At 38.9% G+C, this 127,082-nt stretch overlaps 2 protein-coding genes across 8 annotated transcripts in view; one reads left to right on the top strand and one right to left on the bottom strand.

Moving 5' to 3' along the window:
* The first annotated feature begins 12,538 nt into the window (after positions 1-12,538).
* On the top strand, positions 12,539-93,233 carry LOC120299984 (ATP-binding cassette sub-family A member 10-like). Of its 3 annotated transcripts, none has more exons than XM_039325401.1 (39): positions 12,539-12,690; positions 13,339-13,454; positions 14,520-14,721; positions 16,969-17,145; positions 25,559-25,659; positions 27,579-27,805; positions 30,644-30,782; positions 32,152-32,337; positions 32,666-32,798; positions 35,455-35,626; positions 36,452-36,510; positions 39,770-39,880; positions 40,371-40,546; positions 41,773-41,892; positions 42,291-42,429; positions 43,241-43,331; positions 45,313-45,452; positions 46,887-47,006; positions 47,281-47,464; positions 48,856-49,019; positions 54,617-54,744; positions 57,212-57,349; positions 57,741-57,854; positions 63,685-63,861; positions 67,432-67,545; positions 68,721-68,846; positions 69,906-69,977; positions 71,205-71,296; positions 77,460-77,583; positions 79,224-79,341; positions 80,880-80,971; positions 81,771-81,937; positions 82,209-82,284; positions 83,394-83,488; positions 84,140-84,259; positions 85,268-85,408; positions 89,906-89,985; positions 90,370-90,425; positions 90,947-93,233. In XM_039325401.1, the coding sequence occupies exons 2-39, from the start codon at positions 13,350-13,352 to the stop codon at positions 91,022-91,024; spliced, it is 4,854 nt and encodes a 1,617-aa protein (XP_039181335.1). In that variant the 5' UTR covers positions 12,539-12,690; positions 13,339-13,349; the 3' UTR covers positions 91,025-93,233. The 3 variants fall into 3 exon arrangements, with proteins under 3 accessions (XP_039181335.1, XP_039181336.1, XP_039181337.1); XM_039325402.1 differs by having other exon boundaries at positions 12,635-12,690; positions 13,343-13,454; XM_039325403.1 differs by lacking the exons at positions 13,339-13,454; positions 14,520-14,721; positions 16,969-17,145 and having other exon boundaries at positions 12,657-12,690.
* Positions 93,234-106,969: 13,736 nt separating this feature from the next.
* LOC120299991 (ATP-binding cassette sub-family A member 5-like) overlaps positions 106,970-127,082 on the bottom strand; it is a 50,805-nt gene continuing 30,692 nt past the window's right edge. For 4 of the 5 annotated variants that reach the window (XM_039325413.1, XM_039325415.1, XM_039325414.1 and 1 more), the window contains 20 exons: positions 126,010-126,182; positions 125,456-125,586; positions 125,109-125,246; positions 124,691-124,804; positions 123,287-123,457; positions 122,366-122,479; positions 121,732-121,866; positions 118,744-118,809; positions 116,808-116,899; positions 115,879-116,002; positions 114,898-115,015; positions 114,695-114,786; positions 113,608-113,783; positions 112,522-112,597; positions 112,335-112,429; positions 111,527-111,646; positions 111,269-111,418; positions 109,175-109,254; positions 108,475-108,530; positions 106,970-108,064 (listed from right to left, as the gene is read on the bottom strand). In XM_039325413.1, the coding sequence (XP_039181347.1) occupies positions 107,957-108,064; positions 108,475-108,530; positions 109,175-109,254; positions 111,269-111,418; positions 111,527-111,646; positions 112,335-112,429; positions 112,522-112,597; positions 113,608-113,783; positions 114,695-114,786; positions 114,898-115,015; positions 115,879-116,002; positions 116,808-116,899; positions 118,744-118,809; positions 121,732-121,866; positions 122,366-122,479; positions 123,287-123,457; positions 124,691-124,804; positions 125,109-125,246; positions 125,456-125,586; positions 126,010-126,182 (2,329 nt within the window). In that variant the 3' untranslated portion in view covers positions 106,970-107,956. The remainder of the gene's footprint in view (positions 108,065-108,474; positions 108,531-109,174; positions 109,255-111,268; positions 111,419-111,526; positions 111,647-112,334; positions 112,430-112,521; positions 112,598-113,607; positions 113,784-114,694; positions 114,787-114,897; positions 115,016-115,878; positions 116,003-116,807; positions 116,900-118,743; positions 118,810-121,731; positions 121,867-122,365; positions 122,480-123,286; positions 123,458-124,690; positions 124,805-125,108; positions 125,247-125,455; positions 125,587-126,009; positions 126,183-127,082) is intronic. The other variant, XM_039325416.1, reaches the window with a different exon arrangement.

Here is a 127,082-nt window from a genome sequence, read left to right as displayed (position 1 = left end):
GAGTTCTCAGTTTACTGATCTGGAATGAAAAGACAGCATTTCACATACATTCCTTGTCAAATCTTCGACACTTCAAAAAGTGTTCTTAAAATGGACCTATTTAGAAGGGGGCAAATTACGAGAGCTAATAGAGCTATAAGAGAGAAAAAAATGCTACTGTTTTCTTGGCTACCATCCTCAGGATAAAGCTCTGTGGCTAAGCTGACCATGAAATAAAAAAGGAGAATTATCCAGATGTGAAGGAGATAATGAAGGATGCTGTTCTTATTTTTGGCATGGCCAAAAATATCCTTTTAGTCATGAAATTACTGCCACAAGATATTTTACTATTTCCTCGTACAATCCACTATGGCATTACAGTACCATGCTGTTTATTTTCTTTATGTATTTGTTTGCAGTTGTAGTATAAGAAATAGATCAAGCGTTGTCGTTTCTACTTTGTTTTTAGAATTGTTTGTGCTGTAGAACTCCAAGGGCTCTTTTTTTTAAAATAAAAGCAGTTGGATTAACCAGAAGTTCAGTGTTTTGTTAATCAGATACAGATGTACAGATGTTAAAGGTTTGGTACATATCTGATAGCACCTTTAATAACAATTGGGCTGTCTGAGACATTTGATTGCTTTCACTCTTGCATGTGATCTATTCCTTTTTTTTTTCTGTAAAAGTCCAGGCCAGGTTGGTGCTACTTGAAAGTAAATTTCCATGAGAGGGTGGCAAGAAGAGTATGCCCACCACAGTACGGGAAGCCTTGGCTGAAGAATTACAGAGGACTAAGATATTTAATTGATGGAGTCTTGCTAAAACAACTTGAGTCATGTAGTTGTATTTTGCATCTACTTGAACTCTAATCTAGACTTCACTAATACTTGAGTTTTACCTTTGGAACTCTGACATATTTTACTAAACTCAATACTATGATTGCCTAATCCAAGGGTTCTCAACCTTGGCAACTTTAAGACTTGTGGACTTCAACTCCCAAAGCTGGCTGAGGAATTCTGGGAGTTGAAGTTCACAAGTCTTAAAGTTGCCAAGGTTGAGAACCCCTGGCCTAATCCCTTGAAACATTGGTGGAAGACTATGGACAGATATAATGCAGCTCAATAGTATAGCTTCTCTATTTAACTTCCTGCTGGAATGTCATTCAACCATGAAAATTGTGATTTAATGAAACTTTGGGGGGGCATTATCTGTGGAAGTTGAATGTCTGTTAATCTGGTTTTACCTTATTTTGTGTAATTATATTGTATAACTGATATAAATGCTGCACTAAAACCCTGATGTAACGGTCATTATTCTATGAAACAGAAGTCGAGTCACAATTCAAAAGTTCCTAAAATACTTACCTTGAACTCCCCTGATATGGTTTGTCAGCACAAATTGCCTAAGTGTAGCAATGAATGCTTCACAGGGGATCTAGCAACAAGGTAAAGTAGCAAGGTAAGGTTAGCATGTAGAAAAAGACAGGATCTCTGGAAGTGGTTAAAGAGCTGACGTAGAAACCAGGAGACTGTGAGTTTTAGTGACACCTTATCCCTAGCTGACATTGGGCTTACTGAGAATCTTCACAGGATTGTTATTGTGTGAAAAATAGGAGGAAGGAGGAGTATTAGATATGTTCACCATCTTGAGTCATTTATAAAAATAATAAAGGTGGGAAACAAGCAAACAAAATTTCTTTGAAAATTAAAAATATTGATAGGAATGAATCACAAGACATGGGCAATAACACTGGGCATCTATAGAGGTTCACTCGCAATGTCCTTGCAAAAATTAATCCCATTAGGTCAATCATCTGGTAGTTGAGTCATGGCCACTGGGCTTCTTTTCTTGTTGGTTCAAAACATTTTGCTGCTCATCCAAGTGGCTTCTTCAGTTCCAGTTGGATAAGTAAAGAAATGTTTCAAACTAACAAGAAAAGAAGTCTGGTAGCCATGATTCAACTTCCAGACAATCGGGATGACTGAGAATCTTCATCGCCATAAGGTTAATCTTGCTCAACAGTCTGGTTTCTGGTGACTTAATTTCTTTATTAGATTGGGATAGAATAGTATTGCTGCAAGAAGTAAAGCACCTGATAGCCTCTCTAATGCTGATGTTCTAGTGAACTTTCCAGAAATGAGGATGTCTCACGATTGCTAGCATTTTTCCTAGCAGTTTTTTAAACTAGCCACTTGAGCCTGTTTATTTACTTATTGCATTTGAAGACCACACAATCTCTACAAGATCCTGGAGTGTGTGTGCATGTGTTACAGTAGAGACAAAGAAACAGAAAATCAGATAATTAAAATACACATATACATCTGGAAGAGAAAAACACCCAAACATACCAAAGCTGCAAAAACTAACAAAGACTTGACATCCATGCTAACCCCAGGACTGGGAGCACAGCCATGTTTTTAATGACTTCCGGAACAGCTGTAGGACTGGAACTATATGAATTTCTGCCCACTTCCATGTCATTGTTTGTTGTCCCAGTTTATCTGCTGCAAATGTTTAGTTCCATATAGTTGCTGTAGTATATATGATTTAAATAAGCATTGGGTGAAGAAGTAAAATGTGGATAATTCAGTAGGGGCTCAACTGTTAAATCTTGAACGTTTTGTTCCCAGCTTCGTATGAGTCTCTTGAGAAGAAAAATCTTCCATGATAAAATGTGCACTTTGGACCAGGGACTAGGTTACCTTCAAAATCATGGGGAGGCATCATCTCAAGGGAATGCATAGAGAAAAACATAGGTAGTGCATGCACAGGGGAAGAAAAGCAAATTGGTTTTCAAGCAAGGCCTAAATCAGGGGTCAGCAACCTGCAACAGTGAAAGAGCCACTTGGATCCATTTCCCTCACAAAAAAAAAATCCTGGGAGCCGCAAAATGTGCGCGCGCACACGCGCGCGCACGCGCATTCGCACAGAACACAGGGCTTGATTGAAGAGAGGAGCTTAAGGCGAAACGTGCGCCTGCCCTGCCCCCCATCCAGCTCTGGTATGAACGGCTCTGCAGTCCTGGCTTCTCTTCCCTTCGGAAAAGACTGCTCTCCCCTCACCCCGCGCTCTCCCTCTCTGGGACTTTCTTCTTGCTGCCTTTTGGCGCGAAGGTTCCCAGGGAGCGGAGGAGGAAGCCGACGGAGAGAAAGAGCTGCTGCAGTGAATGTTCTGAGGCAGCAGAAGACGGTCGCTCGGGCTCGCCTATCTCAGCCTGCTGCAGGAGGCTGGAGTTGAGGCTTCTGGTTTGCTCTGGGAGGGGTGCTTGGAAAAGGGAGGATGGGAAGCGGAAAGTGGGAGAAAGGACGCCTTCCAGCTCTCTGGGGTTCTTTCGCTGGGAGGTGAGGAAGCAGCAGTTCTGCTCCGTGGGAGGTGGGAGCAGGCAGCCTCTCCTTCAAACTTTGCCAAGTGACTCCAGGAGCGAAGCGAGCTACGAGTCCTAGGAATGTCAACTTTGCGAAAGAGGGAGGCGATGGTGGGATTAAAATAAAACGGGGGGGGGAGGTTGAGGAAACCCAGCAGATGCTTACATCAGAGGGCCAGCAAGAAAGGCAGGGAGAGGAAGAAAGCTTTCGGGGCTTGTGCACAGACATAGCGGACTCTTTCTCGTCTCCTGCCCTTGCTGCATCTCCTGTGGAGATCATTTGCAGCTCTCTGTGTCTCTGCAGCTTGCTTCTTGAAGCGATTTCAATCAGCCCCATTCATTGCCAAGAATCCCCATGGAAGTCAATGGAGGTCTGCGGCGAATCAAAAAGCCAGCTGCAGTACCTCCACGTCCGTTGATTTGACCGGCTCAGCGGCCCGGGGACGAGCAGGAACCGATGCCCCCACTGCCCGCCGGGCTTGCTGCCTGGCCTGGGGAAACACAAGGCAGGCTCAGCGCCCCGGGGACGGCCAAAACCCAATGCCCCTGTCGGCCGCACTGCCGCCCAGCCCGGGGAGACGCGAGGCAGGCTCAGCGCCCCGGGGACGGCCAAAATCCAATGCCCCTGCCGGCCGCCACTGCCGCCCAGCCCGGGGAGACGCGAGGCAGGCTCAGCGCCCCGGGGACGGCTACAAACAAATGTCCCCGCCACTTGCTGCCTGGCCCGGGAAAAAACAAGGCTGGCTCAGCGGCCCGGGGACGGCTACAAACCAATGCCCCTGCCGCCTGCCGCACGGCCCGGGAAGATGCAAGGCTGGCTCAGTGGCCCGGGGACGGCCAAAACCCAATGCCCCTGCCGGCCGCCACTGCCGCCCAGCCCGGGGAGACGCGAGGCAGGCTCAGCGCCCCGGGGACGGCCAAAATCCAATGCCCCTGCCGGCCGCCACTGCCGCCCAGCCCGGGGAGACGCGAGGCAGGCTCAGCGCCCCGGGGACGGCTACAAACAAATGTCCCCGCCACTTGCTGCCTGGCCCGGGAAAAAACAAGGCTGGCTCAGCGGCCCGGGGACGGCTACAAACCAATGCCCCCGCCGCCTGCCGCACGGCCCGGGAAGATGCAAGGCTGGCTCAGTGGCCCGGGGACGGCCAAAACCCAATGCCCCTGCCGGCCGCCACTGCCGCCCAGCCCGGGAAGATGCGAGGCTTGCTCAGCGGCCTGGGGATGGCTACAAACCAATGCCCCCGCCGCCTGCCGCACGGCCGGGGAAGATGCGAGGCTGGCTCAGCGCCCTGGGGACGGCCAAAAACCAATGCCCCTGCCGGCTGCCACTGCCGCCCAGCCCGGGGAGGCGCGAGGCAGGCTCAGCGCCCCGGGGACGGCCAGAAACCAATATCCCCACCATCTGCCGCCCGGGGAGACACGAGGCCGGCTCAGCGGCCCGGGGACGGCTACAAACCAATGCCCCCGCCGCCTGCCGCACGGCCCGGGAAGATGCGAGGCTGGCTCAGCACCCCGGGGACGGCCAAAAACCAATGCCCCTGCCGGCCGCCACTGCCGCCCAGCCCAGGGAGGCGCGAGGCAGGCTCAGCGCCCCGGGAATGGCCAGAAACCAATATCCCCGCCGTCTGCCGCCCGGGGAGACACGAGGCCGGCTCAGCGGCCCGGGGACGGCTACAAACCAATGCCCCTGCCGCCCAGCTCGGGAAGATGCTAGGTCAGCTCAGCGGCCCGGGGACAGCCAAAAACCAATGCCTCTGCCGGCCGCCACTGCCGCCCAGCCCGGGAAGACGCGAGGCTGGCTCAGCGGCCCGGGGACGGCTACAAACAAATGTCCCCGCCACTTGCTGCCTGGCCCGGGAAAAAACAAGGCTGGCTCAGCGGCCCGGGGACGGCTACAAACCAATGCCCCCGCTGCCTGCCGCACGGCCCGGGAAGATGCAAGGCTGGCTCAGTGGCCCGGGGACGGCCAAAACCCAATGCCCCTGCCGGCCGCCACTGCCGCCCAGCCCGGGGAGACGTGAGGCAGGCTCAGCGCCCCGGGGACGGCCAAAATCCAATGCCCCTGCCGGCCGCCACTGCCGCCCAGCCCGGGGAGACGCGAGGCAGGCTCAGCGCCCCGGGGACGGCTACAAACAAATGTCCCCGCCACTTGCTGCCTGGCCCGGGAAAAAACAAGGCTGGCTCAGCGGCCCGGGGACGGCTACAAACCAATGCCCCCGCCGCCTGCCGCACGGCCCGGGAAGATGCAAGGCTGGCTCAGTGGCCCGGGGACGGCCAAAACCCAATGCCCCTGCCGGCCGCCACTGCCACCCAGCCCGGGAAGATGCGAGGCTTGCTCAGCGGCCTGGGGATGGCTACAAACCAATGCCCCCGCCATCTGCCGCCCGGGGAGACACGAGGCCGGCTCAGCGGCCCGGGGATGGCTACAAACCAATGCTCCCGCCGCCTGCCGCACGGCCCGGGAAGATGCGAGGCTTGCTCAGCGGCCTGGGGATGGCTACAAACCAATGCCCCCGCCATCTGCCGCCCGGGGAGACACGAGGCCGGCTCAGCGGCCCGGGGACGGCTACAAACCGATGCCCCCGCCGGCTGCTGCCCCCGCTGGGCCTACCGCCTGGCCCGGGGAAGGGCAGGAACCAATGCCCCTGCCGGCCGCTGGCCCCGCCAGGCCTGCTGCCCAGCCCAGGGAGACACGAGGCCGGCTCGGCTGCCCCTCCGCCTGGTGCAGGTAAGCCCCCTCCCTCCTCCCCACTCACCCTCCATCTCCGGGTCTGCTCCTGCTTGGCCCACTAGGGCCGCAGCTTGCGGGAGGGCTGGCCCTTTCAACGGAGGCTCTGCTGGGCCGCTCCCAGCATCGATCCTGGGGCTTCCCCGCGCGGCTCTCTGGCCACATGCACCTCGGACTGGGCCAGCCCCGGAAAGGCCCTTCCTGGCCACCAGGGGGCAGGGCATCCGGCTGCAGGGCCAATCGGGAGCAAGGGGCAAATCTGCATGTGTGTGAGAGAGAGAGAGATAGAGAGAAGGGAAGCACAAGTGCCTCTCTGTCTCTGTCTGTCTCTCTCTCTATGAAAATGGCGGAGAAGGCTCCGGAGCCGCAGGAGGTGGCTCAAAGAGCCGCATGCGGCTCCGGAGCCGCGGGTTGCCGACCCGTGGCCTAAATCAAGTGGTGTAAGTTTTTATACAGTAGAACACTGCTTCAGTCTTGAGCATACAGCCTTTTTTTGAACACTTTGTAACAGGCAATTGGTTTGACTAAACTAATAACATGATGTAGTTTGAAAGCCCCCTTCCAGACACCAAATTGGAAAGTTTTAACTGTTACTGTGAAGTGACTAAGTCACATTCTAAAGGCTTTCTGCAAATACCTTAATGTTTTTTGAACTTAAAATATATGGAAAGTGATCCTTCCCTGCCATTTCTGCGATCTCCTCTCTGCTTAAAACAGTGCATACTGATTTGTACTGCAATATTTGAACATTTTGCAATTGCGAGGAAAACATTTGTTTTTGTATTGCTTTCATATCTTATGAAAAAAAATGGGATTTTAATGAAGTGGAAATAGAAATTGGTGCCATTCTTTTAAATACATCTGAAAAGTTTTCTGACATCTCTCTGGAACAGCAATCTAAACAGGGTCTCTTGAATTGATTTCTGACTTCTGAACAGCCTGCCTGTACTATTAATGTGGAATAATGAACAATCATTAGAATAATGATGTGTCTGCATAATTACTGGAATAGTGCTGTGTTAGTAGTACGTGACTAACCTAATGTGCATTGCACTTGGATACAATGTATGTAGCAAACCCTCCATTGCATACCCGTGAGAAATGAACCTAATGTATTACAATGTGTATTTCAATGTGTATTCCTTTGTTCCTGAGAAAAAAAAAGGAAAGTATAAAACTGAAGTCTGAACCCGCCCTCGGGGTTCAGAATTGCTTGTTGCTATTGCTTCTGAACCTGCGCAATAAATCTCTCTGCTAAAACCCTCTGGAATTCGTAAGAGTCCTTTCGTTTTCCATTATCATTTTCTGATGTGTACAGGTGCAGCTTCTGAGACACCAAAGCTTTAAACTAGGAAAGGTCCTTTGCTAGAACAATCTCTAATTGTTGTCTGGCCATCTGGTCATTTGGACATAGCCTTCTTTGAAGCACCCTCATATCATTTACTTCTGTGTTTGCTACAATAAATGATGGCATTCTGATTAGCATGTGCATACTTAACTTTATGAGAAAATACAGTATTTCAATATTACCTAGTCTGAATGATAAATAATCGATGGAGTTATGCCATACCTTCTATTTCTTCAATATATCTACTGTAAATTAATTCAATTTTTACTGAGGGTGATTTTGACTAAGCACAAAAAATCAAGGCTCGTGCCTCTGTTTGACCTTTCTTTTCTCAGTGGTCAAGGGTTATATTTAATTTTATTTATTTAATTTATATGGCCACCCATCTTACCACAGTGACTCTGGGTAGCTAACTACTTTTTGCTGCTGTTCAGCCATTCAGTTGTTTCTGACTTTATGAGATGTGATGGACATCATTTTATCCAGATGATTGGCCAGGAATTACCTGAGCCCTAGAAAGCCCAGGTTGGTGCCATTTGTGATAGTATCAAGTGATCTTGCCTTCTCTTGGCCCCCCTTTTTAAAATGACCTTCAATTGCATTTGATTTTTCCAAACATCAAGGTCTCCTCTAGTGACCCTTGCCTTCACAGGATGTCTCCAAACTAAGTAAGCTGTAGCTTCATATTAGTACTTCCAGTGAGCAACCTGATCTTACTTCATCTAGTATTGAATAGTTTGTTCTTGTAGTCCAAATATTATCAATAATTTTTCTTCATTCAGCCTTTTGGTGGATGGGCTTTCATGGTCATATGAGAATGTGATTTTTTCATCCTTTTGTGTTTTGTCCAGATTTGTCTTAGCCTTTCTCCTAACTACTATTTCAGAGCTATAATCGCTGTCCCTGTGAATGATTGAGCCACTCATGAAAGATAAAATCTGCCACTATCTCAACTTCTCTATTTGCAATGGGTTGGCATTGCCTGTTGGCATAACTTTAGTTGTTTTTGAAGGTTTCTGAAGGGCAGAAAGGACACAAAGTGACCTTTATTCTGTATATGTTTGCAATTGTGTTCCATTTAATAAAATCCCTCTACTGCCTCCCGCCCGCCACCTCCGTTGTGCTGTGAATCTGAGCCAAAATCTATTGCCTTGTTAGACCAAACCATTTGAATGGGCAGGAATTATGGCTAGTAACAGACAGTAAAAACAAACATTTATTGTACTTTAGACCATTTAAATTTTTATTTAAAATTCAAAGCAATACTCATTCAGATGCCATTATAAAGTAAGAATTTGGTTGTTTGGGGGATTTTGCAGTCCACTGGACAATCCTGTTTTATAATTTGTTTTGAAAATCATGGAAGAACTTTTGTTTCATAGTAACTGCATAGTTGAAAAGGAGCATTGGAGCAGCATAAATTACCCCCCCCCAAAAAACCCATCAATTTTGCAAGACACAATGCTGGACCTGTGAGGATCTCAAGGATGGGCCATCTTGTCATTCACAAGAACTTTTTCTCACCCCACCTCTCACAACCTGAATTTTGAGTTCATTAGTAGATTTCATGGTGAGAAGGATACTCTGCCTTCTTTAGAAGAATGGGTATTTAAGGTTTCTAATTTAGCAGAAATGGCTAAAATTTCTGCTTATTTAAAGAACCATTCACAAGAGAGATATTTTAATGTATGAAGAAGATGGATAGAATATGTTCAGAAGAAGTATGGAACTACAAAGTTTCATTTATTTTATGAGTAATGAACTTGTTTATAAATTTATGATGTTAAAGTTTGAAGAGAGTTAAGGGTTAATATGATTTTGTTCATTGTATAATTAGTAAACTTAAATAGATTATGTTTAATATGTTTGTATAATCCTGTACTTTGCTCTGGGAAGTCAGGGGGGAGGGGGAGGGGGGAGGGGTGGGGGTGGGGGTGGGGGAGTGGATGGGTCGAAGTTTAAGTAGTTCAGATAAAGTAGAAATAGTTTTACTGTATATAATATTAATGTTTCAATTTGGAGAGAGGAATTGCTTGGGCATTTACCCTGGACCGCATCCGGAGCAAGAAGGTAGAAGAAGGTGAGAAGTAAGTAGGAAGGTTGAGGAGAGGTGGAGAGTGAGGAAGAGGAAGAAGAGGGAAAGAGGCAAGTTGGTTGGGGGTGGATGCGGTTTGGGGGGAAATGGGTGGGCAATGCCGAAAGTGGTGTGTATCAATTTGTTTTATTTTTTATCTGAAGTATTTTTAAGATTGTAATGTATTGTAAAATAGAAAATAAAAACTTTATAAATTTTTTTTAAAAAAAGTAGATTTCATGGTTGATGTTATCAGAACCCTGATTTTAGCAATTGTGCCCTGTTGTTCTAGTTCCACTTGAACACACCATTTGGAGGAGATGATCCAAATCACTATTCCTTTCTTTCAGATTTGGAAGAGCAAAAGATTCCTCCTTCTCCAAAATTAAAACTCCTAAGGGTTGGCTGACAAAATAGATGGCAAAATCCTAGCTCACCAACTGAAACTCCAGGGAATGTTATTGTTCTGTTGTCTGGGGTTTCCTTCCTTTCCCCTCCCACAACTCCCCAGCAGGCTATCCGTCTGTATCCATTCTACCTACAAGCATTGATGGTGTTACCTAGTTTGGTAATGAAATGTCTGCAAGAAAACCACCAAGCTAAGAGAGTGCCAAGGACTCCATCGATCAACCTACCGTTTATCTCTGTATTTCAGAAGCCATTGCCTGCACTTCTGATGACAGGGTGACAAAGGAGGGTGTATGAGAGTAAGATTCCTTCCAGTCTTGACTTTTTGCATTATTTCAGATCCCTCCCTTAATCCAGGGATGAACATATCAAGGAAATGTCCAAAGAAATATTGCAACATTTTTTGTGAACATCCCCCTCCCCCGATAAATGTATTCTTCATGCATATAAAGCTACTCCTGATTGGGATTCCACTTGCAGTTATTCCTAGTATAGTTGCTACATCATAGGACAATGTTTCTCAACCTTGGCAACTTTCAGATGGGTGGATTTCAACTTCATGCTAGCTGGGGAATTCTGGAAGTTGAAATCCACACATCTTAAAGTTGCCAAGGCTGAGAGACATTGCCATAGGATTTCATCTCAAATTCTTCAATGACACAAAAGAAAAAAAGGAGTTACTAGCCTTGTTGATTCAATACAGACTTAAGCAAAGTGTCTCTTTGAAATTGTTTCATAGAACAAAACCCACTCAGTCATAAAAAGGAAGTGAAATGTTTATCTTCTTTTTCTTCATCTCTCTATTGAGTTTTTACTAGAAGTTCCACAACAGGAAGACATTTCTGTATTTTATCATGCTCTTCCAATAATGACACTTAGCTATTAGAACTCCTCACAGATAGCTCCTTCAAGGTTTTATGACACATTTCCTTGAAGTGACCTCCATTACCCATGTCATACAAAACATCTCACCAGGACAAAGCTAAGCCATTTTGCTCAGTGCTAGGAATCCTTAATTAGAGCTGAGATGCTTATATCAGATTGGTCTTGGAAGTCTACTAGCATCAGGATCTGTGCAGGATCCGTTGCTTTCATCAAAACAATGAAAGTAGCCTTGCGATTCAAGTTCTGACCCATTCATGCAGAAGTGTGATATTATAATGTGATGACAAAAAGGATGGAACAATGTAATGGGTATTATGCTGCTTTCATCATTTGAAGCTCCCCCATGGAGGCTTTAGCCCAGTATGACATTCATCTATCTTTGTAATTTTACCAATATACAGGCAAACAACAAAACTATTTTTTTTTCTGTCAGAAATCTAAACCTGGAAGTTATTGAGAGTGGATATGGTCCTGACTGCAAAAACAGTCTAATAGGAGGAACTCTTTAGAATAATAAGAAATCCATTGGAGTTTGTGTATAGACTGGGGTCCAATTAGATTTCTGATTGCAAAACAAACCCCTAATGGGCAGGGATCAATTTTTCATTAACACAAATTTATTCCCCATGAAAGTAGGAGGAAATTTTAAGCTACTTTACCAATCTTGAGGGTCTTGTTGATTGTAAGTTGTATTTTTCAACAATATTGCAAAGTTGTTGAAATCAACACAGTGCACCAGCAAGCAGGCTCAAATTACTAAACAGCAAAAAACATTGTGATATTTCTTATACAAAATCTGAGCAGTTGATTTTTTTCCACTTCAACCCTGGCCAATAACACAGATCTGAGGAAAAAGCTATCTTTGGTAGATTATTGTAAATTGCATGGCACGCACAGAGCTTCCTCCATTCTCTCGTTTCTGTGCCCAAATCCAGCCTATTGTTAGTTTAAGCAAATGCAGGCTGATACACACATCTAACACAAGATGTCTTGTCTCTTCCCGATTGATTGTTCTATCCAATGTGAAACACTGAGAGAACATAAATAGCTGAGCCAATCATTTGGACCACGTTAATGTCATGTAAGGAGCCTTATCACAAGGACTCTGAAAACAGAATGGCTCAAGAGAAGTCCATAGGATACTGATCTCAATCTCCTTTCAGCATCTGCTAAGTTATGCAAATTGTTCACTCTACTTCAATGTTTATCAAACTTGGCAACTTTAAAGTCAGTGGACTTCAACTCCCAGAATTCCCAGTTGTCAAGTATGAGAAACATTGCTCTACCCTAATAGGGCTTCAGTTCTGGGAGTTAAAGGCCACACATCTTAAAGTTGCCAAGTTTGAGAAACACTGATCCACCTAATGCTAGGGTTGAACCTCCAAAGACAACACAACCTACATCTTAATCTGTGTAAAATGTGTAAAAATGCACATTTTTAGCTAGGTGCAGAATATATATATATGTGTGTGTGTGTGTGTGTGTGTGTGTGTGTGTGTGTGTGTGTATGTATATGTATATGTATATGTGTATATATATGTATATGTATATGTATATGTATATATATAAGTTATTTGTCTCTCTCAAACTCTGGAATATAAGCTAAGTTCTTTTTCAGAGATCCAGCTGTGTGAACACTGATGAAACCTTCAAAACAAAGAAATCTGTTCAGCTGTCCTGAGAGGGAAAAATGGGAGGAGGGAAAATAAGAACACCAAAGTATTGTGAAAGACTGTGGCTTTTTGTCTGGGTTAATGAATTGAAGGAATGAGGACATGAAAAAAAAAAAAAAAGCTGTTGTAGAATTTTTCTCTCTCAAACAAATCACATTCCAGATGGACATTGGTTTGGTTCTGTAGCTATCTTTAATTCCTTTCCTCCATTTTTTGTTCAAATTGCTTAAGGTAAGGATTACTTTTTCCTGACTGCATTAAAACAATAATCCAGTTACACAGAATACTATTTAAATTTCAAGCATTATGCAATTTAACTCGTTGAAAGCTACTATAAATTCAGTTCAACTCAATCTGCATATATGCCTTGCTTGGATTTATCTTGTTGAAGTGGATCCTGCTTCTGAGTAAAGCTGTGTTAGGTTAAATTATGTTAAAAGAAAGCTATTTAGTGAAGTTTCTTAGAACATTGTGTTGTTTTTTTATTGGCATGATCTAAAGATTATGGATAAATTGCTTTTTGCATGGTTGGATGCTAATATGGAGCTCTGCTTGGACACCTGAAAATGCTACTAAGTGCAATGGAGTAGATGTGGATACTATACAGAGATTTGATTGTTTCATGTTTTTTTGTCCATTCTATTGTATTTAGCTAAGGAAAAAGAGATATACTCAAATACTCTGGATCAAATAATTCTAAGTCAAAACCCTGCATGGCTTTAACCTATATTGATCTGTTTAGGAAATAAATAGATGCATAGAACATAACCCCATAAGCAAGGAAAGGAGGGGCATTGTAATATTTAACTTGTGCCTCCCACTACAGCTTGCTTGATGTTAAGATTTCTTGGTGGATTTTTTTTTTATTTTTATTTCAAGCAAGCCTTACCATGCAGATGGAGTACATGCGAAAAAGAAGCGTGTGTCAACAGACTGCGGCACTTTTGTGGAAAAATATAATTCTGAAATGGAGGATGAGAATGCAGAGTTTTCAGGCAAGTGCCAAGCAGCAACCTTCAGTGAAAACAACCCTCCTTCCCCACCTCTACTCTCCACTGAGCTTTCTTTTCTCCTGGTTTCCTTTCTCTGTTTCTAAGGGATGAAAGTTGTGAATCTAATGCCAAAAATTGGACTAAGGACGATTTGTGTTGTACAGCGTGATGAATATAACTGGTTTTGGAAAGAGGGGAAGGTACTCATGTGTGGGGACTAGCTTCTGTTTTTTTGGTTTTATATCAGCAACAGATTCTGCTAATGGTCTGACGTCTCAAGAACTTGCAAGATAAGAGTGCAGAATAAGATGGAATGGGTTCAGCTTCAGTTTAGTGATGGACAACAATATTTGACTGTACACTGACATAGCAGGAATGATCTCACGCTTGGAGGACCTCCAGCGTACAAAGATAGAAGAAGAAAAAAAAAATCAGTTTGTAAATGTGAAGGCCAAAAAGTCCAATAAATAAGTTTAAGAAAGGAAAGCTAAAGGATCTTTAACTCTTTGCTAAAAGAATTTTAGCAACTTTCTTGAGCTGCTAACATTTCTCATTATAACCAAAAAGAGAGCACACACCAGCCATGTAAAAGCTTTCCTTTCTGTGCAATGTAGGGAGGATAGAGTAATCTTTTCTGTCTCAAAATTAAAATTGTAACGCTTTAGGAATAAGGGTGGTTCTAAAAGCATTTTTTTTTAAGTTTCCCCCCATCTGCCATACACCAGTATGCTGAATTCAGGATGCCTTTTGGGGTTAAGAATGAATGTGTGGATATGAAAAGGGAGCAGAGCTTCCTCACTAGCATTACAACTTCTCCCCATGCATATTTTATATGTGCTTCTGTAGGGTGTGATGCGAATAGACACAAACATGTACCTGAAAGCATGATGTGAGAGTATGCATGTATGCAACATTGCAAGGTCCAGCCTCCTAGATTCTCTTTTGCTATATTTTCATTTGTGTAGATCCCAATGATATGCCTATGATTCAAAATAGAATTGCCTTGCTGCGATCATTCCAAAATACTGTAATGGGTGTTAATAAATTGGACTTATTTCACATTTCCAGGAATTGTTTTCTTCCCTGGTTGTCTTCAGTATAATACTATTAGCAACACTTGGATTGACAAATCAGGATTCTGGCGAAATACCTCATGCTCTTCTCGGGAAACCTTCATTTAATATTACTGGAGTTAAAATTTTGTATGCTCCAAATACTAAGATGTCAAGAGAAATAATGAAGAAAATAGAAATACTCTCTCCTCTAAAAGGTATAATGTATCTGTTAAAATGTTTTCAAAGACTATAATAGAGGCTAATTTCAACTGGGCTCATTTTGATTAAGTTTGGTAACTATAGAAAAATGATTGTAGGTATCCTCCAATGCTGTTCATACATTATGTACGTCAGTTTAGAGCAGTGGTTCTCAACCTGTGGGTCGGGATCCCATTTGGGGTCGAACGACCATTTCACGGGGGTCGCCAAACCATGCTGTCTGCCATTTTTTTCCCTTTTCCCTAGCTGTCCTACTCCCTCTTGTTGGTGGCCACACCCACTTGGGGGTCACCACAACATGGGGAACTGTATTATGGGGTCACGGCATTAGAAAGGTTGAGAACCACTGGTTTAGAGAAAGTGAGTAAGAGAGCCAGATAGGTCTAATGCAGTGGTTCTCAACCTGTGGGTCGGGACCCCATTTGGGATCGAACGACCATTTCATCGGGGTCGCCAAACAACGCAGTCCACCATTTTTTCCCCCTTTTCCTTGGCTGTGCTACTCCCTTTTATTCTATTGGCTTTTGAAAGCCAATAGAATAGACTCTCTTGAATAGAGTCTAATTCTATTGGCTTTCAAAAGCCAATAGGAATTGCCCAGGCTGTCTCTGCTCTGCTGAGCCCGCCAAAAGTCCCATTCTGCAAACGGTGCTGCAAGTTGTCTGCAGCAAAGGCGAGCTGTCTGGAAGTTTCCACCCCTCCCTGCTGAGCAACTACTAAAAATGTAAGTAAAAGAGGGCCAGGGGTGGGAGATGGGAGGCCAGCAAGTGCAGGGAGGGTTGCTGGCGTGCGTGGGGCCTGGCGGGTGCCTTACCTCCCTTGGGCTGGGCCAGCTGGTGGCCCAGCCGGTGGTCGGCCTGCGCCGTCTCTGCCGCTTGCCAGCTACGCTTCAGCCGGTGCAGGGGGCGGCACCTCACATGCGCAGCACTCCCGGGCAGGGAAAGTCCTCGACTTATGACCAGTTGGGTAGTCCTCGACTTATGACCGGTTGGGTAGTCCTTGACTTACGACTGGTTGGGGTCACGGCATTAAAAAGGTTGAGAACCACTGGTCTAATTGTTAAGGTATTGGGTTAAAAACCAGGAGACTCTGAGTTCTAGTTCTGCTTTAGGCATGAAAGTGTTGGCTAATTTGGGGCTAGTCACTCTTTCTCTCAATCCAACACATCTCACAGGGTTATTGTTGTGAGGAAAACAAGAGGAGGAAGGAGTATTAGATATATTTGCTGCCTTGAGTAACTTATAAAAATAATAAAGATGAGGTAAAAATAAATAAATACCACTGGTATATGAAATATGACTGGGTTCATATATCATGCTACCTGTGGTTTGTCTGTGATGTTTTTTATACAAAGGCAATTCAAAAATAAACCTCCATTTGAGTATGTGCGGGAAATAGGTGGGGATAGCGATGCCCGTCCTATGGCGCTGTGTGCAGTAGTTCAGTAGGCGGTGAGGAGTGGAAGGAGAAGGTTGTGTTGCAGTTGATTTATCTGCTAGATCAATTGAAAATGGACCAGTTTTTTAAATGAAAAACTGGCTTGCATTGCACTGCTTCGACAATGACAATGCATTTCACAATGCTGTTACAGGGTGGTTTCATACCCAGGCAGGAGATTTTTTTGCAGAAGGAATTTTAAATCTTATAAGATGTTATGACAAGTGCTTCAATTTGAATGGCGATTATGTCAAAAAGTAATGTAATGTTGTATTTTTTTAATGTGTACAATACAAGTTCTGTATCTGCAAGTGTCTGTTATTGATAACCAAATGGAGGCTTACTTCCGAATTGCCCTTGTATATTGTGATCAACTGATTTCATATAACTTATAATAAAACCTGTTTTTAGATGGCTATAGCCCTGTTTTTCGAGAAGCAAAAATTAAACAATTTGGGGTTGAGTTTTTTTTGTAGATTAGTATGATGGGTGAACGTAGCCAATATGTTATGCAAGGAGATATGTTTAAGATCAAGACATCTATCGAATAGATGAATGAAAAGGCATTTCTGCTTGCCTATCTGTACCTCACCTCCTTTTATTTAACTTAGGTGCTAACAGAGTTCTGGCTAGAAGATTAAATATCAGTCTATTTTTTTAATCCATTATTCTTTTGGCCAAATTTTTGATAATAACCCTTGAAATGGTTAACTGATACAGCTAATGAAACATCAGCAGGCAAAGACATTTCTCTTTCCCTGTCCTGTGTAGGATTCCACTTACTGACATGATTTCTATACTTAAAGGTGTTGAGACAAAAGTGATGGAAGATGAGAAGACTATGAAAGATGAGAATGCCATGGCATCAGAGGAGGACTTGAACTTAGATATTATTGGAGTTATATTTCAAGATGAAATTTCCTATCGACTCAGATTTCCTCTCTACAGAACAGTTAACCCACACAAAGATTTTGCTTTTATAGGTAATTCAAGATGGCTATGTGTTTCATTCTAGATATTAATACATCTATAGAAGTGTTTTTCATCCTTGGCAACTTTATGATGTGAGAACTTCACATCATAATTCACATCCCAGAATTCCACTCAGCATAGGTGGCTGGAGAGTTGAAGTCCACACATCTTAAAGTTGCCAAGATTAACAAACACAGGTTTACATGAAAGTCAGATGCAGGTGTAGCATCATATGTTCGTATATTATATATTTGCATGTATACATATAGTCTGTGTGTACGCATGTACTTTCAACATGCTTTACAATATTTCATTTTTAGAATGACACTACAATTTTCATTTACAGGGATACACGTATGTGCAGATTTTAACTGGTACTATTTTCATGCTTATTTATTGGGGATGTAATAATGCAATTTGTGTCATGAATTTAGGATATTAAGCCCTCAGAAGACCAGCATGGGACTGAACAAAATCCCTACGTTTTAGGGTTAATGTTAGGATTGATCATCCAATGGAATAAAGAGAAAGTGGTGTAAAAAGAGAGATAAATCAAGATAAATAGTAGCTACTTGAAACACAATAAGGAGAATTATATTATAAAAGTACAAGAGATATGTTTGGAGTTATGCTAAGTGGGAGTTTTTTAATACTCTTTCAGAGTATTTAGTGGAATGACACTGTGAAGAAACCTGTGAATTAAAAAAAATACATACAAGAATAGAATAGAGCTGGAAGGGACCTTGGAGGTCTTCTAGTCCAGCTCCCTGCTCAAGCAGGAGGACCTGTAGGCTTACTTAGATTTACAGCCTCCTCTGCAGGAAAGCAGACAATAAATTTTCTCAAAAACAAAGTGGTAAGAGAATACTACAAAATGACAATAAGGGAAAGATACTGTGTAATCTGTAAAGAGAAGAAACAAACATTGCAAAGAATATAGACAAAGAAAACAGAAAATAGTTATGATCATAATAGGGAGAGAAAGTGGAGAATAATTTGACAAAATAAGAAAAAAAGTATTTTGGAAGTTAAGAGGACAAAATGAAGAGTTTCCAGTCGAATGATTAGACTTAGACTGTCGGGAATGCTTGCTATGGTGTTAGAAGCATATTAGATGGTGATGCAAATGTATAAAGGGGATGCTACGTTATTGAGACTGAGAACTTGAATTATTTGCACTGAATGTTAGACAGATTGCATAATAACAATAAAAAGCATGGATCTGAAATTAATATATTAAACCTAAAGATAGTTATGGTTCACAGGGAAAAACGAAATGAAATTGGCAAGTTGTAAATAAATGGCAAAAAAATAGAGCAAGTAAATGAATTTGTGTACTTTGGTAAAATGTTTACTAAAAATGGAAAAACAAATGGAGAGGATCTGTTAATAAAGCTCTACTAACCTGACTCTGTCAGCAAACACTGAGATTGGGTGGCTTATAAAACTTGCACCAAATACGTGGTATTTTAATTCTTTTTGTTTCCTCAGTGTGATGCATCGTTCTTGCATTATTATTATTGGTCTAGGTTTGGTTTTATGTATTTATATATATATATATATATATATATATATATTAGTTTTATAGCTTTAACAAAAAGTGTTTGAGACACACCGTGGTGTTTGGGTAAACACAGATTCCAACATAAAATCACACAATAACAGCTCAACTTAATACATTCGCTATAATCTCTCTATTTCCCTCAAGTAGCATAATAAATTTAATATATTTCATTTGTATCCTAAATTTCTATTATTACTAAACCTGTTATTAAAACTTTATCAATTTCAATTACCATAATCAAATAATATTTTACATCAACATATTATCCCTTCAAATATCTCTTGCAAATATATTCAAGTTCTTAATCTCTCTCATCCCTTTTTTATCACCAATATTATTTATTTCTTCTTCCAATAATAACTAATTTAGTTTAAAAAGACAATATTATCATATCATATCAAATTGTATTATTATACACAAATATCTCTTAATTAATTAAACATTACACATTAAAATTATAGTTATAATTTTCTTACTTCTAAATCTAAATCATTTGACAATTCATTTCCATTCATTAAACAAACCAAATTCTATCCAATTAATTACCATAACGAAACATATTATTATACACAAAAATCTCCTAATTAATTAAACATTTCAAAATTCCAGTCTAAATCAATCTATTACTCCAAGAGATGCATTCTTAGTCTCTGTAAAGCCAAGTTTCTTTTTTCATTCCACATTTAACTTTCATATTTCCATACCAAACAAACTTCCATAAAGCAAAAAAGACATCAAACTAAATTAAACACACATGAATATAATTGTAGATTTCTTACTTCTAAGTCAAATTAATTTTACTTAAAACAATCCATAGAACAAACATTGCCTTTTAATCCATTCAACAATTTTTACTAATTTAAACACGCATGTGTATAATTGCATTTTTCAGCTCTAAATCATTATCCTTAAAGCAATCCATGAAATCAACATTGCTTTTTGCTCCATTAAACATTTTTAAATTTGTTTTTGAGTCTGATTCTGGGTTTCTTTCTATGCCACACCAGCTTCCATGAAGACGCTTCCCTTTCAACCAGTAAATCCATTCTCGATGCTTGTAGTAATCTTTGAGCAAATGTATGTCCCTTTCTCTGTAGTAAGCATCTTTTTTCTCTTTCAACCAATAAATCAATTTTATTGCTTGTAATAATCTTTGAGAGAGTATAAATCTCTTCCTCTGCAGTAAACGTCTTTTTCTGTTCTCTTTGCGATGTAGTTGCTTTGTATTTTGAAGTCTTAGTCTTTGCTTCTTCTGGTTCTCTAAATTGCTGGAGAAGAGATTGTCAGATGAAATAAATTCCTCTTCTATCTCTGTAAATTCCTCTTCTGGCACATTTTGATTTATGCCATAATCAGTTGTAACCTGGACATCAGTTTGGGCAAATATAGCAGAGTCTCTGGATCTTAATTCTGAAGTACAGTTTTTAAATGTAGCACAAATTTCTGCAGTGGCCTCATAAATCTTTTCCAATATAAGTGCACAATTCAGTTGTATCTGAGGTTTCTCCATTTTAATACTAATGCTTAAAAGGAGATCTCTTTTTCTTTTTTGTAGAGGCTTTGTTTAATGTAGAAACATCTGCCCCCACAGCTTTAGTGTTTTAAAGTTCATAAGAAGAAATAAGCAGGGTTGCAGTATTACATTTTCACCACTAGATGAAGTAAGTTAAGAAAGTCCTTTCCAAAAATCAGTTCTTTTTTCCCCCGTCTTTTAAGGTTTTATATATACGTGTGTGTGTGTGTGTGTGTGTGTGTGTGTGTGTATTCGTATTTTTATAACCATTAAGGATATATATATATATATATATATATATATATATATATATATATAATTAAGAATATTAAAAACAAAACAGTGATTCCTGGGTAGACTCACATTAAACAATAAAATATACGAACACCAGGAAGTTATAAAACTATAAAAAGCAATTGGAGCACGTAGCGATGACCCAGTGTTGTCCTAAATTCTGGGCTCGCTACGTGGACGATACATTTGTCATCATCAAGAGGAGCCAAAAAGCTGGCTTTGAGGGCATACTCAATTTGGTGTGCGCGGATTTGCAGTTTATTTATTTATTTATTTAGCACCAGGGTGAGTTGGCATTTCTTGATGTCCTGGTCCACCGCCAACCTAATGGAACCCTGAAGACTAGGGTCTACCACAAGTCCACGCACACAGATAGAATTCTACACTATGATAGCAACCATCCAGTGGCCCACAAGGCCAGCTGCATTAGAACACTCTTCAAGAGAGTAGGCTCCCACTGCAACTCTGCCAAGGCTAGGACGGAAGAAAAGAAGCACCTTTTTAAGGTGTGCAGGCACAATGGTTACCCTATGAAGTTCATCAGGCGCCATGGACTATCATCCAGACCCTCCCTCCCCATCAGGTCTCAAATAGAAGAACATACATCACAGAGACTTCGTATCACTCTTCCTTACATTAACACCATCTCAGAAGCCACGGCTAGGATATTGGCCCCCTATGATGTGAGGGTGGCACATAACCCCAACCAGACGCTGCGATCTAAGGTGATGAGATTGAAAGATCCACTCCCCACCATAGAGAAGTCCAATGTCATTTACAGGATCAACTGTGAAAGTTGCTCTGCCAATTACGTGGGGGAGACCTCCAAACGTGTCAAAACTAGAATTCACAAGCATAAGTTGGCGGTAAGGAGAGGCGATCAGTATTCCCAAATCGGGGCGCATATGCTAGAATCTGGGCATAGGTTCGATTTTAGCAACGTGCAGGTGATGGCCAGTGACAGCACGAAGGGGGGCCGGCTCCTTAAAGAGGCGTGGCTCTCCAATGAAGAATCCATCAACAGACATGTGGACCTATGCCCAGCACATGTAACATTAAGAGCAAGGGCAATGCGCGACCGTCCCTCCGGAGAAAAACGATGTAACATTACTTGCCTTCGGCAAAGAGGGTTGACGGAGGAGACGAGCCTTGGAAATACCCAGACAGGGAATAATCAGCAGCGGAGTAACTCCCCACCTGCTGAAACATATGCCCCTCCCCCATGGACACAGGAGTGGATTGACAACCAAGAGCCAAGTACTGATGAATTGAGGGTCTCCCAGGAACAGCGAGGAGTTTGACAAAAAAAGCAATCTGGTATAGACTTCGGGTTATTAAACAATCATGATTCGAAAGATTGGAATGCCACGTGTAATTCCACTGGCGATCCTGCAACTAACTTCACTAATGACATTTCCTGATTGAGCTGTTATTGCCTTGGGAACGCAGGAAAACAATGGGGAGATGAGAAGCCTGTTCGCTATAATCTTAGAGCTTCCACATGCTCCTACAGACATTTGAGAGGAACGACTCCCCGTAGGAATGCACAAGGAGATGCAAGTCACGACCGTAAGGATTCCGCCTCTCTCCTTTTAAGGAAGATTGCATACCCCCAAGTAATGAGCGAATACACAAACAACAGTGAAGGGACAGCCCCCTCGGGAAAAGGGGTCAGCAATCAATTTGTGGGCGCCACGAATTCTGGAGAGGGTGTTAAAATCACCCCCATTGAAGAGAAAATAGAAAGGGGAGTTAATAAAGTGATACGAAGGAACGGGAAAAAGGATGATGTAAACACAATGGAATCTTGGGCTACAGAGACAAACAATGAGGGTATAGTTTTGAAAGAGGATCGTAAACAGAGAAACAGGGGGAGGAGAAGAGAAATAGGGAGTACTAAGAAGGAGGATGAGGAGAATAAACAACGTAAACACAGACAGTGCACATCTAATTACGTGGAATTAAGGAGTCGCCCCGACTTACAGTTATGCAAAGAAGGGAGGAAGAGCTGCGGTACCAGCACAAGTAAGGAAAGTGAGGAAATTACAGCTTGCAACACAGAAACTACGATCAAAACGCAGGTGGATTGGCTGGGACCCATGACGAGGTCAAGAAGCCGGGCGCAAAGAACGCCACATTTATAAATAGCTTCTCCCATCGACTGGAGACTACCCTGATGATGCTGGCAGATGCCAGCATAAAATTGGGAGTGTCTTGGCGACGTTTCGATGAAGTCCCATTCGTCATCTTCAGGCTGGTGTTTTCAGCTTCATGCTTCAAGCAGCAATGTGTGGTCTTAGCTGTTTCTTCCTTTTAACTGCCAGTGGGGGTATGAACTGATTGGGTGGGAGCTTGGCTGTGTTCTGATTGGGTGGAGGTGTGTTCTGATTGGTTAGGGGCTTGGCTGTGCTCTGATTGGCTGGGGGGTTGGCTGTGCTCTGATTGGCTGGGGGAGTGTTCTGTTTGGTTGTGCTCAGGTTAGTCTGAGTTGCAGAGGGGTTTAAGATTTTGGGCTGCCTTGCTATTTTTTGGCTTCGCGTTCGTGGTCATGCCTGCTCTTCATGGAGGGTGTCAGTTTGCTTCATGTATGGATTGGAGAGGGTTTAAAGTGGCTAATGATGCAGCTGTGGTCTGGCTTCTGGTTTGTGGTCATGCCTCATCATCGGTGTGGCTTTGGGTTTGTTTTTTGCGTGGATGTGTGGTGGTGACATCCTGTGTGGTTTTTGTGAGTGTGGGTCTGGTATCATTTTTTGTGTTAGGGAGTCGTTTGTCAATAAGGGCGGGTTTCCAAATGGCTGGTAGGCGGGAGGTATCATCTCGCTTGTTCATGCTGTGTGGGCGTTTTTCTATCTCGATGGCTTCTCTGATTATTCTGTTATTAAAATGTTCACTTTTGGCAATGGTTCTGGTATTTTTAAAGTCAATTTCATGTCCTGTGGCTTTAAGGTGTTGGACCAGGGAAGATGTTGGTTCCTCTTTTTTGACTGAGTTCTTATGTTCTTCAATGCGTGCACTTATTCTTCTGTTGGTTTGTCCGATGTATGTGGTGGGACAAGTGGTGCATGGGATTTCGTATACTCCTTGATTTTCTAATTCAATTTTATCTTTGGGGTTTCTAAGGATGGTGGATATTTTTCTGTTTGTGCAGAATGCTGTTTTGATGTTGTGTTTATGGAGGATCTTACTGATTCTGTCTGTGGTGCCTTTTATGTATGGGAGCCCAGCCAATCAGAGCACAGCCAAGCCCCTAACCAATCAGAACACACCTCCACCCAATCAGAACACAGCCAAGCTCCCACCCAATCAGTTCATACCCCCACTGGCAGTTAAAAGGAAGAAACAGCTAAGACCACACATTGCTGCTCGAAGCACGAAGCTGAAAACACCAGCCTGAAGATGACGAATGGGACTTCGTCGAAACGTCGCCAAGACACTTCCAATTTTACGTGGGAGAAAACCCGAACAACCAAAGACCTACATACAAATACCCACGAAAACCTCAGAATATATATATATATATATATATATATATATATATATATATATATATATATATATATATATATATATATATGTAGAAATAGTAAATTCCTTAAAAAGAAAGGAGAGAGAGGCCTTTTCCTCTTTTTTTTCCTTTTTAGTGTCCCAATAAAAATAGATTATAGCCTTTCAGTATTTGTGAAATGCCTTTCTTCCCATAAAAAAGCAGAAGCCGCCTTTCCAAGTCAGGGAAATAATTTCAAAAGCTCTTTACAGGCACACAATCGAAAAATAAACGGAAAAGAGAGAAAAATAAGAAAAAATTCTCACCCGGATTCACCACGGGGGCACTAAAAGCTTAGATGTTATTCGACTTATGGTCTGAAGCGGCAGGGCGATCGGCCATTTTCCTGGCTGATCTTCTTCTCCGTCGGTCTTCAGAGTTTCGTCCAGACAACTGGAGGAACCGCCGCTCCTCCACAGCCGGACCACAGCCTCCTTGACAGAAGTCGCACCCTCCAGGGTGACTTTGGACCCGTATAAGGGTCCACCAACGGAGGGAAACCTAGTCGACGAGGAGAGAAGTCTCCCTGTTCAACTACTGACGCCACGAACCAGAACCGGAAGTCGTATTTTTATATTTTTGTTATGTCACCCTGAGTTGCTTTGTAGTTAGTTAGCTTATTAATTGAAATGATAATGATAATAATGTGCAAATGCTGATTGGAAGGCAGGGGCTAGCTTGATGTCTGAGGCAAGGAATAAATGTTTGTCAAACAAAGTGAAAATGGCTGAGAACAAACTTATGCCCATTTTGTTAAATGAACGTGGGAGTTGTATATGTCAGGAAAAGCATAAAAGTATTGAATGTGGTACCAATAAGTTAACCGTGTATATAATATATTTATAGTGACCATATGCCCTTTATTATAAAGGATGGTCCTTTGTTTCAGAAATTTGTTCTTTAGATTAATTTGATTTAAATATTTTCTTGATTTTGCTCTTAAATTTTCCTTTGTAAAACCAAGTTATAAACCAAAAAATTAATTTTCTTTATACTTATACTCTTTCAGATTTTCCCTTTTTTCAGGATTGTCTTTTATTTTTTCCAAGAAAATATAATCATGTAAATATGTCCGATCCAATTCAATAATGACAGCACTTAAATTAGACTTTTCAAATAAATTATAGTTTGAATGGAAATAATTTTTAGAAACAGCTCCCATTTTCTTCTTCACTTTAGATAGGAGGATGTATTGAGCCGTGTTTTGTTTAAGATGTTGGTGAGTTATATTGTTCTACTCTTATGTAAGATAATTTTGGTTGGCCCCAATACTTCAAGTACCTGAGGAAGTCAGTGAAGTTGGGAAAAAGCAAAGTAAAGTTCTTCCCTCTCTTTGCTCTTAGAAGAGAGGGAAACTCAGTGCTTCTCAAGCCTTTCTGAATCATTTTCCTGGAAATCGTCCAGTCCAGTGAAATCCCAACTTTTTCCCAATTAATAGGGACTTTTAATTTATAAGATTGTACATATAATATTGTAAAAATCTGTTTCTCTTCTCCCCTTTTTTTGTAGATACCTGTTTCAACTTTTCCTCAATTTACTGTGAAAATCCGACATATTGGACTCAAGGCTTTGTCTCACTGCAATCTAGCATTGACAGTGCACTTATTGAAGTAAGTGTTGAAAGAAAAATCTTCAGGTTCAGTCCAAGCTGGGAAAAAACAAAATGGAAGCTGTTTGGAAAGAAGGTTGTTGTTTATTTAGTTATCAGAAACTTTAGTGACACAGCATGTATCTGACAAAATGGAGCTGGGAGTGGTGGGTTTTTATATTTTCTTGGGCTTTTGTGTTTGGAGTTATTCCTCTTCCTGTGGCATTGTATTTGAGGCTCTTCCTGTTCCTGTGCAATAAACTTTGACCTGAGCTTCAGTGTGCCCTTTTGGTATTCTAATGGGGGTGGGGTAATCCTCCTAAAGATCATGTTTTTTGGAGTCTTTGTTTTTCTAATCCCATCAGCTCAAACCTTCTCTGGGGCTATAGCTGAAGGCGTTTTGCTTATGAATAAATAGACCAGTCTTTCTGAATAGGGTTATCAAATCTGCATTTCTACAGAGCTGGCTTGCCGAGTTTCTGTTTGGGGAGAGGGAGAAGTTTTTGCCTTTTAGGATTTCCTCCCATTATTCCTTTGGGAAATATAATATTCTGCTCTTTTAATATCCTCAAAAATATTTCCTTCTTGGGGTGTGTGTGCTATTTTCCTACAAAGTAAGTCTTTTATCCGTAGCAATGGCAGCCACATTTTCTCAGTTTTATTTGAATGACTCCTCTATTCTTTCATTTTGTCTGCAATTTTATATATTTTGATAAATCGGGCTGCTTTTTATCCTACTCACTACATCTGGATCTTCCTGGGCTGTAGAATATATCTTGTTCTAATCTACTCACAGTGCAGATAAGTGCTTTCCTGTTTTGATTCCAGTATTAGATCATTGTTAGGTTCCTGTATCAGATTAACAAATTAATCCCCCCCAATATATATGTACTTAACATACTTAGGAAAAGAAACCACTCTGATTAGAACAAGATCTACCTACCTACCTACCTACCTACCTACCTACCTACCTACCTACCTACCTACCTACCTATCTATCTATCTATCTATCTATCTATCTATCTATCTATCTATCTTTTAACTATCTAACTGAGTTAATTATATCTTATAATATTAAAATAGGAGGAAGAAGAGAGGGAAGCCCAGGCAATTACATTATAAAGAAAAAAAATGATTGAAATACCTAGACATCTTATTTCTTGCTCCTCATATAGGAAAAAAAACTTAATTCAAATATTGGCAAACACTTATAGAAAATATATTGTAGTGAAGACTTTTCCTTCCACACATACACTGTGGCACAGTCTTCTGGCTGCGATCAGGCTAGGCTTCTAATTGTTGGTGATTCAGAAGCTTTTAAAGACTAGATTGTCTCATGGAGCCTTCTCTTGATGCTGTCTTTTTTTTTTTTTACTGCTTACAGTTTTGTGTTTGTTTTACTGTTTGTATAGTTGTTCTGAATGTTTTAATGGCTTTTTATCATCTACATAAATCCCTTAAAATTTCTTAAAGGTGGAAGAATTGAAATGTGAAAATAATTAAAGATAAAATAGGCATTTCTGTATTTTCTACTTGGCTGCCATTACCTCATCCATTTCTCTTGGGAAACATTTTTGGTTTTAATTCAGATATTGGCAAACAACTAATGACAATACATTGCTGAAAACCTATAGATAGAAAGCAAGGTACATAGTCATATTTAAAAATCAATAGCAGAAGTAGATAAATTTAGAGATATACTGTACAGTATATTAATGACATATAAATGAGGCACTGGATAATGTCTTGTAGTTTTGTAAGTGATGAGGACCATGATGCTTTTCCCAGCATTTACTTATTTGATCAGATTTTGCCTGCCTGACTGCCTCTCTCTTTCTCTCTCAAAATTTTACAGCCACCCTTCTCACAAAAAAAGCATGCCAAATCACCTATGGAAAAGGTTATCAGTAATTTCAAAAATGTTTTTGTCTTTACTTTTAGAGGATCACCAATCACTCTGTTTGGGAAGAAATGAGTTCTATTAATGGCATCCGTATGAGATCGCCTTCTGTTTCCATGGCATTTGAATTAGAAAATGGTGTGTTCCTTTGGGCCTTATCACTGTGTTTTGTTCCATTTATGTATTTCTTGGCACTAACTCTTTCAAGAGAGAAACGGAAATTAAAGGAGGTGATGAAGACAATGGGACTACGAGATGCAGCGTTCTGGTGAGCTATGAAATTGGCTGTAGTCTCCTTTTCTCAGCTGGATCCAGCAGGTTCTTATGAGAAAGAAAGAAGATGAATCCATGCCAGCTGGAAAACTCAGCACAGAATTTAACAAAGCTCTGATTATGGAGCTGGTGCTGTAAATAGTAGCTCCACGTTGAGTTCTATTCCCTTTGAACCTCAATACACTTATATGACTAATGGCATCACCACAGGTTAGAATGGTTAGCCATTCTGCAACTTAGTTAAATATAACTAAATATTCTCACATTTGCAATTTTACAAAATACTTTGGTGAATTACCCAATTTTGAAGGGCACTGCAATCACACATACAGCATACTGTGTCTGTTTTTATGCTAAATAGTGTTATTTATTTACAGAAATAGCTGTATTCTACCTATTTTGAAACCTCAAGGTTGCTTACTTTTCCACAAAAGAGAAAGTTTGAAGTCTTTAAACATAAAGCCATCATAAATAATAAAACCTATGTATAACTTACCACTGTTAGCACTCATATATTTAAGAAAAAAACAATAGAGCCTTCTTCAGGCAAGATATTCCCCCAAATGGGGCAGCCACTGGGAAAGATCATTGTTAGGACTTTTACCTTACACAGGGTAAGGATGTCCAATACTGGCCAGAAGAGAAGGTATTGCAGGCATTTGAGAGGGTAACTTCAATTTATGAATTTATTATGAACTGGGTCCTCCCATAGCTGTTGCTCATTGGATCTAATGAAGTTTACAGTTGGCTTACTTCTCCTCTAGGTGAGCATTTCTCTCTAAAATTCTCCCTTTCGACTCATCCATTCTTTTTGGTATTTTATGCAACTAACTCTACCAAAGAGTCTGCTAACGTTTCCTGTTGCTTCTAATTCTGCTTGTACCTCTTTTAATTTCTCAAAGATATCTCTGCATTCACTAAGTAGGCCCTCCAGTGCAGTAGATGCTTTTTAATGCTCCCAAACATTTCTTTATACTGTTGAACATTTCTTTATGCTCCTAAAAACTCAAACAATGCATCTTTCTTTCCATGGATTACCCTCCAGTTTAAATACCCAATATCCCAATTTGGAGCAAATGTCTTTGGGATGTATTTAACAACCTCTGCAGGTATGTTTTTATGGATAGGTTTGGAAGGGGCATAATGTCACTAGGGTTTACTCCAAAAAGGATCCTCTGCTCATTTTAGAAAACTGCTTCTAGGCAGCTAGGATTTAATATGTTCTAGATCAGGGTTTTTCAACCTTTTCACCCATTGTACCACTTTTATGATATGGCAATATCGGAGTACACTAGTTGCCTTGCAAGGTGTCAAAAACTTGATGACCCCAAAAAAAGGAAAAAAGTGATAAAGTACAGGTAGTCCTTGACTTACAACAGTTCGCTTAATGACTCTTCAAAGTTACAATGGCACTGAAAAAAGTGCTCCCCAAGCCACAGCCGAGCAAGATGCCTGTCTGCCCACCCAGTGGCACTCTTCCTCCTGTCCAAGGTTTTCATTGTTGTGAGCATTTCTTTTGGGGATTGGCAGCAGAGGTGGGGTGGGGGTGTTTTGTTTTTATTCCACCTGTCTGCTGGGTGGTTGCAGGAGGTTGTGGTCACTTCACATGACCCTGTGACCGTCACAAATATGAATCAGTTGCCAAGCATCTGAATGTAAATCACAAGGCCCTGGAGATGTTGCAACATTCCAGCTGATCGGCGCTTCTTCTGAGTTCAGCAGAAGGACCAGGATCAGTGCCAAGCTTCAGCTGATCCTGGCGCTTCTACTGAGTCCTGACAGTCCTGAAGAAGCGCTGATCAGCTGGAAAGCGGCACTGATCCTGGCGTTTCTGCTGAGCCCTGACAGCCCTGCAGCTCCAGCCATCTCTCGTGCAGGCTTGTGCGGTGCTGCCACCGATTCAGCTCATTCCTCTCCCCCGCTACCACTTTTCTAGGATGGTTGCATACCATCTGCCATGTGCCAATATACCACAGGTGGTACCTATACCGCTGGTTGAAAAGCCCTGTTCTAGATCACTTGGATCAATTTTGGCAGAACCAGAACTCAAGCCCAATAGCATTCTAGATGGATTTTACTCCACAGCTGTGCTCTTTAAATGAGAATTAGCTATGGAGAAAAATGGAAAGGGTACAAAAATAAAAAGATAACCTCTGCAGGTATGTTTTTAGGGATAAGTTTGGAAGGGGCATAATGTCACTAGGGTTTACTCCAACATAGAAATAATTCCATGGAGAGCAAGGAGCCTTACAGCAACTACCTTAATCAGCCCAAGATGTCAGTCTTCTTTCTAAACAAAATAGATGCCAAAAGAGGTCAAGAAGAGCATTTAAGTCCTTGCTCTGAGTAGCAAAAGGAAAAGACCCACAAAACATATTACCTTATATGAATATTCTTTGATTACATCTGCCATTGTTTTACCAAGACTCGGCAATCTGGGAAGAGTTGAGGGAGACATCTGCTTTATCTTTGTTTGGAAGAGTTATCCTTGGCTCCTTGGTGTTGGATAGCCAATAAATTTAAATACAATAATAATTTTATTTTTCTGCCACTCCTGGAATTGGTGTAGACAAGGGGTCAAGGAAAGTCTATTGAAAGCCTCTACTCTTCTTCATATTGGGCTCCATTTCCTAACATGACACGCCTGCCAAATGCCATTTAATGATAAGCGCCTCAGTTTTACTGAACAAGAGAACCCTTTCCTGCAATCAGTCTTTTTCTCCTATAGGCTTGGACCATAATATTGAACTAAACTGGAGAAATAATTTAGGGGAGGTGGAGAAAAATCAGATAAATGTTACCAAGAAGGTTAACAGTGTCTTTTTCTTCATAGGCTCTCCTGGGGTTTGCTGTACACCATGTACATCTCAGTTCTAAGCATGGTGCTGACATTTTGTTTGACAGCTACATATTTTTACCTAAGCAGCAATTCCACATTATTTGTCCTGCTTTTCCTTTATGGCATTTCATCTGTAAGTCTTGGACTTTCCTTTTCTCAGTTAAAGTGATATGTTCGATGCACTATTTAGAATAAATATTTCTGCTCTGCTGGAGGACAGTTTCTGGACCAGAATAAGAAGAAACTTTTTATTTAATTTAATATTTAAATATTAAATTAAAACATTTATTTCTCAAGCGTCCTCTCCTTTTAATAAAGCACCCAAACATAAAGCACTCAAACAAACAGTTTGAGGGATCATGGAAGTACACCGGACAGATTATTTCCTTTAGCAGAAAGTTCTTTTGTTTGGTTAGATGAAAGATAGAAAAAAGCATACCTGTCTATTTTGTATTCATTGGCAGCCATTTGATAAGCCGGCTGCACCTTTCCAGATAATATTGAAAATATGACTACGTCATTCATTTCTTGATAAATTCAAGTTTAGATAACTATTAAATGTTTTATAGACAATTATTCAGAATTTTCAGCTCATGTCAAATATTACAGTCTACTAACCGGCTTGGGCTCGTTAAAGAGAACCTATTACTTCCTTATTTTTGAAAAAGTATCCTGAGTATCACTTGACTGAAGATTAAAGATGCTGTATGGATGTTCCTGTTAAAAATGTGTATATGATAAATGCAAGATAGAATGTGTAGGTGAGAAGGAGGGGAAAAGGAGATGGAGGAATATTGGAAGGTTTCAAATTGTTCAATGATCAGAGAAAGAAGACCAGGTGGAGGGAAAGATGGAAGAACTGGATGAATTGCAAGGAGAAAAATAAATGTGTGGGAAATGTGGGTGAAAGTGGAAGATGAAGAAAGATGGAGTCAATATCTGAGAGAGGAAGGAGGAATATGGAGATGGTAGTGCCCAGAAAAATTGTTCTAGGTTAAAAAGTTCAATCATCGGTATTGAGTGGCAGAGCAAGGAAGCTGAATAGATACTTATTCAAAATTATTGACTATGGTGGCATTAGGAGAAGCAAAAGTAGGTGCCAGGTTGCATTTGTGGTCCCACAGTGTTTTCATGTTGTCTGAATGCCTCAGCCAAATGGACTCAATTCTCTCCACTGCTGATTTTTTTTTTACTCTCTTCAGCTTGAGCATTTACAGTTTGCATGTTACATTATTACAGTGATTGGACTCCATCTTCTCTTGTTTAGAGATATAATAACCTTTTGGGAAATACAGCTATGGAAAGGCATTATACACTGTCTTCTTATTAACTCAGTTTAGCTTGAATCCTGGCCTGCAAATATCCCTTACAACAATTTATGTTTTTAAAGTAGGGTGCAACATTTACATATAAATACAAAACAATATTTCACTCATTCTATTGTATCTTGCATATTTGTAGAGAAAGTATTTCCTACTAACTGGCAATTTCTTCTTTCACAGATATGTCTCTGTTTCATGTTGAGCTCTCTCCTAAAGAAGCCCAGAATCACTAGCTTTGTAATTTTCATCTTCATTTTTTGTTTGGGAGCCCTCAACGTACCTACAGCAATTAGGTTGATACCTCCAAATTTGCAATTGATTTTGAGCATCTTCTGCCCATTTGCTTTTGGTGCTGGACTTTCAAAGGTAGAGTGGCAAATAGTATTTCACTTCAAAATTCTATCTTCCTAACCATGATGCAACTAACAGGAAACACATTTGACACTCACTTTGGTGACATAGGTATTTCTCTTCCAAAGATATTTTGATAAAGATACTTAGCAAACTGAATATGGACACATATTAGAATGGCATTCCATTCTAATCTTTCCTTCATACTGCTGGGACTCATGCTTCCATTTCAAGGGGGTTAGAATCAGATCAATAGTTTAACTTACTAAATAGTTTCATCTCAATTCTTTGTTCTTGCCTATGAAAATTTGATTCACAAAAAAACTTTGTTCTTTTCTTGTAGATTCTCTATTTTCAAAAATATGGAAGGACCTTTGATTTTACTGACTTAATGGTTGAACCATATGGTTATTGCTTGCTTATTGACAGCCTTTTATACATGCTGCTGGCTTTCTATTTTGATAAGGTTGTGCCTGGTAAGAATATTACTGTGAATATATTATAGTTTGAAGACCACATTTCTGCAAGTTGCTTTTCATTATCTCAAAAGCATTATTTTTGAATTAGGGATAAACTGTAACCGGCCTGAAAAATGGGGAAAAATAACAAAGTTGAGACAGCAAGTATTATATCTTTCTTTAGATTGAGTTGCCTGAAATTCATCTGAAGCTCATAAATACAACAGTCTTGTTCACATATCATGCATACATGTATGACCTGTGGCCCATTTTAAAGAAACCAGTATTATGCAAAGTACAGAAATGGTGTAGAGCAGTGGTGCCGAACCTATGGCATGGGTGCCAGAGGTGGCACTCGGAGCCCTCTCTGTGGGCACATGTGCCGTTGCCCCAGCCTTGCCTCCCCCCATGACCCCCTCCTCTCTAGCAGCCCCCCTGAAGGAGAGTCGCCCCTAAGTATGGCCTACACGCAGCAGCGCAGCCAAGGACATGGCAGCCAGGAGGCATAGATAAGACTCTGCCCTCACACCCCATCATGCACAGTTGATGCTGCAGGGTGTGGGCAGAGGGCGTGACTGCCATAGCACTGCTAGGCTGCCTGGGCGATCTGTGGTGGGCCCTGGAGGCAGTGAGTGGCCCTGCGGGTAGGCGGGGCAGTGGATGAGGGGACAGAACGGGGCGGGGTGGGGGTGGAGCAGGGCAAGGCCAGTTTTTGGGCACTTGCTCTCTAAAAGGTTCGCCATCACTGCTATATGCTTGTGGATTTAGAAGACATTAGATTTAGAAGAAATAAATAATGTTAATAGGTGTGAATTATAGAACAGTTTGCATGAAATGTAGATGATGGAATTAAAATATGATTGAGAATAAATGGGATGCTTGGCAAAATATTTAATACTGAGCAGGGAGCAAGAGAAAGAGGTGTGATGTCCCTTTGGCTGATTTGCACATTTTTAGCATTGTATAAGGATTTATTATGGTGTTGTTAATTGTGTTGGTTGGGATTGCGATGGACTTTGGTAAGGATGATTAAATTCTGTTGGCTGAGAGCCCAAATATTTGCAGCGAATGTTATGAAGAAACGCAGAATGAAAATTATAGTATCCAAGAGAAAGGTGGTTGTATTTCACAGGGAAAATGGAATGAACAATTGCAAGTACATATAAATAGCAAAAAAAAACCTGTTATGTGGGTGAATTTGTGTATCTTGGTAGAATATTTACTAAAAATAGGAACATGAATGGAAATATGTTAAGATGTGCAAATGCTGGTAGAAAAGTATTGGGTGGAATAATTCTGTTTGAAGATATTTGTCAAGAGAAGCAGAAATCACTAAGTATATAAGCAGGTTTCTGCCAATTTTGTAGATGTAAGTGGGAGCTGAATATGTCAGGAGAAACATAAATGCAGTGCAAATGTGTTACTTAAGAACTGTGGTTGGTAAAACAAGAGATTAAAAGACCCAGAATAAATGGGTGCTGAATATTTGTGAATTGAATGCAAAGTGACTGATTTGTATGAAAGCAATGCATTAGAATTGTTGGTCATGTAGGGAAAATTAATGGGAATGGAATTGCAACACAAAAATGAGAAGCCAATGGAACTGATGAGCTCCACAAAATGACTGGGGTTTAGAAAACAAAAGGAAAGTTTTCCTTCTCTCTTGTCATCTACCTTTAATTTCATTTGCTTACTCTACACCAGTGATGGCGAACCTTTTAGAGACCGAGTGCCCAAACTGCAACCCAAAACCCACTTATGCATTGTCAGGTGCCAAGTGGGCATGGCCCATTGGGTGGGCGTGGCCCATTGGGTGGGTATGGCCCATTGAGTGGGCATGGTCCATTGAGTGGGCATGGCTGCAGTGATAACAGCAGTCTGGGTGGGACTAAAAAGTTCAATCAATCAATTCCAACTTTGCAAGAACTTTTTTTTCCCGTGAGAAATTGACTGATTAAGTGAACCTTTTTTTTTTTTTTTTTTGCACACAGCGGTGGAGGCCTAAAGCAAAAAGGTTTTATAAAACCCAGCTGAAAGCCTAGGACTGGGGCAACGGCACACGTGCCCACAGAGAGGGCTCTGAGTGCTACCTCTGGCACCCGTGCCATAGGTTCACTACCACTGGGTTAAAGCATTTAGTAAGAAACCAGAAGATCATTATTTTTACTCTCATTTTAAGCATGAAGCCAGCTGTGTGATCTTGAACCAGTTACTTTGTCACAGTCTTTGGAAAAAGGCAAGGGCAAATCACTTCTGAAATTCTTGCCAAAAAAACTGCAGGGACTTGTCCAAGCAGTTGCCAGAGGTAAAAAACTGATTCAAAAGACAAACAAAATGTAGGTTACCAGCCTTAGTTTTACCAATGCTACATGCAGAGTTCTCTGCTAATGACATATCAAAATTAGCAAGAATTCTCAAATGAATTATATATTCCTGTTTGTTGCTTTAGTCTATTTCCCTCTTTTTTTTAGTTTTGATGAAGGTAATGATTTATTAAGCAGAGAACTGAACTGACTATATCTATTCACTTTATTGTCAGGTTCACAGTTAAGAAAATACTACAAAAGAACAATGAAGACTAGCATTGTACTTTATTACATGTTCAATGTAAACATTAAGAATTTACAGTTATTTTGGATTTATGACAACTTGCTGTTTGTAAAATACCTTTTAGACAAATATGGGGTACCTTATCCTCCATTGTTTTTCCTGAAGAAGACCTATTGGTGTAAACCAAAAAGACCCAATACTGGTGATGTTCCTACAAACGAACGGAGTCACGGGAGTATCTTCAGTGACAATGCTGAACCTGTGCCTCCTGAGTTTAATGGGAAGGAAGCCATAAGGTAAGAGACATTGAATGTGGACATTCAATACTGTGAGCGTATTGTAAATTTCCTTTACGTATAGGTTCTGCTCCCAGAGGACATTGGGGGAGATTCATTCATAAGGAGAAAATAATATGCTGTAAGAAATACATTTCTGCTGCAACAGGTAGTCTTTGGCTTATAGCCATCTATTCAGCAACTATTCAAAGTTGTGACAATGCTGAATGAGGGGGACTTATGACTGGTCCTTGCAGTTGCAGCTATTATAACATCTCTGCAGTCACATCATCACAGTTCAGCCATTTGGTAACCATTATGATGGTTGCAGCATCTCAAGATCACATGACTGCCATTTCCACCCTCCCCGATGGTTACTTACAAACAAAGTCAACGGAAAGCTGGTAGCAGGTTACAAGTCACTTGCATTCACCCTGCTTTTCCCCCCATCCGCTTGTGCTCTATAGTGCCAACCCTCAGTGTCCGCCAGTCTGCTTGCATGAAATTCCATCTTCCCTCATCACATTATATGAGGTCCTCACTTAATGACCCATATGGTCCTGGTGTTAAGCTTTACAACCACATCATTTAGCGATGTGCCCTCCTAACCTCTCCTAATCTGACTATCTGTATTGTCTTTTATTTTTTTATATTATACGTTTATGTTTATTTTATTATGTCTATTGGACATATACCAAAGGAAAATGCATCCCTTGTCTAACATTTACTATGACATATTGAATGCTAAATTAATATTCTATTTCAAAGTGATATTTTGGATAATTCTGAAATTTGTAAGAAGAATCTCACAATGTACTGACAAATAATTATTTCACTGTTTTTTAGACTAAATAACATTAAAAAAATTTATAAAATGAAAAGCACAGAAACAGAAGCTTTGAAAGGTAAGATACCTGCACTTTAGAATATATATTATTGCTTTGGTTCTATGAAATATGACAGAAATAGCACAAAACATATGGGAAGTAGGGCATCTGTAATATATGTAAATACCATTCTTGAATCTCCAAAGTTAGACCATTTGTTTTAATAAAATGGGCATGACTTACAATGATTACCTATTTATATTAAATATTTGGGTTCTTCACATGAAATCTTATAAGAAGTTTGGCAAGAAAACAGAGTAAATATATAAAATATTATAATACTTGTTTGACCTCACATGATATCTCAGAGATCAAAATACCAGCAATTCATGAGATACAGTAAACTGACATTATTTTATTAATATATGGGATCTGGGGGACAAGGAAGATATTCCAAGCTATTGTGTGATTCATGTGAAAAGGCAGAACCTAACATAGGCATTTCTGCTCTCCTTCTTAGAGAAAACTTCCTGAGATGCTTTAAATTTAAGAATTACATTTAAGTAACTTTCAAAGGTCATCTTTCTGACACCTTTATCTCCACATTCTCCATCAGTTTCCTGGGCACTGGTTGAAAAAGAAAAGGCAACTTGATTTTTAATTTTCTCCCCTATCTTGATAGGAAGTCCTGGGAAAAACTGGTTGCATGAGTGCCAGCAAAAAAATAATAATAACTGGCACCAGAATCAGTAACAATTATAAAATTCAGGATAAAAAATGTGAAGAAATAGGTGCTTTACTCATCGCGCCTTTGCGACCTCTCCGTGATTGTGGATCCCGGAGGGCACCTTGGTTTACTGAGGAGCTACGGGAGATGAAGCGTCAGAAGAGACATCTAGAGTGACGCTGGAGGGCTAGTAACTCCGAATCCGACCAGACACGTCTAAGATCCTATATTAGGACTTATTTAGTGGCGATATGAGCGGCAAAATGTTTGCATTTTTCCGCACTTATTGCATCTGCAGAATCTCGCCCCGCCACCCTGTTTAGGGTGACCTGTTCCCTACTTAATGTTCGGGAAGCTGGGGAGCCCTTACAGGGTAGAGCGGAGGAATTTGTGCAATTCCTATCAGACAAAATCGCTCGGATTCGGACAGACCTAAACTCCGATTGGGCAGGGCCTTCTGAGATGACTGGGGCAGGTCTTAGCTCAGTTTTATGGGATGAATTTGAGTCTGTGACCGCTGAGGATGTTGACAGAGCGGTGGGAGCAATGAGCGCCTCCACTTGTTTATTGGACCCGTGTCCTTCCTGGTTGGTCTCGGCTGCCAAGGAGGTGACACGAGACTGGCTCCAGGTGTTGATCAATGCTTCATTGAGGAAGGGGTCTTTCCCGCAATCCCTGAAGGAGGCCCCTGCTCAAGAAGCCTACCCTGGACCCGGCTGATTTAAATAACTTCCGTCCAGTCTCCAATCTCCCCTTTGTGGGGAAGGTTGTAGAGAGAGTGGTGGCGCTCCAGTTCCGACGGTCTCTGGATGAAGTGGATTATCTAGACCCTTTTCAATCTGGCTTCAGGCCCGGCTTCAGCACAGAAACCGCTTTGGTCGCGCTGATGGATGATCTCTGGCAGGCCTGAGACAGGGGTTATTCCTCTGTCTTGGTGCTACTTGACCTCTCCGCTGCTTTTGATACCATCGATCATGGTATCCTTTTGTGACGACTCGAAGGGGTGGGAGTGGGAGGCACCGTTTTACGGTGGTTCTCCTCCTACCTCTCTGGCCGGTCGCAATCGGTATTGGTGGGAGGGCAGAGGTCAACCCCGAGGCCCCTTGAATGCAGTGTGGCACAGCGGTCGGTCCTCTCTCCCCTCCTATTTAACATTTATATGAAGCCGCTGGGTGAGATCATCAGACAGCACGGGGTGAGGTTTCATCAGTATGCTGATGATACCCAGTTATATATCTCCTCCCTGAGCTCTCTCAGTGAAGCGGCCGATGTGATGGGCCGTTGCCTCGAAGCCGTGAGGGTTTGGATGAGGGTTAACAGACTCAGGCTCAATCTTGACAAGACCGAGTGGCTTTGGATGTTGCCTCCCAAGGATCATGTCGACTGTCCAGTGTTGACTCTTGCGGGGAAAATATACCCCCCTCGGAGTGGCTTCACAACTTGGGTGTCCTCCTTGATCCACAGCTGAATTTGGAACATCAATTGATGGCTGTGGCTGGGAGGACCTTTGCACAAGTTCGCCTGTTGCACCAGTTGCGACCCTACCTGGACCAGGAGGCTCTCCTTACAGTCACTCATGCCCTTGTCACCTCACGTCTGGACTACTGCAACGCGCTCTACATGGGGCTACCCTTGAAAAGTATTCGGAGACTACAGTTGGTCCAGAATGCAGCCGTGCGAATGATAGTGGGTGCTCCTCGATACACCCATGTTACACCTATCCTCCGTGAGCTGCACTGGTTGCCTATTGGTCTCCGGGTCCAATTCAAGGTGTTGGTCATTACCTTTAAAGCCCTATATGGCTCAGGGCCAGACTATTTGCAAGACCGCCTACTACCTCATAGTTCCCTACGTCCGGTTAGATCCCACAGGCTGGGCCTCCTTCAGGTCCCGTCGGCCAAGCAGTGCCATTTGGTGGGGCCACGGAGGAGGGCCTTCTCTGTGATGGCACCCACGCTTTGGAACCAGCTCCCCCCAGAGACTAGGACCGCTCCCACCCTGTTGGTCTTCCGTAAGCTACTTAAGACCTGGCTTTCCCGGCAGCCTGGGGTTTATAAAATCCTGACCCCTGGATGACTGTCTTTGTACTGTTTGTCTTGTTATGTTTTATGTGTTTTTTATTGTTAGCCGCCCAGAGTCCTTCGGGAGTGGGGCGGCTTATAAATTTTAAAAATAAAATAAATAAATAAAATAAAATGCAAAACAATGAATTCAAATTTAGGATGGATGGAGAAAAGAAATAACATACTGTCATGTAAGAATAAGTTTCAGGAAAACATTTGGTTTTAGAACTGATTAACAGAACAGGATAATTGTAGACAACTGAAAAATGTTTTAAGATCCCACTAATCAGAAGAGGAACTGCATATCCTAAAATAAATCAATGGAGGATACAAAGATCTAAAACAAGATTCTTTTGTACTGCTCTGTGACTTGTTTCTTGTCCCTCACAGTCCCTCAGGTTTAGCTGTTTTGCCAAGAACAACATGGATTCTTAATATTGGGGTAGTGCCACAGCTGTATGTGAACAAAGCCAGAATGATTTCTTCTATTAGATGCCTCAATGTATCATTTAATATATACAGCAAACCTGACTTCTTTATATATTAGGATTGTCCTTGGATATTTATGAAGGTCAGATCACTGCAATACTTGGTCATAGCACATCTGGAAAAACTACATTGCTAAACATTCTCAGTGGACTTTCCAAACCATCTGATGGTAAGAATCAAAACTTTAAAATGAATTCAAATGCCAGCTCAATCTCTAAGTACATTTGGAAAAGTGCAGCCCTGTTGGATCTGACCAGGTCCAATCTGGTCACATTTCCTGTTTTTCACAATGGTAGGAAAACACCACAATAGCCCCTTTCTGCGTTGTTCTCTAGCAAAGTATCATCATCTCCAGGGAAGCTGGAGAAAGCTTTTCCTCTCCATGGTATTCTGGAGAGCTCCCAAACTGTAGTACAGATCAACCCCTGTTGGGGGGGGGGGAGGTGCTACAATCTCCTTTAGTAATAAGGTTAAAGCTAGCCTTAGGAAGACAGTCATTAATAGTATATATTATAATAAATTGGATAAACAACAGACAAGCCCATTTGCAAAGCAGCCTTTTAATTCATCATATCCTAAAGTAATAGCAGCCTGTTTAATTGGAAAATTCTCTATGTGGTTTTTTGTTTGTTTGTTTTTGTTTTTGCTAATGCTTACAGGTTTTGCATCCATATACATGTACAATATATGTGAAAAGGAACACATGGAAAAGATTTGGGAAATAAGTGCTATCTGTCCACAATTCAATATTCAGTTTGAATTTTTAACAGTGAAAGAAAACTTAAAGACATTTGCTAAAATAAAAGGGATACCATCCAATGCTGTAGAAAAAGAGGTAATAATGGATTCAGTTATATTCTGTTGTCCTGCACAGATTTGTGTTGCACAGGTGGTTATGTTCTACATTTTTCCCTTTTAAGCTTCTTCCATTGTAGGACAACCTCTCCTTTAGATTTGATAACATTATTCTCCTCTGATTGTATTTAGCCAGTCCAGTCTAGAAAACTTCACTTATGCTTTGGAATCAGTAGGACAAATGTATTGATAACCAACTTAATGTCAAGCGCTGGGGAAATCAGGAGATTCAGGCAGTTCAAATAAGTATAAACATTTATTGCAAGCTTAAGCTCTCTACAAGAATCTGACCAACTAATGGTCAAGGGAAATGAGCGGGAGGATATAAGGAAGGCATTCAAGGTGGGCTGGACTTAGTTCTCTTGCGGGTGCGCAGGGACATGTGACTTATGATGCGTTTGACCCCTTCCTCAGACTCAGCGTCGTCTACTCCTACACTTAATTGATTAACTGCTCATTTTTTAAAGCCATTTTTCTGACTGTTATATTTACTGGCTGTCATAAATCTTGTAGTATTTTTTTAAAAATACTCCCATTGTCTTTTACTTATACAAAAGTATCTAAATCTCTCTAAACTACAATATTCATCTGATTTTTCCCACGCTTGTTCATTTCCCCTTGATATTAAAGCTTTTTAAATTTGTCTACCCCCCAAATTCCACAAAGCACTATTTGAAAAAAAACAACCCTGTAATAGACCATTTCTCTGCCAGTTGGATCAGGGTTTGTTAGCCAGTTGTTAGGAAGACTGCCATTCCCACAGCAATGAAAATAAGATGAATAAGCCAAAGCTTTTTTAAAAAACCTTGGAAAAGAAGCCAAGAGAACTCTGAAGTGCAAAAAGTTAGTAGAATATAATTTGGCTTCTTCAGGAAAAGGATGAACAAACTATGGCCATATAAAATTTAGGAATATGGTCTGCCTGAACAAGTACAAAAGATTCAACTTTCAGTGCTTGATACTGATTTACAATGAAATATTACTTACCTGTTGGGTAACCTGTTGTCAACTGAAAACAGCCAAGCTAAATGGTCAACAAAATTTAAAATGTTTTAGAGATGAACGGCAACAGAAATAAGATCCAAACTTACATTAAGAACTAAGTATATAAAATATATGGACTGCCTGTCCATTTCTTTCATTCAGTAAAGAGATTGGACTTCTAGGTAAGAAGTGCAAAATAATTGCAATTTATATATTTTATAGGTTGAAACATTGTTGACGCTCTTGGACATCAAGGCCATTCAAAACACCCAAGCTAGTCATTTAAGTGGTGGACAAAAACGAAAATTATCTCTTGGGATTACATTTTTAGGGGAACCACAGGTAAATCCACTATTAGTTAAAAAAAAAAGACTCATTGTACCTACACCATTAAGTATGTTTTTTTTTTTATAAATGCAGTGCTTTCCTCCTTATTGATGACTTGCATAGATAGTAATCATGGAAATCCCTAATTCTGATATGGTTTCCCTTTCTTTCAGCTTTAGCTTCTCAACCCTTTTCCTAATATTTTCTTGACTTTAGCAAGTTAAGTGAAATTTGCAATAATTTTAATGACATTATTTTCTATTTAAAAAATCCTCTAAATGTTATTTCAAAAGGCATACAATTTTGCAACATACTTGTGTCTTCATAATGAGAAATTGGACATTAACAATGAATGCTATTTGCTAATGTTTTAATGTGTTGAATTAAGATATGCAATCAAATGCCTACTGTAGGTATTATTACTAGATGAGCCAACTGCTGGATTGGATCCATATTCTAGACACCAAGTGTGGTCTCTCCTGAATGAACGCAAAGCAGATCGAGTCATTTTATTCACTACCCAGTTCATGGATGAAGCTGATATCCTTTCTGGTGAGCAGACCTCATACTGAAGCAGATTAGAATGTAGGAACAAAGAGACACTATAGAAACAGTACTTATGGTAATTTTATTTCTTCAAATACCATTATTTCTCCTTCTGTCCCCATCTATCAGAAAGGTCTTTTATTGAATTGCACTAAGTCAGCTGATCCATGTAACTTCTTAAATCCAGTCACATGTATTACTACACATCAGTCTGCTTCTCCTGTCAATTTCAGCATTTTCATGCATTGCAGCTGTTCCTCTCTTTCCTACTAAGCCCACTGACTCACCTTTTACTTTTAGCGACCTTTTAGATCCATCATTGTTACTTCCTTTCTTGTTCCTTGTATATTGATTGTTCTATCCTGTAAAAAGATGTAATATTTATTTGTTTGTTTGTTTGTTTGTTTGTTTGTTTGTTTATTACTGCCCATCCCCCTCAGATGGATTAAACTCAAAAAGTACTAGAAGACCTCCTTCCGCCTCTATGATTCTATTCCCTCTACCATCTCAATGAAATTCCAAATAAAAACATCTGGATGTAGATATGTAAAAGTTACTATTCTAGCCACTGTTGGCTCATCCTACCTTAAAGGTTCATGCTAGCTTGCCTACTTTACTTTTAGTTTGCTCCTTTCTTATGTCAGTAAGAATTAGGTCTAATTCATATGCTAGTCACTATGAATATTTTATACCAAACCAGTGCTTTATTTACTGCATTGATTCCACTAAATCCCCAATAACTATATGTTTAATAGTTTGAATTTGGCAAATAGAACTTATTATCAAATGAGATAAATTTTTGTTTGTTCTTTCTCAGACCGGAAAGCTATTATCTCACATGGGAGGCTGCAGTGTGTTGGTTCGTCTCTGTTTTTGAAGAAAAAATGGGGGCTTGGCTATCATTTAAGGTATTAGTAATATGACAGTGTTATGGATGTATTTTTCATTGTAGTTTAAAAGCTTAATGTTAATTCTATGCTGGAATATTTAATCCAATCTTTCAGTCTTTCATTTGTTCTTTTCAGGTTTACACCTTGCTTTTCCATTTTGAAATACAGACACTTGACGCAATTTAGCTAAATGAAAAAAACAAATCTCAATAATGGAGAAAACTAACATTTAAAAAGCAACAAATAAACAAGTTTTTAAAACTACCCAATATAAAACCATATAAAGAATAAAAATAGTGAAATGATCAATATATTTAAATTTTGTAGGAAAAATTCACTGTGTGCTTGAACAGTAAGAAAGAAAGAGGCTGAGAAGCACATTTGAAAAGGCAGTTTGGAGTTCCTGCTAACCATATAAATTGAATGTGGGCAGAAATGTGCAGAAGGGCCTCACGAAGGCAAGAATTCAAAACAGAGCTGCTCAATTTGATTGAGGAACAAAACTGTTTCGCTTATTCATTTGATAGCTTTATTGCCCATCTTTCCTTCAAGGTTTTAGTGTGGCTTACAAAGCATTCCTTCTTTCATGATTTCACCAAAACAGGGAGGAAGATTAGATAGTGACTGGCCTGAAGTCATCTAGTAAGCTTCCAAAATTCAAGGAGGATATAGTTCTATCCCACCCTGTTCAACAGCTTAACTACTGGCTTTCCTTGAAATTATGTCAGAAAAGCTGATATTTGAAAACTAAGTCTATTGTAGAACAGCAGACCAAATGTCTACTTGCTTAAGGATGCCAATTGATGTTGCCACTGTTGGAGATGACTAGATGAGCCAGACCAAAGAGTTATGTTTGCACCTTTAATACTAAGTTGGAAAGAGTGTAGAAGAGGGAAACTAGAAGTGTATGTTTCTCTGTGTTGAGCGTAAGATTTGGCTAGAATGTAAAGTGCTCTATAAAATCTGTAACTTGAGCTGGCCACGAACAAAGAGTGTATATCAGAGGTGGTGACCCTTTCAGAGCTGTATGCAACGAAATTTCATTTTGATGTATGCCGATTGGTATTCTTTCAAAGTGACAATAAAGTTGTTGTTGTTGTTGTTGTTGTTGTTATACTGGAAAAAGGCAACTCAGGGATATAACAATATGAATGGCAGAAAGGGCATGGACAGGAAAAGTTTGATCCTTTCAAAAACACTAGGATTGAAAGTGGGTGGAAGGAGTTTTAGAACAGATGGTGCATCATTAATCTGTGGCATTAATTATCATAACATATGGTGATGGCCCTTAATTTGGGTGGCTTTACAAAAGAAATGGATGAATTCATGGAGAAAAGGTCTACTAAGAGCTATTAATTCTAAACATTCAATATTGCCTCCAAATTCCATTGTGAAAAGAACAATGTTTCACACCACCCATCTTCTGCTTGCAAAACTCCCAGAAGCCCTTGATTAGCTATTACGGGAAACAAAATACTGGACTATGGATATCTTGATTCAGCCGGATTACCCATCTTATAAAATTAATGTAAGAAGACGAATCATTATTTTTTTTTTTTAAGAATCCAGTATTTTTGAATTCCAATATAAATATACTTTAACATACCCTACCTTCAAGGTTGTTTAATGTTCTACTTTCATATTTCCCAAATGTTTTGAGGAAGTTCTTATCACATATACCCCAATCAAATCTTGTTTAAAGATGCATTTGAAAGGAAACAAAGGGTTTTTTTTTTTACATGTGTGCTATCTTTTTAATTAAATATGAAGGAAGGTGCATTAGTGAGGCAACTGTAAGCTAGGATACAACCTATTTTATTTAAAAATTGTTTTAATTGTAGCAAGTTAGCTCTAGTACTAAGCACTAAGTCACTTTATGGAAGTTTATGATGCATGAGATAAGCTGAAATCTGTTTTTTAGTTGGAAGGATTCATTGAATATTCTGAATAAATAAGTTGGACATTGCTGTTGACCTAAAGTGTTGTTTAATATGAATAGGATGCATACAAATGAGTTTTGTAACGTTGAGAGAATAACATCACTGGTCAAACACCACATCCCTGCTGCAAAAAAATCAGGACAACGTGAAAATGAGCTGAGCTATACCCTGCCCTTACAAAATGTGGATAAGTTTTCAGGTAATTTTCAAGCTGTATAAATAAAAATAATTTAACTGCTGTTTCCTAAAGAACCCTAACAGTTGAAGTCATATGAACCATGCTTTTCTGGACAACAGAGGAAGGTTGTTTAATATTATTTTCCCACCAAATCAGATGAAATTTTGTATTACCCTATGTTCAATCCTTTGAGCAACATACAGATTAAAACATAATAAAAACCATTTAAAAATCAAGTTTATAATTAACATTTCATATGATTAACCACATGAAATAGAGAACCAAATAATTTAATCAACTGCTCTATAATAAAGAGAATATGACATATCTTTCACAGACAAAAGTCATTATCACTAAATGACAGTAAAATGGAGAAATCACAATTCTAACATTGATTAATAATACCTATGAAAATAAAATAAGATCTATGAAAATAAAAGGCTTTCACCCTTATTGCAATGCAAATTGTTGTGTTTAATTTATAATATGTGGTGAATTCAACTTCATTTTTGTGGTCAGAACATATTTTTGTTCTTTTATCAGTTTATACTTTGGTTATAAATAACAATATTTTATTTCACTATTAGACAATTAACATTACATCATATATATTTATATCACATATACTCTCAAATAATGACAAATTCCCTAACAGTCTAAGAAAGCAATAGAAAAATAGAGTGAATTGACTTGAATTGAATTTTCAAAGGGAATAAAATGTATTCCATCCCTGGCTCAGTTTAAATTAATATATATCTTCCAAATGCTGTACTGTTTTTAGTGATCTAATAACATAAATTTGCTTTAGAGGCAATGAATATATTAAATAATACAATGATTTCAATGGCTTTTCTTTTTAAAATGCCAGAATATTACCTAATGTTTGTTTCACAATCCTTTAATGAAATTATTTTCTGTGCTAAATTAATCAATATACCTCTTATTAAATTAGGCTGCTTTTTAGATAATCATATAATACTATTCTTCAGTAATTAGTAAATTAAAAACTTTCTTTATATTTTTCATCTCTTTTTCTGTCCTGGGCAAAACTGTCCCTCTTGTAATTATTTCCAGTTTTTCAAGATACAAAGTTATCTTTTTGTTTACAGTTGCTTTGTAAACATAAAGAATAGTATTTTTTTTAAATGACTCTGTAGATAGAGTGAAATAAACCAAAGTTCTAAAATGAACTTTGCCTTCATTAGATTGTTTTTATGTTTCTGAGATGGTGTTACTTTGGATATATTGATTAACCTTTTCAATCAGATTATAGCTGGTCTGTTATAGGCTAAGGAAGTAAAAAATTAAAAGCAAACCTTAAGAACAGTTCATCTAAAATTTAACTTTATTTCAATCAAGTGAAATTTCACAAAATTCCAATGGGTATTTGTGTCCTTCCTTTAAGTTGAAAATATATATAAATTTGGTATGTGTTTTCCCTTTCTCAACGTGTAGATTTGTTCAGTGATATGGATCATCAGACAGACCTAGGACTTATTAATTATGGAGTTACCACGACGACTCTGGAAGATGTCTTCTTGAAGCTAGAAGGAAATGAAAACATGAAAGAAGAAGGTAAAGTATTGTTTTCAATACTGTATTATTTTCAGTCTTTCTGCTGAGAAAACTGTGTGTTTGGAGTGATAACTATGGGGCGGGATTTTCATTGTTTTCTTCTATCATTTCTGAAGACCCAAGGGAAGATATTAGACTGATCTTTCGGTAACAGAGTTTTTAGCCAATAGGAAGAATAGGAGTTGAGAAGAGGAAAGAACAAACATGGATAAACAAAAAGATGTTCCTTCAGCTGAAATAAAGAGAATTGTTTTGACTTTCAAAATGGTTTTAGATTTTGGAATCCTTCATGGATGGGAAGCGGCAGGAAAGGATGAAATGGAACGGGATCAGCTGTTGCTCTCAGACACGGGAAAGGTGACCATGAAAGGCACGGAGCTCTGGAGACAACAAGTTTATGCCATTGCAAGAATGCACTTTCTAAACCTCAAGAGAGAGAGCAAAATCTGGGGAACCTTGTGAGTGCCTTTTTAAAAATGATTTATTTATTTTATCTTTAATGCAAGAAGTCGAGATCATAGGCTGTGATTATAGAGTAAATTTGCCTCCGTTAACCTTGAATAAGCTGAAGAAAAAACAGATTTTATACAGTGCTTAGGAACAAAATCCAAGAGAACATAATGATATTTCACATTTTTCCCTCCAAGCGTGGAAAGAGAACAATGATCTCAGGTAGAGGACATTAATTCAGTGATTCCAGCTGCTTCATCCCCTTGCCATGTTTCCAAACTACAGCAGCACTCATTCTACTCCAGCTAGAGCTGGCATATTTATATCGCTTCTTCTTGCTTGTCAGGGAAGGAAACCTTTTAAAGCAAATCCAGAGTGAGACAAGATCATTCAGTTCTGCCAAAATCAGAAATTTCAATAGCTTCATCATTCAATCTTTCCATGACAACAGATCAATTCGTGTCCGTGCCATCTGTTGGTTGTTTCTCTTTTTGTTTTTCAATTTAGAAAAGTAACGTTTGTGTTAATATAAAATAACTTCAAAACCTCCGAAATGCCATAGTAGCACTTGGGTAGACAATACCATTTTGAGATTTTGAAAATACAGCATTTATTATATAGATACAGGTAGTCCCTGACTTACAACTGTTCATTTGGTGAGTGTTCAAAGTTACATCACTGACAAAAAATGACTTAGGACCATTTTTTCACACTTGCAACCATTGCAGCATCCCCATGGTCTTGTGGTCAAATTTAGATAGTTGGCAACAGACTCAAGATCATGTGGTCACCTTTTATGTCCTTCTGACGAGCAAAGTCAATGGCTAAACCAGATTCACTTAACAAACGTGTTACTAACTTGGCAAATGCAGTGATTCATTTAACAACTGTGGCAAGAAAGGTTGTAAATGGGGCAAAACTCACTTAACAGACGTCTCACTTAACAACATACATTTTGGGCTCAGTTGTGATTGTTAAGTAGAGGACTGCCTGTACTTAATTATGAATAGAATATTCATTCAATGGGTTTCTCCTGGGGACTACTGTAGTGTGAATAGGTCTGACCAAAGAAATTTTTAGAATTACTGTCATTACTGCTTCCTGAACAATTCTATATGCAGAGTACAGAAAGGAGATCAAAACAAGTAGGAAACTTATACTTTCATTTCTAGTTCCACAAAGCTACTTTTCTTCTTAAAAACATTTTAAAACTTTGGTATAAATTGGAGTCTGTATGGAAGATTGAAGTTGCTCTCCAATCCTTCAGGAATTTTGATAAACACACTTCCTTAATTATCAAATGCTTCTGCTCTATAATGCCTAATTTTAAAATGCAGTAGAATGAAATTGATCGGACATCACTTTTCTGCTATGCTTAAACAATATTTAATTATCCTAGGCTGCTACTTATTGGAGTTATATTAGCACCTTATATTGCCCAAATGATCAGCTACTCTGTTTGGTTGAATTTTCAATATGAAGAGATTCATCCTGGGCTTTATTTTGAGCCAGGGAAAGAGTTTTTCACTGGGACATCAGGACTTCTGGTCCTTAATAATACAGGTAAGAATACAGAATTTGAGACATTGCTCAATAGTAGTAACTGTGAGAGGGATCTCAGAGTCCTAGTGGATGATCATTTAAATATGAGCCAGCAGTGTGCTGCAGCTGCCAAAAAGGCCAACACAGTTCTAGGCTACATTAACGGAGGGATAGAATCAAGATCACGTGAAGTATTAATACCACTTTACAATGCCTTGGTAAGGCCACACTTGGAATACTGCATCCGGTTTTGGTCAGCAAGATATAAAAAAAGATGTTGAGACTCTAGAAAGAGTACAGAGAAAAGCAACAAAGATGATTAGGGGACTGGAGGCTAAAGCATATAAGGAACGGTTGCTGGAATTGGGTATGTCTAGTTTAACAAAGAGAAGGACGAGAGGGGACATGATAGCAATGTTCCAATATATCAGGGGCTGCCACAAAGAAGAGGGAGTCAAGCTATTTTCCAGGGCGCCTGAAGGCAGGACAAGAAGCAACGGGGTAGAAACTAATCAAGGAGAGAAGCAACCTAGAACTAAGGAAAAACTTCCTGACAGTTAGAACAATTAACCAGTGGAACAACCTGCCTCCAGAAGCAGTGACTGCTCCAACACTGGAAGTTTTTAAGAAGTGACTGGACAGCCATTTGTCCAAAATGGTATAGGGTTTCTTGCCTGAGCAGGGGGTTGGACTAGATGACCTCTAAGGTCCCTTCCAACTTTACTATTATCGATCATCGCACAGTCAGCCAGATGTTCAGACTGGATTTGGCATTTTGTCTACCTATCGAGTCCTTACCCAGGACCTGGGATAGGCAGATGTGGATGTTTGATGGTATTACATATATCGTCGCAGGATGGAAGCAGTTCCTAATAAGGCTGCCTTTTGCAATTGACTAATAGCGAATTTGTCAATGCCAATGGTGTTCAAGTGGTGCTCCAGTTGTTTTGGGATTGCACCCAAGGAGCCTATGACTATTGGTACTACCCTTGCTTGCTTTTGCCACAGTCTTTCTATTTCTATTTGTAGGTCTTTGTATTTTGTTATCTTCTCCAGTTCTTTCTCTTCTATTCTGCTATCTCCAGGCACTGCCACGTCCACTATCCAGACTTTTTTGTCTTTCTTATCGACAATTGTTAAGTCTGGGGTGTTATGTTGCAGGTGCTTGTCTGTTTGAATTCTGAAGTCCCAGAGCAGTTTAATTTTATCATTTTCTATGACTTTCTCTATTTTATGATCCCACCAGTTTTTGCTTACAGGCAAATGATATTTTTTGCAGATCTTCCAATGCACCATTGTTGCTACTTTGTCATGCCACTGCTTGTAATCAGTTTGTGCAATCTTCTTGCAACAGCTTACCAAGTGGTCCACTGTTTCTTCAGCTTCTTTGCATAGGCGGCACTTACTGTCTGTTGCTGTCTTCTCAATTTTGACTTTGTATGCATTTGTCCTTAAGGCTTGGTCTTGTGCAGCCAGAATTAGTCCCTCGGTCTCTTTCTTCAATTTTCCTGCTCTTAGCCATTGCCAGGTTTTATTATTATCTGCTTTCCCAGCTATTTTTTTCATGTATTGGCCATGTAGTGCTTTGTCTTCCCATGCCTCTATTCTGTTCTTCATTTGGTCTTTCTTGTAGGCCAGTTTGGTCTCTCCAGTAGTTAGTAAGCCTTCCTGATATACTAATTTCAGTGCATCTTCATCATTGTTCTTCAGATATTCTTCCAAAGCCATTTTTTCTTCTTCAACCATCTGATGTACTTGTAGCATTCCACGCCCACCTATTTGCCTTGGTAGATAAAGTCTATCAATGTCACTGCGTGGATGAAGGGCATGATTCATTGTCATTATTTTTCTGGTCTGCCTATCCATTGCTTTTAGTTCTGCTTGAGTCCAGTCCACTATTCCAGCTGTGTACCTAATGACTGGGATTGCCCAGGTGTTGATTGCCTTTATGGTATTTCCTCCATTGAGTTTGGATTTTAAGATCTTCTTCACTCTCTTGATGTATTCACCTCTAATCTTTTTCTTGACTTCAGTGTGCTTGATGTTGTCAGCTTGAAGGATACCCAAGTATTTGTAGTACTCTTCCTCATCCAGACTCTTAATGTTATTTTCGTGGGGCATCTTGATTCCTTCAGTTTTCATTATTTTTCCTTGTTTGATAGTAAGTGTGGCACATTTGTCCAAGCCAAACTCCATTACAATATCTTGGCTATATATACGGACAGTGTTGAGCAGCGATTCTATTTCAGATGATGTTTTTCCATACAGCTTCAGATCATCCATATAAAGGAGGTGGGATAGTCTGGCAGATGTTACTATTATTATTATTATTCTCAATCATCGCACAGTCAGCCAGATGTTCAGACTGGATTTGGCATTTTGTCTACCTATCGAGTCCTTACCCAGGACCTGGGATAGGCAGATCTGGATGTTTGATGGTATTACAGATATCGTCGCAGGATGGAAGCAGTTCCTAATAAGGCTGCCTTTTGCAATTGACTAATAGCGAATTTGTCAATGCCAATGGTGTTCAAGTGGTGCTCCAGTTGTTTTGGGATTGCACCCAAGGAGCCTATGACTATTGGTACTACCCTTGCTTGCTTTTGCCACAGTCTTTCTATTTCTATTTGTAGGTCTTTGTATTTTGTTATCTTCTCCAGTTCTTTCTCTCTATTCTGCTGTCTCCAGGCACTGCCACGTCCACTATCCAGACTTTTTTGTCTTTCTTATCGACAATTGTTAAGTCTGGGGTGTTATGTTGCAGGTGCTTGTCTGTTTGAATTCTGAAGTCCCAGAGCAGTTTAATTTTATCATTTTCTATGACTTTCTCTATTTTATGATCCCACCAGTTTTTGCTTACAGGCAAATGATATTTTTTGCAGATCTTCCAATGCACCATTGTTGCTACTTTGTCATGCCGCTGCTTGTAATCAGTCTGTGCAATCTTCTTGCAACAGCTTACCAAGTGGTCCACTGTTTCTTCAGCTTCTTTGCATAGGCGGCACTTACTGTCTGTTGCTGTCTTCTCAATTTTGACTTTATATGCATTTGTCCTTAAGGCTTGGTCTTGTGCAGCCAGAATTAGTCCCTCGGTCTCTTTCTTCAATTTTCCTGCTCTTAGCCATTGCCAGGTTTTATTATTATCTGCTTTCCCAGCTATTTTTTTCATGTATTGGCCATGTAGTGCTTTGTCTTCCCATGCCTCTATTCTGTTCTTCATTTGGTCTTTCTTGTAGGCCAGTTTGGTCTCTCCAGTAGTTAGTAAGCCTTCCTGATATACTAATTTCAGTGCATCTTCATCATTGTTCTTCAGATATTCTTCCAAAGCCATTTTTTCTTCTTCAACCATCTGATGTACTTGTAGCATTCCACGCCCACCTATTTGCCTTGGTAGATAAAGTCTATCAATGTCACTGCGTGGATGAAGGGCATGATTCATTGTCATTATTTTTCTGGTCTGCCTATCCATTGCTTTTAGTTCTGCTTGAGTCCAGTCCACTATTCCAGCTGTGTACCTAATGACTGGGATTGCCCAGGTGTTGATTGCCTTTATGGTATTTCCTCCATTGAGTTTGGATTTTAAGATCTTCTTCACTCTCTTGATGTATTCACCTCTAATCTTTTTCTTGACTTCAGTGTGCTTGATGTTGTCAGCTTGAAGGATACCCAAGTATTTGTAGTACTCTTCCTCATCCAGACTCTTAATGTTATTTTCGTGGGGCATCTTGATTCCTTCAGTTTTCACTATTTTTCCTTGTTTGATAGTAAGTGTGGCACATTTGTCCAAGCCAAACTCCATTACAATATCTTGGCTATATATACGGACAGTGTTGAGCAGCGATTCTATTTCAGATGATGTTTTTCCATACAGCTTCAGATCATCCATATAAAGGAGGTGGGATAGTCTGGCAGATGTTTTTGATGTTTGATAGCCATGTCCTGAGTTATTCAGTATTGTTGACAGAGGAAACAGTGCAATAACAAATAGTAATGGTGATAATGAATCTCCTTGAAATATTCCTCTCTTGATATTAACCTCTCCCAGCCTCTCACCATTGATCTGCAACTGTGTCTTCCATTGTGCCATCGATCTTTGCACAAATTTTCTGATGTTTCTACTGACTCCTGTTATTTCTAGGCACTTTATTATCCAATCATGTGGCAGAGAGTCAAATGCCTTTTTGTAGTCAATCCATGCTACATTCAGGTTGGTCTTCCTTCTCTTGCAGTTTTCCAAGATCATTTTGTCTACTAGGAGTTGATCTTTTGTTCCTCTGCTGTTGGGGCGGTTTCCTTTCTGCTCAGGTGGAAATTATTATTATTATTATTATTATTATTATTATTATTATTATTATTATTATTATTTATCATCACACAGTCAGCCAGATGTTCAGACTGGATTTGGCATTTTGTCTATTTATCGAGTCCTTACCCAGGACCTGGGATAGGCAGATGTGGATGTTTGATGGTATTACAGGTATTGTCGCAGGATGGAAGCAGTTCCTAGCAAGGCCGCCTTTTGCAATTGACTAATAGCATTATTATTATTATTATTATTATTATTATTATTATTATGAGCTGAACTTAATTCTGCTGAAGAACAAAGTCAGAGATTTGTGAGACAATTTGTGCCTTACTGAGTCTTTATAGCTAGTTTCAGAAAGACACAGCAGAATTCTAGGTGGAACTATCTCTTTTCAAATGTATTTCTAAATAATGCCAGTTTTAAGAACTTTGGGCACAGTCTTATTTTAAAGTGATCTGACTGGAGAAAATCAAGATGAAATACAAGTGATTTATGCTGGGAAATCTTATCCCTTTCTACCAGCCAAAGAGATAAAAGGACAAAAAGACAAAGAAGGGACTAGATGAAAAAGAAGTTGAGTTGCACACTGAAACTTCAAGAAGATACCTGAAATATAGCACAAAGTTAGCTCAGGTACACTACAATAAATCTAAGTGGAGATTCCTCACCCATTCCTTTGCTGAGCTAGGAGACATTTTGATCCAGCACTATTTCAACTATGTTTTAGCAATTTAGAAATCAGCAGCTTGTTGGCTTAAAATATCTACAGTGAGTAAGTACCAAGATTTATGAGTTTCAAATTGGGAATCTCTCCCCTTGGTGCTGGTTTATAAAAGACAAATAAAAATAAAAAGGGGCAGAAAATGGGTATACTGCAATGGAGTGTTAGTTCAAGCAACAAATTGTGCAATCTCTCTTATTCTTAAAAGACATTTGGAAACCAGCATATATCATTCATAAACTATTGTATTAAGTAGTATGGCCAATTGAAGAACAACTAGAAAACCTGTCTAAAATTGTTCCTTCTAAAGTGTTAGATCTTCTTATAATGATTGGCACTCCGGGCACATTTAAGTTCCTTGAGACAATACCTGCTGAATTATATTATCTTAAAATCAGTGTGTAAGAATTATACCTTTATATAAGCTTCATTAAGGGGAATTACACTGGCTGAGAAATTTCATTCAGCAATGTTTGGAGGCCATAGTTTCCCATCCTAATCAATAATTTCATTTAAATTCTGTACTGTTCATTTTTTGGATCATTTTTTGTTTATCCTGCAAATTCATATTATTATTTTTTTCTTTTTCAGGTGAAAAAATTGATAATTTTATCCAGGCACTGAAGAGTCAAAACATCCTGATGGATGTCATCTCTGGTAACATAGTCAGTGACCAGCTGGTTCACAATGGGGCCATAAAAGTAGACCTTGAAAACAAGGTAACTATAAGTTTTTTTCCTCCTTTTTGAGAATAGACCATGGAATCTAATATGACTATCTGAAGAGATGAACAATGTGCTAATTTAGTGGAGTCATAGCAACAGAAAAGAAGAGAAAAGACTACTTCTTCATCTATAGTCTAAAATGGACCCCAAATCCAAAAGAGAATAGCCAAATAGTCAAATGTTGCATACCTTCAAAAAGATAAAGTCCTGAACCTAGGCAGGAAAAATCAAATGCACAGATAAAGGGTAGGGAATAACTGGCTCAACAGCAGTAACTGAGAGGGATCTAGGTTGTGGACTGTTGAGTCCTTTGGCGAAAGCAGACACGAGAAGCAGTTGTAGTTCTCAAGTTTCCTTTTATTCTGTGTTCAGCTTACAGGTGAAGGCTTCAGCAACGCCCAAAAGCTCCCAGCCTCTTATATAGGCAATTCCCGGGTCAATGTGTTACTTTTCCCGCGCCAGTACCCGCGCATGCACAAGGCGCTGGCGACAGCCTGTCTGGTCCCGGGCAGCTTGCACCTGCCCGGGACTGCCTGCAAACGCCCCGAGCCCGTTTGAAAGGCTCGGGACATAACACGGACCATCAGTTAAGTATGAGCCTGTGGTGTGCTGCAGCTGCCAAAAAAGCCAATACATCATAGGCTGAATTAGCAGACAGATACTGTAGCATCATCATCACAAAAAATTAGTGCTGCTCTATACTGCACTAGTGAGGCCACATTTGGAATACTGTGTCCAGTTCAGGTCACCATGATACAAAAAAGATGCTGGGATCCTAGAAAGAGTGCAGAAAAGGACAACTAAGATGGTAAGGGCTCTGCGGAATAAGAGATAGTTGAGGTTAAGGGAACTAGATATGTCTAGTTAAGAAAGAGAAGAATTAGGGGTGACAGAGGACCAACCTATTCTCCAGACCTTTTGAGGGTAGGACAAGAAGCAATGGATAGAAGTGTGTTAAAGAGAAATCCGACCTGGAACTAAAGAGAAATTTCCTGACAGTGAGAACAATTAACTAATGGAACAGCTTGCCTCCTGGAGTTGTGGATGCTCCATCGCTAGAGTTTTAAAGAAAAGACTGGACAACCATTTGTCCGGGATGATGTAAGGTCTCCTGCCATGAGCAAGGAGTTGGATTATAAGACTTCCATGGTCCCATCCAACCCTATGATTGTATTCTGTTCTGTTCTGTTGTTCTATTCTGCTCTGTTCCTGCTCCTGCTGATGTTGCTGTTCCTATTATTTGAAGAGGGTTTTGAAATCCTTCCCTGATAGTTCAGTTTTGTTTTTTGTTCTTTACGCCTTAAAAATAAATTCCAAAGCAAAACATAACATTGTTGATAACACTTATGGGCCTTATAGAGATCAGCATTTGGAAAGCTGAAGACTGCCCGTTATTGAATCTGAATGAAAAAAGCTGAAAAATGGGGAAAAGTTAAATAATTATAGCCCTGCAAAATACCCCACGGCATGAAACTATGTTATAATTTACTACTTTCCATAAAAGTAGTGTTATAGCTTGATAGATGGAAATCTCTTTGGAATTTAATAACAAAGGGAATTTAACATCTTCAAGGGAGGTCACAAATAATTTGAAGATAGATTTGACATTTGAATTTAATAAGAGGTATTTCTACATAGACTGAAACTGAAACTGGGGATTGGTGATATTCCTGAATGCTCTCTGGAAATTAGATCCTAGCTTTGTAAATATATTGTTTATTTGAAGGAATACATTTGCCTGTATTCTGCTTTGCTTGCATATTTTTAAGTAAAACAGCTATTAGGAAGACATGCTAAAAACACAATAACTTCTCATCAAAAGTATACAGCATTTCTAGTAGTGCAAATAACATTGTATAGATGCAAAGAAGGCTGTTATGTGGTAGATTTCAATTCTTTTAATATGATGAATTTTTATTTTACTATGCTAAGAATGTGGGTTTTTTTAATGATCGAGACTTTTGGTTTCGATTCTAAAAAATAATTTAAAACTTTATTAAATTTCTAATGACACTTCTGTGGGATGGCTGTGTTATGCTTTAATTGATGGGCATACCTAAGACATAGCATGCATATGTCAGAGGTCCACAATATATGGTCCACAGTGAATCACCAGAGTAGCTGCTAAACTGAAATTTTTAATATGCCATAAGGAGAAAATATAAAATACGTCTGAAATAATCATACTGTTATTAATTTTGTCCTGGTCCTGCCTACTTCTTTGTTATGATCCCACATACTTTGGGAGGAAATTAAGACCTCAGTTCAAAGGCCAAATTAGACCTTACTTTAAAAAAGATGCATTCATATTTTTTGCTTTTCTTCAAATTAGAAAAAAAGCAACTGGCTTTTATTATAAGTTAAGTTTGCAATTATGTAAATTACATTCTTTAGAACTTTTATTCTCCTAGCACGTTCCTCACTTGTGTCCCTTGTGTTCTAACTTCTTGCCTTGGTTCAGAAATACAAGTTCACACTTATGTGCCATATGGAGATAACTAACTGCTTTCCGGTGCTTGTCAACATCATCAGCAATGCATTTTTGCATATGTTTAATTCTACTGCCCATCTTCGAACCTGGAATCATGTATTTATCAGTGTAAGTATTCCAGAGGAATATCAAATGAAGTTTTTTTTGTGTGTGCAGGAAGCAACAGGGAAAATATTCCTGTTTAGTTTCAAATATAATCTAATCATAGTTTTCAAGATATTATGTAAAAGGCGATTGCTAGGGAGCATAGGTGGTGGGAGAGTTTAAGATGTTCAGTGAATATCTCCTGCAATGTTGTCCCATCCCCAGTCATTCAAGGGTAAGTTGAATTTTATGCAATCATTCCAGATCAAAATTGTTTTGATGACACAATTCTATGTGGTTAAAAAAGTAAATGGTCATGTGACAGGTCTAGACTAGCATTTATGTTAATAATATAGCTATTCTATTATGACATTTTATCACAATGGATTAAAACATATTTTAATTTATTCCTCAGACTAATTTAAATCCTGAATTCTGGATGTTTATGGAAATTTACATGATTGCGGCATCAGTTGTATTACCTGCTTTTCCACCACAATTTGCAATGCGAAGTAATGAAGATTACATGGTAAAATAATTATATTTCTTTGATTTCTTCAAAGATTTATTAAGATTTGCCTATATTGTACTTTCATGTGGCATCTGCAAATGACAGCAGGAGTGATTTAAAAGATTCTGTCAGATGCTACAGATGGACAATATCTGTATTCAGAATTTATTTCTCGCAGTTCTCTTGACTTTGTATTGATGCTATCCCCCAAAAATACAAATATATTATTTTTTTAAAAAAAATGATTGATTGGATTTCAAGGTTGCCTAAACTACAAAAACAAAACAATTGGGCAGCTTACAATATTTAAAATAATACATAATTAATATTTAAAATAATACATAAGATAACCTTTATTGTCATTTTTTACTGTGGGCACATCGGCACACATCAAAAATGAAATTTAGTTGCCCGCTCTCAAAGTGAACACACGCATGACACACACCTAAACATTCTATATCCAACATATGTATAGACCCACACCCCTACATATACATAACAAATAAATATTAAACACTGTCTATCTTGAATATATAACAGAAGGAGGAAGCTTGAGAGTTCACAAGGTTAATACTGTATGGAATGAAATTATGGCTGAATCTGGATGTTCTGTTTCGGATACCACAGAGCCTCCTCCCAGAAGGTAACAAGGAAAACAGGTCATGAAGAGGATGCGCAGTGTCCCAGATAATCTTACGGACCCTGCTAATTTCAAAAGATAAAACTACATATATAACACCTCTGGAAAATAATGAGGAGCGCCAAAATATAAGGCATGGGAAGAGAGTCTGGCCTTAAAAGACTTTCAGAACATTTGAAGGGTAGAAGCCATATGTATTTCTGAAAGGATGCTCTTCCAGAGTTTCATTATCATACTATGATGATGACAAATTGATGACATGCAAACAGTGACATCATCAGGCCAATAACATCATTACATACATGCAACCTGATATTTGAGGCAAGTGTGTAGCTTTTGCTGCATATATCCTTTGCCCTGTTATACTATGACTATTACATTAAAGAGTGATGCAACACTGAAAGAAACTTACATTGAGAAACAATGCCCAATGCAAAAAGAAAAGATATAATTGTTGTAACAAGATTTTAGAAGATTTAAGACAATAAAAAGGAGCTTATATCTAAAACTGTATGAAAGGAACAAGTTAGTTTATCCAGAAAGGTCATTTCATTGATAAAACCAACATTAATGTCATAATCTGTGTGAATGTATAGTTTTCGTCTTCCATCCTCCTCTTCCTCTCAGTACAATGTCATGGTTCCGATATATGAGACCAATTGAAACAGAACTCCTAGGCTTGAGTTTTCCTCTAAGAACATGTTGGCTGGGTCCATCTCTACCCCTTTGCTGGAGATACTGTACCCAGGGTAGTAGAGACATGTTCGATGGAATTCATATTTAGAGAGTTTAGCATAAAGTTTTGCTTTCAGTAATTTTCTGAGCACTTAGTGCACTAATCTTACATGCTCTACCATGGTTCCAGTGTAAATAAGGATGTCATCAAGATAGAATAGGACTCCTTTATATAGATGATCATGCAACACTTGATTGATTAATTGCATGAACACAGCAGGGGCCCTTTGGAGGCCAAATGACATAACTTTGAACTGAAAGCTTCCTAGAGGACTATTGAAAGCTGTTTTCCATTCTTCCCCCTCTTTAATTCGCAACTGGTAATAAGCCTCTCTTAGGTCCAATTTTGTGAAAAACTTTCTCTTCGCCAAATGGGCCAACATGTCCTTCATCAAGGGAAGGGGGTACATATTTTCCATGACCGCATTTAACCCTTTAAAATCAATGCACAATATCAGTGATCCATCTGTTTTCTTCTTAAACAGAATGGGGGGCAGCCATGCGTGGTTTTGCAAATTGGATAAAACCTCTGGCTAGATTCTAGTCAGTGTACTCCCTCAGTTCTTTTAACTCTCTGGGCGTCAATGACTACATATTTGGCTTTGAGAGTTTGGCTCCCGGTAGGATTTCAATTGCACAGTCAGTTGCCTGGGGGGGGGGGGGAAGGATGTCACATTCCTTTTTACTGGAAGCTTCTGCTAAATCTCAGTACTCACTTGGTATAAGTTGGGTCCCTGGAATGGGCTCTATGGCAGTTCTCAATAGCTCAAGGGGCTGTCCTTCATCTTCAGTACCGACTGCTCCTCGTACTCCCCTGAGTGTGGTAGGAGGGAGGGGTCCCCTCGCTAATCTTAATGTCCTCACTCCATCTTCCCATCAAATCCAGGGGCAATATTTATCAAGCCAAGCTAATCCAAGAATGATGGTCTCAGTCATTTTTGGGACCACTATGAAGTGGATGATTTCCCAATGCTCCTCCATTTCCAAATGCAGTGGCTCAGTTAGGTGCGTGGCAGGAGTTGCCCTGATGAGAGACCCGTCTGCCTGTTCAAACCTCATGGTTAGGGGCAGTAGTTTAGCATGAACTCCTAGCTTTAGCACTGTAGAGAGGTTGATTGTGCATATGGTACAATCCGAGTTGATTAAGACGCTTAAGTCCATTTGGGCTTCTGTCTTGGGTACTATGATTTTCACAGAAATGTTAAAAGATGGGATGGGTTGATTCACCATTAGGTCATTTTCCCCCCTCATCATCACTGTCATACGGTGCTGGCATCGGGAGTCGTTCCGGCAGAGTTTCCACTTTTTCCTGGGATGGAGAAGTGACCCAGACAGCTTGCTCTTGGCTGGCCCAATTTGACTTTTCTTGCACAGAACGAGGCTTCCTCTTTGGTTTTGCGGTGGCGGCAGGTGCACTCTTGGTTTGGGGTCTCCTATACTGGACCTGCCTCAGTCTGAATTCAGAGGTGGCATGCCTTGGGTGGCAGTCCAGTTCTATATCCAGGTTTATAGCCATGCGTTACCATTCACGGAGTTGATCAGGAACTCCTTGGTAGGTGCACGCCTGGAACACATCACAGTCTAGCCCCGCTCTGAAGTGGCAGATTAGTGAGCACTCTGGCCACTGTCTGAGCTTGCCAGCCACCTTCTGAAACTCTTGGATGTAATCTTTAGTTGGTCTTCCTCTGTGCTTCAGGTCATGGATATCCTTCTTGGCTTGCAGGGCTTGAGACTCATCTTCAAACCTGGCTCTCTGCTCACCCATGAGCAGGTTGATGTTCCACAATTCTGGTGCCTTTTCATCATGTAGGGTGGTCACCCACTCGGTGGCTTCCCCCTCTAGATTTGTTGCTATGGCATCAATCATCCCGGCCCTGTCGGGGTAAGCATGAGTGTAGCAGTTCAGGTGAGCCCACACCTGGTTCAGGAAGAAAGACAGCTTCTCAGAGTCTCTATCAAATGTGGGTTTGATAGGAGATGAATTTACAAGCCGTTGTCCCCAGTAGACTTGCTGGATACCTAGTCACTAGCGCTGAAGTTGTGGGGGAACCACATTGTGAAACCCTCTCGGCTGGGCTCCCGGGCTTGCAGGGTGCCAAACTCTTTCAGGACTACACCAGCATACAGGACTTGATGCCGAGATTGACCAGGGTACTGGTGAAGCAGCATGAGCCATTACAACTGGGCTTGGAATTTGCTGGGGAGGGGGGAGTGTTAGAGAGCTTCTGCAGTCTTGTCCACCAGAGATCAGATGGCAAGCAATTGGCTCTACTTCTCCCACTTCGAGTTGGTCAAACTTCTCTCTGACTCTCAACAGAGTGGCTGTGAAGGGCAGTCAGGTACTTCCACTCCCCCGATTCATCCCAACCAGCTGGCTGCTTCACCTTTCTCAGCACATGTGAACAAAGGCAGTGGGATGAAATCAGTGGGAAGTCTAGCTCAGCAGCTTTAGGGGTGCTCCATCACCAAGAAGTGGTTTCTGGTTGACCAAGTTCTCCCAGGATCAAGATTCCCTCCGATTGCCCCTGATCCTCCGATGGGATCACCCAGACCTTTGGCTATGCGACAGTGGCAGGAGTCGCACTCTCTGCCTGGGCAGTAGCCTATGTTCTGGCAGCTGATGTCACGCTGAGGCTAGAGAACACTTCTCCTCTCTTCTCCATTTCAGATTCTTCCTTGAGTCTTTGCCATCCTTCTACAGGTGTTAGGTAGGGACTGGACCTCAGAACCCTGAGTATTAAAGATTCAATGAGTCTTGGTTTAATGTAATGGTTCCGATAGATGAGGCCAACTAGAACAGAACTCCAAGGCTTGAGTTTTCCTCTGTTTATTGACTACAAAGTATTGGCACGGTCAAAAGTGAAACTGTCATGCCTCTATCTGAGCCTGAATCTGAGGAGGAAATGGAGCTGGAACAGGACCCTATGGAGGCCGAAGGAGAGGTGTCTGTGGCTTCAGAGGACGGTGGGGAAGAGCAGGCTGAGGCAGGCAGGGCCCTTCAGTATTGGAACAGGGGAGACAGAGTTCAGGCAATGAGCAAGGCCCACCCTCACCTGATCCTAGAGCACGGAGAGTGAGAGAAGAGGGAACAATGTAGGCAGGCTCAATTACTTGGGAGGAGAGCGTTCCACCCCATTCCACAAGGCACACCTGGGGATTGAGATTTAAGGAGACACTGTGGGGTGAGACATTTGTTGGGAACAAATGCTGATTCCTTGGAATGTTGTGCATTGTTGCTTCTGTTTGGAAACCTGGAAATTTTGACTATCGGACTGTATTTCAGATTCTCTCTTTTGGATACTGCTCAGGCAAGCTAGGATTCAAACAGACTCGTTAAGTCTATGTTTTCTTCCTTGTTATCTCTATGGCCTTGAATACTTTCTTATGCTAATCAGACTGTATTTGAACCTATTTTCAGCCAGAGTTGGCTGAAGGTGTGTGTGTGTTATTTTGTTGGAGGCTTGCCAGCAAACATGGGAGCATTTGGGGAAAATTTGGAGCAATAAAAGAACTGTTTGAATTGCCAGCTGACTGCATTGCCTCTGTGCTATGCCCTGGATCATCACAGAAACCAAGACTAAAGTTTCCTCCAAAAAGTTACATTATGACAAAGTTAACTTCCCTCCCCAGAAACTATGCAATCAACTGCATTTCCCAAAAGAATAGTTTGGTCTAACGAACAGGAATGGCCTTGGTTCCCATGGGACAGAGAATTGTTTAGACTAGAATAAATCTCCTTATTCCTCCCCCATTCTTGTGGCAACTGAAAACAAGCAAAATGGCTTCAGCCAGGTTCATTGCAGAGTTGACATGCAAATTATACTTATTTGGAAATCCATCCAGATCCAAAGTAAAGGTTTGAAGGGAACCTACACAGCGCAACCAGTTTTTCTCTTAAGACAGGGGAGTCAAATTGGTGGCCCCCAGGCTGGATATGTCATGTGCAGGCCATGCCCACCCCGGCTCCACAAAGGCAAAAAAAGTCACAATATGTCACATGATGCGATCGAGTTTGAATCCGTGTCTTAAAAGAGTTTTGCTGCTGTTGCTGATGATTAATTAAGGATTCACAGGCTGAGATTATAGCTAGAAAAAAGTTACCTTCTAGGAGTCATGTAAGTCTTTTGGGGGAGGTTGTCCTAAACAAGAGCGACCTTTACTAGATTTAGGACAAAATTTAACTTTTCTGCTACAATATTAAACAATGAATATAAGTAACCAAGTGTCTTCGTATGATAATATTTGTAAATAGGAAGGAACCAGAGAGGGAGGAGGGACATTCAGACTAGGCTGGTTGGCTATGAAAGGCTGCTAGGCTTTGTTATGATATATCAATATACTGATGAAAGTTGTGGGAGGGAAGAAAAAAGTATATTCTATTTATTTCTGTCATCTTTTTGAATTGAATTTATGCAATCCTTTAATTAAATAGTTTAGTCATTATTTGGTATTTTTATTCTCTTTTTTCACTAGATAAGAACTCGCTCCCAGCTGCGAATTGCAGGACTTTTTCCTTCTGCCTACTGGTGTGGACAAGCTCTGGTGGATATGCCCCTGCATTGCCTTCTACTTATTTTAGTTCTTTGGCCGTGGTTTTTAAAAATAGGAGTTGCAAGCCCTCACTTTATACCCAGCTTGATTTCCTGCTTGGTAATTGAATTTCATTCATTTTTAACATGAATGAAAATTCAGGTTTACATTTATAATTTTTATTGACAAGCATTCATGTCTACCTTTTTATAATAATCAGAACACAGGTAGTCCTCAACTTACAACAGCTCATTTAGCGACCGTTCAAAGTTACAACAGCACTGTAAAAAGTGACTTATGACCATTTTTCACACTTAAGACTTTGCAGCATGGGTACATGATCAAAATTCAGATACTTGGCAACTGATTCATATTTATGACGGTTGCAGTGTCTTGGGGTCATGTGATTGCTTTTTGCAACCTCCTGACAAGCAAAGTCAATGGGGAAGCCAGATTCACTTAACAACTCTGAGACTAACTTAATAATTGCAGTAAAGTGAAGGAAATGATTGGTTCATTAGTGGGAAAAATGGCAAGAAGGTGACAAGCAACAGGGAGAAAGCAGAACTATTTAACTCATTTTTCACATTTGTCTTTACACAAAGGGAAAAAACAGACCAACCTATCAAAAATAGTGCGATAAAAAACAGAATAGAAAAACAAGTTAAGATAGGCAAGAAAATGATAGACGAGTTCAAATCACCAGGACCAGATCGATTACACCCCAAGGTTCTCAGGAACTGACAGATGTGATCTCAGAACCACTGAACTATATCTTTCAAAGATCCTGGAGCACTGGGAAACTACCGGAGGACTGGAAAAGAGCTGATGTAGTTCCCATCTTCAAAAAAGGAAAAAAATGGATCCAGGAAATTACAGACCTATCAGCCTGACCTCAATACCTGGGGAGATTCTGGAAAAGATAATCAAACAACGAATCAGCAAACATCTACAGGCAAACAAAGTCATTACTAAAAGCCAACACGGGTTTGTCAAAAATAGATCATGCCGGACAAATCTTATTGCATTCTTTGACCAAGTGACAAAATTAGTGGACTAGAGGAATGCTGTGGATATAATTTACTTGGACTTTAGTAAGGCATTTGACAAAGTAGATCACAACTTACTACTTGATAAGATAGAAAAATGCGGGTTAGACAGCATTACCACCAGATGGATCCGTAGCTGGCTGACCAGCCATACTCAGCATATGGTCCTCAATAGAACTGCATCTACATGGAGGGATGTGTGTAGTGGGGTGCCCCAGGACTCTGTTCTGGGCCCAGTGCTCTTCAACATCTTCATCAACGATTTGGACGAGGGGATAGATGGGGAACTCATCAAATTTGCAGATGACACCAAGTTGGCAGGAATAGCCAACACTCCAGAAGACAGGCTTAGGATACAGGAGGATCTGGACAGACTTGAACACTGGGCGCTATCTAACAAAATAAAATTCAATGGTGAAAAAAGTAAGGTTCTACATTTAGGCAAGAAAAACCAAATGTACGGATATAGTATAGGGAGTACCTTGCTCAATAGTAGTAACTGTGAGAGGGATCTCAGTGTCCTAGTGACAATCACTTAAATATGAGCCAGCAATGTGCTGTAACTGCCAAAAAGGCCAACACAGTGCTATGCTACATTAACAGAGGGATAGAATCAAGATCACGTGAAATATTAATACCACTTTACAATGCCTTGATAAGCCCATACTTAGTATACTGCATCCAGTTTTGGTGTAAAAAAGATGTTGAGACTCTAGAAAGAGTACAGAGAAGAACAACAAAGATGATTAGGGGAATGGAGGCTAAAACATACAAGAAACGGTTGCTGGAATTGGGAATGTCTAGTTTAATGAAGAGAAGGACGAGGGAGGACATGATAGCAATGTTCCAATATCTCAGGGGCTGCCACAAAGAAGAGGGAGTCGAGCTATTTTCCAAAGCGCCTGAAGGCAGGACAAGAAGCAATGGATGGAAACTAATCAAGGAGAAAAGCAACCTAGAACTAAGGAGAACCTTCCTGACAGTTAGAACAATTAGCCAGTGGAACAACCTGCCTTCAGAAGCAGTGAATGCTCCAACACTGAAAGTTTTTAAGAAAAAACTGGACAGCTATTTGTCCGAAATGATATAGGGTTATCTGCCTGAGCAGGGGGTTGGACTTGATGACCTCCAAGGTCCCTTCCAACGCTTATTATTATTATTATTATAATTATTATAATAATTTTAACAACTGGCAAGAAAGGTCATAAAATGGGGCAAAATTCATTTAACAAATGTTTCACTTAGCAACAGAAATTTAGACTCAGTTGTGATTGTAAGTTGAGGACTACTTGTAAGTCCTTCTACAGACCTTGAATGGCAGGAATATGTCTTTGATCATCAACTGTCTGAAAAAGCCACTCCCCAACAATGAACTAGCAATAAACTGGCAGTAAACTGAGAGAGGAACTTTGCCCCCATTCATCACCTTTAGAAGACAGTTGTGGTTAATGGCCAGTGGGGTTTGTAGGGGGGTTTATTTAGACACATTGCCATAACCTTACTCAAACTGCCTAGCACCAGCAAGAAAGATAAGAACAAATATAAGTAGTCCTCAACTTACGATTACAATCAGGACAGTGACCATATTGGCTGCTAAGCAATGCAAGAGAGACATCACATGACAGGACCCAATTTTACAACCCTTTTACCATGGCCGTTAAATGAATCACATGCTCATTAAGTAAATCTGCTTGTAATTGACTTAATTAATTGACTTTGCTTACACATACTCATGTGACTGCAGGATATGCAATCATTGTAAATATGAGTTGATTGTCAACCATCCAAATTGCAATCGTATGACTGTGGGGTGGGGTGAAGGTTGTAACTTTGAGGGTGGATCATAAGTCACTTTTTCTGAGGCCATTGTTAAATGGATGATTGTATGTTGAGGATTACCTGTGAGGAAAGTAAAAATAAATTGAATTGGTCGAAGATATATTACATCATACCTACCGATCCATCTCATATAATGAGGAAAAAAGAGTAGGGAATATAAAATATTGCAAAAATATTGCCAGGCGTTGGGCATAGCATTTATAAGAAAAAAAGAGAAATACATTGATTAAAAATAGTATAGATTAATGGACCTTTAATTTGCAGTAGCATTTCCTAAGATCACTTTTTTACTTTGCTACTGTTCTTAGCCTTCACAATGCAAAGATTTTGACATTCTTTCTTTCAAGGATATGGATTTTCTTTGGCTGTAATGTTTCAAAGTTGATGACCAAGCTTTGCAATGTACTCATCTGCATAAATTGTCACAAACTGCTTTACAATAAGTTAATTTCACTCAAATTCACTAACTAAAATACTTGCTATGTCAGTTTGGTAAATAGGTTCCTTGTACTTAAAGCATTATATGAAATTATTATAAAAGAGAGAGTTTGGTGTAGTGATTCATGCTAGAAATTAGGAGACCCTGAGTTCTAGTTCTGCTTTAAGCATGAGCCAGCTGAATGATCTTGTGTCAGTCACTTTCTCTCAGCCCTAAGAAGGAGGCAATGGTAAAGCACTGTAGAGATATCTATGATTAAACAGAAGAAAAAACATTATTATAAGCTATTAGAATGAAGGAGAAATTTCTGCTTTCTTGGTAAGATATTAGCCAATTGTTAATACAGAGCTTTCTTTTGAGCAGGTGGCATTTTTCCTTGGCTACAGTATATCGATTATTTTATTCCTATACATAACTGCCTTCGTATTTCGCCACAAAAAGCATGCTGCCAGTTTTTGGTCAGTCATCTCTATTTTAGTAAGTATATAGCCAATGTATCCATATGCAAGGGGCCTCTTCTTAACAAGGGATGGTTGAAAGCAGCCTAATGTATTCTTGGTTGACAACTACGTGACCTGGAAGATTCTATGGTCACACTGCTGGCCAGAAAGGCTGTGGTTAGGAGAACTTACTGGAAGATGGAAGCTGTCTTTCAAGCGCTTCTGGGTTTTAAAAGAAGGCTAAGCACTGCACCATTCTGTTGCTACTTCCCACCATGTACCCGGCATGTAGGTGTAGCAGCTATTTCCTATGGAGACAGATTAGTTTGTGGGACAGAATTTTTGCTCTTTTGCATGCTGGTTATAGACAGGGAAATAACCTTAAAGCAAACAGTAGGAATCTTGCACAAACAAGGACAGCAGGACAGAAGTGTTCCTTAAGTTCTGGGAAGGGAGACTGTATTAAGAAGAGACTCAGGCTGATCCCTCCCTGTCTCCTTGGGGTGTAAGAAAGAGGGGAGAAAAAGCACACTCAGACTTGAAAGATTCTGAAACTATAGCCAATTTCAATAGTTACAGAGTTGTCTTCCTGATCCAATCTCACTTGCAAGGCTTACTTTGGGGGAGGGTATTGCTTTCCTCTCAGCAGTACATGTATTGGATATACATGCCTCTTAATGTCATTGTAAGTTTGACATCAAAGACCTGAGGCATTCAGGAAGATAAAGTTCAAGAATGAGCAAGATAGTGTTGCTCTTGAGATTTAAGGTGTCTCATGGGGTGCCTTCCCTCTGGTTCTTGGCACCCCTGAGCTGACACCAGTAAGTAAATTGTAGTGGGGTGGGAATTAAGCAAGAAATTACTTGATAACTGAGTAAGTGTTCATTGCCATGTTTCATCTACTTAAGTTGTTTGAACATCCCACCGTGATTCAGTTAGAAATATTTTGTATTATTCAATGGTGAAAAAAATAAGGTAAGTAAATCTCATTTTCCCCAGCAGGTTTAATTATAAAAGCAAAAAGAAGGAAGGGGAACACAAGGAGAACAAAAGCAGTCTCTGCTTCATGGATAGCAATGATCAAATGTAAAAGGGGAGTTTAATTGAAATCATCATATAATGTATTAAGTCAAGACAGAGGTTATAGAAAAAAATGGATAAAGTGATTTCATTTGTTAAAAAATATTAAAATACTTTCTTCTTTCATTTTAGGTCATGCTGCTTTTGTTCATAATAAGTATCATGACAAGTTTGATTACAGAGAACTACATAAACCATCTGTTAGGTTTTTTTGTTCCTATGTTTCCAGTTACGACTTTTATAATTTCTTTTACAAATGTAAGTGCAATATTATTTATTAACTCTTAGCCTGTTCTTATGAAAATTGGAGCTGAGCATAAGCAGTTTTTCATCCCCCCAGTTTGTTTAGGGAATAATTCAGTAAAAAAGTTCTCTGAATTTTTCCCAGGAACCAACAATTCCTCAAGGGCAGGGCTGCCTCTTCCCAGTGACATTCCAAAACTGGAGATTTCACTAAAATTCAATTTTCCTTCAAAGTGAATTTTGTTTGATCAGACTGAGTGGTAGAAAAATAAATCAGGAGAATTTCTCTGCTCAGTACTAATAAAATGCATTTTTGTAGTGAGCAAGAAATAGGTTCAGCTATCATAGCTTTTATGGTACAGTGGATATAAATTCTATACACTCCTGTTAAAATCACAGGTTTTTGAGATGTAAAAAAAAAATCAAACCAAGATAAATCATTTCAGAATTTTTCCACCTTTGATATAACATCCCCCCCCCCTCTCTCTTTTAGTTTGTTTTCTATTTCTGTTTGGACAAAATGTCTTAACCTTTTTCTTCTTGTTTATTCCCAGCTGGGCTTCTTGATTCTTCTCCTCTTCCAAATTTTGACTCAGTCTGAGGGAAACAGCTGGAAGACATTTTCCCTCAGACTAGGCCAGAGGGAAGGAATTCAACGCCTCTCTCTCTCCCTCTCTCTCTCTCTCTCTCCCTCCCTCCCTCCCTCCCTCTCTCTCTCTCTCTCTGGTTTTCCCAGCTGCTGCCTCCTTTTCCTTGCCCCTTTCTCTGCCTACACTTGAGCTATTCAACTCATAGATTCTTTGCTTTTCTTCCTGGGTTTTGGGAATCAGCTGAGTCTGTTTACTGAGAGGCTTCAGACTCCAGAGCTTCCAGACAGCCACCTTGCTCCCTGCCCCACCCCTCATCTGATTGGCAGTTGCTGAGGGGAAGTGCTCAGAAGGGAATGAGGTGGGGGGAAGCACAGGGATTTAGAATTAAGAATTTGCTCAGGTAGTCTGCCCTTGCTTGGATGAGATAGAAATGCGGAAAATACATAACTGTCCTTTTTTAAAATTCCTTCTGCTTTGTTAATAGCTGCTGAGTGGCTTTTATATTGAGGAAGGTGATATGTCAAATCAGACACAGCTCTTTATATCTACTTTCATGGTGAGAACTGAATGTATTTATTTATTTATAGTACTGGGGGCCATCTTCACATATATACACAGAGTTTCAATGGAATGGTTTTTGTTTAACTATTATTGGGAATAGATTTTGCATTATTTCTTTAACTGTGCTGAGGCATGAGGAAAATAATAATATTCATCATGAGAGCTAGGGTGAGGGCTTGTCCCAAACCACAAAATTCCAACTGTGAGTTACCTCAAAACACACCCGCCCACCCACATGTATAGCACTGATGTGAAATGGAGGTGGAGCCTTTTGGCCTAGACCTCAGTATATGGCCATGGCACAAGCAAAGGCAGTCATTAATACTATATACTGCCTACCTTTTAAGTGACACCACTGGTACAGTGTGATAGCAAGCAGGTCTGCTTTCTACAGTTGCAGGGAATTATTATGAGAATTATTATTGTTCCTGAGAAGGTGATATGCCTGAATATCTTATATCTGAAAGAATGAATGAACTTGTGAGGAGCCTGGAGATCAGAGTTTGGAGAAGAATGAAACAAGTTCTGTTTACTGCTTTCATTTTCATGTCCACGGCCAACAGAGAAGGAGAACATCTTCCAAACAGATGCTCCAGAACTGCTTTTTACTTAGCAATCAGGCCGTGATCCCACAATAAACTTCTTGCCAATCAGTGTGATTACTTCTAAGTCATTTTCTACACAGTCCCCTCTATCTGTGGAGAATGATTCCATAGGTAGGTTGTTGCTTGTTGTTTACCTTCTATAGAGGATCAACAGCAATGGAGAAGTGAAATGGACTTGATCTCCCAGGATATGCTTTCAGTGCTCAAAAAGATTTTAATTCTGTATTGAGTACAGCAAACTGGATATAAAACCAAACTCACCACTGAATTGTGAAGCTACATTTATTATGTCTTTATATTTATTTCATTTCTCAATGAAATTGCTGAACTATTTGCTTTGTAAGCTTGATTCTGCAATTGTGATAAAATGTAAATTAAAAACTTTGCATGTTAATGTCTTAATTTCAAAAACTGCATGTGATTGTGTGCAAGCCATTTTAATGAAACAGTTGTAATTTATGATTCTGGTAGAGAGAACCATAGTTTGGACAGAAGCATAATGTGAATTGAGGATTATTCTGATTCCTGCTGAACCAATCAGAACATTGTTCTGTATAATCTGTATAACTATACTGCGGGATGTATGATTGTAATTTTCTATTTTTGCTTCTATTTAGCCCTACTTGCAGGGTATAATCCTCATATTTTTACTGCGTTATCTGGTGATGAAATATGACCAGACTGTTATGAGAAGAGATCCCATTTTTAGGTTTGTATATATTGTAATATGCATACAGTGTGTTTTATATGTGTGTGTTAGTTAAATGAAAGCACTTATATTAATATTAATTGTTTGATTACATGCCATCAAATTGGAATCAACTCTTAGTAACCACATGACAGTCTTTCCTAACCTTGTCCTTCATGCTTTCTAATGCTACAGCCATCTCTACTATCACTGAATCCATCATCTTGCTACTAGTTGTACTCTATTTCTATTTCCTTATAACAACTATCTCTCCCAAGTCCTTGGGAAGATTCAATAGATGGATAAAAATGCCAAATCCAAGGTAAATTGATTGTGCAATCAATCATAACAATTTGTATTTGGACCATACTTTAAGTTATGTTTGGACCATCCATTGACCTCTCCACCAAGTCATGTTTGGTGTGGTTGAACTCAACACAGTGCTGGGCTGCATTAACAGAGGGATAGAATCAAGATCACGTGAAGTGTTAATACCACTTTACAATGCCTTGGCAAGGCCAACTTGGAGTACTGCATCCAGTTTTGGTCATCAAGATGTAAAAAAGATGCTGAGACTCTAGAACAGAGGTTCTCAACCTGTGGGTCGTGATCCTTTTGGGGGTCAAATGACACTTTCACAGGGGTCGCCTAAGACCATTGGAAAACACATATTTCCGGTGGTCTTAGGAACCAAGACACGGCTGCTCTATCCAGCCGCTGCCACCGCCCTCCTTCTCCACTGGCTCCTCCACCTCCAGGGCACCCTTCTCCAACAGTGCCTGCTCCTGCCACCACAACACCATCGCACGTGCCCCCAATGCCTCCCCAGGCTGGCTCAGCTGCATGGGCGGCCGGGCTGAGCCGGGTCTGGGCCACCGCTGCCGCTGCTGCTGGCTGAGCTGAGCTGTGGCACTGAGCCAATCCCCATGCCTCCTGGTTGCCTTGCCGCCCTCCGCTCCGCTTCGGCCCTCTGGCACTCGGCGTGGCCCTGGGGCTGGCAGGCAGGAGTGGCTCCTTCCCGGCTCGCTGGGCTTCGGGCCTCGGAAGCGGCCAGGCGGCGGGGAAGAGAGCGAGGCAGCAGTGATGCCCACATGTGCATTGGAGGCCAGCCGATCGGGCTAGGAAGCGAGAAGCGGTGCCTTCCAAGCAGGAGCTGGCACTCCAGTTGCGCCCCTCTCGCATGCGACGAGTCGGGGAAGGGTCATGGCGGTGAAAGGCTGTGCGGCGTGGAAAGGGGCTCTCGTGAACCCACCACTGCAATGGCACTCAGGAGGCTGGAGGGGTGGGCAGATCCCAGGGTCAGCTGGGAGAGGGCAAGAGGTGCCGGATGATGATGGGGGCTCCAGGTTAGCGGGCGTGAGAGGGCGGCCGGCGGCTCTGAGGCACGCAGATCCTCCACATGGCTTCTGAGGCCCCAGAGGTGCCGCTGCTTGGCTCTCCGCCAGAGCCTCCCCCCTCCCCTGGCAATTGTGCGGAGAAAGGACAATTTGGGCTATTTTATTACCAGTACCTATTGCTTGCTTTATTACTTGTTGCCTTTACTGAACCATGGAAAATTGGTTAAAGTGATTTTCAGGAGCTGCAGAATGCCTCCAAGTAAAGCCGCAGCAATTACCCAGCCAATTTTCCCTGCTAGGGCATCTGTGTGTGTCTCCAGACCTTACTGGACTACCATCCCCAGCAGCCCTAAAAAGCACTGTGGAAGAGTGGGGAATGCTGGGAGTTTCAGTTCATCACCATCTGGAAAAACATGACTCTCCAAAGATCAGTCCTTCCTTCTTCATCTCCTTCCTTTCCCCTTCCATCTTACTTCCTTTCTTCCCCTTCCCTCCCTCCCAACATTTTTGAGCAAGGAAGAGTAAGCTTCTCCAGTGAGCATTGCTATATTGTTTTTGTGATTAATCACTGTGCTTTAATTATGTTCAATTCATAACAATGAAAATACACCCTGCATATCAGATATTTACATTACGATTCATAACAGTAACAAAATTACAGTTATGAAGTAGCAACGAAAATAATTTTATTGTTGGAGGTCACCACAACATGAGGAACTGTATTAAAGGGTCGTGGCATTAGGAAGGTTGAGAACCACTGCTCTAGAAAGAGTACAGAGAAGACCAACAAAGATGATTAGGGGACTGGAGGCTAAAGCATATAAGGAATGGTTGCTGGAATTGGGTATGTCTAGTTTAACAAAGAGAAGGACGAGAGGGGACATGATAGCAGTGTTCCAATATCTCAGGGGCTTCCACAAAGAAGAGGGAGTCAAGCTATTCTCCAAAGCGCCTGAAGGCAGGACAAGAAGCAACGGATGGAAACTAATCAAGGAGAGAAGCAACCTAGAACTAAGGAGAAACTTCCTGACAGTTAGAACAATTAACCAGTGGAACAACCTGCCTCCAGAAGCAGTGAATGCTCCAACACTGGAAGTTTTTAAGAAGAGACTGGACAGCCATTTGTCCGAAATGGTGTAGGGTTTCCTGCCTGAGCAGGGGGGTTAACCCGATGACCTCCAAGGTCCCTTCCAACTTTATTATTACTATTATTATTATCATTATCATTATCATTATCATCATCATCATAGCTCCTGATGTTACTGAAGCACGCAAGCCCTTTAATATGGCAAAAGATGCACAGCAAAAGTACAATCTTAGCACTAGTCTCAGAAGAATTAAAAGAAGAATTGACTATTACTAATTAATAATTAAGAAAATTACTAATATTTTGTATATTTGTTTTATTTATTTATTTTTAAAATGTATATGCCGCCCAATCCCTAGGGACTCAGGGCGGCGTACAAAATTAAAACAATAAATATAACAATAAAACAGTAAAATAAGTGCATTCATACAGCATGTCTCAATCGTATCCTACCCCCCCCCCGGGGACATCAACCCCAGGCCTGCTGGAACAGGAGAGTTTTAATGGCTTTCTTAAAGGCCAGCAAGGTGGGAGTAGTTCGAATCTCAGGGGAAAGTTGATTCCACCAGCTCGGAGCCACCACAGAAAAGGCCCTTCCCCGAGGGCCCGCCAGCCGACATTGTCTGGCCGACGGGACCTGAAGGAGGCCCAATCTGTGGGACCTCACCGGTCTCTGGGAACTATGCGGCAGTATACGGTCTTGTAAGTAACCTGGTCCTAAGCCATGCGGGGCTTTAAAGGTGATAACCAACACCTTGAATTGCATCCGCAGACCCACAGGAAGCCAGTGCAGCTCGCGGAGGATAGGTGACACGTGGGTGTACCTTGGTGCACCCACAATCACTCTCGCAGCTGCATTTTGAACCAACTGCAGCCTCCGAACGCTCTTCAAGGGTAGCCCCATGTAGAGCGCATTACAGTAATCCAGTCTTGAGGTGACAAGGGCATGAGTGACCGTGAGTAGAGCCTCCCGGTCCAAATAAGGCCGCAACTGGTGCACCAGGCGAACCTGGGCAAAGGTCCCCCTGGCCACAGCTGATAGATGTTCCAAATTTAGCTGTGAGTCCAGGAGGACAGCCAAGTTGCGTGCCTGCACTGAGGGAGGTAAATTTACCCCCCCCCCAGGACTAATGATGGACCATCAGGATGACCCTTGGGGGGCAAGACCCAGAGCCACTCGGTCTTGTCAGGGTTGAGTCTAAGCCTGTTCACCCCCATCCAGACCCTCACATCTTCCAGGCACCGGCACATCACGTCGACTGCTTCACTGAAAGGACACGGGATGGAGATATACAATTGGGTATCATCCGCATACTGATGATACCTCACCCCATGTTGCCGAATGATCTCACCCAGTGGTTTCATGTAGATGTTAAAAAGGGGGGACAGGACCGAGCCCTGAGGCACCCCATAATCGAGGCGCCTAGGGGTCGATCTCTGTCCACCTGCCAACACTGACTGCGACCTGTCAGAGAGGTAGGAGGAGAACCACCGCAATATGGTGCTGCCCACCCCCACCTCTCCGAGACGACGCAGAAGGATACCATGGTCGATGGTATCGAAAGCCGCTGAGAGGTCAAGAAGCACCAAGATAGAGGAATGACCCCTATCCTCACCAGAGGTCATCGGTCAGTGCGACCAAAGCAGTCTCAGTGCTGTAGCCGGGCCTGAAACCAGATTGAAAAGGGTCCAGATAATTCGTTTCATCCAAAGATCGCAAGAGTTGGGACGCCACCACCTTCTCTACAACCTTCCCCACAAAGAGGAGGTTGGAGATAGGATGAAAGTTCTTCAAAACAGCTGGGTCCAGGGAAGGCTTCTTGAGGAGGGGCCTCACCACCGCTTCCTTCAAAGGTTGCAGGAAAGACCCCTCCATCAAGGAGGCATTGATTATCGCCTGGAGCCAGCCTCGTGTCACCTCCCTACTGGCAGAAACCAGCCAGGAGGGGCACGGGTCCAATAAGCAGGTGGCGGCATTCATTGCCCTCACGGCCTTGTTTTATGCAATCCCAGAAAAAATTCCCAGGCTTAATGACACAGTATAGCAGGATTTGAGGGGGGGAATCTAAGTGATACCCTCATTCATATTATGAATAAAATAATATTTTTACATATAATTTTTATTAAAACTTTTGAATAAGAAATTAAAAACTCATACAAAGTAATATAAAACAAGAAAGATAAAAGAAAAAGAAAGCGAAAAGTACGAGATTTTAAAAAAAAAATAGAAAGGAAAAAGATAAAGTGGCTTCCAATATTCTTCACAATAGTTATAAGTAGAAATATATTTTGGCTTCTCTTTCTAAAGTTACATCATAGTCCTCTTTGTCAGAAGTTTTTTTTCATTTTTATTCAAAAAGTCCAGAAGAGGTTTCTAGTCACCAATACATGTAGATAATATATTTTTTTCTAATTAAAGAAGTCAATTTATCCATTTCAGTAAAGTATTATTAACTTTCCTAGTTCCCTTCATAGTAGGTAATGATGAATCATTTCATCTTTGTGCATATAATAATTTTGCTGTAGTAACCATATATTATAATAATCTTCCATGACTTTTTCTAACTATTTAGCCATCAATCTTAAAAGAACAAGTTCTGGCTTCAACTGAATATTAATCTTTAATATCATCTGTATCAAAGTATGCATTGAATCCATTTTTGAAGGCTTTTTACATGTCCATCAAGCATGATAAAATGTCCCTTCATGTTTTCTTTACATTCCAACACACATTAGGGGTGTCTTTGTACATTCTAGATAATTTCTCTGTCATCATATACCAATAATATCTTATTTTATAGACATTCTTCTTTACACAATGTAAATTTCAACCTTTTAACAAATAAAATAGCAACAGGAATAGCACTGAGACTTATATACCACTTCACAGTGCTCTACAGCCCTCTCTAAGCAGTTTATAGATTCAGCACATTGCCCCCAACAACCTGGTCCTCATTTTTTACTGACCTCAGAAAGATGGAAGGCTGACTCAAACTGCTGAACTGTTGGCAGTTGGCAATCAGTAGAATTAGCCTGCAATACTGCATTCTTACCATTGCGCGACCACTATTTGAACATGAACCAGTGAAGCAAAGTAGAAAAGCATTTTAACTGTTATATATGAATGATTTGAAGCTATGTAGGAAATCAGAAAATGAAATTCAATTTTCTTCAGTTGTGAAGTTATACAGTGAGAATATCAAAATGGAATTTGCATTTGATAAATGTGTCGTGTGCCTCATAAACAAAAAAAATGCAAACAAAACGAAGAGGTACAGTTTACTAAGTCCATCATGGTCAGTGACTCACCTTTTATGGCAATAAATGCCAACTTGTTGCCACTATCAAGTGGTCATTTGGATGTTGGTTACCCATTTATGGTAGCTCAGTGAGGGAGAAAGCAAAAAGATAGACATGTGATTCTGCCTGTTGGGAGAAGTGGGTGGAAGGCCGTTACAATCTGTGAAGAAGCAGGTGATAAAAAGTCCACTACTTCTTGCAGACACAGACCTTCTATGCCAGAAATCACTTAATGTGTCAGGTTTCTTTCCTTTCTAAGGTCTTCCCCATAGTCACTTTCTCATTTAATCTCAACATGGTTCAGAAGTTCTGAACCTTCTGCTACCTTCCTAAATGTGATAGTAATAGTATACTTTATTGATTAGTCAGTTGACCATATCAAAGCCTTCCTAATTGAAATTACCATTTATTCTTTGATATGTAATCACTTGAGATCTTTTATTATATCTTTGATATCTAGGATTTCTCCACAGAGAAAAAGAACCCATCAGAATCCTGAAGAGCTCAGCCAAGCAGATGACAAAGATGTCCTTGATGAAAGGACAAGAGCTCAGAGTGCACTGGCTTCTCTCAATGAAGAAGAGGTAAAGTAGCACTGGCTTTTCTTATTTTGAAAAAAAAGTATAACTTGTTCCAAGAATATATTTGATTTGCTTATGAAATATAGCTAAATACACAATACTGCATAGTGTTCTACCTTGCACCTTCACACTACAAATATATATTTACCTTGAATGCCTAAAGAGTATTGAGGCACTATTGAAGTAAGAAAATACCATAGTCCAAAAATCCCAAGATAGTATTTGGAAAGAAATTGTGCTCTATGTTCTGGGTCATCTGGATAGGCAAGATTCTGTGTACAGAGTACACAGTGTTAGGAGGTGTTAGGTGCTATTAAGGAGGAGGCAGGATTAGGCACTGAGAAGGCTATGGGCATAAGCTGAATCTCCACAAAAGAGATGAATTGCTTTTGACTTGTGGTAGTATTTGATGATGAAAGATTCCAATTCTTAGAATGGAGAGGTGTTGGTGGAGGCCAAAAATCTTTTTACATAATTAATGTCTAACCCAATCCTCCAGGAAACTAGCATCAAGCAACAAGCAGCTATTTAATGAAACCAAATGCCATAAGAGGAACAACATGCAGGAAGAGCATTTGAAAGAGATTGCAAAGTAGATGTCATGCCAGAATGTCCAAAACCATTTAATAAAAATTAAGAAATTTGTGGAAGGTTTAAAATAAGTGGGATCTAGGTATTGTCTTTTCTATTGTAAACCATCATGGCTGAGGTACTGACAAAGTTATTGTTGTTCTATTGTCTAAGTCAGTTTAAGGAATTATTATTTAGATAATAGTTTACATATTTTCGCTTTGGTTTCTTCTCCAAGCTTGTTTTAATATAATTCCTGAACATTTCATTATCAAACTAGGTAACATTATCAGCAGGATTTTCTTGTCCTAGTCTCCTTAGTCCATAAGCGTCTTCTGTGGTCAGTTGTTTGGAGCTATATTTGAATTCTGAGCAGCTGATTGGTTCTCTTATTGATTGGCACTTCGAATAGTCTGATTTCTTACATATCGATATGTTGAATCTAAATAAATATATTTGTTAACTGCTCCTTTGATGGAATACCAGGTCTCAATAAATTTACGCCTATATATCTTTGAAATAATAGGAAATATCTGTAGGTCAAGTTTTAGATTTTGGCTGTGATTTGTTCTCCAAGACCATTCAAAGTGTCAATCAACAAGAGAACCAGTCAGCTGCTCGGAATTCAAATATAGCTCCAAACAACTGACCACAGTGGCACACAAGACACTTATGAGCTAAGGAGAATAGCACAAGAAAATCCTGTTGATGATGTTACCTAGTTTGATAACAAAATGTGCAGCGATTATATTAAAACAAGGTTGGAGAACAAGCCACAGCCAAAATCTAAAATCCAAGCTACAAATATTTCTTATTATTTCAAAATAGTTCACATAGTTAGATAATAATGTGGCAAGCAGACAATGGGAAAGATCTATCTGAAGATACTGGGAATCTGCTTCCAGCAGAGATAAGTTGAGTTACAATGGTGTACTCTTGATAAGAAGTAGCCACTTCTACTTGTTTCTGCAATTTACCAAAAGAGATTGCTTGGTATGATCCATATCTAGATCAACTAAGAGTGCAAAATGGTCATGTGTATATAGTGTAAGCAATATCTTTTCTCTGCTTAGAAACCAGTTATCATTGTCCATGACTTGCGCAAGGAATACAAACATGAGAAGACTTGTTTGAAGAAAAAGGAAGAAAAAAAAGTAGCTACCAGAAACGTCTCCTTTTGTGTTAAAAAAGGTTTGATTGGAATGAACAATATTCTTTACTCAGTCTCTATTATAAATCTATTATAGTCATTAACAAGCAAAAATTAAGTAAGAGAAGCATTGTGGGGTTTGAAACAATGAGAGCCAAATTAGGACAGTAATGTTCAGAATTTCCCCAAGCAAATGATCTGTAAGGGTAGATTAAATGTAACATATTTCCCATCAGATTCTATTATTGAACTACAGAATTGAGTTAAGCTGTTATCAAATTAAGGTCAAACAATACACTTTTTCTCAGTTCCCACTTTGGAGTGATGATTGAGGACAAGGGTATTTTGTGAATAAATCACTCAGCACACAATAAAGCTACTGTGGGACCTGATGAACTCTGGTTTCCTTTGCTTCAATGTATGAGGATAGTTAATGCCCATCCATACCAAGACGACACAAAATTCATTTTTAATGCAAACTTAACAAAAAGAATATAATTAGTCCTCGACTTACGACCACAATTCAGTCCCAAATTTCTGTTGTTAAGCGAGACACTTAAATAAGTTTTGCCCCTTTCTTGCCATAGTTGGTAAGTGAATCATTGCAGTTGTTAAGATAGTATCATGGTTGTAAAGTGGATTTCGCTTCCCTTTTGACTCTGAGAAACAATAATCGTCATAAATATGATCCAATTGCCAGTCATTTGAATTTTGATCACATGACCATGGGGATGCTGCAATAGTCAAAAGTGTGGAAAACGGTCATAAGTCACTTTTTTCAGTGCTGTTGTAACTTTGAATAGTCACTAAAAGAATGGTTGTAAGTTGAGGACACTTGTAATAAGTAGTCCAAAAAGGGAAGCGAGAAAATAATGCACTTTATAGCAATTACAGTAGCAAGCTTTGATAGAACATACCAATTTCTCATTTCTAAGCATTAGGTTTCAAAATACAATCCCACAGCAACATACACATACCTATTTTAGAACAGAGCTGGGGTGGTGAGATTCTGATTTTTTGCTACTAACTTCTCAACAATCCTAACTGACTTATCATATCTGACTGATATGTTAAAGAGAATAAGCTTAAAATAAAAGAAATTTAACCAGAACAAAAATTCTGAATATCTTTCTTTTCACTTTCTTTCTTATAATATAGTAGTGTGCATGTAGTTGGAAGCAAGACTTGTTTTGTTAAAGGTATGAAGGTGAAACCTCATATAAGCAATAGAATTTTATTTTTCATTCATTCCTCCTCCTGGATGTTTTCCTCATTCTTTACAACAGGAAGTTGAATGAATTGTATAAGTTGGGGGTGCGGTGAGAGGCTACAACTAACTGTCAGAGGAGAACAAACTAATTCTGGGACAGAGTTCTTTTCCAGTGACGTATGAGTACTGTATCTCTTTGATACAGATTTTATTGATTGATAGTTTTGAATACAACTCAAGAAGATAAACCAAGGTACTTCAATACTCATTAAATAAATAATGTAATAAATCAGTTTATACTGAGTTCTTATTAATTAATTTTTGTCAGTTCACTTGGCTCTATTTTAATGGAAATATTTTACTTTGTAGGAGAGGTTTTAGGGCTTCTGGGACCCAATGGAGCTGGTAAAAGTACAACAATTAACTTGATAACAGGAGATACAAAGCCAAGTGCAGGACAGGTAAACATAACTTTAATCATTTTAACAAGAAAGAACTTGAAGGACATAGCCTCTAGAATTCTTCCCAGCCCTTTTTCCAGCTGCAGCCATAGGGAGCATCTGGAATTTTTTCTGTATTACAGAGTAATGCATTGTGTCTATCTTCTATGTTTTTGATTTCCCTTTTTCTGACATCTTTATATATGAAAGTGCCTACATAGGAGAGGAGTGGGTAGGCTTTCTATATTCTTCTTTCAGTCATATGATCAGGTTGGCGTATGTGCCTAAGAATGGAGCAGTTGGCAGCTTTCAAAGTTGTTGCCCAACTGACTCACCCACTAGAAGCACTGGGAGTTTTTTTCCGTCTGGAATGTTGTTTTCTCTGTATCTCTTCCTTCCTTCCTTCCTTCCTTCCTTCCTTCCTTCCTTCCTTCCTTCCTTCCTTCCTTCCTTCCTTCCCTCCTTCCTCCCAAAAGGTAGTTTCCCTTCTGAAAAAAGATCAATAGGTGAACAGAGTCCAGAGTCCATTTCACATTTTCTATATCGTTGAGTTGGAAAAAACAAAAAGTAAAGTTTGAGAATGTCTTGCTCTTCCTCCTACTTATATTGCATTGTAAAATTTAATTTAGAAAACTAAAGAAAATGAAATAACTTTGGACTAGTTAATAGCTACAGTTTGACAATAGATGTAGCCCTATGCTATATCTCTTCATCTTTCTTGGACTTGGTTCTGAGTGCACTAATTTGGTATAGAATACTTGCATTTCATTTACATTCCTTGTCATCTTACTGATATTTCAAATATCTTACATTGGAACAGGTGCAGATTAAAGGAGCTGATGGAGCTGCGACAGAAGAAAATGTTGCTCTTGGCTACTGTCCTCAGGAGAATGCGCTCTGGTCCAATTTGACCATGAAAGAACATTTGGAGATTTTTGCAGCCGTAAAAGGAATAAGGAAGGATGATGCTATTATGGCCATTAATCGGTATGGACAAAGAATCCTTTTTAATAATTAAATCCCTGCCACAAGATTTGTTATTAATAGAAGTCAGTTTATATATTTAAAACAAACATATTAGTAGTTATAAGTTATTAAGTAGTTATTTTCAGTTTTGATTTTTCCTTTTGCAGTTCTTGAACATCAGAATTGAAATTTCTACATAGGATACAATATTACAATGGGATGTCTTTTATTTTCTTAATGTGTTTGCAATTGCAGAATAGATTAAACATTGTAAGTTCTGCTTTGTTTTTAGAATATCTCAAGCTCTAGAACTCCGAGGGCATTTAAAAAAGAGAATAAAGACTTTAGCAGCTGGATTGACCAGAAAAGTAAGTTCGGTGTTTCGTTACTCTAGTACTAATGGACAGATACTAAAGGTTTGGTCAACATTTGGTAGCAGCATCAAGAACAATTGGGTTGCTGCTCTTTGTTATTTCCCCTTATTTCTCCCAGCCATTCTACTGCTTTCTTTCTTGCATTATGTGATCTCTTTTTTCATGTGTGAAAGTGCAGGCTACGTTAGTGTTGCTTGAAAGCAAATTTTCATAAGATGGTGGCAAGAAGAGAATGCCTAATATAGTATGGCAGTTCTAATAGCATGGACAGCTATGCTTGGAGCCCTGGAAACCTGGATTCAGTCTTTGTTAAGCACCAAACCTTATACAGCACATGATTGGCTCATGTTTTGCTTGAAAATATTACATTTTTTTAATCTATTGGACAGTGGGAATAATAAGATGAGCTGCTAGAAAATCAGAGGATAGCCCAGAGCAGCCAGTCAACCAATACTGACATATTAAAAATGGACTTTGCTTAACAGATGTTCTGTTCTGTGTAGCATGCAATTAAAAATTACAGATTGGGAAATTACCCTTTAGTAAGTTCAAAACTTCATTCTCAAATATTAAAGTTTACCTTGATTCATGCATGCTGTAAAATATTCCAAACTCTGGTATATTTCTACAGGAGCATCATAGAAGTATTAGTGTGGTCCAAATAATACATAGCAGGAAATATGATGTCATATTTCATAATTTTGTCAAGGTGACTTCAGCTGTCGAGAACAAACTGAAAGATGAGGAATGTTAGTATTAGAATTTAGTAGAGTATTGAAATATAATGGACTTTCTAAATTTCCTGGTGCTGATTATGCATTTCCAACTGAAGGCATCTACATTCATTATTAATAAACACTTTATTCATCCTGGTCCTTGATAATTTCATATAAAACTAACAAGATCTTTTGACATTTTCTGATTGGTTGATTTCATTTCTGCAGTCTTTTTTTCTGACATATTCCTGTAGAGCTTCACAGATCCAAAAATGTGTAGTTGAAGAGCACTTTACAAATACCTTTTTAAAATTATGTCTTCACATTTCTGTTCTATGTTGGCATGAAATATGATTTCTAAGATGAGATTCATTTTCTACATTTTAGCTGTGCTTTGCTCTGAGCATGTTGGGTAATCCCACTCTGATGCTTTTGGATGAACCAACCACAGGCCTGGATCCAAAAGGGAAGCGCCAGGTGTGGTAAGTGATTCAGGGATTAATCCTTTAGAATAAGTGTTGCACTCTTATAAAAAAGACAAATTCCAGTCTCCCCATTTCCTTCCTTCCTTTCTCCTTTAGTTCTGTTGTGTAGGGTGGGGGACCCTTCTATAATTAATATCTAAAGCCAATGACTAAACATTACTTCTTGCACCTGAATACAGAAAAAGCATCTGACAATATTCCAAGAGGAAATATTTCCCATTCATACCTCTAGAATATCTCAGCTGTTGGAAAATGTTACTATGTTCCTATCTGTGCAGATAATGAATCTGACTCATGCTGAGGAAAACCAGTTTCCTCCTTAATGGCAGATTCTCTTCCATCTTCTCTTCATGATCCCAAAGGTTAAAAGAGAAAACTCTTGAGTCTCCCTTGAGGAGACTTTAATCATTTTCCATAGTGGGGAAAGAGAGAGAGGTAAGGATAAAAAGATGCAGGTTTTCTTCTCCCTCTTTACAATTCCTTCATGCAAATTAATTTGGGACTAGATGGGGGTATTTTTTTTTTCTTCTGGCATGGAAGATGTACCTATCAATTATGCAGGATCAGAATAGAATGGCAATGGCGGGAGAAGGCCTTTGGAGTTGTTTTAAGGCTGCTTAAACTTCCTCAGCCATTTGTTGTCAACAGGAGAGCAATTCGCACTATGCTGCAGGAGAAAGATGAAGGAGTCATTTTGACAACTCACCACATGGAGGAAGCAGAGGTGTTGTGTGACCGAATAGCTATCATGGTGTCTGGACAGCTCAGGTGGGCTTCCTTAAATATTTTATCTATATAACAGGTTACCACAAATAGAGAAAGTATAGATGAAACATAAATAGAGAATTGCATGAAGCAAAGTGAATGAACTAAAGGATTGTTCTTGTTCTGCTTTTATTTTTTAATTCAAAGAAGCTATCAATATGTTTTCTAGTAATTGCTTAAGTAGCAATTTTCTACTTCTAAGTCTATTGAGAGGATACAAGGATAAATGCTGAAACTAAATGAATTACACGGGAGTTCAGATGATTCCACAATAGAGTAGAGAAGATATTATAGATATTACACAGAAACCACATCACATAGAGAAAAAACATATATGGGCAATGGTAACAGATGTCTTGTGTATGTTTGATACAGATAGCAGGTGCTCTAAGGGTGAGCTTTTTTTATGGGCAAAGACCTCCCACATGAACAAATGCCCAAACTGGGCCAAAGTAAGCATTCACCTTGGATAATTACCTAAGTAAAGCCACTTCCCATATGGGCAAAATTCATGATTAATGGGAATTGGGATAGCACACAAGATCTAATAACTTCATATACTGTAGATATTCTCTGAATGCATGGGAAAGGGTGGCTGCATGAAATACTAGTGGAAATAAACTATATTTCAAAATAGAATTCACAGATACCATCATTGTCATGTCTGCACCCTGGCAATAGCCATTTATCTGCCCACTGGTCTGCCTGTGAACTATCTGGGACTTGCAATTTCCCTGAGGGCTTCCCCACTGACTTTGCTTGTTGGAAGTCAGCAGGAAGTTGAAAAGAGCTCCTTGCTGAACAACCCACAATTGTTGCTTAACAATGGCAACAGGAAATACAGGAATTGCTGTATTAAGCAATACTGTCGGATGACATCATGCTTTACAACCATATTTCTTAGCAATAGAAATTCCAGTCCCAATTTCTGTTGTTAAGTGAGGACTATCTATGTCTCAATTAGGAACACCTTGAGACCATATAGTAAATGGTAATCTTTTCTTTCTGCAGGTGCCTTGGTTCAATTCAGTATTTGAAAAGCAAATTTGGGAAAAATTATTTGCTACAAATAAAAGTAAAGGGAGTAGAACAAGGAGATCTTGTGAATACTCAGATTCTAAAGATTTTCCCACAAGCAGAACGTCAAGAAAGGTAACTTCTTTGCAAACTGACAGATTTTTTTTAAAAAAGTTTTAATTAGTACATTTCATATTATTCTTTGATAGTGAATTTCTTAACTATTTTTGCTTATGGGATGGGTCAAGTTAACCAGCTGAATATGGCTTTCATCTGTTGCCTCTCTCTGCCTTTGATTAAGGTGCTAATACAGCCTGATGTATTTGCCTTTAGTGTGCATTTTCTAAGCTGAATTAAGGTTCTCGCATGAAGCTGTTTTCCGAAATTACCATCAACTACTGTATAGTTCAGGGGTTCCCAACCAGGGGTGCGAGACGATATTCCAGGGGGTGTGAAAACTTGGGTTAGTGCATATACATAATTTGTTGCCGTTATTTCGAACTTTTGTAAGGGGTGCAAGAATATATCAGAAGCGTTCTAGGAGTGTGCGGTATAGAAAAGGTTGGGAACTGCTGGTATAGCTGGAGAGTTTAAGTAAATGGAAGTGTAAATGTTCCTTTCTATCAACCTCATATTAAAAAGAAAGTTTCAATACTGTGGAAAAATCATATATCTAGATACAAAGGGAGGTAATGTGTAACACAAGAAGACTTCAGACAAACAATCATCCCCAACGTGCAATGCAACAGAGAAAACTAAACACTCAGCCAAAAGGAGAAGAAAGCACTAAAGACACTGAAACAAGACAAACGCATCATCATACTACGGGCAGACAAAGGCAGGCTGTGGTGGTGATGGACAAAACTGACTACATCAGCAAAGCTGAAAACCATCTAAATGACATCAACACCTACCAAATAATCCACAATGATCTGACAAAACAACTAGAGAACAAAATAAAAGACACCCTAAGAAAATTGGAAAAAGAAAAATAGCTAACACCACTAGAGAGAAAGCACATGCAACCACAAGTCTCCTCCACACATAGACATCAGTCTGGCTAAACAAACCATACACCACCTATTTACTAAACACCATATCCACAAAATGATGCTACCACAGAACACTCCATGTCCACAGAAACCATCATGAAAGTTCTGGATCTATGCATTCAAGTTCAATGGGAAAAATCTATAAGCAAGTACAAGGTACCCTGATGGGATCACCCATATCAGGCCTAATTGCAGAAGTAGTCATGCAACAAATCAAATTTATAGCTCCACCCACCATCCAACCAAAATTCTGGACATGCTACATGATGACACCATCATCATCATCAAATGCTCCCAAATTGAAGAAGCACACCACTTACTCAATAACATATTCCTTGGGATCAAATTCACATCTGAAGAGGAAAAAGCAAATAGCCCGAGCCTGCAAAGATGAAGTAAGGAAAGCTAAGGCTCAAAACGAACTAAGGCTTTGCAACCAAAGTCAAAAATAACACACAAAAAAAGCTTCTTTCAGCATGCAAAAAAACAAGAAAAAAAGTTAAGGAAATGATTGGTCCATTAGTGGGGGAAAGTGGCAAAAAGGTGACAAGCAACAGGGAGAAAGCAGAACTATTTAACTTGTTTTTTGCATCTGTCTTTACACAAAAGGAAAAAACAGACCAACCTATCAAAAATAGTACCATAAAAAACAGTATAGAAAAACAAGTTAAGATAGGCAAGAAAATGATAGACGAGTTCAAATCACCAGGACCAGATGGATTACACCCCAAGGTTCTCAGGAACTGACAGGTGTGATCTCAGAACCACTGAACTATATCTTTCAAAGATTCTGGAGCACTGGGAAACTACCGGAGGACTGGAAAAGAGCTGATATAGTTCCCATTTTCAAAAAAGGGGAAAAAATAGATCCAGGAAATTACAGACCTATCAGCCTGACCTCAATACCTGGGAAAATTCTGGAAAAGATAATCAAACAACGAATCACCGAACACCTAGAGGCAAACAAAGTCATTGCTAAAAGCCAACATGGATTTGTCAAAAGCAAATCATGCCAGACAAATCTTATTGCATTCTTTGACCAAGTAACAAAATTAGTGGACCAGAGGAATGCTTTGGATATAATTTATCTGGACTTCAGTAAGGTATTTGATAAAGTAGATCACAATCTACTACTTGATAAGATAGAAAAATGTGGGTTAGACAACATCACCACAAGATGGATTCGTAGCTGGCTGACTAGCCATACTCAGTGTGTGGTCCTCAATGGAACTGCATCTACATGGAGGGAAGTGTGTAGTGGGATGCCCCAGGGCTCTGTTCTGGGCCCAGTGTTCTTCAATATCTTCATCAATGATTTGGATGAGTGGATAGATGGGAAACTCATCAAATTTGCAGACGACACCAAGCTGGCAGGAATAGCCAACATTCCAGAAGACAGGCTTAGGATACAGAAGGATCTGGACAGACTTGAACACTGGGTGCTATCTAACAAAATGAAATTCAGTGGTGAAAAAAGTAAGGTTCTAAATTTAGGCAAGAAAAAACAAATGTAAAGGTATAGTATAGGGAGTACCTAGCTCAATAGTAGTAACTGTGAGAGGGATCTCAGTGTCCTAGTGACAATCACTTAAATATGAGCCAGTAGTGTTCTGCAGCTGCCAAAAAAGCCAACACAGTGCTAGGCTGCATTAACAGAGGGATAGAATCAAGATCGGGTGAAGTGTTAATACCACTTTACAATGTCTTGGTAAGGCCACACTTGGAATACTGCATCCAGTTTTGGTCACCACAATGTAAAAAAGATGTTGAGACTCTAGAAAGAGTACAGAGAAGAGCAACAAAGATGATTAGGGGACTGGAGACTAAAACATATAAGGAATTGGGTATGTCTAGTTTAATGAAGAGAAGGACGAGTGGGGACATGATAGCAGTGTTCCAATATCTCAGGGGCTGCCACAAAGAAGAGGGAGTCAAGCTATTCTCCAAAGCGCCTGAAGGCAGGACAAGAAGCAATGGATGGAAACTAATCAAGGAGAAAAGCAACCTAGAACTAATGAGAAACCTCCTGACTGTTACAACAATTAACCAGTGGAACAACCTGCCTCCAAAAGTGGTGAATGTTCCAACACTGGAAGTTTTTAAGAAGAGACTGGACAGCCATTTGTCCAAAATGGTGTAGGGTTACCTGCCTGAGCAGGGGGTTGGACTAGATGACCTCTAAGGTCCCTTCCAACTTTATTATTATTATTACTATTACTGTTACTATTATTATTATTATACAACAGGCTCCCATTCCTCAACATCAACATAGGGAGACTAGACAACACAGAACAAGAAACCCATGTCTACTGCAAACCCATGCACACAGACCAGATTCTCAGCTTTGCAAGCAACCACCCTACCATACACAAAAGAAGCTGTGTCCAGACCCTCTTTAGAAGAGCCAGGACACACTGCAGCACCACAATACTAAGAAAAGGAGAAGAGAAATGGCTGCTTGATGTCTTTCTCTGTAACAGCTATCCAAAAATCTTTGTATTTCAACACAGAGAACCCAAACCATAACATCCCACATAGCCAACCACCACAAAAAAACTAACCCTATCATACATGAAAGAGGTGTTGTAAATGACAGCCAAAATTCTCCAACCTCTAAGAATAGTAATAGCCAAGAAATCCACAGCCTCATTCTGCCAGGAATTATCCAGAACCAAAGACAGGATACAGAAGGACAAAAGAAACAATGTAATCCACAAAATCAACTGTAACAATTGCAACCAATTCTACGTGGGACAAACATCACATCAATTAAAAACCAAGATCCACAAATACTGAGTGGCAGTCAAACACCACAATCCCTAATCCTTAGTCTCTATCCACACTGACAGCACCAGTTCAATTGGAGCAACACAAAAATAATCAGCTGTGCTACCACCCACCACGCTTGTGAGTTCATCAAAGCTTGGCACGCCACAAGCAATTTCATTAACAGACACATTGACCTACAACCAGCCTTCAAATCCCTCAGAATCCAAATCAACCACATAGCTAACAAGAGATAGCTCCAACCCTCAAGCAACCCACGAAAGTCACCCTAACCAGCACTTCACCTTATCTGATGTAACCTCCCTATCACAAGACCCATCACAAGACTCCCACTGTTGACTCACACCTGACCCATCACAAGACCCATTATGACCCTCACTTGACACACCCACACCTGACTCCTCACAAGACCTACTGACCATACAACGCCTTTATAAAAATGCTGATATCCCCTAAACTCCACTGAAGATGTTAGTCTGGTAACCAAATGTTTGGAAACCAACCCACAAGCTTGGAGAACAAACTTTCACCCTCATCCTGTACCCAACCTACTTATATTTGCCACTATTGCAAAGGAGGTAATGTGTATTTTCCTTGCCATGTAAGGCATCTTGCATGCAGATTCCTTCCCAAATAAACAGTCATAATTGTGCCCCCAAAGTATTGCTGTGGATTTATTCTTCATCCTCCCTTCCCTGCCAACTTTTTTTTTCTGTACAAATAGATCTGGTTGCTCTATGTTAGCATTTTTGCATCAGTTTAATAACTAATGATTGGTTTCCCTTCCTCTTAGGATATCCACTTTGTTGGTCTATAAGATCCCAATGGAAGATGCCTTGCCTCTCTCTAGAGCCTTTGCCATGCTAGAAGATGGTATGTTTGAATAAATTTTGCAGTGATTTGTAAGGACCTGCAGACTGCCTGGCAGCTAGATCAGGGGCAAATTTGTTGGCCACCTCAATTTCAGTTACCCACGATGAACAGGTTCATGCAGTACTATGATTTCTTGCCAACTCCTAGCTTTGAGTGTGAATTTCTCAAAAAGGGTAATCAAAAAGAGTAACCTTCCATGTCAAAGGCATACTTTGGATAAAGCACTAAGTTAACTCAAAAATCTGTATAGATGCTATCACAGTGAGTAAAGAGATATATGTTGGGTAGAAAAAATAATCATGCAAAGGGGAAGGAAAGCAAATTATTACCCAAGTCAGACATAAATAAGCCAGCTATAACTGACTTAATATTTTCTTTACACAGCTAAACAACACTTCAGTCTTGAAGAGTACAGCTTTTCTTTGAACACTTTGGAACAGGTAATGGCTTAGATATTCAAATAACATAGTGGTACTTTTAGTGAGAGAATATTCTCTTACATACCAGAATAAAAAAGCTGTTCTATAAGGTATTTTGGCTATTTGGGAGCAGGAGATGAAATTCTTCAGTCTTAAGTGATTGGAACAATTGTAAGACTATTTTAAATTTTAAAAAAGCCAGGGGAAAAAGTAGCTACTCAAAAAATATATTTTTAACTAGCAACCTTCTGTAGGCTAAGGGAGGTCTTAAGCGCTATGCTCTCTTTGTAGTGCTGGTAAAGCAAATTACAGAAACATCAGATGCATGCTGGAAAGAAACAAAACATTTTAATACGTTACCCTTACATGGATAAATTTACCTTCGTGTTTCCACCTCAGACAAAACACAATAATCCATTATGCAATTATTTTATATTCTCAGATGTGCCTAGATAGAAGTCAGAATCAATGTTAGCAGTTTATAAATCTAATGTAACGTATGTGTAATTCCTTTAAAGTTATTGATTTATTGTATTGTTCAGGTATTCCTGGAATTGTGCAAAGAACATGAGCGAGATTATTTTGAATTGGCTCCAACTTCTGTATGGAGAGAACTGTAGCACCAACAAGATAGTTGAAAGACTAATTAACTACTAAGACAAACACCAGTTTCTTCCTCCAGCAAAAATGGAGGACAAATAGGTTGAGCACTCTGAGGAATTTTGCATCTGGACATTCCCTGGGGAAAAAATATGCCATTTCTGTTATCTTCTCTCTGTTTAACAAGTATGCCTTGGTGTCTTCAGATTAACCTCCATATTTATCGTGTCTAAAGATATAACATTTCTGAATATTTCACAACTAACAGCAAAATGAATGTTTCTGCACTGTTTTGTTCTTTATGAGAAAAACTGGAAATGGAAATATATTTTTAAAATGTATTGTTTGTAGCCTAGCACACAAACATATATAGATGGCATATCTTTCTCAGAATGTGTTAATATTTTTAATTAAGATAACAATTCAAGGTATACCCAGTGTTTATTGAGTGGATAAATAAACTGCCATGCTCTAAATACCTATGTATTGTTGCCCTCCTCAGCTTCCATTTTAATAAATAGTAATAGAGCTGACCCAATTAACTATTGTACTAGGAGCCTTTAAATATCATTACAAATTGTATGCTAGTCTGCTTCTTGTGAAATGACTAGAAGAAGACATAAGCAAGCTTTTTTAATAAGACAAAAGCCCTATATGCCATTGTTAAACCATTAATCTTACAGAAAAATATACTATTCTATCTAAGGGACTATTTTATGTAGCCTTTATAGATTAAAAACCAGCCTTTGATTGCATTCTCTGTGATATGACTTGGAAGAAGTCTGAAAAGATCTCAGTAGATTATTAGTAATTCCATTTGACTAAACAGCTGAAAGTGGCTGCTCCTCTTCAGATTAGACGTAATAACAGGGACAATTTTCTTCCCCATCCTATGGCAGGAAGGGATTAAGTAAGGCTGCATCTTAACATAGACTGTCTAATTTTTATATTTTATATTAAAAATTATCAAAAAAGAGCACCACTGACCTAATTTGGTGGGTCAGTGAAAAGCAGTTATGTCACATATAGCTATATTTATTACCACCAATTGGGCTAAACAGTATATGATGGCCTTTAGCTCTTTTGTAAGGGGGACAATCTGTCGATAAATTACCAGAAGACATAGGTACTGTCTTCAAACTACTGAGCACCCACAAAATTGGTAGCTATATAGCACGGGCGTCAAACTCACCACGTCATGTCACGTGTTGCGACATATCGTGACTCTTTTTGCCAGCAATGGAGTGGGCGCGGCTTCAGTATGATGAAACTGGCCTGCGAGCCAGCAGTTTAACACCCCTGCTATATAGGGACAATATTCCTGTAAAAAATGAGTAAATTTATAAAAACACAGTAACTCAAGAAACTAAATAGCTAGGCTCAAAAATTTTTAATACTGTTTAGAGAGGGGATCTTATTCTAATTGTTTTACGTGCTTTTGAGATTTATAGCTCAGTTTATGGTCTCAAATCTACCCATACACAGATACTGATTTTGGTCCACTGATGATAACACAGACTAAATTTTAAGAGATTTAGTATTTGATATGCCTTTAATTAAAGTCTTGTGTCTTTATTATTGGATAAATGCAATATTTTCTTCACTTATCTTATGCTAATCCTAATTCTAGTCACACTTATTTGGGAAAATTTTTTAGTACAAATCTTAATGATTGTGGTTGTAATTTGTAATTTTTATGGGGATATCTAAAAAGACCCTAAACAAAGAGTAAGTAGTATAAAGCTTTGAAAAGATGTAATTTATTTGCCATTGCTTTCATTACTACTGGGCACAAAGAAATCTATGATTCCCCTTTCTACATATCCAGTTGACCTATTCTGACCTCAAAGCCCTATAGAAAAGTGCTCACTTTGGTCTCCTACCTGCATTATTTGAAGGCAAATTCAGCCATATTGCTGGTGAAAGCTGTTTCTTGTCCTCCATGTTGGATGGAGGAAATTAAATACATTTCATGCACACTTTTAATATGCTCCCAATATAAGATAGCTGACACTTTTGTTGAGAGAAAAATTTGCAATGATGGAAGTACAAACAAATACACTTTCCTTATTAGATCAGAAAGACTTAAATACTGATAATCATGCAACGTTTTATTGGACGGCAAAAAAGGAGTTGAATTTATAATAATTGAACTCTTAGTTATATATCATTACTGAACATTATATGGAAAATAAATGTCATTTAAGCAATAAATACCATGTACGTTATTGAAGTACTACAGGATTGTTTCTTTAAACACAATTTATGTACCATTTGTTTCAAACTGTACTTTAATTTTATTGCCCTGGAATTAGAAGAATTGTCTTGGAAAATTTAGATTTAGTCAAAAATACTCAGGAAATTGTTAACTAGAATTAACCTCATAAATACTTTACATTAGCTCCTATCCTGTTCTATCCTATCCTATCCTATCCTATCTTATAAGATAAGATAACCTTTATTGTCATTTTTTTACTATGAGCACACTGGCCCACATTAAAAATTAAATTCTGTTGTCTGCTCCAAAAGAAAGTATATATCTACCCATACCTATACATAACACACATATATACCTATACCTATACCTATACATAAGGTTGATGCTATATGGAACAAAACTATGACTGAATCTGGATGTTCTGCTTCGGGAAGCACGAAGCCTCCTTCCAAAGGGTAACAAGGAAAACAGGTCATGAAGAGGATGTGTAGTGTCACAGACAATCCTGCGGACATTGCTTAAGCAACGCTTATATGCTATGTCCTGGATGGAAGGAACTGCCAATAATCTTTTCAGCCATCCTCACCATTCTCTGCACCATCTTCCTGTCTGAAGCAGTGATGCTTCCAAACCAGACAGTAAAGCAATGTGACAGGTTGCTCTTGATCATCCCTCTGTAGAAAAGGGGAAGGACAGGGGAAGGAAGATGTGCTTTTCTCATGCGATGTAGAAAATGCAGCCGCTCTTGTGCCATTTTTACCAGTGTCTCACTGTAGAGTGACCAAGCTAATCTACTTGTTAGCTGCACACCCAGAAATTTGATGGTTGATGCTTCATAGGTGAATTATTAATACACAGATGTATGTGGCTGTGCCTGCCTTTTCTGAAATCGACAATGATCTGTTTGGTTTTTCCTACATTTAAAATGAGGTTGTTTTTGTTACACCAGTTCACCAAACCCTCTACTTCCTTGCGGTAAGCACCCTTATTGTCATCTTGAATAAGGCCCACTATTGTTGTATCATCCGCATACTTCACAATATGCTTGGTGGCAAACCTGGCCCAACAGTCATGGGTCAACAAAGTGAACAGCAGCGGACTTAGGACATAGCCCTGAGGAGAACCTGTGCTCAAGAAAATGGTGTTAGAAATATTAGTCCCAACTCGCACATACTGGGACCTATCAATAGGAAAATCCAGAATCCAGTTGCACAAAGGAGTATTAAAGCCTAAAAGGCCCAGTTTATCTACTAGATGCTGAGGAATGATTGTATTAAATACTGAACTGAAGTTGACAAACAGCATTTGCACATGAATGTTTCTTTCCTCTAAGTGTGCCAAGATCAGATGGATAACAGAAGAAATAGCATCCTCTGTAGAACAATTTGGACAGTAAGCAAACTAATGTGAGTCAAATACTGGAGGAAGGCTGGATACAATAATGTCCTTTATTAACCTCTCAAAACATTTCATAATGATGGACGTAAGTGCAACTGGATGGTAATCATTGAGACCTGTACTTGTAGACTTTTTTGGCACTGGCAAAATAATGACCATCTTAAAACATGATGGGACTACTGTCTGTTGCAGTGAAAGATTGAAAGTATCTATAAGAACACAAGCCAACCCGTCTGCACATTCCCTAAGAACATGCCCAGCGATATTATCTGGGCCTGCTCCTTTCCAAATTTTAACTTTCTGCAATGTTCTTCAGACAGAGGTAATATCAAAGCTAAGCACTTGCTCATCAAGATGGGGCATAGCTTTTGATGCCTCAAATCTACCAAAAAATGTGTTCAGCTCATTGAAAAAGTCTGCATCATCATGCATCACCAGAGCTTAAAGTCCATATTCAGACTTATTGAAGAAGACGATTTGGTGGTCAGATGAATGTAGGCTGCCAAATTCCCAGCAGCAGTTCAAGAGTTCCTGAGATTTCCTGGCCATTAGAAGCGTATGATAGCAAATACAAGGAGCCTTAGGTGATAATTATTCAAATTAATGTTGATAGATGTGAGTAAGGGAAGATTGGAGAGAGATTGTTGAAAATGTGATATGACAATTCTAGTGCTTATTACTGTTTTCGACTTTAAAGTGGCAAGAATATTTGCATTCAGTTTCGACCATTATAGTAGTAAAAGGAGGACATAAATGATCGCAAAATATTACTCGGGACCAGAGGTTGCCCATCCCAGGTTAGAAAATTAGCAGAATGATTGAATGGAGGCCTGACCATGGACTGTAAGCGGAAGCCCTGGATGAAAGAAAGCAGTATAACAGGATGAGTGTTGGAGTATATAAATTTTAGGTACAGCTATAAATTTTCAAAGTGCTAAGAAGAAGAGTGCAGAAGTGGAGAGGAAGCATGTTTTGCATGTCTGAACAAATGAGTTCAAATGAACAAATAAATGAGCCTGGCTGCAGCCATTTTGTTTTCCTTTCATTTGAAGTTGCCACCTGGAATGGAGGGAGGGGGTTTGCCCAGGTGCTTTGCTAGTCAAAATAATCAGCTGTTCCGAGGGAACTAAGATCATCTGTTCCTCCCAGTCAGAGACTGGGCGTTGTATAAGAAAGCTCACCAAATGCATTTATTGGGGAACATAATCAATTACATAATTTTGGAGATGGGAACTTTATACTTTGTATCTGAGGGATTGTTATGGGGAATTCAGAATTGGTTTCACTTTGACCGTGCCAATACTTTGTAACAATAAACATGTTCTTTAAGGAATTTGCAAGCCTCGTTCTGCTTTATTCATCTCTGTCTGTCGGAACCATGACACATTGCAAGAAGGTGGAAGTAATATCAAAACTTGATGAAATGGAGAAAACTTGACATGGCAAGGAAAACCTATACGAAAAATAAAATATTACAAAATGTTCAGATAGTAGAAAGATTTGGAAATTTGCCACGTGAAATGTCATAAAAAATGACACAAATATTTAGGTGCTTACTGATTAATATGGGAATGACCAGTGTCAATGGTTTTTTAAACAATTTACAAAGTGGCAGAATAACAACTGTTGTAAAACAACTGTATTCTAAAATGTTTCAATATAATTGTTAATTAATTCACTTCTTATAGTTTTGGGGCATTATTGGTCATGAAGTACACATTTATATGTCCAGTATGGGGAATTATGCAAAATTACTTCCATGGTTAAAATGTTTATGTTTTTAAAAAAATCAGTTTATATTATGTATTTTTCAGTTTCTAAGAAAAGATATAGTCAAAAATTCATTTCCAAAGTTGTTGCCCAATGCTGTACCATCATACTTCAGGAAACAAAAACTGTTTGCCAAATTGTGACATGTTGTTTTCTTTCAATAGTCCAGCTGTTGAACAAAGAAATACATTGAATTTGGTGAGTCAGAAGAAAATGCTGGAAAATAGGAGGGTTGGAAGAGCTTGTGGCTTTTGGGAGGCTGTATTGATGAAATAAGATACAGAAAAGTAGAAATAGTTGCTTTTAAATCTTTTGCTGAAATTCCAGCCTAACTTACTTGCCTCAAGTAAGCTTTTTAATTATCTTATCTCCTCATTTTGCATCTTGCCTCATTTGCTGAATGCCCAGACTAGAGATTATCATATCAATGGAAGTCCACCTGTGGGTGCCATTCCCTCTCTGTACTTGAACTGAAGCCCATTGATTGAGATCACTCACATTTTAAGTGATATGGGATTTACAGTACAATTCCATAATTTTCTCAGACGTAAATATAATTAAGTTTGAAGCCTAGACATTTTACACCCTGTAATTTGCTCTCAGAGTCCTCACTTCTTGCATGAATTAGGTTTATAATCCTATCCATGCATCCTTCCTTGACAGTAGGTCTTCTGGAAAACAGTGGGTCTTCCTCTGAATAGATCTTCATAACATTGGCATTGTCTACAAAAGCTAATTGGAGTGTTTTCCTTGCTATTCAATTAGTCCAGTCAAAAGCTTAAACTATGGTTTTTCTCATCAGTGATATTAAAGCTGATAATTGTGTAATGCTTCATAATGCTGCTTAAGTATTCAAATAGTAGGAAGTAAAAGGAACAGTAAGAAATTTGGCATCATATCATTTTGGAATTCAAAATGTGAAGAGCAGCCCAGAAATCCATGGCCAGGGCTGAGCTCCAATTTTGCAATCTAACAGCAGCATTTCAGTTGTTTACTCAGTTGGGTAGTAATTAGCTGAACCAGATCTCTAACATATTGTTCAGGGATGTGATTATGAAAAGGATTTGAGGCACTCTTCTTGCTTGCTTGCTTTGCCTTTTCCACCCCAATGGAATCTGCAGGTGATATTGAAGTAAATTTGAAGTAGAAAGTTATTTGTGTATATATGTAGGTTCCACATGTAGATTTTCCTAGAGCTTCCCAACCAATAGCATCTTAGAAAGGTAGAGCTGCCACATCACATGCACATATCCCTTTGGTCTGTTTCTTGGTTCCCGAACAGTGGGAGGTTATGTTACCACTTCCTTCCTGTCAGGCTTGACTCCCACATCCTTCCCTTGGCTACAACTCCATTGCATAACTGCCTTAGAAGAGAAGCCATGGCAATCACAACACAGAACAGGAGATCAGAGGGTTGTTTCCAACGTCAGCAACAGCACACAAACTTCCAATAATTTAGCATTTGTTTCCGACAAATGCTCCTCCCCACAGCGGCTCCTTAAGTCCCAGTCCCCAGGTGTGCCTTGTGGAGAGAGGCGGGGTGCTCTCCTCCTGAGTAGTCAGGTCCACCTGCACTGTTCCCTCCTTCTCTCCACTCTCCGTGCTTGAGGATCAGGAGGGGGTAGTCCTTGCTCATCGCCTGAGCTCTGTCTCTCATGTTCATCCTGCCCGTTCCTCCCTGCCTTCAAACCATCCCAATCCTGAAAGGCCCTGGCCTGCCTCTGCCTGCTCCTCCCTATATTCCTCCGAAGCCAACAATGTCCCCCTCTCAATCTCCGTTGGCTCCAGTTCTGACTCATCTTCCTCTGAGGATTCAGGCTCTGACAGGGGCAGTGGTGGAATTCAAATATGTGAACAACCAGTTCTCTGCATAGATGTCACTTCCGGAAGTCCATTCTTGGCCTGGGCAACAAAAAATTAGCTACCGTTTCTGCTGAAGTGGTGTGAACCGGCTGAATCCCACCACCGGACAGGGGCTTGACAGTATACATGGAATGTTCCAAGTACACCAAACAACTGAAGAAATAAAAGGGGCATTGAAAGTGTAATGTATTGAATAAAGTCTGTGAATTAACATGCTGAGAACTGTGAAGAAACAGTTAGCTGGCCAAGTTCACCAGGCAACTGAAGAAATAAAAGGGGCATTGAAAGTGTAATGTATTGAGTAAAGTCTGTGAATTAACATGCTGAGAACTGTGAAGAAACGGTTAGCTGGCCACGGGGCCAGCAGGTCAGACTTTCTGTCAGCAGACTACTTGTTATGCATTTAAGCAGGAGAATACTGTGCTCCTATTGACTGCCGCCTTTAGGCTGAGTGTATAAGTATGGGTGGAGCATGTGCTTGTTAGTTTCGGTTTTGACTTTGTAATAAAGAGAGTTGTGTTTCACCTACTGCCTCTTCAATGTCGTATCGAACAGAATACTTAACAGAAAGAATATCTGAAGGACAGAGAAGAAGATGCACTAAAGCTAGTACATCATGAAGGCTTACTGAATACACTACGAAAGAGACCAAATTGGCCTAAAAGAAAGACTAAATGAAGAATAGAAAAGAAACATGGTAAGGAAAAGTATTACATGGTCAATACTTAAATAAGCAGGCAAAGCAAATAGCAACAAGAACAATGGCTAAGAGCAGAAAGAAATAGAGGGACTAACTATGGCTGCAGAAGATCAAGCCTTAAGAACAAATGCATATAAAGCCAGGATTGAGAAGACAGCAACAGACAGCGAATGCTGTCTCTAAAACAGATATGTCAAACTCGCGATGTCACGTGACATCATGCAATGTATCGGAGCTTTTTTGCCATTGCTGGCAATGGGGTGGGCGTGGTTTCCCGATGATGCATCCGGCCCGTGTGCCAGCAGTTTGACACCCCTGCTCTAAAAGAAGCTGAAGAAAGTTGACCACCTGCAAGAAAGTCACAGACTGATTACAAAGTAGCAAGAATGGTGCACAGGAAGAACTGCAAGAAATACCACTTGTCTGCAAGCAACAACTTGTGGGACCACAAAATAGACAAAATAATGAAAAATGAAGAAGCTAAAGTGCTCTGGGACTTTAGAATTCAAACAGACAAGCATCTGCCTCACAATACACCAAATTTAACAACTTTAATAAGAAAGATGAAAAAGTCTGGATAATGGTTATTGCAGTACCTGGAGACAGCAAGATAGAAGAGAAAAAACCTGGAGAAAATCACAAAGTATGTAGACCTGTGGCCAAAAAAAGGTAGTGCCTACAGTAAGAGGCTCCTTGGGTGCAATCCCAAAACAATTGGAGCACCACTTGAACATCCTACTGTAATTGACAAAATCCCCATCAGTCAATTGCAAAACTGACTTGGAACAGCTTACAACTTGCAACAATAGCTTTAACACCATTATGAAAAAACATTTGCCTATATCAAGTCCTTGGGAGGGTCTTGGAATACTTGATAGGTAGATAAAGTTGCCAAATCCACTTTAAACATCTGGCAACAAACCACTATAATAGCTGCTCATCTTGCAATAGGAATTGTGGGTGGCCTACAAGTATTAAAACAATAGCTACAGCCAATAACCCATAGTGCCCAAGGTAAAACAAAACATCCCAATCACAAAAAAACTCACATTATCAGTGGAGTTCACCTAACCTCCTGCCCAAATGCCTGGGGACACTGGCCTGCAGTCTTACAAAACACTAACAAGATTGTGACCATCTGGATCTCTGGGGGATGCTGTTCCAGAGGGTGGGTGTGGTGACAGAATATGCATATTCCTGGATCAAATATAGTTAGATAGAGCGGACCCAGTGCATGTCCTCCCCGCTAGATCTGGTATGCCAAGCAGAAACAGAAGCAGAGAGATGGTCCTGCAAATAGCCTGGACCTGCTCCATGTACTGTAGGACTTTCTAGGGGATGGCCTATCAGGGGCAATTTGATGAATGAAGCATAATTAGAAAGGTGATTTTGTGGGTTGTTTTTTTTTTTTTTTTTTTGCAAGTTAAGGCTTAGAGTACATCTGTGTCTTTCCTTTCCAACCCCCACTTGTACTCCCCCCCCTTCCATCCTTCCTTCCTTTTCCACATTTACTGATGCTTTTCTGACTAAAAAGCTGCTGAAATAATGATGCATTGCTATTACTGGGTAATTTTGCAAAATGAAGACTTTTGACCCAATTAACATACGGTATTTTCCGGCATATAAGACGACTTTTTAAAGCATTGAAATCGGCGCCGAAGTCGGGGGTCATCTTATATGCCGAGTCATCTTACACAAGGGAAATTATGGTATTTTTTTGTTGTCAGTATCACAAAGTATTTTTCTGTGTTAGACCATGACTGGGCTAAGAGTGTTGTGGGAGTGGTGTCATTAACACTGAGCTGTTTCACAGCAGAAGGCTCCCTCCTCTAAATATGATTACAGTCTGTGTGTAGCTGTAAAAAACATCTTGCATTTGTGTTCTAAATTATTCCTTTGACATGTAACCTTTTGCTCAGATTTTCAACTGCTTGTGTTGACAGACATGAACCAGGTGGTTGTAGAGTACAATATATCTATAGTTTCATCTATTACTTAATCTCCCCAATAATTAAGATCAGGATTATGTCTGTGTACTACTTTGAATTTGAATGGGAAAAGGGCTTTGGAATGTGTGGGAAAATAAATGCCTGAATCCCATGACTCATTAAAGGAGCCACATCATTTTTTTGGGTTGCCCTAACACCAGTGGGAAGGGAGGTGCAGGCATTGAGTATATACATATTAAATGTATTTACTAACATAATAGGTAGGTCAGAGTTGGAAAAATGTCCCAGATGAACATCAGCCCAGAGGAGAGCCTAGCAATCTGGCACCTAAGGCTAACATGGCTGAGGAACATTTGAGTAAGTTGGAAGTGTTGGCCCAGCATAGTTCCTTTCACCTGGTGTGAATTAGTCAATAACCACAGAAAGATGAATGGGAACATATTAAGAACTTTATTTCTGCACAGAAAGAACTCATGCTCAGGATTAAAATCCAAACCTAGTGCTCCAAACTATTAATTGGCCCAGTCAAATGCTGACTTTGTTTTTCCCTTGTGCAAATTAGCAATTATTATACAAGGTGGGAAATTGCAACCGTTTATTTTGTATAGTGCAAATAAAGGTGCTTTTGGGATTAAATCAGAAATTGAGAAACCCTCCCCAATACACAAATGAGCATAGCTTTTATGCACTTTTGGGAAAGCAAGGCACATGATCATTAACAAGCAATAGGCCACAGACAATAAAATATTCATATCCGTGGCAGAGGACAGTGCTCCCAGAAGGTGGGTTCGTCAATAAAGCATTACTAAAAATACTAAAAAGCTGGTAATTAAGTACGCAAAGCTTTCTAGCTAGTTTACCTGCAGCAGGAAAGGAACATTAGCTCTGAATCAACAGCTGGGATGGTTTGAGTTCCTTAATAAGGCTATCAGGGAGCCTTCCAGGAATTTTTGGGCAAAGGTGAGAGGCCCAAAGGGAAAACATCTAAAATCAAAATGAAGGGCTTTCCCTCCTCCCAACAAAATGGAGTTTTTCTAGATAAGACTACCTATACCAGTTATACACCATATCCCCTCACAACAGGCATTTATACATCTTAGAAATTATATCAGCAATTTTGATTGATTGAATGTATTTACCTCACCACATGACTTAACTTTTGGCGGGCTTTTCTCTATCTCCAGGCAGATTTTCCAGGCTCCCTCAGGGGGTAACTATGTCACTTTTATTTTCTTTCCGGAAACTTCCAGTAGCCTCTTGTGGTGCCTTTAGGGGAAGCAGAAGTTGTGGGGCTGGGCCCAATACCTCCTTCCAGCCCTACAGCATGTAGAATTGAGTACAGGTAGTCCTCAACTTATGACCACAATGGAGCCCCAAATTTCTGCTGCTAAGCAAGACAGTTAAGTGAATTTTGTTCCATTTTTACAGCCATTTTGCCACAGTTATAAAGCAAATCATGTGGTCATTAAGTGAATCTTAACTGACTTTGCTTTCTGGGAAATGACAATCACATGATCTGGGAGAGTGCAACTGTCATAAATACTTGCCATTTGACAAGCAACCAAATTTTGATCATATGACCATGGAGATATTGCAAGAGTCATACAGTAAGTGTGGATACCGATCATAAGTCGCTTTTTTCAGTGCCATTATAATTTTAAATGGTCACTGAACAAATGGTTGTAAGTCAAGAACTACCTGTTGCAGTGTCCTGGGGTTATGTGATCTCCTTTTGCAACCTTTTGACAAGCAAAGTCAATGGGAAAGCCAGAATCAATTAACAACCATGTTACTAACTTAATCAATGCAGTGATTCACTTAACAACTGTGACAAATTAGGGCTAAACTCACTTAACTGCCTCACTCAGTAACAGTAATTTTGAGTACAATTGTTGTAAGTCGAGGACTACCTGAAATTATATGTTTCAGCAAATCTCTAAGTGAAGTTGGCACAACCTCTACAATGTTCAACATATTCAACATGACATATTTCTGCAAATTTGAATGCATGTTTATAGTTTGTGTGCAATCATTTACAGGTTCAAAACAAGAAAATGGTGAATATGACATGCCATTTCAGGCAGTGCTCTGTGAAACCATCTATGGCAAAAGTAACAGCTTCCAAACACTTTCTGTGGAAATCTAAGACATTTCTCACCTTGTCTTTGGATCTTTTTTTTTCTCTTTTTCTATGCAGAACTTTTCTAGAAATAGCATGCTCTGAATATTTGACAGATATTCCATAATATTTAAGTCTAGGGAATGCCAAGATCATACCCAAACATTTATTTTTCTTCCTGCAAATACTATTTTTTTATTGGAATTATCAGATTGTCATGTTAGATTTGATTGCTTCAGTAACTGGGATGTTAGCTTCCTGATCTTTAATGAATCTATTCTTCCATCCCCTTGCACAATAAACACTGTGCTGCTGGATGCCACAGAAGCCCAAATCATAACAGAGCAGCTCCTGTGCTTAACCATACTTTAAGCCAATGCTTTCAAAACTTTTTCCTTTATTACCCAAAACAGCTTATCAGAAAGTCTTACTGAACTTCAAGGACCTGTCATAAATCCCTTTCTTCAGCACCATCTGTAAATTCAAATGGTTGCTGAACAAATTGTTGTAATTCAAGAACTATCTATGTTATAAAAAGAATATCTTGAATGATCTTGCTACTGGTGATTTCATTAATTTTTGTCTTAATAGGAATACTCTGGGAGATTTTCAAATGCATGTTAGTAAATTTGGCAATCTTTAAGTCCCTGTGGTGATGGATAATGGGTTCATGTGTCATTATCCCCCCCCCCCCAAAAACCCATGCTTACTCAATTTTGGGTAATTTACTCAGGAATTACCTTCATTTCAAAAGCTCAGTTACTTCTACAGTACTTTGTTGTTTTGTGTTATTTCATTATATCCTGGTCTCTTACCTATAATAGTTACTTTTCACTTACCTTGTAATCATTTTTAAATACATTTTTATTTTTCTCCGAAGTTAGGATACAGAAAAAAAAGAAAACAATAAAACAATAACAACATAAAAAACATTGACTACAAACAGAGCAATCATTTTTAAAAAACAAGTATTTTTAATAGACCCTTTAAAGAAAAAAAGTTTTTAAAACTATAAAGGAACATCTAAAAAGATAAATGAAAAAGATTAAAACAAGACAATAAACCAGAGATTTAGAAATGAAGGTTATAACTTCGTAATACATCATTATTAAAATAATAGCGCTTGCTATTAAACGTTAAGCTAAAATTGAGCATCAATAATATAAAGCATCAAATAAATTTATTGGCCTTATTAAATTCTATTCATATTACTAAAACCCTATTCTGATCTGGGTTTTCTAAAAAAACAAAAATATGGATTGTATGCAAAGAGAAATCCAATTTGTTGATGTGGTACCAGTCCATCCATTAAATTATAACCTTAAACTGGTTTTGTACTAGAAAAAAAATCGTCTTTTTTTTTTTTAAAAAAAAGGTACAGTTGCCAAATAGTGCAAACGTCACTACTGCCACCCTGCCCATGGTCAGTGGTTAAATAACAAAAGTGAAGAGTAGAAGATTTGAATGAGATGGACAAATGAAATAATAACAATGTGATTACGAAAGCCGACTTCTCTGGCTGTACCAGTCAGAAAATGCACAGAAAAACAGAATCCAAGGCAACAATTTTATTATGAAGCATCTCTTAATATCCTGACTGAAGAAACCTTCCCATGTGACTTTGCACCTTACTCTAGCAGTGATATCTGGATGCTTCTAGCTGAAGCTTTCAATATATCATCATGATATTTGTGTGTGGGGGTGGGGGGTGTAAATTTTTGCTTCTTTCAGAATGTTGTATGAACTCACCAGATGTTTACTTCAACAAAGAAGCAAAGCTGATTTCTATGCCACTATGACATTCATAAATTATTCCTGTTATTTGTCTTGTCTGTCCAAAAGGAATTTGCAGTAACATTTTTAAAGCTTGTGGATATGTGCGTGTATCTTTAATTGTTCACCGAGCTAGTAAGAACTTTGATGGTAATGATCCAGCTAACAGATCAAAAAAATTATTTATGCATTATATTTATAAATGGACAAATTTCTTAAGTCAACTAGAATTTATTCAAGTATACTGCCTCTCTGCATGCTGTGTCTTTTTCTTGGCTATGGCTAAAACCCACAACTGGGATGAAGAAAAACTGTAGCTGCCAAAGGAAGAAGCAGATATGCATAAAATATTGAAAGAGCAAGCAGCAGCTCCACCTAAAGGTCTGAGCATGCTATTAACTGCCATTTCAACTCACTTATGGTTATGTCCCATCAAGTGTGTGGGTAAAAAATAACTACTAGTGGATTTTACCTGCAGAAGGCTTTGTCAGTAAAACTAGTGGTTTTTTTCTAAAAAAAAAAAAAAAGTGCCAGAACTCACACATGTCATACAACCTGCCTTGCCTACCCTACAAGGTTCCATCCCAAAAAGGTGCCGGAACTCCGTTCTGGGCATTCTATAAGAAAAAAAGTCCCGAGTAAAACTATGAAATGTCTCACCACCTCCAAGTTAAGAGGCATGGTGGCTCGGTGGCTTAAAGACATCGGAGATGGTTTTTGCTCTGGCGGTTCGAATTCTAGCACTTCATGGTGAAATGAGCTCCCATCACTTGCCTCAGTTCCTGCCCACCTACTGGTAGCAGTTTGAAAGCATCTTACATGTGAGAAGATAAATAGATACCACAGGTGACGTTTTGTGTGGATGGTCAGACTTCTGTCAGTGCTGAACCTGCCCAAATGCAACACCCAATTGCAAGGTGACATTGGTGATGAGAAAAAGCCCCAGAGGATGCCACAGACGCTACTCTTCTTTCTGGTGCAAAGCTAGTTTGTCCCCTTGGGTGTATTTTGGAAAGCTCACGAGCACAAACTAAAGAGACTAGCACTCTTTGGCAGTGAAATAACTGCTTTGTGCTAACACTGTAGTTGCCTGACTAATTGTAGCATCCCATATGCTAAATAATAATAATTCCAAGTTAAGATCCTTTTAGTCTTGATTCTCCTAACTCTTTTGCTTATTGTTGCAGTCAGGAGTTAAACTTTTAATGGAACATCTTCAGTCCAATTGTTCTGAAAGCTTAAGAGGAGGAAAAGCAAATACCTTAAGTTAGAAAAGGGATAACTGAAAGTTGCTCCCATTTAGTCACCAGTAGATACCCTGCAAGTCTTCTCTGCACTTTTAGTAGCCTGCATACAAATCAAAAAGAAAAAAGAAACCCATGCTATCAGATGACTGATAGGAAAGAGATCATCATTTTGGGCTAGTATCAGTGGGAAAGCAGCAATCTTGACAAAAATCATCAGGAGATCGATTAGTCTTTATGTTATAGATTGTATGTTCGATGGTTGCAAAAGGATGTATCCCGATTTTCTATCTGGTAACTAATGTGGCCCCTTAGAGCTAAAAAGTGTTAATGATTCCCACCCTAAGGGAAGTCACTATGGAACACAATCCTACACTAAGAGATGCACTCCTTCTCTCTTTCATACATCCCACACAAGTTCAAAGAGCGAGAAAAGATGGCATTGCATTTCAACATATGCCGAGGAAAAATTCTTCCCACTCTTAGTTTCAGTTATTTTGATTTTCCAACCAAGCATAAGTGGTTTATATACAAAAGCGGTCCTATCACTACCAGGAATAATAGGCCCTTGGGTTGTCACAACTTGCAAAGCAGTTCTAGTTGCCTGTTCTTTCACATATCCATTTCAAAGATGGTCTTTATTTGGTATGACATCTTTATCACAGAATAAATAACTATAACTATAATGGGAGCTTTTTTTCCTAATCCTCAAAGGAAAGTGGAAAGCAGGACAAGTAAAAAGCAGATGTCACTCATTTGAAGCACTGTTTTGTTTAAAAACATAATATACTGACATTTTCAATACTAATCTCACGTTATCCTGGTATTGTTTCATTCAAGAAGAAAAGATCACTTTGAGGATTTATTGTATCAATAACTTTCTCGTTGTTACTTAAGCAGTTTAAGAGACTTAAAACAAAACATACATATGTAAGTAGATTAATTAATAATTGTTTATTATAAGATATACCTGAGCTTCAAGTCACCTAATTAACAACTATTTAAAAGCTAAGTACTTAGGCAACTGCTTTATTTAGATTATATACAGTGTGTTCAAATGAAAACTGACAAAAGGTTCCAGGAACTGGCAAACTTACAGACAATGCCTTTAGCAGTATCTTCTGAAAAAGGATACTTGGGCTTTTTTTATTCTTCTTGGAAAAACTGTCTCCCATTGATTATATAATGATTATTGTACATAGGTTGGCAACATAAACAACAAGAAAAAAGTACTTTGGAATATAAAGCGATTCTTAAAATAAAATTCCATAAAATTTCATAAAAAGTTCCATAAATATTCATGAATAGTGGGGTAAATCCACTGCCCTATAAAATCAGTTAATGGAATTGAGCAAATATAGTGGAGGCTCATCACTTAACTGAGGGCTACCTGAAGAAGGTGGAGGTTATTCATTTTTGCTGATTTTACTTTCTCCCTGCAGCCTTGAGTACCTCTACCTATAATCTTAGATTTCCCAACCCCACAGAGGAGAATATTATTTTTATAAATTTCATTATACATTGACCTCTTTCTACCCCATTATAAAACAAAGCATAAAAGAACACACGACTGGAGCATTTTTCATAAAAATAAATACTAGATTAATGCAGAATCTGATTCATTGGCTATATTACCTGATATGCAAAATGCCATGCTTGCTGCAGACTCAGAAAAAGATCTAGCCAATCCTATTGCCCCTTAATTGTAGGTTTGCACTCTAATAAGATTGCTAAAAAAAATAAAGCCATTTCACCCTATCTATAGCATTAGTAAGGCAAAGAAGGTGAATTCTTTCAGCTGTGTAAGAGTATGTTTTATATTCATAGTACTCAGTGCATGTTAAAAAAAAAGCATCAATTTTCAGGGCAAAAAAGTCACTGAAAAATGAAATAGCCAAATTCTTCAGTTTGCAACAAATCAGAAAATTACTCGATCTTCCTGGGATCTTTCCCAACTAATTGTTCCATTTAATGTAGCAAAATTGCTGTCTTCTTCCTCTTGTTCTTTCACAAGTTCCACAAATACCTAAAAGAAATGAACAGTGCATTAGTGCTTTTCCTCACTAGAAGTCCATTCAACAGGTGGGCAGATTTGTGACTTGAGTTAATTAAAAGATTCAAAAGTCATAGCTCATTTGTATCTCTTAATGATTTGGAGATAAACCTTGGAAAGAAGAAGGACAAGGTTCTCCATGTCATCGGTTGAGACTCCGTGTATAGAAAAGTCTTCCTGTTCTCATAACATTGTGAATGAAATGTTGGCTTTGAATGATATGCCTGTGCCCTTGTGGCGGAAGAAGAAAACAAATGGGCATTTATGAAATTATGGATGGAAATGACAATTTCATATAACAAAGAGAATGCTTTGAAATTTGTGGAAAATATACATTTGGAGGGTATATTATGATTTTGTACCGTAAATTTTTATTAAATTACCTGATCAAGTGTTGCTTGAGAGAAGCTGTATTCTTCAACATTAAAGGCATGTTTTGCTGTTAAAATTGTTAGAAATAATTGTTTATTATTCACTGAGAGACTATATATATTATATCATTTATACCATTAGGCATTAGTAAAAAGGAAATAAAAGGTGATTGGGGAGGGGCTTTATGGGCAATTTAATGTCTAATTCTGACTTCCACATTCTATTGTCAGAAGTATCCGTTGGATTCATCCTGATGAAAGTGTCATGGTATTTTGTACAAACAGCATGACAACACATGTTAAAAGGGATGGCACTTGTGATAGTACAACACTGCTTTTCTCGTTTTCTTGCTCCTGTGCACACATCCAAAGGTTGCACACCATCAGTTATTAACACGGCAACATGTGTATACCTCCAATGTAACTTTGTGATGATGTTTGAGAACTTAATGCCATGATGCTTTAATGCTATAGATGTGTTCTATAAAGCAAGTCTGAAAAACTATAAACTCTGCTAATCAAAAAGCAATATGAAAAAAGCTTACCAGAAAACAAAAGGTTGGATAAAAGGATAAATGCATATAGAAATATAATGTTGGATGACGTTAGTGATGATAGACAACAAAATGAATTTCAGTTAACAAAATTAAGGTGGATAAGTGAGTTTGAAGGTTCTATTATATTCATTGTACTTAGAAAATTAATTCCTTACCTTCTTCCAGTTTAGAAAAAACCAATGCTAATGACTGGACATCTTCTCTTGGAATTTTATATGCCAAAATTGAAGCAAAACTGTAAAAAATATAAAAAATAGGGTAAGCTTCAATAAGTAGTACATGGCTTTAGCTATGTACAGTAATTATTATTATATATACAACAATGTGAAATCACAGCTGGCTATTCTTTAGCTGGAGTTGGCCTTCAAATGCATTGAATTCTTCTCAGAATCTAGGATGTTATGATGTATTGGTGAAGTATATGTGCAGATCCAAGCATTGTGACTTTTTATAATTAACAGATGAAAAGTTTGTCAATGCACAGATTTTCTGATTTTTTTTCAAGATTTTCTGGTATGGCTTCCAGTGTGCCAATAACCACTGGGACCACCACGGCCAGTTTCTGTCATAATCTTTCTATTTCTATTTTCCTATCTTGATACTTTGTGATCTTCTATTCCAGGGGTCCCAAACCCCCAGTCTGTGGACCGGCACCAGGCTGCAGCATACTAGCAACTGGGCCACGCAAACAAGTGAAGCCCCATCCACTGGATGCGGGCAGCACATGAAATCACGCCTCCTCTGGTCCACAGAAAAATCTTTCTCCACAGAACCGGTCCCTGGTGCCCAAAGGTTTGGGGGCCTCGGTTCTATTCTACTATCTCCTGCTATTGCCACATCAATTATCCACACCTTCTTTTTTTAATCACAATTAAATCAGTTTATATTCAGAAATCCCACAATATTTTAACCTGTTCATTCTTGACTACTTTCTCAATTTTATGTTCCCTCCAATTGCTCATTAATGGCACATGATCATTCTTACAGATGTTTCAGTGAATCATTTTGGCAACTGTGTTATATTGTTACAATCAGTTTGTGTGATACTGTTGTACTTCTGAGTGTAGGATTTAGTGTTTCTTCTGCCTATTTGTAGCTAAATTGACTAGACTAATACTTAAGCAAAAATCTTCCAAGTATGACATTAAGCCTACCTTAACAAGGGCAAGATTTTAGATTTATAATTTCAAACTTATTTATTTGAATAAGAGAAGAGTTAAATAGTCTGGTAGTAACCACAGTTGAACAAGTGCTCTCCATTCTGGCTTTCTCATTGCTTCTTCTGAACAGTAATGGATATTGATATGAAAAGGTCCATGTTTCATTCAGAATTAAAATATCCCAAAGTAATAACAAAATATCTACAAGTAGAATTATGCAAGTAGCACAGTAATAAGGATCTGTAACGATGGATTGTTCTTCATAATACATTCGTAGAATATATATATATATATATATATATATATATATATATATATATATATGCCTAATGTTCTACATATATTCTAATACCAGGGCTTTTTTTGTCATAGAACGCCCAGAACGGAGTTCCGGCACCTTTTTTGGATGGAACCTTGTAGGATAGGCAAGGCAGGTTGTATGAAATGTGTGAGTTCCGGCACCCTTTTTTTTTTTTTTTTTTTTAAAAAAAAAGCACTGTCTAATACCATTCATGTATTAAAAGTACAACTTTAGGATACATTTTAAAAATTCTGTAGATTACAATAGTTATTAAAATATACAATAAATGTAAGAGAAAAGGAGAATAAAACAGAATTAAAGCACTGATTGAAACATAATTCACTAATATTAAAAGTGACAACAGCTAGGGAAGGCCAACACAAAGACATGTTTTAATATGCATAAAATATCTGGCTCCTTTTACATGGTTTTTATGCACCCAGAGTCACTCTGATAGTGAGATGGGAGATACCTAAATTTGACAAATAAATCACCACATATAAAGGCCTGATGCATTACATTAAGGTTTCTCAAAGTTATCAATATATGATTAAAGAAGCATTACTTTACCCCTGTAGCCGTGCTGATTTAAATAGTCTCAACGATAAGTAATAACCATTGAGTTTATAGGAGAACTTAGGAAAAATTGTGTTTGATTTACGAAAGATGTTAGATAAGTTCCTTATGTGCTCTAAAGCACTATTTTGCCTTTAAATAATTCAGATTTCAGTTGGCCTAATTTTAAGACTCCACATTACCAAATCTAGAATCAATCCATTAACTTTTACCTTTTCAGACAATTTGCATTTGGAAAAATGCCTAAGATCTTCCTTTGAAGGTATTCCTTGTGCTGTGATTCTGGTGTTTCTTTTAATTTCATTTCTAAAAAATATCCCCTGCCAAATTTAGTCTTGAGATGTTGAACTGTTCCAATGTACCTATTTATTACGTGGGGGAAAGAAGAGATCGACAGATAATGAATTCAGTGTCCACAATCATGTTTTAAGTTTCCTTTAAAAAAAAAAAAATAGATGCTAAGGAAATACCTTAACTTTCCAGATACCAAGATAGCCACACGATCACAAATTGCCTCTGCTTCTGCCATATAATGTGTTGCCAGAATAGCTGCTCTCTCTTTACTTTTAAAGGCTGCTCGGATTGCTTTCCTGTACAATATAATGCACACTCAACAAAGAAGAATAGGTTCCTTAACTAAGTCTGTAAATGGTCTGATTTTGAACAATGCAGTCATGTTTAATGATGTAAAATCAACTCCTGGCCCCTCCACAAACCTGATCTCCAAGGAACGGCAAAAGTTAGCACTAAACTTTTGGTTTTCTACACCATGTACAATGATGGCGCTAGCTATAAAATAGATGGACACATGTATAATAATCCCTGCTGATTTCTATGGTGAGTCTATACTGTACGTCTGTCTTTGGGAACATTTTAAAAAACTCTGTAGATGAACTAAGAAATGACCTACTCACTCATTTAGGAATAAACTATTCTTATTTCTCTTCCTCTTTCTTTCATCTTTGTACACTATTATCTACTCATTTCCATTCCATTTCATTTTCTATTTTTTTGTTTTCAATTAGTGAACTTTCTTTTCCTGAATCTATTTTCTTTCTCTGAACGATTGTTAAACATCTAAAAGATTTAAACTTTGATAAATCCTTCAATAACAGTTGAAATTTCTCTCTTGTTTGTTGAAACAAGAGCTTAGAAAGCCATAATTTTGATAGTGAAAGAAGGATAAGATGCTTTACAAAACACTTACATTAAATTACAACTTAAATTACACAGAAAGCAACATGATATTTCCTTCCTGTACTATTGGAGGCTACTTACCACATGTGCTGTATTGCTATAGGGTCCATACCAGTGGATGGCTCATCTAATAGAGTAATATGAGGATTACCAAGCATACTTAAGGCAAAGCATAACTGAAAAATAAAGAATCAGAAGTCATTACTTCACTGTCCATTTGCTTTATATAACACAACTTGCACAATCGTTTTTTAAAAATAATAAATACCTTTCGCTTGACTCCTGCACCAAGTTTTTTCACTCTCTTTTGTAGATGTTCCTTAAGATCAAGTGCTTTGGAAAAGCTGTAGAAAACAAGTACATTTTTGTAGTCTTGAAAGGAGAATATTAATAAAGGTTAAATATTTGCACATTTAAGAAACTGCACTCTGACTCATAAAAGCATAGAACATTGTAATAAGGAGCAACTCACTTAACAAATATCTCACTTAACAACATAAATTTTGGCTCAATTGTGGTCAAATGTCGAGGACTTCCTGTAATATGTTTTCAATCTCTCATCAAGTATGATAAATACCAGACATGAATACCTAAATATACTTCTTTAAAGTTCTCATATAGCGCTGTTTCCAAATACTTTATAGCAGCAATAACTATAACCCACAAGCCCCATTTTGGGATGACTTCACTTCTGAAAACTTCAGCAGAAAACTGCAGAATGTTGATAGCAAGATTTTCTACTCATTTTGGTTGGTATTAAGCCTAAAGGCAGGGTTAGGTCTACAGGATTTATACATGTATTTCCATTATATGTGATGAAGGACTTGGTATTTTATTGAACTCAAATATAAAATATAAAGTAGCTTCATAGTAATCACTGGAATTACATCTATCATGGTTAGATGCACAAGCTTTTTTGTTAATTAGTAAATTGCTTTTGTTCAAGAAAAATTATGAAGTATATGTACAAGAATGAAGAAACTGAGATATCCTTCATTAATAATATAGTAAACTGATGATGTGTGTAGGCACCTTGACTTGCATTAATCTGTTGTGTATATGTTGATGTTTAACTATCGGCAGCTAAATACTATCCCCAATAAATAAATATAAAATAATAAATATAAACATTGAAATGTGCCATTTTTTTTTCAAAAATAAAGTCACTCTGGTGAAAAGGCAGGCAATAAGTAAATAAATAAACAAAAATATCAGATGTAAATAAACAACCAACTATATTAGAATCTTTATAGTATTTATAAAATATTAATACAATCAGTATTTTCAACAAGATCATGTCTTTGCACAGTAAGAAAAAATACAATTAATGTAGACAAAAAGTAAAGATTCTTACCATTTTATGACTTCAATCCTGTCACTAGCACTCATTCCTTTGATTGCTCCATAAATTTCAAAATGTTCTTGTAATGTAATATTAGGCCAAAGTGGGTTTGTCTGTGGACAGTATCCCATGTATTTCATGGAATTATCCATGGTATTTTCATCTAAACAATAATCTCCCATCAGCACCTGTGGATACAAGAATCTCTTCTCAGTATTCCTTCATAGTATTTCCAGTTAAAGGAGATTGTGAAAAACTGAATTAACTAAAATCTTAATGTTAAATAAATATAATAGACAAAATGCAACATTTTATTTTATCAAAAATATATTCCAATGTAATATAAGCATGTATTTATGGATTTATTTTCCAATAGTCTTTGTTCTTTTATAAAATTGATTAATTTAATTTCTTATGCCTATTCCCATATTCTATTGATTGCTGAGATTAATAGAGTACATCAAATCTGTACATACAGCCACATAGAGGATGAATCCATATGCTCAAATATTGCTAATTGCAGGGATCTTTTCTATGTTACTGACTGAGCTATAAATCAAATGTATAGGCCACCTAATTCATGATGGCTCTGGGTAGTATAAAAGTTAAAAACACATTCAGTGCAACACAAACAAACGGAATAACTCAGAGTTCATATACCACTCACAATAAAATTACCACCAAGGCATATATTCTTAAACCAAGGCCTAGGAAAAGAGACAGCTCTTTAAAGCAGCAAAGTCAGGACAATTCAGACCATGGAGGGGAGGGGGAGGGGAGATAATTCCAGAGGGCAGGCTTTCTGACAGTGAACACATGCTGTTTGGGTCCCATCAAGTGGCATAGTTTTGAAGAACCAAATATTTATATTTAGTTATCCATATGAGGTTTTGGTACTTCTGTGCTAATTAGAAATAAAATATGTACTTCAAGTGATATTCTGTCATTAACAATGCTGAAATACATATATTTCAATAAGAAATACCCATTTCCTTTGCCTAGAAAGTACTGTGAATCTTGTGGGTGGGAACTCAATTGTGATTAATAAGCAAAAATAGTGAGGAAAAATGGATACAAAGATTTGATCAAAATTATATACTTGGCCTGAAGATGGTTCAACTTCTCCTGCTAGAATATTAATCAATGTGCTTTTCCCAGCTCCATTAGGGCCTAAAATTCCCAGAACTTCTCCTAAAAAAAAAAAGAAAAGAAAAGAAAAAAGGAAAAAACTGATTTTTTTTCAACAAGCTAATTGTTCCACTTTTGACAAAGTAATTCTGTAGTAAATAATTGAAAAATAACCTTTCTTAATACAAAGTGAAAGATAGTTGGTTGCCACTTTTTTCATTTTTCTTCCAAGAAGGAAATCGGTCTTTCCATCATATTCTTTATGTAAGCTGATGACTAATACTGCAGGTCTCTAAAGAACAACAAAAAAGAGTTTATACTGAATCAGCATGAATATGTGATGCACAATAATTCCTTTCAAAGAGCATCATTTCTTTTAGTCAGTACCATTAGCCAATATGTAGGAATAGTCTGAAGCCTTTTCTGTTGTTATGTAAAAATGAAAATGGGTGCACGGTTTCTCAGGCCAGTTCCATTTCACATTTCTCTACATTCTCCTGTGCCCAGGACTGAGAATGAGGGGAATAATATGGCTGGTTCAGGGATATAATCAATCCATGAAGCTCAAGTAAATGATAAAGGTCTCTTTGTGATTTTACTACAGGTTGCTTTCTCTGATGCTTGGAGAAAATAATTCTCAGTATACTTTCTTTTTGTGTTAATAACTGCAAACGTGGCCTAGTCAATTATTTCTTTTCTGTGTTATTGTCTATGGCAGCGGTTCTCAACCTTTGTGTGACGGTGACCCCCGCCACACGAACGCGGCGCCCATGTGCGGCGCGACACGCATGCGCGGCGCCGCCCCTGAGGGGGAAAAATGGCGGATCACGTTGTGTGGCGACCCCCGTAAAATGGTCGTTCGACCCCAAATGGGGTCGCGACCCATAGGTTGACAACCACTGGTCTATGGAGAGTCATCCAGGTCATGGTTGTCCCAAAGGTGCTTTTTCAAGAGGCAATTGGACTTTACTTGTTTTTCCTTGAAGACATTTCGCTTCTCACCCAAGAAGCTTCTTCTTGGATGAGAAGCGAAATGTCTTTAAGGAAAAACAAGTAAAGTCCAGTTGCCTTACTTGAAAAAGCACCTTTGGGATTTTCTGTATTATTGTATATATAGCGTCATTAGGATGGAAGGATTAAGACAGGCTCATTTACCTCTTCGCAGTCCTGACAAGTTATCATCTCTTTAACTTTCAGCTTTTCAGCCATAACATCTTCATCGCCATCATCTTCGTGTGATACATCTAGGAATTTACAGGCTTTGAGCCGTGTAGGAGCTCTAGATAGGAAAACATATTCAATCTCTGCTTGTGGACTTCTAAATAGACTGCAAAAAGATATTGTCTAGTAGGCCAAGACAGTAAGTCTGATCCTATGGACAGCTCTGTTGACCAAAACCTAAGATCCTTGCTGCCAAATAAGAATGCATTCAAGGGAAGGACTTCGTCATTAGGAAGCACTTTATCACTTCATTGCAAAGATTCTATAGTTGTGAGTCTTCTCCCTCACCCTGACTCTTGGTCTAAGCAAAAACCGTAACAAAGAGTGGCCCAATCCATGTTCCTAGAATTACCAAGGGCTATTCTGCTAATAGGATAACAGGATAAGGAGATAGTCCTTATAGAGAAACAGCATTAAAAAAAAACCCCATTATCTGTACATTCATTTGTCACAATAGGAAAAATACTGCTGGGTGCAAAAATAATCTACCAAATAGAAATGTGGGAGAGGCATAGGATACCCTGAGGGGTTTATAAAAGACAATAAATTTGGAAATGTAAAGAGGAAGGGAAAAAGTACATGAAAACATTTTGAGAAGCATGGATTTTCCTGGATCAATAGTTTTAGCAAAGACAGTTCTAAAAAAGCCCAAAATCCTGCTACTTTAAGAGAATACTCAAGACCAGCCTAGCCACACCTAGAAAAAAAAAATCTAATAAATGGATTTCACATTTTTATGGATAAACGCCTCAATAACAATAACAGTGTTCTTTTCCTCAAAGAAGCAGCTTATTGTTGTCAAGTTTTGCTTTGGAAAAGTAATTTCAATACTGATTTTTAAAAGAAAAATGCAGAATACTTGCCTGAAGAAAGGGTCTGCTCTCATTGATTTGCCTCCATGCTTCACCTCAAGGTATCGCAGAAGAAAGAGCCAAATTATACATTGCAAATAGGGCTAAAAGAAAGAGAAAAACCAAAAAACAACATTAACACGGCTTTGCTCCAAATTACATTTTGAGTAATTGTATGGGAAAAGCTTATTGCTTGCTGATTCCTGCCAAAAAGAAAACACAACTCTTCTCATGTCTGCTATATTAACAATGTTAAACAATATTAACCAAGTACTTTCAGTTTTGCTTGGAAAATGTGTAGGAAAAATCTTATAATATTATGGGTTTTTATTTCTTATACTTCATTTTATTTATTTATACTATTCCATATACTTATATGACCTTTCTTCTCACCAATGACTCTGGGTGGTAAACAGAATTTAAAATTAAACAATGTAATGAATTATAAATGCAACATGTGATCACAGTTTAGGAAAAAGACAACTGAGAATCTCAAAACAAAACAAAACAATTAAGCTTCACTAATTTGCTGACTCTCATGTCTGGAGAGGTGTTGAATATTTTCTGGAAGGCCAGCAAAGTAAGGGCAAATCTAATAACAGGTGATTAGATATTCTAGATCAGGGGTCTCCAACCTTTCTGGGTTGGCAGCACGGTGGGAGAGGGAGGGGCAGAGCCTTATATGTGCATGCGCAAACATGAATGTGGCCACACATGCATACATGTGCACAAACAGGCCACGAGCATGTGCACCACGCAAACAGGGCTGCAAGCATGTGCGCGAGGCTGTCAGCAATGCCGGTGCCTGTGTGAGGCTTGTGGCACTGCCGCCAGGCTCATAGCGATGCTACCACCGGCGTGAGGATCGTGCCATCACCCTGCCTGTTGCCTGCCTCTTGCAGTGCTGCCACTGCCTGCACAAGTTTCGTGGCAATGCCACGTGTGTGGTGGGTGCCGCTGCCTACCTGCCGCTCACGGTACTCCCGCCACCCATGCAAGGTTGATGGCAATGCCGCCGTCCATGCGATACTAGCGGCAACAGTGGTATGAGGGGAGGGGAGCACGCATATGTGCACTGTCCAGGTACTCACGTGGCCCAGTAGCCATGGCCCGGTAGTGGGCTGCGGTCCATAGGTTAGGGACCTCTGTTCTAGAGAACAGGCACTGAGACCAAAAAGCCCTGAGCTTTGCCAATGTTTCTAATGATACATTGGAATGTTGTAGTTTTCTGATATTTCAATTTTGTCATTTTTTTCTTATACTTCATTACCTTATTTCTACGGTAGTCTCCAAACCTGTTATGTTCTTATGTTCTTCCAAACATTTTATAATAATATACTAAAAGACAACTAATAAACTGATGAGAATCCTTACTTTTCATTGCAGCTTTTTCATTGTTATCTGGATGGTGCACCTAGAACTATTTATTATTTATTTTGGAAACTTATAGGGTGCTTCCATTTTTTATTTATTTTTTGCTAAAATATCTTGGACAATGTTTCAATATTAGGGTATGGTTAGGATAAAATGTATATGTGACAGGTCTTGGTTCTTGTGCTGGCCCTGAACTGAGATCCAGTTTTTTCAGAGTATATTAACTGAGAGGAGGCTTTTAAGAGGCAATACGTTGCTTTTAAACAAAGCTCCTAATAATCAGGATATAATACTGTAAATCAATTTCTAGAGTATCTTCCCTAAATGAGGATATATTAGAGAGTAACTCTATCCAGAGCTCACCAAACTATATAGCTTTTATATGTCACGACTGTTCTGTTGACAAGTACATTATCTTTTGTTAACATATTGCATGTGTTGCATGAGTTTAGAATATAGAATGAAGAATGTGATAATCCAATTCAGATTATAAACAAGAAAAGTATAATATATACCAAAACTTCTTAAAATGTATAAGGTTTCCTGAATTCTGAAGAAGAAATAGGATTCTTACCGCCACTATTGAAACCAACAATCTTTCTGCACTTCTTTCCACTTTTTGGCCAATCTTTTTTGTCTCCTAGCAAGATAATAACATTCCAATTATTTTTTACATTTTTTGGCAGATGATTAATTTTTTAAAAAAGTCTTATGTTTCAACAACAATTCATATTTCAGAATAAAACTACAAATCCTTTTTTTATTTGATTCAGAATTTTATTTAGCAAACCTAAAAAAAAAATTTTGGCAGTGGTTTGCTCTCCAAGCTTGTTTCAATTTACTTTCTGAACATTTCGTTATCAGACTAGGTAACATCAGCAGCAGGATCTTCTTGTGCTATTTTCCTTAGTTTATGAATGTCTTGTGTGCCAGTGTGATCAGTTGGTCGTGTGATTGGTTGTTTGTTTGGGGCTATATTTAAATTCTGAGCAGCTGATTGGTTCTCTTGTTGATTGGTAGTTCGAATGGTCTGGTTTCTTACATATCCATATGCTGGATCTAGATCAGGGGTAGGCAACCTTGGCTCTTTTATGACTCGTGGACTTCAACTTCCAGAATTCCTGAGCAAAAGAACCAAGGTTGCCTACCCCTGATCTAGAACAATATGCTTGTTAATTATTCCTTTGGTAGAATACCAGGCTTCAATAAATTCTCATGTGTGGCAGGTGTTTGCATGCCCAATATTTTTTGTTCCTTCCGAATCAAACTGGTGTTGTTTATTATCAATGTGGCTTGAGATCAGGGATTTTTGGTTGTGCCGTTTAACTGCTACTTGATGATCATGAACCTTTATTTTCAATTGCCTTCCTGTTTGTCCCACATAGGACTGGTTACAATTGTTGCAATTAATTCTGGCAGCCATTTCGGATATTTCTTTGATGAATGGCAGGACTTGTTTTTGTGGTTTTGATGGACTGTGTATTTTGTCGGGGTTTGTATTTTGTCTTGCCATACATCAAAGGAACATCCGAAATGGCTGCCAGAATACTGCAACCCCCTAGGAATAATGATAGCTCACAAACCCACATTTACACTCAGAAAAGAGCTATCTAAAGTCAAAGACAAAATACTGAAGGAAGACAACAGCAATGTAGTATACAAATCAATTGCAACAATGCCAGAGATCATTGTCTTGTAAGAGCATTTGTGAGAGATCTCAAGTCCTCTCCTTGTTCAGAGAATTATAAAAAGCTGATCTGTATGTCAGCTCTTTTTATTATTATTATTTTTTATTAATAAAATTTATATGCCGCCCAATCCCTAGGGACTCAGGGCGGCGTACAAAATTAAAACAATAAATATAACAATTAAAAATGAATACATTCACACAGCATGCCCCAATCGAATCCCGCCCCCCCCCCACTCCTACCTTGAAGACCTGCAAGGTAGGAGTAGTTCGAATCTCGGGGGGAAGTTGATTTCACCACGTCAGAGCCACCACAGAAAAGGCCCTTCCCCGAGGGCCCACCAGCTGACATTGTCTGGCCGACGGGACCTGAAGGAGGCCCAATCTGTGGGACCTCACCGGTCTCTGGGAACTATGCGGTAGTATGCGGTCCTGTAAGTAATCTGGTCCTAAGCCATGAAGGGCTTTAAAGGTGACAACCAACACCTTGAATTGTCTCCGGAGACCCACAGGAAGCCAGTGCAGCTCGCGGAGGATAGGTGACACATGGGTGTACCTTGGTGCACCCACAATCGCTCTCGCGGCTGCATTCTGAACCAACTGCAGCCTCCGAACGCTCTTCAAGGGTAGCCCCATGTAGAGCGCATTACAGTAGTCCAGTCTTGAGGTGACAAGGGCATGAGTAACCGTGAGTAGAGCCTCCTGGTCCAAATAAGGCCGCAACTGGTGCACCAGGCGAACCTGGGCAAAGGTCCCCCTGGCCACAGCCGATAGATGTTGTTCCAAATTTAGCTGTGAGTTGCGTGCCTGCATTGAGGGAGGTAAATTCCCCCCCCCCAGGATTAATGATGGACCATCAGAATGACCCTTGGGGGGCAAGACCCAGAGCCACTCGGTCTTGTCAGGGTTGAGTCTAAGCCTGTTCACCCCCATCCAGACCCTCACATCTTCCAGGCACCGGCACATCACGTCGACTGCTTCACTGAAAGGACACGGAGTGGAGATATATAATCTTCATCCTGCCATGGTCATCGGTCCTGCTTTTTGTGAAACTGTCTTTAATTGCTCTTTCTTTCCAGGACGTCAAAGACTGTTTAATTCTGATGCCAAACCTGACTTCTTCAGCTGTCGCGAAATTCTTCAGTCTTTGATTGCTTCTTTCTCTGGATACATTTACTGATAACATTCTTCCTCTATCAATTGAACATTGGACATTGTTTTAAAGGGCAATCTCTCATGTCTTACCTGGTGGGGCCCTTAAAAAGATATGGGCATGTGAGAGAATGATAGGAAATGTCCACATCAAAGCTGTTCTCTTACCCATAGCACTAGAGCAGGGGTGTCAAACTTCCGGCCTACTGGCTGGATGTGTCATGCCAAAACCGTGCCCACCCCATTACCGGCAATGGAAAAAAAGTCACGATACGTCACTACATGGCACGTGACGTCGCGGGTTTGATACTCATGCACTAAAAATATCAATTTGACTACCATGAAAATGAAAATAAAATTTGATGAGGACAGTGGAGGCATCCACTCTCCCAACATTTTGATATCTTTAGTGCCTGCCTTTTTACATAAGTTATATTTTACCAGTTTTAATTCTGAAACGAATAAGAAGAAGTTCACATACAAAAACACTTTCAATACAAAAAGTTGAGAAGAGGTCAGGTCTCATAATGGTCCTAATTTAGCTTAAAACTGAGCTTAGGATAAATCATTCCCCCTGCCTCAATTGTAGAGAAAGTTGCTGTTTTGAAGACATATTATGGTTGTTTATCACCAGTTTTAAAATATATAATATATATTGAAATGTATAGTGCTCTTTGGCACACTAGAATTCTGAATATTGAATTCAGTCTGTAGTAAACCTACCTCTAATAAAGTAATCAGGCACCCGATAAGAGGGTAGATTGGAACGAAGATACAAAAGGACATGTGAATTATAAGGGCTACCGTATACCATTTTATAAATGCTACATCAGTAATAATAATACAGATCAAAGCTGCCTGAAAGACAAAACAAATATAATCTTAATAAAATTCATGGGGAAATATCAAACTAGAGTTCTTCTTTTCTCTGCGATGTTCCACATTAATGCTGAGATCATTGGGAATATCTTCAGAGCACCTTCTGACTATTACAAAAAACATAGATGCTTTAACAACTTTATCATGGTTTGTTAAGACTGTGTGTTCCCCATAATGAACTACAAGATTGGGATGGTACATTATTCAAGACCTAAACTAGACAAAGCACATTATGACTTCGACAGAACAATGATTTGATTCATTGTAATAAGTGTAACTCAGAGAAAATAGACAGATATACATGATGTTTACTACAGACTAAATACCTATAAATAATATAGGTACACGTGATTTAAATTTTTTAAAACGCTGAAGTCATATATATTCCAACGTGAAGATGTATATATATAAACAGAGAAACAAAATTACACATTTGAATAAATGGAAAAAACAAATTAGGCTCTGCCCATTTACTCACAGTTGGAAAAATGAATGACCAAAATTCTTTTGTGTTTTGTATGCTTTTAAAAGTGAAAGAGACAATATAATGAAACAGAATTACTGAGGGTACATAGCCCATGATGCAAAAAGCCTGCAAGAAAAAAAATTCATTCATTAAATGTTTTGATGACATACTTTCCCATGAAAACAGACCAGAATAATGAAAAACACAGCAAACAACCCATCATTTTTTCATTTAGGTCTACTCATACAGAATGATCTCTTTCTGGTCACTGGAAGATGGATTCTATAGGAAAGGGTTAATTTTACCTTTTTAGTTAGAAGGCAGACTAAGCTTCTTCCTGTGTTATGGAGGAACCCCTGCCCTCAGTCATATACACTGATTTTCCACTTTAGGGTACTTCAACTGTTCCTTTATTGTACATTCCCTCACCCCCAAACATGCCAGAGTAGGTCACAGAGAAATGAAAGAGGCAGCTTCATACATAATTTTACACATTTTTTCAGTTTTTTTTACAAATTATCCTGAAAGATAAAAATAGTGAGAAGCTGAAGCCATTAAAAGCTGTGCAATTTTTGAATTCAGAACTGTTTTAAATTTGTAACTTTTTTAAAGTTCAGAATAATCTTTTCTGAGTGAAGTACTGCATTTGAAACGGGTTGTTTTGGTTGTTTTGGAAGCACTTTGTGCTTGAAACATATCCGGAATAATTGAAACAATAGATTTTCATTTAATACAACTGTTTCAAACTGAAGACCGGGTGTTTTTGCTAAAATAGTGCTTTCCCAGGGATGGGCATTTTTTAAACGGGAGGAGAACAATATAATACAAGATCTGAGTGTATTATAAGTAAGTGGAAATGAGCTGACTAAGTGGTAAGTGGAAATAAACTGAAGAAAAGCCAAAGAACAATTGTTTGAAAATAGGAAGACTTACTACAGCAAAGATCTTCATTGGGGAAAAAATAATTTCATGATAAACACCAAATAAGATCCCGGTCATGACAAGAAGAATAATGTAATATAAAGGAATGTCGACTAATGCTTGTCCACACCAATAAGCAGTTGGATAAAGGCCAGACAACTTAAGTTGGGTATAAGCTTTAATCTGCAAAAAATAAATTGGTTAAAATGTGTATTTGATACAGCATATTGGAACAAATCTAACAACGGTTATCACAATTCAGGACTGGATGAAGAATGCATCAGGAAGGAGATGATGCCGATGTATGAAATAATAAATTTTTAGTGGGGTTCTTTATGTTTGCTTTTAAACTCAGGATTCAGATTAGCAAGGGCAAGAATAATGGTAAATACATGTGTGCTAAAACTGCAAAGTTAAATCATCCAATATACATTAATATTTAATCAGTTTAAATGTTTGCTGGTTCTCAGTTTTTAACATTTTTTTCAAGGTGACTCTGCCTCTTTGCAATGTAGCACTTAATATGTCTAACTTTTGATCTAATCTGATTTGCTTATCTCTCTGCTTTATCTGCCAATCTAGATTGCCCTTTTTATGTATTTATTTATTTACTTATTTATTTTTGTATGTGTGTTTGTATATGTGTGTATTAGATTGGCCTTTTTATTCAGGTTGGCCTCAGGCATAGATGTATGCTATTTGCTATACTTTGAATTATAAATGTGGTTAAATATTGATTGATTTAATCACTTTATATAGCCATCCTACTCAGCATGACTCAAGCCAACTTTCATTATCAGTAACAGATTAATTAAAGGTACATTAAAAATGAAATATGAAAATAGAACCCAAAGGAGCAACATACAAATTCTTAAATATGGGGAAAAGCTCATCCAGTCAGGTACCCTATTCTTATAGTCAATGTCTGGACAAAAATAACAGGTCTTTAATGCCTTCCAAAAGGCAGGCAGGGTTAGGCTAACCAAATCTCTAAGGGAAAAAGTTGTTCCAAAAAGTGGGAGCGGTAACAGAGGCAGGGAATGGTTTTTAAAATAATTTATGAGTTTCAGATTAAAATAGGTTCAAATATTGAAATAAATTCAAATATTTACCCAACATCTGTTTATACATTGAATATAAATGTCAGCAGACAAATCATGCTTTAGACCAGGGGTCCCCCAACCACCGGGCTGTGGACGGTAGTGGAGCGGTGGGTGAGCTTCGCTTGTGGGAGCGGTGGGCACTCACACAGCTCCATTTGCACAAGCGAGCGCTTGCCACTTGCATGGAACAGTCCCTTCTCTCCCTCCCTGCCAGTCCGCTAAGCCAGAAAGGTTGGGGATCACTGCTTTATACTAATACATGGATTTTTTTTGCTTCTCCTCTTTTTTAAAAAATGATTTAATGTAAAGTTACCCTATGATTTTCTGCATTCTCCATGGTAAAATATGAAGGTAATCCAGTCATGGTGACGCCTACTGTCAAACATTGAACAATCATCACCATTATGAAACTTCTATCATTAATTTCCTGAAAAATAAAGATGTTAATAATAGAAAATAGATGAAAACTTAAAATGACACATAATTTACATTCAGATGTTTACCACTGGTTCAATATATTTTATTCCAGCTTGTCTAAAAATGAGAAAACAAAAAGCACTAGAAGACCAGAAAGGGAAATGACAAATTGGCTGTATTTCATTTTGTGACTCACAAATTGTACAAATAAACAATGCAAAAGAAATATAACATGTCTTAAATATCTGTTTACACAGGAAGTCTGTCTATCATTTCATTTTATTATATCAACATTTGAGTTTGCATTTACTTACTTGAATGAAAGAGCTAATCCAGACATGGATGCTTTCAGTTACATTTAAATTGTGTAGGTACAAATTACTAATGATATTCATCATAAGAGGTAAAGAATGTAGCATGGTTCGGTTAAAAGCAACTTTAAAGATATAGTTCTGCAAAAACAATAAAGATTTAACTTATTAGCTACAAATCCAAAGTAGCAACACCTATCAGCTTTGCCCCAGTTGAAACAAAACTAAATTCAATCAGAATAGTATATTGGATAGAATTACTGGTTTTTAGCAAAATTTCTTATGTTCTAAATAAACTGTTCAAGACCGTGCGTTGCCAGCTGTTAAACATAAGTTATGTATTTTCTCACCTTGCTTACATCAACTACATTTAATGCTGCATTGTGAGGAGAAACTGATACATAATCACTGCCATTGAACATTTCTGTCAGTATATTCTGGCTCTGAAGTGGGTTTATGATCACGTCATCAATGTTTACACCTAGAAGATAATGAATTAAGGAAGATAGTGATCATTAACAAGTCTGTGTCATTCCAATAATCTCTCTCCACATTCAAATGAATGTAATGGTTACATTGTACTTGCCCCTTCATGCAATGGAAAAAGCAGTTCATATATATTCTTGTTGAATGTATGGAGCTGCAGTTACAATGCGGAAGTCTATCACTTCATTCTCACATCACTTCTAGAGCTCTTGGATGCCAGGAAAAAAAGAAAAGTTTGGCTGCAAAAAGATTGCTTTCTCTAGTTTCAATAAATTGAAAAATTCAGGCCATGTATAAAAAATATTCTTTCAATTGATTTCCAGTATGTATATTATATTAAAATATAACAATAATAATAGAAATTAAAAGGAGTAGAAGAAAAAACTGGGGGAAAATAGTGGTGCTTCCTATTACTTACCAGTATAGTTTTGAATAAGAAGGCTGGTTTTATATTTATGATGAGTCTCATTTGGTTTAAGAAAGTATAAATCTGGAGAGAGTTTGATAGGAGCTGTAGCATTTTTCAAGTATTCTTGATACATGTGAAACATAAAAAACTCAACACAAAGAAATACTAGGAATAGCGCTAACCTTTAAGAGAAAAAAAAAGTTGAGTCAAATTACATTTAAAAATTGCTGTCCTTTAGAATAAAAGTGGACTAACTTCAATCTGGAGTTGAATTTTCTTCCTATTATTAAAAAAACCCACAATCCATCTATCTATATTAAATTTGCTAAGCACAAACATATACTAAACCCATCTGAATGCATCACTGCTGAACAGTAAATTATTCTGATTTTGCACTTTTTCAGAAAAATAAATTTTAAATAACCTTAATTTCATCTGAGATAGTTTTGAAAATCATATAGAGAAGGAAAATTAAATGTGAACAATGGGACACAAAAGAAATAAATGAAAGGAGTAATGCAGAATTTTTTCAATGGAATAAAAACTCATAGTGGGATAAAGGCAGAGAAAGAACAGTTTACAAGAGTGGGAGAGTAAATAAAGAGGAAAAGACATAAAAGTGTAATTATATCATCTTAGAAAAGTTGCAGTTTTAGTTGCAAAAATAAACTAGGGAGGTCCCTAATTTAAAAATAAATAAATTAGAGAGGTCCAATATGCTTGCAAGTATGTTCCCTGGACAAATTCTTTTATTAGTGAGGAAAACATTCTAAATACAGTGCTTAGCATGAATTACAGCAGTACAGTTTGTACAGACTACACATTAGATATAAATGCTGGTCCACATGTATAGTCCTAAAATGATCTCTGATTAAAAATGGATTTTGATTGAATTTTATTGGTGCACGATTAAAAAGATCACCCTAACCTGCATATCAGGTGATCCACTGGAAATAAGTTACAATGTGCCTCCAACCCATTCTTCATTACATTCACAGAAGAAGCTGTCAAATGAAAGGCTCCAAGTACTATTTCAATTAAGCAAACATTATTGCATTTTGGTGCAATAAAGAAAATCTTAC

The sequence above is a fragment of the Crotalus tigris genome, unplaced genomic scaffold (assembly GCF_016545835.1).
Source record: "Crotalus tigris isolate CLP2741 ecotype Arizona unplaced genomic scaffold, ASM1654583v1 scf7180000024337.5909745, whole genome shotgun sequence".
Taxonomy (NCBI): Eukaryota; Metazoa; Chordata; class Lepidosauria; order Squamata; family Viperidae; genus Crotalus; species Crotalus tigris.
The sequence above is the reverse complement of the archived record's forward strand: the minus strand, read 5'-3'. Positions and strand labels throughout refer to the sequence as shown.

Coding starts and splice junctions, on each gene's coding strand:
- LOC120299984 (XM_039325401.1), top strand. CDS start 13,350: ATGCAGATGGAGTACATGCGAAAAAGAAGCGTGTGTCAACAGACTGCG. Junction 47,007..47,280: donor TGAAAACATGAAAGAAGAAG/GTAAAGTATTGT, acceptor AAATGGTTTTAG/ATTTTGGAATCCTTCATGGA. Junction 82,285..83,393: donor CAGCTGGATTGACCAGAAAA/GTAAGTTCGGTG, acceptor TCTACATTTTAG/CTGTGCTTTGCTCTGAGCAT.